The following is a 141550-nucleotide window of genomic DNA, read 5'->3' as shown; positions in this document are numbered from 1 at the left end:
AGTTAAAAAGGATGACCATGTGGACCACTGATCAGGGTGGGGAGCATCGAGGAATGGGGGAAAATGGGTGAGACCACTGCTTCCAATGTCTTTTTCTTCTTCCTGTATCTGGAGAAAGTAGGGAGAGCAGGGAAGAAGGCTACTGCTAGCAGCCCAAGACATCAGTACCCGGGGATGAGGGATGTCTACCCAATATCATCCCAGGGTTCCTGATGTGGCTCATAATCCGAGGGGACTGCTCAAGTGGTTTTGATAATTCTGGGATGCTGATGCTTTTATTATTCCAAGGATGAGGAATTCCTTCCAAGGTCCATTAGCTGACACAGTCCACCTTAGAGTCTCAATTTGCCCAGGTATTGCTGTCAAATGTTGGCCGGGAGAGCTGTCCAGTTTGTTCTGCCTTCCCTGGTACTACATGTCCTCTGCAGGCCTCAGTGAACTGGTTGTCATGTCCCCCATGGGTATCTCTCTAGGCATGCCATCTGCTTCATAGGCCTCAGCAACTGACCCAGTTCTTACACATGCATTCCAAGGTCAGACCACATACCCTGTGATTTTCACCGTGGTGGGAGTGCTGAGTTCAGTGGTTCAGTTGAGGTATCCCCAAAGTAACTTCATCAGAGGTGACCCTGGACCTGACTCATGTGTGTGCCAGCCAGTGCAGGGTCTGGCTCAGTCCACCACCCAGCCACACACACACACACACACACTGGTGATTGCAGCCACCCAGTCTGTTCAGCCCTTAGCCCACTTCAAACACAAACCAGTGGATGCTGTGGCCCAGCCCATTCCTGCAACCACACACTCGGTTCTCACGCACAGTGGTGGGAGCTGTAGCATAGTCAGACATATATATCCTCACTAACTTCCACCAGGCCCATCCCCAGTTCCTGTTCCTGTGTATGTCAGTGTGTGCAGCCAACTGGTCTGGTACCTACTGGATCCCATTCAACTCTCATATGCACCAATGGGTGTTGGAGCCTAGCTCAACCTGACAAATCCCCTTATCTAGCCCATACTCATGCTAGCAGGTTCCACTGCCTGTCCAACTGCCCTCTTTCTCATGTTCACCAGTGGGAGCCATACCCTATCAGAGGGAGTGCCCACAATTTCCCTACTAGGCCCAGTCACAGCTCTGGGCCTTGCACTTTCCGGGTAGTTCTGCAGTCTAACTTGACAGGATTTGCCCCTAGTCCCAGCACCTGCTAGCTCATGCTGCAGCAAAACCCAACCAGTCTGCACTTACTCTGGCTCCTGCATACAGCAATGGATATGGTTGCTTAGGCCAGCCTGGCTCTCCTCTTCACCCAGCTCACATGCAGACCAGCATTTTTGTAGCCTGTGCAAGCCTGGTCTACCAGCTCTCATGCTCACTAGTAGGAGCAATGCCTTAGGAGGGGAATCCTCACAGCCCCTTTACCAGTCCTTGCCCCTGCCCCCCCGATCTTACCTATGCTGGTAGATGCAACAGTCCAGTCTGGCTTGTCTCAGCTCACCTTGGCATTCCACAGTGGGTGCTACAATCTGGCTTGGCAAAATTAGCCCCTAGTCTCAGCTCATACTGGTGTGTGCTGCAAGCTAGTCTACCCTGGATTGTCCCCAAGCCCATCCCTAAAGTGAATTGGCTGGTGTTGTGACCCAACTCAGCCTGTTCTGGTTATCATATCTGCCAGTGGGTAGTAAGAAATGACCTAACAGGCCTGCCCCCACATCTGACCCACACAATGCCAGTGGGTACTATAACCTGGCCTGGTTTGGGCTGTTCCCAGCCTTGGTTCTTACATTTACCAGTAGGGAGTGTGCATCCTGAAGGATCCTGTATCAGGTCATTGCCCAGTGACAGATCTTTTGTAAATGGTTCCTTAGCCCAGCCTCATTTCCTACCTCCTACTCCTGTCCTGGCAGGTATAGCAGCCTGCCCATTTGGCCTATACCTATTCCAGCTCTAACTGTTGAGTGTTATAGCCCAGCCTTGTCCTGCCTGGCCAAACCCAGACCCAGTTCTTGTGTGGTTCAGTGGGGAACGAGGCACAACCCAGCCTGTCCTGTACCCACTCTGGCTCTTGTGAGTACCAACAGCTACTAGAGCCCAGCCCAGTCTGGCATAAACCCAGACCAATCTGCACCCACACTGAGGGATGCTGCAGACATATGTCCAACCCAGTACACTGCCACCATTCTGGCTCTCACACACCCCAGTAGGAACCACAGCCAAGCTGGGATGTCCCCTTAGCTCCCCCACCAGGCCTACACCCAGTCACAGATTTGGCACATGCTAGTGACTGCTCTGAGTCAACCCACCCATCACCTAGCTTCACCTTCGCCATTAGATGATGCAGCCTGACCTGGCCTTGCCTGCCCCCAGTCCCAGCTCTCACTTGTGGATGCTGCCTAGCCCTTCCCAGTCTACCCCCATCCTTCCCTTTCATGCAAACTGGTAGGTATGATAGTCTAGAGTAGCCCAGTATGGCTCAACCCTATCCTGGCACCTGTGCATGCCAGTGTGCTATGGTTTGGCCTGGCCCTTCCCAATCTGCCCCTCAGAGCCAAACCACACACCTGTTGACAAATAAAGCAGCCTTGCCCATGCTGGCCAACACCCAGCCGACTCGCATGCTCACCAGAGGGAATTATGGCGCACCCAGGACGTTCTCCCACCAGGTCCACTCCCACATCCACATCTCATGTGTGCCCTTATTCAGCACAATCTGCTCCTCAGTCTTGGCCTGTGTGTGCTGGTGGGTGTTGCAACGCAGCTAGTCTCACACCTGATTCCTGGATGTATCTGCAGGTGTTACAACCTGGACAGGCCTAGTCTGTTCCCAACCCTAATACTCATCAATGTTGGTGAGTTCCATGGTCTTGCCTAGCTTGGCCTGTCACCCCCTATCCCAGCCCTCAAGCAAATTAGCTGGTGTGGCAGTCTAACAGGGGTGAGTCCACAGATCCCTCAAAGAATCTGTTCCCAGACCCAGTTCTCTCGTGAGCTGGTTAGTGTCATGGCCCAGCCTAACATGATCTATATCCTGCCTTGACACTCACTGGTGGGTCCTATGTTCAGGCTTTGTCAGGCAGGCCCCAGCCATGGCATCCATTTGTGCCAATAGGCAGTGGTCAGTACCAACTAACCTAGAATATAACTGTTGTGGACATGAGTATCTTCGTCTTTATTCCAAGTTCTTGGAAATGAGGGGACAAGTAGAGCTGATTAAATGCACTGTGTAATTCTTTTGCAAAGCTCACTAAAGAAACTGTTCCGTGCAACAGTGCTGGAAATAAGAGGAAGACTGACCAGGCAGGGAATGTTCCATTTTGTGGAATTTGAGTCTGCAAAGGTTTTCTAGTGGTTTGGGACAAGTGGTCTTTGGGTTGTCTTCTTACTGTGCAAAGTAGCCCGTAAGCCATTCAACAAGCCTTGGGGGACCAGCCTTTGAGTTTGGTGAAGAGCCCATGAAGTGGTTGTGTTACCATCTTCCCCAGTCTCTTTTCTTTTTTTTTAAAGATTAATTTTTATTACAGTCAGATATACAGAGAAGAGGAGAGACAGAGAGGAAGATCTTCCGTCCAATGATTCACTCCCTAAGTGAGCCACAACGGGCCGATGCGCGCTGGTCCGAAGCCAGGAGCCCAGATCCTCCTCCGGGTCTCCCACGCGGGTGCAGTGTCCCAATACATTGGGCCGTCCTCGACTGCTTTCCCAGGCCACAAGCAGGGAGCTGGATGGGAAGTGGAGCTGCCGGGATTAGAACCGGCGCACATATGGGATCCCGGGGCGTTCAAGGCAAGGACTTTAGCCGCTGGACCACGCTGCCGGGCCCTCTGCCTTTCAAATAAATAAAAATCTTCAAAAATCAGAGTGATTTCTGTTCACGTCTAACTTGTGCTTTTTGTAACACTGATGAACACACTGCCAAGGGTGGATAGAAGGCCCTCTCTCACCTCTCCGGAACTCAGAAGGGAAATCACATGGGTACAGGGAGCGTGGTAGAAGTGACACGGGCTCAGACTCTAAGACCTTTTGCTGGAAGAGAAGTGACTGTGGAGCCTTGAGGCAGCTTTTTCTCCACTGCTGGAGCAGCCAATTTTGAAAAGGAAACAATGCAAGAACACCAGAGTTACTGGCACACGATTTGTGCGAATGATCACTCATTAGCTGTTTGTGGATATAAGTTGAACACATTTTCTTAGAGACAAATTATTCTCATAGCATTTTTCCCCATTAGGAGTGACAGCATTCATTGGTTTCTTTTTTTTAAGATTTATTTATTATTTTTATTGGAAAGTCAGATATACAGAGAGGAGGAGAGACAGAGAGGAAGATCTTCCGTCCGATGATTCACTCCCCAAGTGACCACAACGGCCGGTGCTGCGCCAATCCGAAGCCAGGAACCAGGAACTTCTTCCGGGTCTCCCACGCGGGTGCAGGGTCCCAAGGCTTTGGGCCGTCCTCGACTGCTTTCCCAGGCCACAAGCAGAGAGCTGGATGGGAAGTGGAGCTGCCGGGATTAGAACCGGCGACCATAGGGATCCCGGGGCGTTCAAGGCGAGGACTTTAGCCGCTAGGCCACGCCGCCGGGCCCTTCCCCAGTCTTTATAAGCTCAGAAATTTCACTCTCTGTTTTATCCAAAGCTAACAGGACTCTAGAGAGAACTAATACACATTTCCCAAATCCGTAAGAGGTAGATGTCCAAACAGGAAAGTCAGAACACTGTTTTCAGAGAAAACTATCAAATCAGACCAAACAGGAGATTCTCTTTGAAGCCAAAGTGAAGTCGGGAGATGATGTGGTGAGCCTTAAATAGGCATAGTCACTGAGCCCTGAGAATCTAAAGGCCTCAGTAGCAGTGCTGTTAACCTTTGAAACCAATGATCGGGCCCGGCGCCGTGGCCTAGTGGCTAAAGTCCTCCCCTTGAACGCCCTGGGATCCCATATGGGCGCCGGTTCTAATCCCGGCAGCTCCATTTCCCATCCAGCTCCCTGCTTGTGGCCTGGGAAAGCAGTTGAGGAAAGCCCAAAACCTTGGGACCCTGCACCCGCGTGGGAGAGCCTGGAAGAGGTTCTTGGTTCCTGGCTTCAGATTGGTGCAGCACCAGCTGTTGCGGCTCACTTGGGGAGCGAATCACTGGACAAAAGATCTTCCTCTCTGTGTCTCTTCCTCTCTGTATATCTGGCTTTGTAATAAAAATAAATAACTTTAAAAAAAAAAAAAAAAAAAAGGAAAGAAAGAGAGGCAGAGAGAGGAGAGAGATTTTCCACCCACTGGCTCACTCCTCACATGGCCGCAATGGCTGTGGCTGGACCAGGCTGAAGCCTGGAGCCAGGAATTCCATCTTGCTCTCTCATGTGGACAGCAGGAGCGATGCTCGTGGGCCACTGCCTGCTCCCTTCCCAAGGTCATTGTTAGCAGGAATCTGGCTCTGAAGGATAACAGTGGGGACTCACACTGGTGTTCTGATGTAATGACAGGCAGGTGGGTAATATGGTAGATGAGGGGCAGTGGGCCATAGGAGACATTCTACTTCCCACAATAACTGGTAGCCATGCTTTGCAAACCTCCCTCCCTGGCCCGGCCTGGGTGCCACACTGTCCAAGTCCCCTTCTCTGTGGATACCTTGCACACCTGCCTCATCTGAGTGTCAATCAGCTCTTTCATCCCTGGCTGAGCATATGTCATTCAGCCTCCTTTGTCTTCCTGTAATACGAATTTCCAGCACCCTGTCCATGTTGTCTTGGTTGTTTACATCACAGTGGATAAGCCCTCAATTCTAAACTAAATGATAGTGCTTCCGATGGGCACAGGCTTTGTGTAGCCTGCTATACCTGGGGGATACAACTACATGATAGCCACGTGTGTTGAGGATCCCCAAGCTCTGGGGTACATGAATAATCTGGAGGTGCTGTTATAAGCCTGACTTCCAGGATCCTAATTCTGTACTGTGATATAGTGGCAGCAAGTTAGCCAGCCCAGCTTTTCCTAACACAGCTGGCCACACTTTGAGCAAGGAACTTCCTGTGGCTGGAGTTTGGTTGCTGGTTTGAGCCCCAGTTGCTCCACTTCCAATCCAACTCCCTGCTAATGCACCTGGGAAAGCAGTGGAAGATGGCCCAAGTGCTTGGCTCCCTGATACTCATGTGAGAGACCCAGATAAACTTCTGCCTCTGGCTTTGGCTTGGCCCAGCTTTGGCTGAGTAAGGAATAAATCTCTTTCCCTCTCCTTGTTGTATCTCTGATTTCCTAAATACATTTTTTTTAATTAGGAAAGAAAATGATAGTTGTCATGGTTACTGGAGGAGGGCGGAGCCTGCTTCTAGCCCCGGCTCACACCACAACCCAGAAGGGACAGCAGAATTTTGGCGCACCCTTCAGGCAACAGGGACATCGCAGCACCAATGATGGACACAAGCCAACATCCCCCACCAAATAAGGGCCGAAGCGATCCCCTGCTTCAGCTTCCCCGTTAAGGGGGGGTTTAAAGAGACCTTGCAGGTCTCTTCCTGGCTTTTTCTTTTCCTCAGTAGCTTCTTGCTTCACATCTGTCTTTTCCTTACACAGGGAAGGAAAGCCCATGACTAAAGATCTCTGGAATAAAGGCCATCTAAATTCTTTTCTATATGCGGCTGATGTGTTGCTTTCCTAGTGGTCGGTGTGAGGAGTAACATCCCATCTTGAACCCTGTGCCATTTCCGGCTTCCCCTCCCCCACAGCTTGTGAAATTTGAGCCATTCCGGTTATCCACCAATCAGATGTAACCTGGCACTTTACCTGAGAATCCCACTCCCCAGGCTCTCCGGCACCTCCCCTAGTCTCCACCCACCTGCCCGTGGCTCAGATAATGTCAATGCCTGGGGCCAGCGCAGAGCCCACAGAGTTGCTCCCTTGTCCTTCCCCTCTCCTGGCTCTTCCCTGTCCCTCTCCATCCTAACCCCTTCCTTTGCTATGGCGGCCCTCATCCTGCCACCACAGCGGGATATGTTTCCCTTCCAGTTCCCCTGCGACCCTCGCTCCCCGTTCCTACCCCATCGGAATAAAGGACCTCCGAATACCCCATCGTGTCTGGGATTTTGTTTGCGGTAAACTAATCATGAAAAGAGGACTTGGCTGCAGGAATTAGCTGTGCAATGTAAGAACTTTAAAACCTAACAGTCGACAGATCTAACAGAAAGGACCTCCCTTCCTTAGACCTTCGAAAGCGCTTTGCCTACATGGGCTCTTCTTGGCCTCTGAGCAACCCTGCTTTAGGGGAAGCAGTCAGTGTTCACAGATGTAAGGCTCCAAAAGGCTGAAGAGGTTGCTTGAGGACACAGTGGGTGGAAGACGTGACCTGGGCTCCTAAGCTCTCTGCTTGCCCCCGCTGTGCTGGATGGCTTTTCTAGCCATGAGGGTAGCTGCAACCATGCTGGTCTCAAAGGGGGCTCAAAGGTAGCTGCAACCATGCTGGTCTCAAGTAACCAGGGGAGGTTACTTGGCTTCGAGTTTGCAACTTTCCGGTGGGAGGATGAACCAGGTTGTATGTGTCACCCGGAAATAGACAAGGTCCCTGAAAGGGGAGTGACTTCTGGAGGTCACATTCCAAGAGTTTCTTCAGCAGCATGTGTGAATCGAGAACCTGCAGGTCATGAATGAAGACCCGTGGTCTCTCAAGGCCTTGGAAGAAGGTGGTGGCAGAGAGAAGGCGGTGGCTTTCACCTTGGTCATGGCAAGGGGAAGCATCAAACTGCAGGGAAGGAAGAGAACCAGAATCTTGGATCCTGTGCCACCTTCTGCTGCTATGCAGCTGGCCCAGAGTGGAGAGCTGGCACTTGGCTCTGCTCCGATCCTGTCCTGTCTCTCATGGCAGCCATTCTAGAAGGTGGAGGCAGGCTCCTGGGCAAGGCTGAGGAGGGGGATGGGATTTGACCGTTTGTTCTGGCCTGACCCTGGAACAAAGGCTTCTAGCAACACAGAGTCCAGGCCTCAGCGCCTCCCATCAAGACGTTAACAACTGAAACCAGCCTGGGCTGGAATGCTTTTGCGGAGCCGCCAGGCCTGCCCCTCAGGGATGGGGCCGATTCATGGCTCAGGGGGTGATGTTGATGGACTACCCCGGCGCCTCAGCCTCCCATTGTGTTACTAATGCTGGGTAACAAAGGCTACTTGCCTGTAGCAACAGTCGCTGGGCGGGTCTTATCCCCTGGGTTCCCAGTCCCTTCCCCCACTGCCAGCAGAATCCGAGACCCAGACCGGGTCTTAGGGACTTGTCCCGCCGGCTGTCCCTGACCGGGGACACTGGAGGACTGCACACTGTGCCGAAGGACCCACTCCAGCATTCCTAGATGACATCTGGGCCAGGACCCTGCTGGTGCTCCCCTACCCCCAGCCCCGGACTCAGCAGATCCTTCTAGGGACCGTAGTTTCACATGACCTCGTCACGTGGGCAAGCAAATTGGCCCTAGGGCTGCCTGCCTTGCTGTCACATCCAAAGCCCGCTGCTGCAAGCCAAATGATGGGGACCAGAGAGGTGGAAAGGACCCCAGGTTGTGTCCCCCAGGTGGGGGCAGGGAGCCAGGATCCAGGCATCCTCCTTGGCTGCCACTCCAGCAGAGCCACGGTTGAGGTGACAGAACCTTCGGAGTTGCCACTGCAAGACCGGGATCCCCTTCATATAGGTGCTGGCAGCTGATCAGCATAACTAGGTACACAGGGCTCTGAAATGCAGCTCCCAGCGATCTTGAAGGGAAGTGGGCCCATTTCAGCCTTTGTAAGTGTCAACATCCTTATCTGTAGAATGAGAGTTACCTAGCAGTGTGGTTTGGGGATTAAATGAGTTTATGCTATAAAGTTCATGGCCTCTGGCCTGCACACGGTTGACACTGCTTTGCTCAAGCAGCCATGCTTGGGTACAAAAAGTAAATTCCACTGCAGATTTTAGGACTCTGAGTGCAGGGAATCATGCTACATACACACCCTTGCCCGCTCTGATAATTGGGTTCTCACCTTTCCTGCAACTCCTTTTACCTCCTAAATTCTTTGGTTTTAAATGTCTTTCTCTTTAGGGTCTGTGTCTTAGGGGAGTAAGCTAAGCTCCTCCTGGGAGTGTTGGTTGAGTCCTGGCTGCTCCACTTCTGATTCAGCTCCCTGCTAATGCACCTGGGAAAGCAGTGGAGGATGGTCCAAGCATTTGCGCTCCTGTACCCACATGGGAAACACAGAGGAAATTCCTGCCTCCTGGCTTCAGCCAGACCCAGCTCTGGCCACAGTGGCCATTTGTGGAGTAAACCAATGGACAGAGGGAAGATCTTTCTTTCTTTCTTTCTTTCTTTCTTTCTTTCTTTCTTTCTTTCTTTCTTTCTTTCTCTTTCTTTCTTTCTTCCTTTCTTTCTTTCTTTCTTCCTTTTCTTTTCTTTCTTTCTTTCTTTCTTTCTTTCTTTCTTTCTTTCTTTCTTTCTTTCTTTCTTTCTTTCTTTCCTTCTCTCTTTCTTTCTTTTCTTTCTTGTTCTTACATTTTTTGGGGATGATGTTTACATAGTTAAAGAGGCATACTTATGTGGAACATTGATTATGGTGAGGAGGGTTGACGAATGGGGGGATGTGGATAAGACAACTGTTTCAAATCTCCTTTTTTTCCCCCCATGTATCTGGGGGATATGAAGAGAGACAGGAAGGCCACTCCCAGCAGCTGAATCACAGCATATCCTGGGATGGGGACAATCACCCAGTGTCACCCCAGTGTCCCGGATGTGGAGCATGTTCTGAGGATACTGCTTAACTGGTTTTCCTGGTTCTGAGATGCTATTGATTTTCCCAAGGATGAGGAATTCCTTCCAAGGTCCATTGGCTGACACAGTCCACCTTAGAGTCTCAGTTCACCCAGATGCTTACTGTGGGCTGGGAGAGCTGTCCAGTTTGTTCTGCCTTCCCTGGTACTACATGTCCTCTGCAGTCCTCAGTGAACTGGTTGTCACGTCCCCCATGTGCATCTGGGCATGCTGTCCACTGCATAGGCTTCAACACCGGTTCGGTTGTGTTGCGAGTTGACCTAACCTATCCCGGAAATGAGTCGGATGCAGACTCTTGGAAGTTTGGGAGTCTTTATTCTCCAGCCGTGGACTGTCCCAAAGCACTACAGGTGGTAGAGGGGAGCAGCCCCAACCAGCCATGCTGAGGTGCTTTTAGGTAAGAATCATCCAGTCAACTAAGACATTGATACATGACAGGAATCATTCAATCAGCTAAGCTCACATCAGCACACAGTACAAATATATAATCAGCTATAGAACACAGATAGCCAATCAGTTTAAGTATCATACCCTTTAAAGTATCCAATCAGTAAGAGCCCCATCTCACCCAGTAGTGAACAATAGAACCAGGCAAGCAGGTCCTTCCATGCACAGAAGCCAAAGCAACATCTCATTGAAACATGAGATATTTCCTTGCAATCAGCACTCTCACTCCCCATTTGCGACTTTCCAAGAACCCAAAGTTCTGGCAAAGATCAGATTATGAACACGTCCCAGAAATGTTTCAGAAGACATAGCAATACCGTGGCCATTTTCTGTTATCTGGGCTGTCACAGTTGAACAAATTGCTTTCATCTGGCTTGGTAAGGAGACTGTCCAAAGTGCTCCAAGCACGAGCTTAACAGAGCTTGGCACTGCTCTAATGTTACCCTAGCCTTGAAGATGACTAACTGCAGCATTTAAGAGTAAGATCCAGAATGAGTGTGGGCCAGTTGGGCAGGGCTGCTGTAATTGACAGAAGGTAGGCCAAGTCAGGTTGGGCCAAGCATCCACCAGTGTGTGTGAAATCTGCCACTGAGAGGTGACCTAATAGAGGGCTGGTGGTGTTGTCTTCAGGGTTAGGTTGGGTCACAGCATCTGTTGGTTTGCGTATGAGATGAGGCTAGCTACAGAACTGACCAGGTGACTGCAACCACCAGTGTGTGTGTGGGAGGTAGACCTTGTACTGGTTGGCACACACATGAGTCAGGTTGGGGTCACATCTGGTGAGGTCTCTTTGGGGACCCTGCCTCCCTCCTCCCTACTGGACTGTTGGACTCAGAGCTCTGATCATGGGGAAAATCACGATCTGTGGTCTGTCTATGGAGTCCATGTGTCAGAACTGGGCCTCCTGAGTTGCTAAAGCCTGTGCTGTGGACAACATGCCCAGATGCACACGGGAGACATGACAGCTCACGGAGGCCTACAGAAGACGTCTAGTCCCATGGTGAAGGATGGAGAGGAGAACAGATTGGACAACTCTCCTGGACAAGCTTTGACAGCAAGTATCTGGGTGAGTGGAGACTCTAAGGTTGGCTGTGTCAACCAATGGACCTGAAAGGATTTCTTTAACTTTGGAACAATGAAATTACTATCATCTCAGAACTGATCAAAATCACTTAAACAGTATCCTCAGAATGTGCTCCATATTGGGGATGTTGGAGTGACATCAGTTGGCCCTATTGCTGGGTACTAATATGATTGCTCAACTAAGAAAAGAAAGAACGTGGAGCAGTTGGGACTTAAAATGGGTGCTCCGATATGGACTGCTGGCATTGCAAGCAGCAGTTACAGCTTGCAGTGTGAAGGCTGCGTGACAGGTTGTACATCCTTGGTCCAGCTTGCACACTTTGGAGGGAGCATAGCCCCTGTGAACAGCAGAGCAAAGCAGAGGCCTGGCTTGGCCTGGCAGGTGAAACCTTGCAGAGAAGCCGCCCAGATACTCCCTTGGTGTGTCTTGGATTTCTGAAGTGTTTTTGTGTGTGTGTGTGGGGGTTTTTTTTGTTTTTTTCAGATTACAGCTGAGAGAGAATATGACAGAAGCTGAGGGAGAGGAAGGAAGTGGGTAAGATGAAGCCAGGCAATCCTACTGGATGCCCGGAAGCACAGGTCTGATGTATGTGTCTCAACTGATCTCTGTTCCTGAAATCATTTCTAGTTCTGGTCTTCACATCCAAACGAAGAGAGAAAAATAGATGGTTTTCCAGATAATTCTAGGTTGTGCTACATTTATGGGGGTGGTGACCCATGCTGAGTGTGTTGTTTCTGCTCCAATGTCAGGATCATGGACCCGTTTCTTTGTTTCAGTTTGCCCTCTTGGGATTCCCTGATGGCAGCCATGTGCCGTGTGTGGCTGGGAACAAGGCCTTGAATGGGTCCCAGGCCCTGCACAACACTGGTTCAGGCCTGGTGAGGGCAAGGGGCCTTCTGTTCCCCAGGCAATGCAGATTCCTTCAGACTGACTCTTCCCTACTTTCATTTACAATATTTATTTATTTATTTATTTATTTATTTGAAATGCAGAGAGTGAGAGAGAGAGAGTAGGATCATCTGCCAGTTCATCCCTCAGGTGTCTGAAAGAGCCAGGGTAGGTCCAGACAGAAGCTGGTAACTCAGTCCGGGTCTCCCGGATGTCAGGCAGGCAGCCTCCTGCTGCCTCCCCGGGTGCACAGTAGCGGGTAGCTGGAGTCAGGAGTGGAGCAGGGCATTGCAGTGTGGGAGGCAGCGGTCTGGAGCAGTTTCCTAGCAATCATGCCTTACCATTTTCCGCTTCCTTTGCCCTTCCTTGAAGAGTGGCTGCTCTAAGGCCATGACCTGTCCAGAGGCATGGGCAGGACAGCTCAGTGGCGGCAACACCAAGAGTTGTAACAAATGAGCCAATGGCTGGGTATGTCCTATCATACAGGTGCATTTTGTCACTGGAGGCCTTTGGTGCCCTGGCCTTAAGGAGATGTTGGCAGCTGGGCAGTAGTTTTTTGGGTGTCCAGGGTCTCAGATCCGTTTTGCCAGGGACATGGGTGACCTGTGGCATATCCTGGTCCTCCTGCAGATGAAAAGCAACCCTCCCCAGCCCTGCCCTGCATCTGCTACCACCACCACCTACCCTCACAGGGCACAAGGCCAGCCTGGAACTGGTAGTTGGTCTTACACAAGCATAAGCAAAACCTTCTCCCAGGGGCTCAGGCTGCACCTCCTTTTCACAGGCTGTGGGTCCCTGTGGACTGTGCCATAGCAGGACGTGGATTGTTGGGACTCGTGAGCCATGTTGCTGGCACCAGGGGAGCCATTCTGTCAAGGTAACCCTCCGGCTACTTTCTCACTTCCTTGCCTCTCTTCCAGGACCACAGGGAAGGTGCGGTCATGGGATTTGTCCAAATAGCCCTCAAATTCTAAAACTCTTCGCAGAGACCTTGGCTGGGATTTGAGCTGGGGCCCCAATTCTGTGAACAAAAAGGTTATGGGATGAGGCAGACATATGGAGTCGCCTGTTGCAGGCCCTGTAAAAACCCTCTGTGGGGACACCTGGTGGCCAGCAAATTTGCCGGCACTCTGGAGAGGCTCCGACTGCTGGCCGGCAGAGCTGGACAGAGCCCAACTTACCTCTGTGAAAGGCTGTGACGACAGGGCATCAGGGAAAGCAGAATTCCCAGCTGGACAGAAAGCAGAGTTCCAGAAAAAGAAAAGGATTCTGGGTCTTTACATAGTCACTGCACACACACTCGCTGCTACCCTGTCTTTTGTTCAAGACCACACTGTTCACCTACTTCTTCTTTATGTGTTTGAAAGTCAGACAGAGAGAGAGAGACAGAGAGAGAGAGAGAGACAGAGCTTACACAAATCCAGGAGCTTAGACCTCTGTTCAGATGCTTACCAGGCTGAGGATATAGGGACGGTGTCCCACAGGGGTCACCCTCACCCCAACCACTGTGTGCTTCCCGGAGACAACCTGTTTCCTCACTCCCTCAAAACAAGTGACATGGCTGCTCTTTGACGAGCAGGCAGGCACACAGAGAGAGAAGAGAGAGAGAGAACACATCCACAAGAGAGACAGGTAGAGACAGAGACAACACATCCACTCGGTGACTTTCCAAATGACCATGACAGCCAGGGATGGGCAGGGCCGAAGTCAGGTGCCCAGAACATATATCAGGTCTCCCGTTCAGGGTGGCAGGCCATCAGTCACCCGAGCCATCACTGCTGTCTCTAAGGGATGTGTTAGCAGGAAGCTGGAGTAGGGCTGGGCATCAAACATTGGCATTCCGCTATGGAACAGGCTTCTTGAGCCTGCCAGGCAGCTAGTCATTTCTTTCTCCTTAGTTAGCAGCAGCTAGCTTCCCCCAAGGAGAGACGAGCTTTAACTTTTGCTTGGCTCCGGCTCCTACCCCAACCACCACACACACACTCTGGCCCTCCATCAGCGCAGCACTTACATCACAATTTTGCTACCCCTGTGCACAGTGCAGATGTTAACATGCTGGACTGAGTGGTATAGAGTGATTACTTTCCCTTTGCTGCACAACTTTCTGTAGTTTGTGATGATAATCGCTGTCACGTTTTTTTCCCTTTGTCTTAGTGTTCAATGTCGCTTCACTTACCAAGTTTTCACTTATGGATTCTCCTTTCCCCTGGTGGTGTGATATTCATGAATATCAGCAAGCGCAGTAAGTGTTCTGCCACGCTCTTCCCCTAGCAGGGGTTTCACCAGCTTTGACTGCCCAAGATGACTGTCTTTATTCCTGGGTCTCTTGGTCATTTCCATGCAGTTGCTGGTCTCCCAAGGGTTAACTCCACAGGTTAGCTTGTTTCACAAGGGGTAACAGGATGGGCAATCTCGGCCTGATACATTCAGCCCCTGGCTTGACTGCATGTTTCCGCTTCCCTGCTTCCCCTTTTTCAAGATGCCCCCGGGGGATCTTGGGATTTGCCTGAGCATTGGAAAAATACTGGAAGGAACTAGGCAGACTATGAAAGGCAGACAGCAGTTCAATAAAGCAGCATTCTCTTTACAAGAATGACCCACTGCGTGTTGTCTTCTTTATAACCCTAGTCCCTCCACTCGGCTAGGGATACATGGTGACGCGGGCGTTGCGGACATTTCCAGACTTGCCATCAACCAACCTGCCTGCCTGCCTCCCTCCCTTCATTCTTTCCCTTTCTCTCTGCCTTCCTTATTTTCTTTCTGTCTTATCTTCCTTCATTCTTCTTTTTCTGTTTTCTCTCTTTAGCTTTTTTGTTTCTCTTTCTTTCTTTCCTTTCTCTTTTTTTTCTCTCCTTCCTTTTCTTTTGTCGTTTTATCTTGCTCTGTTTCTTTCTTTCCTTCCTTTTTACCTTCTTTGTTTCTTTTAATTTATTTCAAGAGATTTAGTAATGAAAGGCAAAGGGAACTTCTTCTGAGTCTTCCACATGGGTGCAGGGACCCAAGGCTTTGGGTTATCCTTCACTGCATTACCAGGCCACAAGTAGGGAGCTGGATCAGAAGCAGTGACACCAGGATTAGAAACGATGGCCATACAGGATCCCAGCACATGTAAGGCAAGGACTTTAGCCACTAGACTGTCGTGTTGGGCCCCTCTCTCTTCATTGACTCATAGATCATACAGTAGCATTATTTTCTCCAAAAAGATTTTTTATTTTCTGTTTCATTTCTTCATTGACACATTGGTTATTCAGTAGCATGTTTATTAACTCCTCTGTGTTGTAAATTTTTAAACAATTTATTCCTGCTGTTGATTTTGTTTTATGGCTTTTTCACTGAAGGGAGAGTGTAGTAAATGTGTAATAGAAACTATCATATCCAACGTGTGAGCAGTGGCCCAGCCTTCCTGCTGGGATCCTAGCTTCGCACCCATTGCTTCTAGGTGGTGGTGGGGCGGGGGCGAGGGTCCTGGGCTTGTCCAAGCCTGAGGTCAGAGAATCTCCTCCATCCACAGCAACCATGCCAGGGATGAATCTCGGATGGTTCTGGGCATGCCCAGGTTAATGGCACCGCCCACGCCACCATCTTGGTGGGTGGAGTTCAGGTAAGTCTGAGCATGGCGTGGGTGACAGGATCCCTCAGCCACACCCAGGTGGCTGGGAGTACTTGTGCCAGCACAGGCTTCCTGCTGGAGATCCTAGCTTCCCATCTCCCACTGCTAGGTGGGGTTGGGTCCTGGGCTTGTGGGCGGCTAGAGCACAACTGTTGCTGGATTTTGCCCACTGGCCACCCAGCGGCAGCTTTGGGGTCTTGGCTGTATGCAATTAATACCTTGGGACATCTATGGATAAGGCCACTGTATATGTAGGTGAGGAATGAATCCTGAGGGACACCCAATGACAGGGCCACTGTACTTTCAAGTAATCAAGGGGATTGAGACATGGTGGTTTGGGAGGGAGAGATTGGAAGATCTGTATGGGTCAGACTGATGCCTCTACCCACATGGAAATCCTGGGTTGGGCTTGTTAGCATGGAACATGGCTAACCACCACACTCCAGCACACGCACAAGCTATGCTATGAGCTTGTCTGGCAGGGCTGGATCTCAGTAACTGACAATGAGTATTGGATAGTAAATGGGTCACAGTAGACTGGGCCATGACACCAACCAGCAAGCAAGAGAACCAGGTCCAGGAGTTGAATTATAAGGGGATATGTGGGTCCAACCTTATGGAACTATAAGTCCTACTGGTTAGCTTGAGAGTTGGGATGGTGATGGGCTGAGCTAGACATGACAATGGAACTTACTGATGCTCACTGGCATTGGGGATGGGAACAAGCAGGGCAGGTCCAGGTTGCAGCACACACATGAGTACCCTAAAACAGGGTGTGGGGCTGGCTGGGCCACACCAGCTCATACAACTGCTGGGATGGATGGGGCAGGCCATGTCGGGTAAGGGCCAAACACCTGCTGGCATGCATGGGATCTGGGTATGGTAGTGGCCAAAATGGGGGAACCTGGGGAATTCCTCTAGTGGCTCATAGCTCCCACTCATGAGCACATGATTCAGGAATAGGTGTTGGTCAGGCTGGACAGGGTAGCTCCATCCGTCAGCAAGTGTGTGAGTTGGTTTTGGAAGTGGACAGAGTTGGTGAAGCCGAGCAAACCACAGCCCACTGGCAACTGCAGAAACCAGATGGAGTGCAGGTCATTCTGAGGCTGTCATTCTTCCTGGTTCGCATGAGAAAGGGATGAGAACAGACCAGACGCAGCACCTGTCAGTGAGAGTTGAGACTGGGTGCTGACTGGGCCAGGCCATGCTGCAGCATCTGAAGGAAAAGGCCAAGACAGGGGAGGGGCTATGCCAAGCTGAATCAGAGCAGCCACTGGCATGTGCAAGATCTGTGGCTGGAATCAGGCCTGGTTAGGGAGCTAAGGCGATGCTCTGGCTGGGTTGTGGGTCCAACAAGTGATTGTAGGGGCCAGAGAAGAGGCTGTGGTCTGATCTGGACATGATTGCAGTGTCCCTCAATATGGGTGTGGACTAGGTCTTGGGTGCACCAGACTGGGCTAGACTCCTGCACCCACTGATGCTCATGAGAAACAGGGTAGATGTAGGACGGGTTAGGATAGGTCTCTGCTGCTGCTGAGCCTTGTGTGAGCTGTATCTGGGTGTGGACCAGGTTTGGCTGGGCTGTAGCACCCAACAATAAGAACTGGAATCAGTGAGGGCCGGTCAGGAAAGGCCACCGTTCCTGATAGGATGGGAGGTGGACTAAGTAGGGCTGGCCCTGGACCCATTTGTGTGCACAAGATCTGGCATTGAGAGAGGTTCTGATGGAGGAGCTTGGGGAACTCCTCTGTCAGGACACAGTCCCTGCAGGTGAGTGCAACAACCAAGAAAGGGAACAGCCCAGACCAGGCCAGGTTACAGAATCCAAGGGGTTACCTTTGGCTCAGGATGGGATGAGCCAGACTGGGCCAATTTGTCGGCAACGCCCTCGTTGCCGTGTACCCTGAGCCGAGAGGAGGGACTAGGGTTACAAAAAGACAACACAAGACAACACGTAGTGGGTCATTCTTGTAAAGAGAATGTCATTTATTTGAGGTCAGCCTACGTCTTTTATAGTGTGCCTAGTTCCTCCCAGTATTATCCCAATGCTCAAGCAATTCCTAAGCTCCCCCGAGGGCATCTTAAAAAAGGGGAAGAAGGGAAGAGGAAACTTGCTGTCAAGCCAGGGGCTAAATGTATCAGGCCAAGATTGCCCATCCTGTTACCCTTAGAAACAAGCTAAACTGTGGAGTTAACCCTTGGGAGACTGGGGCCTACACCAAATCATATCACCCACTGGCAATTCCAAGTACCAGAATGGTGTGTGGGTCATGCCAAGTCCGGCCACAATACCAGCCAGTTCACATGAGGGCCAGGACTGCAGGCTGCCTGGGCCAGGCTGAAGCACCCACTGGCGAACACCAAGGTGAGGTGGGCCATGCCAGGCAGGACCACAGGGACCAATCAGCACATGTGAGACTCGGGGGAGAGTGGGTGAACCTACTAGGGGGCTGCAGGGAGGGACCCTGCTGAGTCACTATTCACACTGGAGAGCATGATAGCTGGGATTGGAGGCAGACCAAGCCTGGCAGGGCTACACCTGTTGGCCTCATGTGAGCTGGATCGGGGACAAGCCAGGCTGGGTGGACTGTTTCTACTGGTGCAAGCATAAATCAGAGTGGGTGAGGGTTGTTTGGGCTTTGCCACAGCACCAGCTGGCAGAGGTTGGCACTGGGGGCTAATTCTGTCAAGTCAAACCGTATAACCAACTGGAGAGTGCAAGATCCAGGTGTGCAAGTGGGACCAGTAGGGGAAACAGTGGGCACCTCCCTCATGGTTGCCACTCCTACTGGTGAGCATGAGAACCAGGACTGGGACATCCATGGCTAGACACAGGTTGGCACCTGCCAGCACATGCGTGGGCTAGGTAGTGAGGCTGATTGGGTTGAACTAGGCTTCAAGGACCATTGACACACATGAGAACTGAATGGGATGTGGGACAGACTGCACCAGTCTGCTGTTCATGGAACCAGGGCAGGAGGTGGTCCTGGCGGGTTATTACGGGTCACTCTGACTAGGCAGCAGCTTCCACAGGTTTGCATGTGGGCCAAGTGTGTGGTGGGCAGAACCAGGTTGGGCTGTAACACCCACTGGTCTGTGTAGATGACAGGGCTGGAGATAGAACGGACCCATCAGTTGCAACCAGCAGCATATGCATAAGCTGATGGGGGCGACAGACTTTGCCAGACCCTGTATTGGCAAGCACACACAAGTCAGATCTCGGATCACCTCAGATGAAGTTACTTTGGGGGGATCACCCCAGCTGAATTGCTGGATTCAGAACCCCAACCATGAGGAGAATTGCAGGTTCCATGGTCTGACCGTGGAATGCACGTGTCAGAGCTGGACCTCCTCAGTGGCTCAGACGGCGCAGTGGACAGGTTATCCACGTGCACATGGAGGATATGGCAGTACATTGGAGCCTGCAAAGGTCACCTGGTACCATAACAGAGGACAGAACAAACTAATCAACTACCCCAGCCAAGTGTTGGCAGTGAATATCCGGGCAAGTGGAGACCCTAAAGTGCACTGTGTCAGCCACTGGAGTCTGGAGAGATTTCATCATGCTTGGGATGGCAAGATTGGCAGCAGTTCCGAACAGCTGAAGTATTGAAACTACCTGAGCAGGACGCTCGGAGCATGCCCCACGTCGGGGATCCTGGGATTTTGGGAGGCTGAGTGTAGCTTCTCCCTTCATCTCCCTTCATCTCCCTTCTTCCCCCAGATACAAGGGAAAAAAAATTGTCAACATGGTGATCTCATCCATCTTCCTGTAGCCCTTAATCCTCATCACCCTAATCAACTATGTAAAAATAATCAAACATTTAAAAAAAAAGAAGCCATTCAAGCAGAAGTGAGGGTAACTCCAGGAAGAAATCTGCTTCAGAAAGGGTCAGAGAGGTGCCCATGAGAGGGGGACATGTGGGAGAGGGCCAGAAGGGGCCCAAAGGACCCTGACCAGCAGGCCCCTGTATGGGACAAGCTGTGATTCCTTGACTGGATGTACAAACTGGGTAGATTGTGGGCGGAGCTTGGTGTACCTTCAGGTCTCCCTTGTGGTTTGTCTTTGCTTTGAAAAGTTTGGTTAGTTGAAGGGCCCCTGCCTAGCTCCAGCATTTCAACCTCATTGAAATCCTTGGTCTATGGAATGAGGTGTTCCAGAATTGGACTGAAAGTCATTTGAGGAAGAGTTAAAGCGAGAGGGGGAAATAGCAGGAGATCTCCCACTTGCACCCACTTCTCAGATGGTCACAATGGGCGGGTGTTGGGCCAGGCTGAAGCCAGGAGCCTGGAGCCCAATCCAGGCCTCCCACTTGGATGGCAGAGGCCTAAGTGTTTGGGCCATCCTTCGCTGCACCTTCGGGCACATTAGCAGGGAGCTGGATGGCAAGTGAACCGGCTGGGACTTGAGTTGGCATCTACATGGGATGCTGCTGTTGCAGATGGAAGCTTAACCTATAGTGCCACAACGCCAGCCCCAACTGTTTAGTTTTCAAAGCTCACCAGGAGTCTGTGGCCTTGCCTCGACCACCCAGTCCAGAATCCCCCAGAGGCTCACAGGCTTTTCTTTACTCAGGACTTTATTGCTGGGCACCGTCATGGCCTCTCCCATGACCTGATCAAGGGAAGCTGTACATAAAGCAACTAAGAGTACAAGTCCAAACTAAGTAAGAATCCAAGGTTATCCAGCTGATGCAATATCTACAAAACAGCAGTCACTACGGAAATAACTGGCCCGGCTCTGATGGTCCCTCCTCTGTGCGACAGCTGCGCACTGGGTGTCTGTGCACTGGGTGTCTGAAAAGGTGGGCTCTGCCGCAAAGACCACCAGCATCACGAGTCCAGCAAAGGCTCCATCCTCTGCCTTCTGCAGGCCTGAGCTGGGCCAAGATCCAAGCAAGGTCTTCCAGGGGCAGAATCGCGAAGGCAACCGATGTGGGAGGGGCTGGGCAGAAGCCGTGCCGTTTGCTGCTGGAGGCTCATCCACTACTGGTTTCCAGACATCCCAGTGGGCAAGGCCGATCTCTGCTTGGCATCCCCGGGCCGAAGCCCCTTCACCCCCCTTTCCATGCTGGGAGCCGGGGTCCCCTTGCTGGGACTCTCTCTCCCTTCCCTCCCAATCCCCAGAAACGGCACTCAGAGCCCGGTGCGGTAGCCTGAGGGCCTTCCCTTTGTCCAAGGGTCCCAGACAATCTGCCTCCCTGGACTCCCCGCTGGTCGGGTCTCGCCCCAGCTGGCCGAGACCCTGGCCACTGCCCCAACGTGGGAAAAGGGCTGAAAAAGAGGTTCTGCAACAACAAACGGTGAGGCCCGCGAGGCAGGGTGCATGGCGGGGGGCGGGGGGTAGCGCCCTAGGGCCACCTGTGCCAGGCGGCTGTCCCCTAGTGGCTGCTGGCTCTTGCCTGGGCCCCCGCAGCCGCCTGCAGCTCCTGTCCCAGTTAGACCTCCCCGACAGGAGCGCATGCTTGTTGGTGAAATTCAGACGCAAAAATAAACACTACAGGCACGCATAATCCCGCAGCTTCCCGCAGCTTCCCACCCCGTCCCACGCAGTGCCCTGCGGTGGCCTCGGGGTCTTATTCAGCTTCCCAGCCTCCAGGACGGACAGTGTCTGTTCTGCTCTCCCTACCCCTGGTGGGGAAGGGACGAGGTTGACCTTAGGTGCCACCCTATCCTCACTAGAGACTGAATGTGGAGCCCTGTTTTAAAATGTTATTATTTTCTAAAGGAGGGGGTGGGCGTTGAGTCCTTTATGAGGGTGTCTGGGTTACAGTCTGGTCCCCCTTTTTATCCTGCTTCCTGGGCACCACGGATACAGCAAAGGACGTCTCAAGATGTGGCAGGTTGAAGCCGGAATTCTAGAACTCCGGCTGCATCTGCGTGGCAGGGACCAGAGGGTGAATGCAGAGGGTGAATGCAGACACCTGTAGCCTCCTAGCAGGAATCTGAAATCAGAAGCTGAGCTGATTCCAGGGACTAGAAGGGTGTCCCTAGGGCATCTTAACTGCCGTGCTAAAAGCCCACTCCCAGTTCTTAGAGAAAATAAAGAAATGCGGATGTTCACACTGTTTTTCCCATTGTGATGTTGAAAGGCAAGCATTGCCCACACACTGTGCCCCGGGGCTTTCATTTCTAGCGGCAGAGAGAATGATAGAGGACTTGATTACCAAGGTGGATTAGCTTGTGTTTAGGCCTCCATTATTACCCTGTTGCAAAGTATTAAATCCTTAATAAATGGCTGAATAAGGTGAGAAGGGGTTTCCTTCCCTTCAACCGTGCCATCAGCTCAGGGGTGCCCCCTAGTGGACGCGCTAACCACTTGTACCACTGCTGAAGGAAAGCAGCTCTCTGGCCCGACAGAGCCAAGTCCTGGAAAGAGAGACACAGCTTAGCCCTGGGGGATCACAGCTCCTCCAGGGTCTCTTCCTCACTCCCCCCCTCCATCCTATGAGCTCTCCGGGCACTTGTGATCTGATGCTTGGCGCTGTGGCTAGATGCAGGCCTCTATCAGAACAACTCCCCAGGGTGAGGAGTTAGGCAGGGCCGGGCCTTGAAACCCGGCCCCTGGGATGTGGAAGCTGAACCCTGCCTTGTGTCTGCGTTTCTTAGTCCAAGGTGCTTTTCCCTGCCCTCTGTCAGGAGGAATTCTCTGACTCCAGGGAGTCAGCCAGCTGGCCTAGGAGTCATTTGCATCTCTGATAGATAAGAACCTTGATGGCCCGTGTTATCCCGGGGTGGGTTTGTGCAGGGCAATTCCGGCTCCATGCAGAATGGAACTCCCACCTTCATGAAACCCCACCAACTGGAGCTCACCTGGCTGGCATGACTTCCCTCAAGAGCTCAGCATCGCTGCCTAGTTGCAAACTTGGATATGAGCTGGTCAGGTACCTCTCAGCCCCAAGTTCAATCACCCCTTCACCCCCAAAAGCCGGGAAGTGGAATAAAATAGCCCCCTGGCTCCTTGCCCTGCAATAGATGCCTATTTCCTGCTCCCATTCCGTATCAGTGATTGCTTCTCTGCACGTGAGCAAGCAGACCCAATTTGGGGGTTCTGTGCCAACGCCTCTAACTAGCTGTGGGCGTTGTGTGGCAATACTTTCCACCCAGCTGCCCGGGGAGGCCTCTGGCAGGTGCTGGGCATGGCTTTTGGGGGAAAGGGAAGCTTCATAGCCCTCCCCATGGCCCAGCCCTGTGCCCCTTGACCATACAGCTCAGCCTTTGCCCACCGTGCCCCAGGGACCAGGACCCTTCTTGGAGATCAGCACAGGGGCTGTAGCGCCACCCTGTGTCCTGTCGGCTTTGGGTTTTTCATCGGGCCTTTTCCCCCATGACCTGAACCTTACCACTCTCTCCCTTCCCGCTGTGTGCTCAAGTCAGAGTGTGAATTATCTTTCTCCCTTTCGATACATGCAGCTCTCCTGTTCAACTCCGTCTGCATCTCACCATGGGAGGACAGGAATGTGGACCGTGTTTAGCTCGGTGTGTGACAGCATAGGAATGAGGATGCACAAGAAGGCAGATCATGGACCCAGTGGCCAGAACAGGTTCATATGGAGACTCCTGAGAGGGTCTGACTGGTGGCCAGAGCAGAGAGCATCCCTGAGTCTGGGACTGAGCGGCTGCCTGGGATCAGCCGGGACCGGGTGGCAGGTGGCTTCAGGGTGGGGTTGTGTCACAACGTGCGCGTCTGTGGTAGGGGCTAAGGCGCCAGTGCTGAAGCTCCTTGAACCAACAGGGGTCTCTCTGAACCCAGCGGGGCTCTGGATTCTCACAGCCTGGTTTGCGGATCCCCATCCCAACAGCCGGATGTACTGGCCTGGGCATTTCCTCTTTAGCAACATGTCCTCACCTGAAATCCATGTCTCCCCAGATCAACTTATCATTTGATTTTTTTTTTTAATTTATTGATGTTTATTAGAAGGGCAGATTTACAGAGAGAAGGAAGACAGAGTGAGAAGATCTTTCATCCAGTGATTCACTCCCTAAGTGGTTGCAACAGCAGAGCAGAGCTGATCTAAATCCAGAATCCAGGAGTTTCTCCTGGGTCTCTCACACAGGTGCAGAGACCCAAGGCTTTGGGCCATTCTCCACTGCTTCCCCAGGACATAAACAGGGAGCTGGACTGGGAGTGGAGCAGCCAGAACTCAAACCAGCGCCCATATAGGTCGCTCAAATTTGCAGGCAGAGGATCAGCCAGTAGTGACTCTTAAAAAAAAAAAAAAGTTTTCTTGAGAAATAGGCTAGACAGATGCAGCTCTCATGTGCTGGTTTACCCTCAAAATGCCAACAACAGGGCCCGGCGGCGTGGCCTAGCGGCTAAAGTCCTCCCCTTGAACGCGCCGGGATCCCTTATGGGCGCCGGTTCTAAGCCCGGCAGCTCCACTTCCCATCCAGCTCCCTGCTTGTGGCCTGGGAAAGCAGTCGAGGACAGTGCAAAGCCTTGAGACCCTGCACCCGCGTGGGAGACCTGGAAGAGGTTCCTGGTTCCTGGCTTCAGATCGGCGCGCACCGGCCCATTGCGGCTCACTTGGGGAGTGAATCATCGGACGGAAGATCTTCCTCTCTGTATATCTGACTTTGTAACAAAAGTAAATAAATCTTAAAAAAAAAAAAATGCCAACAGCAGCCACGACTGTGCCAAGATGTAGACCCAGGTCTGCCAGGCAGGTGGCAGGCACCCAGTCACTTGAGCTGTCCTCTGCTGCTGGAGTTGGGAGCAGGAACAAGGTATGGAAGCTAAGTACTTGGAGAGGGAACTCAAGTATGTGAAGTGCCAGACCGAGTCCCTGCCTCCACGGGTTGTCTGGAGGAAGCCACGTCCTTCTTCCTTGCCCCTGTTCCCCCTGACTTTCTCCCTCCAACAACAGCCCTTCTTGAGATTGCAAACTGTCAGAGCCAGAAAGGACTGGAGGATGGCGCAACTCCTTGAGATCCTGAGTCCACATGGGACACCCAAAAGAAGCTCCTGGCTCCTGGCTTCAGATCAGCTCAGCTCCAGCCATTGTGGCCCTTTGGGGAGTGAACCAGTAGGCAGAAGATCTTCCTCTCTGTTCCTCCTTATTTCTGTATATCTGCCTTTCCAATTTTTTAAAAAAAAGGACATGGAACTGATGGGAATAAAGATGTCAGATTTTGGGCCTGGCGCTGTGGCCTAGCGGCTAAAGTCCTCCCCTTGAACGCCCCAGGATCCCATATGGGCGCCGGTTCTAATCTCAGCAGCTTTGCTTCCCATCCAGTTCCCTGCTTGTGGCCTGGGAAAGCAGTCGAAGACGGCCCAAAGCCTTGGGACCCTGCTCCCGCGTGGGAGACCCGGAAGGGGTTCCTGGCTCCCAACTTCGGATAGGTGCAGCACCGGTTGTTGCGGCTCACTTGGGGAGTGAATCATCGGACAGAAGATCTTCCTCTTTGTCTCTCCTCCTCTCCGTAAATCTGACTTTGTGATAAAAATAAAATAAATTTAAAAAAAGATTTATCTCTTAAAAAAGAAAGATGTCAACCTTTGTACTGCTGAAGCTTGCTGGAGACCGCGGCTTACTTGGGAAAGAACAGACTTGTTGGACCTACCCCCGAATGACATGAACCTTGCTGCCATTGGCAGAAGTGTCAACTCCATCCCTCCTCAGTGGAGGGACAGGCAGCATGGGTCTAGACAGCCGGTGGTCTGGCGCCCGCATGGGACCCACAATGCTCGCTCATTGAGGAGCCTGTAGCTAGCCAGAGGCCAGGGCGTTAGGGGTGTAAGTGCTCCATAGAGGCAACCTCTGCTTCCTCATGCTTTCCCCTTGGCAAATCCAAGGGCGTGTGTGAGAGACCAAGAGCCGGGAACCTTCCTGCAATGTCGTTGCAGGTCCTGGCCAAGCCGGGTCTACCTCCCTGCCTGTCACTTGTCTCCCATCCTGTACTACCTTGCTTCCAACCTCAGCACCCCTGCTGCTGCTCTAATGGGAACCCACAGCCTCTCTCTACTCTTTCTCCTCTTCATTCACATCCTGTTGGTACTGATTTCACCTCTGTGCCCTTTGGTGATACAAAGGTGATCTCTGGGGCCCGGTGGCGTGGCCTAGCGGCTAAAGTCCTCGCCTTGAACGCACCGGGATCCCTTATGGGCGCCGGTTCTAATCCCGGCAGCTCCACTTCCCATCCAGCTCCCTGCTTGTGGCCTGGGAAAGCAGTCGAGGACGGCCCAATGCATTGGGACCCTGCACCCGCGTGGGAGACCCGGAAGAGGTTCCTGTTTCCCGGCTTCGGATCGGCGCGCACCGGCCCGTTGCGGCTCACTTGGGGAGTGAATCATAGGACGGAAGATCTTCCTCTCTGTCTCTCCTCCTCTGTGTATATCTGGCTGTAATAAAATGAATAAATCTTTAAAAAAAAAAAAAAAGAAAACAAGGCAGGTCTTGGAGGAACATATAGCTACCGCGAGATTCAGAGAGGCCACACACAGCTCGAGCTGAACCAAGCTGGGTCCTGCAGGTGTCGCTGGGAACGGGGATTCGGACAGAGCTGAGCTGGTGGAGGACGGGGCGCGCCGTGTCTCCAGCACGTGTCGCAGTGACCCCTAGCGCATGCTCCCTGAACTGCAGCAGCAGCATCTGTAACCGATGGGGTGCACACACGTGAAATTGGGGCTGTGTGGTAACGCACAGTGCAGGCCTGGGCTTGTAGAGCAGAGGGGTACGCTGCCCTTCGGGATGCCCACATTCATAATGGAGTGCCCACTCGAGTCCTTGCTACTGCTTCTGACGGAACTTCTGCTTCTTTCTTTCTGTTTCTTTTTTTTTTTTTTTTTAAGATTTATTTATTTTTGGGCCTGGTGGCGTGGCCTAGTGGCTAAGGTCCTCGCCAGGATCCCATATGGTCGCCGGTTCTAATCCCGGCAACTCCACTTCCTCTCTGTCTCTCCTCCTCTCTGTATATCTGACTTTGTAATAAAAGTAAAATGAGAATCTATAAAAAAAAAAATAAATAAAATAAATCTTTAAAAAAAAAAAAGATTTATTTATTTGTATTGCAGAGTCAGATATACAGAGAGGAGGAAAGAAAGAGAGGAAGATCTTCTGTCCGATGATTCATTCCCCAAAGTGAGCCGCAACGGCCAGAGCTGCGCTGATTCGAAGCTAGGAGCTCTTCCAGGTCTCCCACGCAGGTGCAGGGTCCCAAGGCATTGGGCTGTCCTCGACTGCTTTCCCAGGCCACAAGCAGGGAGCTGGATGGGAAGTGGAGCAGCAAGATCATGAACCAGCATCCATATGTGATCCCTGGCATACAAGGTAAGGATTTAGCCAGTAGGCTATTGTGCCAGACCCCAATCTCCCTTTTTCTTCTGGAAAGTAGAGACAGAAGGGGAGAGAGAGGTCTGCTCCCGGCAACCCAACTGTATCAGTACCCAGGGATGGGGAGAGGCCATCTGGTGTCACCCCAGGGTCCTCCATGGGAAGCACGTTCCAAGGATACTGCTTAAACAGTTTGAATAATTCGGAGATGCTATTGATTTCATTGTTCCAAAGTTGAGAGAAAATCCTTCCAAGTCCATTGGCTGACGAAGTCCACCCTAGAGGCTCAATTCGCCTAGATATTTGTCCAGGAGAGTTGTCCAATTCAATCTTCCCATGGTACTACATGTCTTCTGCAGGCTTCAATGAACTATGCATCATAACCCCCATGAGCATCTGGGCGTGCTGTCCACTGCACAGGCCTTAGCAACCCTCAAGACCCAGTCCTGACACAATCAGACCTCAGAACCAGCAAGTCCCCCCGTGGTTGGAGCTCTGAGTCCAGTGATCCAATTCGGGGAGGGGACCCAAAGAAACCTCACCAGAGGTGACCCCAACCTGACTCCTATTTGTACCAACCAGTTTTGAGTACAGTTCAGTCCATCACCCACATCAGCATACACACACAGTGTATGGTTGCAATGATCTAGTCAGGTATGCCCAAGCCCAAGCTTCAACACAAACCAATGTAGGCTGCAGCCCAGTTCAACCCTGCCCGCCATACACTTGGCCCTGACATACACCAGCAAGAACCATAGCCTAGTTGGAGTGATCCTCGACAATTCCCACTAGGTCTGCTCCCAGTCATGTTTCCTGTGCATGCCAGTATGTGCAGCAAACTGGTCCAGTCTGTCCCACATCCCATTCAGCTCTCGTACACATCGATGGACATTGGAGCCTACCTCAACCCAACTTTCTCACCTATCCAGCCCACACTCATGGTGGCAGGTGCCACTACCTGTCTACCTAGACCCTCCCCCAGCCTTGGTTCTCATGCTCACCCAGTGGGAGTTGCAGCCCATCAGAGAGGTGTCCACAGTTTCCCAACTAGGCCCACTACCAGCCCTGGATCTTGCACTCCCCAAGTGGTTCTGTGGTCTAGTCTGGCAGGATTTGCCCCCAGTCTCAGCACTTGCCAGCTGATGCTGTGGCAAAGCCCAACCAGCCAGCACTTAATGGTTCATGTGTGTACCAGCTAGTAATCGATTAGCCCGACCTAGCTATCCCCTTAACCCAGTCCACCTGCAGGCCAATGGGCTTTGTAGTCCTGCCCAGCTTGATTAACCCCTAGTCCCAGCTCTCATGCTCACTAGCAGGAACAGGGGTCCCCCACAGCTCCCCTGCTGAGTTCACCCTCATCCAGGGTCTTACGTGTGCTGGTGGGAGCTGCGGCCCAGACTGCTATGGCTAGTCTCACTTTGGCATACATCAACAGGTGCTGCAGCCTGGTACAGCCCAGCCCAGCCTGTCCCCAGTTCCAACTCATGCTGGTGGGTGCTACAGCCTAGCCCAGCCCAACCAGTCCCCAGTTCCATCTCTAAAGTAAAACCTCTGGTGTTGTGGCCCAACCAGGCTTGTCTTAAATCTCATCCCGATTCTCACATCTGACAGTGGGTGCTATGAACTGGCCCAGCGTGGCCCTCCCCTAGACCTGACCCATGTGTATGCCAGTGGTTAATATAGGCTGTCTTGGTCTATGCTGCTGTTAGCCCAGGTTCTTGTCCTCACTTGTGGCTCCTGTATCCTTGCAGAGGGGGTCCCCAAGCTGCTCTATCATGTCAGCTCCCAATGGCAGACTTGCACACATTGGTGGTGTTGTATCTACTCAACTGCTAAAACAGAATATTACAATAAGCTGTAATGACAATGGGAGGCAAGGCAACCGACCGACTGTCTGGAACCGACACCCCTTACCCGAGTGCAGCCCCAAGCAGCACATTTATAGAGTTTTTATAGGGGCAGTTTACAATGGCTTGCATTGTGTAGCAGGAGAGGAGGCATTGCACGTTCCCTGCCTATCATAGCTGGGTAGCCTTTGCCCGACTCCCCTCTGGTCTGGCAGTACAGATAACCAGACTCAGGTCTTGGCAACATCTGTGAGATAACCGGACTTGGACCTGAATCCCTGGGAACTGGGAACTGTTCATGTTGAAGGTCATGTAGGAGGCTTGGCTTGCCTCCTACTGTCTCATACAGTTTCATAGCCAAGCAAGCAAAGCAGGAGTTACAAAAGTGAGAAGTATTGCAGTTAGCAATGAACCATGTTCACTTCATTCTTATTTCAATTCTAGGATGGGTGCTGGGTCCAATCTGACTTAGCCCACCTACTGTCATGGAAGTTACAACAGCCTTGCGTGACTGGCCCATACCCATTCCAGCTCTTCCTATCGGGTGCTACAGCCCAGCTGCACTTGGGCCACCCCAAAACCAGCTCTTTTGTTCTCCGGTGGGTGCAGAGACCTTGCCCAGCCTATCCTAAACCTACTCTGGCTCTTGTGAGCACCAGTGGGTGCTGGAGCCTAGCTCAGTCTGGCATAACCCAGACCCATTCCACACCCATGCTAAGGGATGCTGTAGCCATGTCCAGCCCAGTTCACTGCCCCCCATTCCAGTTCTTGTGCTCACCAGTGGGAACTCTAGCCCAGCCAGGGCATCCCCTTTGCTCCTCCACCAGGCCTGTTCCTAGCCACAGACCCGCATGCCAGTGGTTGCTCTGACCCAGCCGGGTGCTTGGCCTTTGCCATCAGATGATGCGGCTTGGCCTGGCCTGCCCACAATCCCAACTCATGCTGTTGGGTGTTGCAGCCCAACTCTTCCCAGTCTACTCCTATCCTTCCCTTTTAGGCAAACTGCTAAGTGTGATAGCCTAGAGTAGCCCACATGGCTTGACCCCATCCTGCATACCAGTGTGTTATGGTTTGGCCTGGCCCTGCCAGGTACACCTCTTACAGAGATAACCCACACACCTATTGACAAGTGAAGCAGCCCTGCTTAGCCTGACCAACACCCAACCTGACTCATGTGCTCACCAGTGGGAATTATGGCCCACTTAGGGAGTTCCCCCACCACGCCCACACTCAGGCCCAGATCTCACGTTGAAACATGGGTGCTAGGCCCTTATCCTGCTCTGCCCCCTAGTGTAGGTCTTTGTGTGCACTGGTGGATGTCGTGGCGTGGCCTGCCCCACAACAAATTCTTGGGTGTACCTAGGGGTGCTACAGCCTTGACTATCCCGATCTGTTCCCAACCACAGTACTCATGAATGTTGGAGGGTTCCATGGTCATGCCTAGTTTAGTTGATCACCACCCTAGCCCTTGAGTAAACCAGTCTCATAGAACCTACTCCCAGACCCAGTTATCTCATGAACTGATTAGTGTCACGGCCCAGCCTAGCATGGTCCACCTCCTGACCCAATACTCACCAGTAGGTACTCTGGTTGAGCGTTGCCATGGTGTTTCCCAGTCATGGCTTTTGCGTACACCGGTAGGTGGTGGATACCAACAATCCCAGCTCAGGTCTCCCATGTTGGTGGGTGTATTGGTTTGGCACCAAAAGATCCAAGTCTCAGCCCCCTTGTTTACCTGCAAGTGCAGTAACCAGGTTGGTGGATGTCATCCTCACCTGGTATGTTCTCCCTTAGCAGTCCTCCCTCCCACACTTCTCCAGACCTGCTTTCCTGAGCAATCCACAGCTACCAGCCCTACCCCCCAACCCCCGGCCTGATCCTCTGGTGGTGTCCCGTGCCAGCCTGGCCCTGTCTGCCTTCCCAGGCCCACACATGCTCACACGTGGGTCTCCAGATTGCCTATGGGCATGCTGGCATCTGTGCCCCACATATCTTACAAAGGTGACTGTTGGGATTAGAACTGGGATGCTGGATTAGAACTGGATCCCATAGGGATCCCGGGGCGTTCAAGGCGAGGACTTTAGCCACTAGGCCACGCCGCCGGGCCCGCATGTAGAAGTCTTACATGGAGCGTCTGATTCCAGGCTTTAGCCTGACCCAGTCCCAGTTATTGTGACCATTTGGGGAGTGAACTAGTGTTTGAAAATCTCCCTCCAGTTCTCCTTGTTCTGCCAGTCTTCCTTTCAAAGAAGCACATAGATAGGACTCAGCACTGTGGCCTAGCGGCTAAAGTCCTCGCCTTGCAAGCCCCGGGATCCCAGATGGGCGCCGGTTCTAATCCCGGCAGCTCCACTTCCCATCCAGCTCCCTGCTTGTGGCCTGGGAAAGCAGTCGAGGACAGCCCAATGCCTTGGGACCCTGCATCCGCGTGGGAGACCTGGAAGAGCTCCTGGCTCCTGGCTTCGGATCGGTGCAGCACTGACTATTGTGGTCATTTGGGGAGTGAATCATCGGACGCAAGATCTTCCTCTGTCTCTCCTCCTCTGTATATCTGACTTTGCGATAAAAATGAATAAATCTTTAAAAAGATAAGAATAAGCACCATAAGGGGAGGACCACTCAGCCCTCATTCCACATTGGAGTACCGGCTGGAATCCCAGCCACTGGGCTTCTGGGCCAACTCCTTTCTCTAGCACCTGGAGAGACACACGTACGGAGCCTGAGGGCTTGAGCTGCGGCCAGTCACCTGAGAAACCTGAGTGGAGTTTTAGGCTCCTGATTTCATCCTGGTCAAGTCCTGGTTGCTACAGCCTTCTGAAGAGGGAACAAGCCCATAGAATATCGACTGCTCGGCCTTTTAAATAAATACATCTTTTTTTTAAAAAAAGATTTTTTTATTACAAAGTCAGATATACAGAGAGGAGGAGAGACAGAGAGGAAGATCTTCCATCCGATGATTCACTCCCCAAGTGAGCCGCAATTGGCCGGTGCGCGCCGATCCGAAGCCAGGAACCTGGAACCTCTTCCAGGTCTCCCACGCGGGTGCAGGGTCCCAATGCATTGGGCCGTCCTCGACTGCTTTCCCAGGCCACAAGCAGGGAGCTGGATGGGAAGTGAAGCTGCCGGGATTAGAACCGGCGCCCACATGGGATCCCGGTGCGTTCAAGGGGAGGACTTTAGCTGCTAGGCCATGCCGCCTGGCCCGTCATGGTGACTTTTCATTTGCTAATTTCTAATGGTCACAGACATAGCCAAGCCTGGTTAGTAAAGACTAAGTGCATCTTAAGAGTTAGTTGTCTGGTGTGACCTCTCTCTCACCCCACAGCAACACTAACCCGAAGAGTAGCATTCCCAAGATGGTAAAGGGAGGTGCTCCAGGGCTTGTCTGCTGAGAGAGACGAGAGCCCCTCCTGCTCGCACAACAGCCTCTTCCACGAGGAGTGGCGATGCGGCACCATTTTCTTGGGGGTTTTTCCTCCCTCGGAGCCCCGTCCTGTCACCGCAGCAGGAGACCTCTCTCTTACTCTCTCAAATAAATCTTGCTTTGCACACTGAAATTGTCCACATGCAAATTCTTTTGCGTGAGACAAGAGACGAGGTTGCTGTCAGGTTTGTTTTTTACTGAATTCCCTAGAGCTCTCTCAGCGTATCTGACTCCTCACAGCCCTCCACACAGCAACATCCCGGACGTGGTGGTACGAGCCACAGAGGGACCATACACAGACCTACCCTGGCTCCACACTGAAGGGGCTCAGAGCTTTCCTACACCATTGTCCTCTTGTTGTAGGGTTTTTGAACCCCGAATACTGCAGCAACCTCAAATTCTTGTCTCGCAGGAAAGAAGAATTTTCACGCGGACACAGTTTAAAGTAAGATTTATTAGAAAAGTTGAGAAAGGAGACTCCCGCCCTAGTGACGGGAGGGGGTTCTGAGATAGAAAAGACCCTTATCCCCTGCCATAGTGGCAGGAGGAAAAGCTAAGCGAGAAAAACCCATATCAATGGTGGGGAAAGCATCTTTTAAAGGTTCCCCTCAAAGATGTTTATTTATAAACAAAGGAAATTCCTGTTTTCCATGGTACTTGGCCTTGGGACAAAAGGCCAGAAAGGTGTCACTGGCCAACTTCCTTGGTCCCTTTCTAATGATAAAGAGGCCAGTCTGAAGCCCTCCCCCTCGGCAATGGCTGGAGACAGAATTGGGTGGAGGCTTCAGGTGGGGAATAGATATGTTAATGTCACCCTTGTCTCCTGGGACGCATTCCTGATAAGATATGCATTTATCTTGGGAGAGATGTGTTTTGGTGAATCCAAGACTTGGTGGGGAAAATACCCCTTTATATTTGGGAAGAAAAATGACTTGGGGACCCAGAATACCCTAACTGCCTACCACCCAGTCTAACTCCTCTCACACTCTCAGCTGTATTTTTTTTTTTCTTGAAATTTGGCTATTTGGCGTCTCCCTTCTGAATGCTTTCTTGCTAGGGAACCACAGCTTCCGAATCTCAGGAAAATAAAATCGGCTTTCCCAACTTGCTGTTGAAATCAGGCCACCTGGTTTTCCTCCTTCAAAGTTACCAGGGGTTCCCGGAACTGGGACTGGGCTCTGAAACATCTGTTCCAGGAAGTCAGCAGGTGCACAGAAAGACAGAACAGGAGCCTGTCCACCCGCCTAGTGCCTACCGTCCTTTCAGTCTTCCCGCCCCGTCTACCTTGCGCCTTTCCACGGACGGACGCCCGCAGGGAACACGGCGGCTCCACACTCCCGGTGTTGCTGGGGCTTTGCGCTCAGGCCACTCGCCAGGACGTGCTCGGTGGACTACAAATCCCGACAGGGCGCGCGCTCCTACTGGCCGCCGATTGGCTGCACGCCTGGCCGGCTGCGCACCGCCCTGGGCTGGCACAGTGGGCGCGTGAGCGCAGCCGGCAGCCGGATGGCTGCGCTCCGCCGGGCAGCGCGGCTGTGCGCGGCCGTGGGGTTCCGGGGGTGTTGCCCGGTCAGGGGCTACGCCGGGGGCCCTGCTCAGGTGAGATCGTCCGGCCCTGCCGGTGCGCAGGACTGGCGGTAGGGCGGGAGCTGCGGAGAGGGAGTGCAGTGGCCTGCGTTCCCCCGCGTCCTCTCCTTGGGAAATGGCCTTGAAGGCGCTTCTGGGTCTCGTTGTTTGGCGCTCTGCTCTCTCCAGGGCTCGGGGAAAGTGACTCAGCTGCAGACCGATGGAAGCAAGCTTCCTCCTCAGCAGCTTGGTGGCTCCCTGCTTGTTCCTCGACCTCAAAGTTTCCCAGCAGTTTTCTTGTCCCTGTTTTTGCTGTCCGGGTTCGATTCCTGCCCTTGTTCATTGACTTCCTCCACGAGAACATTCCGGTCATGATTTTTTTTTTCATTCGAGTTTGGAAGAGGTTACGGAGGAGCAGTACGTGAAGGCGCGCGGGCTGGAAGGGCATGGGGGTGAGCCTGTGGGCTTCTGACCGTGGGCACAACTTGGCAGCGGTTGCCGCGGCTGCCTACAGGAGCGCAGAGGAGGAGGGAACAGCATTGGCGTAGGGTCCCCGGTTTGTGCTGGGTGCCATAACGCGATGGAAGTCGCCATCCCCTGGGAGGAAGATGTGACCTGGTGGTGGTCGGGTCAGACAGCTAGCCGGTGGACGCCTGTGCCAGATGCTAGCCGGATCAGTCAACCCCGGGGCCTTACTTGCTTCTTACCTTCCTTTCTTTTTCTTTTCTTTTCTTTTTTTTTTTTTTTAAAGATTTATTCATTTTATTACAGCCAGATATACACAGAGGAGAGACAGAGAGGAAGATCTTCCGTCGGATGATTCACTCCCCAAGTGAGCCGCAACGGGCCGGTGCGCGCCGATCCAATCTGAAGCTGGGACCTGGAACCTCTTCCGGGTCTCCCACGCAGGTGCAGTGTCCCAATGCATTGGGCCGTCCTCAATTGCTTTCCCAGGCCACAAGCAGGGAGCTGGATGGGAAGTGGAGCTGCCGGGATTAGAACCGGCACCCATATGGGATCCCGGGGCGTTCAAAGCTAGGACTTTAGCTGCTAGGCCATGCCGCCGGGCCCTTCCCTTCCCTTCTGAAGCCACCGTTTCTGTATGTAATATAGTTTACATTTATGTAAGGCTTTCACAGTAAGCCTCTTATGCATTTAAATGTTTATTTCTTTTGAAAAGCAGCAAGAGACACAGAGAAAATTCTTTTTTATCAGTCCTAATGCCTGCAACAGCCAAGTGCAAACCAGAAGCCAGAAACTTGGTCCAGCTCAGGCATGTCTAAGTACTTGACGAGATATTATTTCCTGCCTCCCAGGATGCTCTTTTTTTAAAATTTTTTTTTCCTTTTAAAAATATATGAGGGCCTTGCTCAATGGCTAAAGCCTCACCTTGAAGTGATGGGATCCCATATGGGTGCTGGTTTGTGTCCTGGCTGCCCCAGTTCCCTTCCAACTCCTTGCTTAAGGCTTGGGAAAGCAGTGAAGGGTGGTCCCCAGGGTGGGGGTTCGTGGCTTTGGATCGGCTCAGCTCCAGCTGCCGTGGCCATTTGGGGAGTGAACCAGCAGATGGAAGATCTTTGTCTTTCTTCCTCTGTATATCCGATCTGCCTTTCCTTTAAAAATAAAATGTATATCTTCAAAAACTTTAAAGGCAAAAGGGTGGTTGTACAGATCTTCCTCCTGCTGCTTCGCTTCCCAAATGGCTGCAATGCCCAGGTTAAGGCCAACAGAAGCTTGACACTCCATCCTCGTTTCCCCTGTGTGTGGCAGGAGCTCAGGTACTTGGGCCACCTTTGCTCCCTTCCCAATACGTGGACAGGAAGCTGGATAAAAGCGGAGCAGCGGCTGACACAGTGGCTCAACAAGCTACTCCTCCACCCTGTGTGCTGGCATCCTTGTGGGTGCCAGTTTGTGTTCTTCTAGTCCAGCTCTAATGGTCTGGGAAAGCAGTGGAGGATGGCCCACGTTCTTGTGCTTGGGCCTGCACTCAGGTGCTCCCATGTGGGAGACCTAGGGGAAGCTCCTGGCTCCTGGTTTCAGAGCATATCAGCTCTGGCCATTGTGGCCATCTGGGGAATGAACCAGCAGATGGAAGACCTTCTCTGTCTCTCCTTCTCTCTTTAAAATCTCTGCCTTTCAAATGCGGATTTTTTTTTTTTTAAGCAAGTGAAACAGCTTGGGCTTGAATCTGTGCTCTAAGATGGCATGCTGCCGGGCCCGGCGGTGTAGCCTAGCAGCTAAAGTCCTCGCCTTGAAAGCCCCGGGATCCCATATGGGCGCCGGTTCTAATCCCGGCAGATCCACTTCCCATCCAGCTCCCTGCTTGTGGCCTGGGAAAGCAGTCGAGGACGGCCCAAATCTTTGGGATCCTGCACCCACGTGGGAGACCCGGAAGGGGTTCCTGGTTCCTGGCTTGGGAATCGGCACAGCACCGGCCGTTGCGGCCACTTGGGGAGTGAATCATCGGATGGAAGATCTTCCTCTCTGTCTCTCCTCCTCTGTGTATATCCGGCTTTCCAATAATAATAAAATCTTAAAAAAAAAAAAAAAAAAGATGGTGTGCTGCCGTCAAACCTTAAGCCTGCTACACCAAAGTGCTGGCTCCAGGATGCGTCTTAGCAGGACACTGGAGTGGGACCCGGCACTCCAGCCCAAGCACTCTGATTTGGAGTGTGAATTATCTTAACCGCTGTGCCAAATGCTGACCCTTGTAGTTTTAATTAGTTCATCTTAGAAAAGCACAAAGCCAGGGAATATTCTACACAGTTATTGTTTTTTCAATTTTATGCTTATCTAAGAGGTGAGGAGATCAGAGATACACATGGGTGGAGTGGAGTGGGAGGGGAGAGGTGGGAGAGAAATGGTGCTTTCCATCCTATGCCCACGGGTAGAGAGGTTGCCCCTCCCTGTTGCCAGCGAGGTAACCCTGTACTGTGGAAGGGGCTATTTGATTGATAGGTAAGTGATGAGATTTACAAGGAGCTGGGGAGTGGATCCTATGCTAGCTATGTACCTGTCCAATTTCATTCCCTTCTCAGATTTGTAGCTTTTTAAAAGATTGATTTAAGGGCCCGGCGGCATGGCCTAGCGGCTAAAGTCCTCGCCTTGAACGTCCCGGGATCCCATATGGGTGCCGGTTCTAATCCCGGCAGCTCCACTTCCCATCCAGCTCCCTGCTTGTGGCCTGGGAAAGCAGTCGAGAACAGCCCAAAGCATTGGGACCCTGCACCTGTGTAGGAGACCTGGAAGAGGTTCCTGGTTCCCGGCTTTGGATCGGCGCGCACCGGCCCGTTGCGGCTCACTTGGGGAGTGACTCGTCGGACGGAAGATCTTCCTCTCTGTGACTCTCCTCCTCTCTGTATATTCGGCTTTCCAATAAAAAAAAAAAAAAAAAAAAGATTGATTTAAATTTTTTTTTTTTTTATTGGAAAGCCAACTATACAGAGAAAAGGAGAGACAGAGGAAGATCTCTCTGGTTCACTCCTCAAGTAACTGCAATAGCCAGAGCTGAGTCAATCTGAAGTCAGGAGCCAGGAGCTTCCTCCAGCTCTCCCACACGGGTGCAGGATCCCAAGGCTTTGGGCCGTCCTCCACTGTTTTCTGAGGCCACAAGCAAGGAGCTGGATGGGAAGTGTAGCTGCTGGGATTAGAACTGGCACCCATATGGAATCCTGGCGCATTCAAGGTGAGGATTTAGCCACTACGCTACTGTGCTGGGCCCTGATTTCCGACTTTTTAATCTGATTGTTGCTGAAGTGTGTAGATTCGTCACATCTTCTGTAGTTACTTCCTGCTAGTAAAGGGTGTAGGACTGGCCTGCCCTGAGTGTGGAGCTCTTTTTCTGTCTCTCCTAGTATTTGGAACTCTCTGTGTCCCTATTAGAACTAGAGAACTTTTTTTTTTTTAAGATTTATTTATTTTTATTGCAAAGTCAGATATACAGAGAGGAGGAGAGACAGAGAGGAAGATCTTCTGTCCGATGATTCATTCCCCAAGTGAGCACAATAGCCGGTGCTGTGCCGATCTGAAGCCGGGAGCCAGGAGCTCTTCCAGGTCTCCCACGCGGGTGCAGGGTCCCAGTGCATTGGGCCGTCCTCGACTGCTTTCCCAGGCCACAAGCAGGGAGCTGGATGGGAAGTGGAGCTGCCGGGATTAGAACCGGTGCCCATATGGGATTCCGACACTTTGAAGGCGAGGACTTTAGCCGCTAGGCCATGGCGCCGGGCCCAACCCTGGGTCTTATGCATGCTGTTGGGTGCAGTGGCCTCACCTGGAAAGGTCTGTAGGGTTGATCTTTTAGGGTCCCCTTTGCCTACCCCCGGCCTTAGCTCTTGTGTGTGCCAGCAGGTGCAGCACCCTGGGCCCTGGAGGTTCGTGGCTGCAGCTGTGCCCATATCCAGATTTCACTGGTCCCCACCGCAGCCCAAGGACCCCGACAAGCAGCTGGCAGCGACTCTCTTGCCCGCTCCTTTCATGCCTACTTAATGCTAAAGAAAAGGGAACCATGCTGGCACACTGGTACAGGTCACAGAGGAGGCATGCGCCGGGGTATTCTAGATGCTTAACAATTTTATAATCTTCACAGCTCCGAGGTCAATATACTCACACATCCCATGTTGCAGGTGGGAGAACTGAGGCACGGGGAAGCCAACAGCTTGCTCAAGGCCACGCAGCTGCGAAGGGGGCAGTTCCGGTCTTGATGCCAGTGTCCAGCTCTTCATTTATCTCCGCTGTTATTTTGCATATGCAGCATCAGCTAAGGTTCAAGAACGTTAACGGACCTGACCAGTGTCCTTGATACACCTGGCTGGAATACCTGAGTTATATGCTGCTGAAACGATTTTGTGAGCTGTCATGATCCACATATTTGCTGATGCTATAAATATTCCTTTATTTTTCTAGGGGAGTAGAAAAAGGGACGAGATGTGCAAGGCAGAGCAGTTGAAGTGTGCTGGCTTTATTTATGAGTATGATTTATTTGAAAGGCAGAGGCAGCGAGAAACTTCAGTGTGCTGGTTCACTCCCCAGATGACCTCAGCAACCAGGGCTGGAACTCCATCCAGGTCTCCCATATGGATGACTGGAGCTCAAGTTCAAGTTCTTAGACCATCTTTGCTGTCTCCTCAGATGTCTTAGCAGCCAGCTGGATCAGAAGCTGGGGCCCAGACTGGTGCTCTGATATGGGGTGCTGGCATTGCAAATGGCTTAGCTCTTTGTGCCATAATGTCGGCTCCTGTGCTGGCGTAAGAATGGACTCTTGGCTACACTATTTATTGCCTGTTTAACGTAAGGGAAAGTAACTACTTTTTTTTTTTTTAAGATTTGTTTATTTTTATTGCAAAGGCAGATTTACAGAGAGAAGGAGAGACAGAAAGCTCTTCCATCTGCTGGTTTACTTCCCAAGTGGCTGAAATGGCCGGAGCTGAGCTGATCTGAAGCTAGGAGCCAGGAGCTTCTTCCGGGTCTCCCACGTGGGTGCAGGGTTGCATGGCCTTGGGGCATCCTCAGCTGCTTTCCCAGGCCACAAGCAGGGAGCTGGATGGGACGTCAAGCAGTCAGGACACAAACCAGCACTTATAGCAGTGTGGATGTTACTTATGTGCAGTGTTTTTACGCGAGTAAACAAGATGGTAAGATAGGGTAGCCCATATAGTGCCTGGTATATAATCAGTTCCCTCAGATGTGGCAGTGCTGGTAGCTGCTGTTGAAAACATTCCCAACCTTGTGATGGGCATCTTCCTTGGTGGGTAAAAATGTCAGCTTCCCATATCGGAGGGCCTGGGCTGAGTCCCGGCTCTAGCTGACACACAGCGCTAGGAGACAGCAGCGGTGTCTCACGTCGTGGGCTCCCTGCCACGGGGCAGGCCTGGGTTGAGTAGTGTTTAGCTTTGACCAGGCTCGGCCATGGCTTCTGTGGGCCTTGGAAATGAAAGCAGCAGATGGGGACTCCGTCTCTGACCCTCCAAGAAATGCATAAGTACGATTTCAAAACTCGAAACCAATGCTAGGTAGGAAGCAACAACAAAAATGGTTATGTTATTGACCTTTGTGTCCAATTAGTGTTAAAGTAGTGCCCGTTGTGTCTCTGCCACAACGATGAGCTTCGGTTCATTGGAACACCTGCAGTGTACCTCGGAGTGATCCGGAAGAGACATCAGGATACAGACATGGAAGAGGGGAAGAGAAAAAGGCTCGGTCCTTTCTCTTTCACTTATAAAGCATAGTGGAATGCCTTCTTCACAGCAGGTTTATTTTATGGGACTAAATGGGAAATATGGGGTTCTTCTAGAATGCCCTCATCACCTAGTTTCTGGTGACAGGACAGTGTTATCTGGGTGTGGCCCCTTAGGGTGGATGTGCAGCCCCGTTATTTATGCTATTGGCTACCTGCTTTTCTGTGCAGGTTCTGAGGGCCTGGGAGGGGGCTGGGGGACCAGGTGAGGTGCAGGAATGTTACTCAAGTGTGCTGAAAACCTTCCTGCTGTTTTCAGTAGCACTGTGCATTGCTTTGCTAAGGAAGTTACTCTTGCGATACCTAGATCATGACCACTAAGACCATTCAAACTATGTGGTCAAAACTGGCTGTGTCTTAAAATTATGTAAGCTTTCAAAACTTCTTTTTTTTTTTAAAGAGATATATTGGGTCCAGTGTGGTGGTCTAGCGGCTAAAGTCTTCTCCTTGCTCACACTGGGATCCCATATGGGCATCAGTTCGTATCCTGGTGGCCCTGCTTCCCCTCCAGCTCCCTGCTTGTAGCCTGGGAAAGCAATTGAGGACACGTGGGAAACCTGAAATAAGCTCCTGGCTCCCGGCTTCGGATTGGTGCAGCTCCGGCCTTTGTGGCCAGTTGAGGAGTGAATCAGCAGATGGAAGATCTTCTTTGCTGTCTCTCCTGCTCTCTGTATATCTGACTTTCCAATTAAAAAAAAAAAAATCTTTAAAAGAAGCTGGCTCAGACTCTGCTTGAACCCTGAAAAAGTAAGGAATGTTGGCCCAAGCCCATCATTGGTTCGTCTGTGGGCTGGCTGTTTTCGGGGCGTGCCAGATTCTTGGCTGAGGTCACTGTGACGTGTGAGGCCTGAAGCAAACTTATCCCTGGTAGCCATCAGTCAGAATTGGTCTATTGGTCCCTCAGTGTCCCTTCCCATCTTGGTTTCTAAGCTGGGAGCTTCAGTAACTGGTATGGAGGAGCCGGATGTCTGCTGAGTAGCCTGGCCTGCCTGCTGGAAGGTGTTGGCTCTGCAGCCACTGCAGGTTCTGCTTGACGTACTAGGAAGTCATTCCACAGCATCCTTGATCCTCTCTCTTTAAAAACATTTATTTGGGCCCGGTGCGATAGTGTAGTGGTTAAAGTCCTTGCCTTGAACGTTCCGGGATCCCATATGAGCGCCGGTTCTAATCCCGGCAGCTCCACTTCCCATCCAACTTCCTGCTTGTGGCCTGGGAAAGCGGTCGAGGATGGCCCAGTGCCTTGAAACTCTGCACCTGCATGGGAGACCCAGAAGAGGCTCCTGGCTTCGGATTGGCTCAGCTCTGGCCGTTGTACCCGCGTGGGGAGTGAAACATCGGATGGAAGATCTTCCTCTCTGTCTCTTCTCCTCTCCAATAAAAATAAACAAATCTTAAAAACAAAACAAAAAAAAAGCACTTATTTATTTTTTGTCTACTTGGGAAGCAGAGCAACAGAGAAGAGAGACAGAGGGATAGACCTTCCATTGATTCACTCCCCAGTGCCTGCGGTAGCCAGGGCTGGGCCCAGGTGACTCCAGAAGCCCCATGACTCCATCTGGGTTTCTCACATCGGTGGTGGTTATTAAGAGCTTGGACCCTCGTTCTCTGAAAGCTGGGCTGGAAGTGGGCCTCCCAGGACTGAAAGCAGCACTCCTCCTTAAGGTAGCAGGGTGCAGGTGTTCCCGGTGGGGGTGTACCTTGCTTGGCGTTCACTGATCCCTCCTCACTTGGACTGATGGCTCTCGCGTGCCCGTCCCTAAGTGGTTCTTGCCGAGCCGAGCCTTCTGATGCTGCTACCTCTGCTTGCCTGTCTCCCAGGCCCACAGTGGGTTCTATCTTGCCTTCTCTTACTTCCACCCCCTGCTTTTCTGCTGTCCCTTGTTGCTGTGAGTGACCCCTGCATCTGTCCACGTAGTGCCAAGCAAAGAGCATTCCCTGGGAGCTCTTGGCGCTCCTCCCCACTCTCTTCCTTCAGACCCTGGATGTTCCAGCTCCGCAATGTAGTCTTCCCCCATCCTCTCTTGTTGTAACTTTTTTTTTTTTAAAGATTTTATTATGATTGGAAAGCCGGATATACAGAGAGGAGGAGAGACAGAGAGGAAGATCTTCCATCCGATGTTTCACTCCTCAAGTGAGCCGCAACAGGCCGGTGCGCGCTGATCCGAAGCCAGGAACCAGGAACCTCTTCCGGGTCTCCCACACGGGTGCAGGGTCCCAAGGCTTTGGGCCGTCCTCCACTGCTTTCCCAGGCCACAAGCAGGGAGCTGGATGGGAAGTGGAGCTGCCGGGATTAGAACTGGCACCCTTATGGGATCCCGGTGCGTTCAAGGCGAGGACTTTAGCCGCTAGGCCACGCCGCCGGGCCCCACTCAATCCGTTCTTGTCCCTGCAGCCAAACGTGTTCTGTCATGGAGATCTGCCATAGATGCGCTCTCGCTTGCTGTGCCTTCAATCGGCCGAGGAGACCTGGGGTGCTGGCTCCCGCTCAGCCCTATGGGCTAGGTGCTCTGGGGCAAGCTCTGATTACCCCGCTCCCCTCGGTGCAGACTGTCCAGTGCCTGTGTGACCGTCTTGCCTCTCTAAGACTGTGCTATTGGAGCCTGCAGGCATCTAACTCTTTCATTACCTAGCTCAGAATCTTCTTCAAGAAGCTTTTGCTTCGTTCTGCTTATTCAGGTTAAATGCTTAGCATTGGGAAAATGCTGCCGTGTTAGTTGGCTTCTTAGGCTGAGATGAGCAACTGGGTTACTAGCACCTGGTTTTGTCTTTTGTCTTTTTTTTTTTTAAGATTTATTTATTTTTATTGTAAAGGCAGATATACAGAGAGGAGGAGAGACAGAGAAAAAGATCTGTTTGCTGATTCACTGCTTACGTGGCTGTAATGGCTGGAGCTGAGCTGATTTGAAGCCAGGAGCCAGGAGCCAGGAGCTTCTTCAGAGTCCCAAGGCATTGGGCCATCCTCGACTGCTTTCCCAGGCCACAAGCAGGGAGCTGGATGGGAAATAGAGCAGCTGGGATCCCCATATGGGATCCTGGCACATGCAAGGCAAGGACTTTCGTCACTAGGCTATCTTGCTGGGCCCTGTTTTTGTCTTTTAAACACTGTTTTTGCTTTTAAGTGCTGTTATTATTTTTTAATGTGCATTGATGTGTAGAGCAGGTTTATTCAATGGAAACAGCTTGGGGTCAGAGGGCTGTTGAAGGTCTGCCCACTCTGCCACCTGTTCAGCTTCCTGCTAAAGCGCTGGGGAAGGCATGGGGTCGTGAACCAAGTGTTTGAGTTCCTGCCGTCCATGTGGTCGACCCGGCTGCAGCTCTGTCTCAGCTGTTTTGGGAGTTAACCAGCAGACAGAAGACTTCTGTATCCCCCTCTCTTTCTGTCACTCTGTCCTTTCAAATAAATACATAAAAGTTTTGAAAAAATAAGAATGAGTTTTTGCCTTTGTTGTTACTAACAAAAGCAGCAAACAGGTTCATTTGATTTTTTTTTTTTTTCGGACAATTCAAGTGTATCTCTCAGGTCAGTAATACAGTTTCTAAAACAAGAAATAGAATGATTTTCAGAAAATATAGTGTTCAACTTTACAAGTACAGAAAATGCAGATTGGGGTACCGTTTTCTTTCTTTTATTGTAAAGGCCGATTAGATTTACAGTTGTTTTGTTCATCTAAAGGTTAAATGGTATCCCAGAGCTCAGCACAATGGCTCGTTGGCCAAACCCTCACCCTTGTAAGTACCAGGATCCCATAGGGAGGACCAGTTCATGTGTTGGCTGCTCCACTTACCATCCAGCTCCCTGCTTGTGGCCTGGGAAAGCAGTCGAGGACGGCCCAAAGCCTTGGGACACTGCACCTGCGTGGGAGACTCGGAAGCAGTTCCTGGCTCCTGGCTTTGAATCAGTGCAGTTCTGGCCCTATGGCCACTTGAAGAGTGAATCAGAGGATGGTAGATCTTTCTCTCTGTCTTTCCTTCTCTCTGTATATCTGACTTGCCAATAAAAAAAAAATAAATCTTAAAAAACAAAACGAAGACACATGATACCGGAGTTCGGCTGAAATATTGTAAAAAGTATGTATTGTAGTATTGTATTCCTAAAAATTTTTTTTGGAAAATATGGAAGACATAGAATAAGTGAAACGGGGAGGGGAGAACTAGGTTAAACATTTCTACGTTATTAGAAACAATTGAGGTATCTATTTTTTAAAAAAAACTGCGTGAGACATCTTCTTCCCATTGTTTTCTTTTTTTTTTTAAGATTTATTTTATTTTTATTACAAAGTCAGATATACTGAGAGGAGGAGAGATAGTGAGGAAGTGGAGCTGCTGGGATTAGAACCAGCAGCCATATGGGATCAAGGCGAGGACCTTAGCCACTAGGCCACGCTGCTGAGCCCCCTCCCATTGTTTACTTCAGATGCTTGGACAGTTGGGGCTGGGCCAGCCCAAAGCCACTGGGCACTCCAGTGGGGCTCCCATATGGTGGCAGAAAAACAACTGCTTGAGTCATATAGTCTGCCACTCGGGTGCATTAATAGCAGGAAGCCAGAATCGAAACCATGGTATGGGTTGTAGGGTCCTAAGCAGTGGGTGTCCCATTCTGCCACAGTGTCTGCCCCCACCCTTGTCCCCCAGCCCTCCACTGTTTATTTTTAACTCTATGTGTACATAGCAGAATCTTTTTTAAAAAAAGAAGTGTGTATTTGTTTTAAAGGCAGAGTGACAGAGAGAGAGAGAGAGAGAGAGAGAGAGATCCATCTTGGTTGACTCCCCAAATGTCTGCAGTCACTGGGGCTGGACCAAGCTAAAACCAGCTGCTGGGAACTCTGTTCCGGTTTCCTATGTGGGTGGCAGGGGTCAAGGCACTTGGGCAATCTGCTGCTGTCTTCCCAGGAACGTTAGCAGGGAGCTGGAATAGAAGTGGAGCAGCTGGGATTTAAATGTGCTCTCAGATACAGGATTCCAGCATGCCAACCCTCAACTTAACCTTTTGGCCTCTGGAAGTAGATTTTTTTTTTTTTTAAAGATTTATTGATTTTGATTGGAAAGTCAGATATACCAAGAGGAGAGACAGAGAGGAAGATCTTCCCTCCAATGATTTACTCCCCAAGTGACCACAATGGCTGGAGCTGTGCCGATCCGAAGCCAGGAGCCAGGAACTTCTTCCAGGTCTCCCATAAGGGCGCAGGGTCCCAAAGGGTTTGGGCCGTCCTTGGCCGCTTTCCCAGGCCACCAGCAGGGAGCTGGATGGGAAGTGGAGCTGCCGGGATTAGAATTGGTGCCCATATGGGATCCCAGTGCGTTCAACGCAAGGACTTTAGGTGCTAGGCCACGCCGCAGGACCCTGGAAGTATATTCTTAAAAGGATTATTGAAGAAGCAAACTAAACTGTCATCTGCAACACTGATGCTTCATGTGAACACTAGTTCAAGTCCCTTTCCTGCATGTAATTCACTTCCCTGCTGATGTGCCTTGGAAAGCGATGCAAGATGGCTTTTTCTTGTTATTGTTCTCCCTGATAATTTTTCCTTCTTTTAAAGATTTATTTGTTGTTATTGGAAAGGTAGATTTACAGGCAGGAGAGACACTTAGAAAAATCCATTTGTTGGTTTATTCTGCAAGTGACCACAGTGGCTGGAGCTGAGCCTATCAGAAGCCAGGAGCCAGGAGATATGAGCTTCTTCTGGGTTTACCACGCAGGTGCAGGGTCCCAAGGTTCTGGGTCATCCTGCACTGCTTTTCCAGGTCACAAGCAGGAAACTGGATGGGAAGTGGAGCAGCCAGGACATGAACCAGTGCCCATATACAAGGCGAGGATTTAGCCACTGAGCCATCGTGCCAGGCCCCCTCTCTGATAGTCTTTTTTTTTTTTCCTCTGATAGTTTTTAAGGGTAGTGGTGACATAGAGAAGGTGTTTTTCTTTTTTTTTTTATAATCCATTTTATTGTATTGTTGTTGACAATCTTTACATAGTTAACTATAGTTGAAGGAAAATCAAGAAAGAGAAGAAAAAAAAAAAAAAAAGGTTCAGGGGGATAGGGAGGTGGGCAATGCTATTATGTCCATATTGTTTCCATCATGTATCTGAGGTAAAAGGGGATATTGAGGGAGAAGCCCCACCCGGTTTCCCGCCCACCCCAAGTCCCGGATGTGGGGCATGCTCTGAGATATGTGCTCAAGTGGAGTTAATAGTTCTCCAGTTATGAGTCACTGCCAGTTTCGCTCGATGAGGTGGTCCACTGATTGATATGGTCCATCATGAAGTCTCCATTTGTCCCATATTTCGCTGCCAACATGTAGCTGAGATGAATGATTGTCATATTCTGTCTTCTGTCTTTTCTTGGTTAGAATTCTGAGTCCAGCAGTTCAAGTGGGGAGATCTCCAAAGATACTTTGAGGTATTCCCAGACCAGATTCTTGTATGTTCTAGCAAGCACAGGGCCCGGCACAGTCCATCACCCTGATCAGCTGGTGGTTGCAATTGCTGTGTTGGTTCTGTTTTCAGTCCCGAGTTGCACTGGAACCAATGGGTGTTGCAGTCCAGTCTGGTTCGGCCCTTACATCAACCAGTGGGAGCTGTAGCCTAGTTGGGGCGACCCACAATAACCCCCACCAGACCGCCCCCTACCCTGGTTTGCCAGTATGTGTAGCAGAAGACCAATCTGTCCCCCATCCCATTTGGCTCTGGTACTTGTCAATGGGTATTAAAGCTTGGTTTTATCTAACCAACTCAACCATCCAGCCCTCACAGATATTGTTGAGTACCTCTCTATCTAGCCATCCCAGCCCCCATCCTAGTTTTCATGCCCTCCCACGGGAATAGTGACCCAAGAAGGGGGAACCCACTTTTTCCCTCCCAGGTCTCTCTGTCCCGGTTTATGCACTCTTTAGGTGGTCCTGTGATTTGACTCTACAGAATTAGTCCCCAGTGCCAGCTTCTGCCAGCTGATGCTGTGGCCCTGATCTTGTCCACATGCAGCGCATAGGTGTTGTAGCCTTGCTTAGTCGTGTCTGTCTCTATCCCAGCCAACACTCTCCAGTGGGAGTGGTTGTCCAGCGAGGGGACCAGCCCCTTAACCCCCCCGCCAGCTCTGCCCCTCCCTTCCTGGATCTCACGTGTGCTGGATGGGTGCTGCATTCATATCCAGTACAGGCAACCACGCCCTGGCGTTCCATAATGTGTACTGGTTTTGTCGCAACCAAACCCGGCCCATTCCACACTCTGTTCTGGTGATCGGATTTGCCAGAGGATGACATGAACTGATTCAGCCTGGTCTGCTCCTGACCCATGCCGAATGCATGCCAGTGGGAAACTTTCCATGGCCTATTCTGGGCTGTTTCCAATCATGCTTCTCGCGCTTACCTGCAGGGACTGTGTCCTGCCAGAGGAGTTGCCCAGGCTCCTCCATCAGAACCCCTCCCGATGCCAGATTTTGCGCTTGCCAGGGGGTTCTTGAGCCAACCCTACTCAGTTCACCTCCTGTCCTAGCAGGAACAGTGGCTTTTCCTGGCTGGCTTTCACCCCATTCTGACTCTTGTTGTTGGATGTTTCAGCCCAGCCATGGCTCGTCCATACCCACATACAGCTCACACATGGCTCAGAAGGGGATTGAGACCCAGCCTAGTCAGTCCCACATCTACCCTGTTTCTCCATAACACCAGATGGTGCTGGGATCTGAACTGGCCTGGTGCATCCAATCCCAGCCCACACTAGTGCCTCGGGTGACTGCAACTGTTTCCTAGATAGAACGCAGCCCCCATTCCAGCACATACACCCCTTGGTGGGAACCTCATCCCAGCTGTAGCATCCCAGATTGGGACCGTTCCTAGCCGTAAATCACGCACCTGCACGTGGTTGCTCCGAGGACCATTAGGTGCCAGCCTGCTACACAAGCCGGAGCTTATCTTTTACTTGATAGGTGTTCAAAGCTCAGCATTATTAAGGGATTGGAAGTTCTTCAAAGGAAGAGTTACTGGCATTGGGAATCTTTAGGATTGACTCAGATCCCAGAAACAGTGGGGTCACTCTAGAGCTATCTCAGCAGCGATTCAGATGTCCAATACCCCAGAGCCCCCCGGCCGGGCGGCCAGCAGGCACAGCCTGGTGCCAAATGGCGCACTGGCCGCCCTGGCCCAGCCCGCCATGAGCCATGGGCACATGGCGGACTGGGTTCGGGATCCGAGCTAGACGTCCTCTCCCGCAGCCCTCGGCTCGCCTCTGGCAGCCGGAGGTTAAATCCTGCAGGCCCAAGGTTGCGCCCCTCCCCAATCCCGTTCCCCCACCACCCAATGAGGGTGGTGGGTGGGTCCCAGACATGCCCAGTCACGGAGGCCTCCCCCCTCGGCGTACTCACCCCAGAAGGAAGCAGGCCGCACCCAGGCATGTCCGGGCCCAGCCCGCCATGAGCCATGGGCACATGGCTGACTGGGTTCGGGATCCGAGCTAGACGTCCTCTCCCGCAGCCCTCCGTGTTTTTCTTTTTTAAAAATCATCTATTTAGGGCCAGCTCCTGGTTCCTGGCTTCAGATCGACTCAGTTTTGGCCTTTGTGGACACTTGGATAGTGGACCTGCAGATGCAACCTCTCAAGACTCTCCTTTGTAAATCTGCCTTTCCAATAAAGATAAATAAATCTTAAAAAAGAAAAAAACCACGCCACAACTGCATCTGTTTATTTATTTGAAAGGCAGCATTTGAGAGAGGGGGAGAGGTATCTTCCAACCATTGCTTCATTCCCCAAATGGTGTAATAGCTACGGCTGGTCTGGCCTAAGCCAGGAGACAGGCACTTCTTCTGAGCCTCCCAAGCAGGTGGCAGGAGCCCAGCTACTAGGATCTTATTCAGATCTTATTCAGCCTTTTCCAGAGACATCAAGAGAACTGAATGGGTTGTGTTGCAGCCAGGACTCCAACTGGGATGCCAGCATTGCAGGCAGTGGCTTAGTTCTTGATGCCGCAGGGCTAGCCCCCTGAGGGTGATGCTGAGCCTAGCCCTGTCTGGTCCTTTCTCCTTTCTCTGTGTCGGCCTTCTGACCCCTGTGGTGTGTCCACCCTCCCCACCCCACGCAGAGCCCGCCCACGTTTGGGTTTTTATTGGACATCGATGGAGTGCTGGTGCGGGGCCACCGCGTGATCCCTGCAGCTCTGGAAGCCTTCCACAAGCTGCGCAACGCCCAGGGACAGCTGCGGGTGCCTGTGGTCTTTGTCACGAACGCCGGGAACATCCTACAACATGGCAAAGCCAAAGAGCTGTCAGACCTGTTGGGATGCAAGGTAAGGAGGTGGCTTGAGGTATGGAAGCGCAAGGACCAGGATCCTAAGGGAACCCTTACTTCTGTCCCATCTCTCTCTCTCTGTCTCTGGGCAGGTGGCCTATTCTCCATGAGCCCGGGCTCATGACCTCTAAAGTCAGTGGAAATCTTTAAGCCCTGTAAAAAAAATAGCTTGCGAGTTCAAGTCTACCTCATGAGTAGGACCCAATAATCAGGGTCTTTTTTTCACTTAATGATGGGGTCATGTTCTGATGGGTGGTACATGGTTAGGTAATTTGTCATTGTGTAAATATCATAGACATTCTCACACAAACCGGAATGGCTCTGACATCACCTGCCAATGAATGTTATGGGAACCCTGGCACATGTATTGTCTGCTGGTACCTGAATTACCCTCACATAGCACATGACTGTATATACACATGTGGAGGAGGGGACACAGCATCCTGCCTGTGTATCTCATAGCTTCAGTTTGCTGTCTTTGTAGCAGTTTCTTTTCTCCTGAGCATCTGGTTGTCTCTGAATTGTTAGCCCCCGAAAAGAAGAGATCATTTGTGTTAAACTCATTTACCAGGCAGGAAGGACACTAAGGTAATAGCCCTGTTTTTTTTTTTTTTTTTAAGTTCCCTAAAACATTACTTATTTTTAATTTTATTTGAAAGTCAAACTGACAGAGAGATTTTTTTTTTAAAGATTTATTCATTTTATTACAGCCAGATATACACAGAGGAGGAGAGACAGAGAGGAAGATCTTCCATCCGATGATTCACTCCCCAAGTGAGCCGCAACGGCCGGTGCTGCGCCAATCCGATGCTGGGAACCAGGAACCTCTTCCGGGTCTCCCACGCGGGTGCAGGGTCCCAATGCATTGGGCCGTCCTCGACTGCTTTCCCAGGCCACAAGCAGGGAGCTGGATGGGAAGTGGAGCTGCTGGGATCAGAACCGGCGCCCATATGGGATCCCGGGGCGTTCAAGGCGAGGACTTTAGCCGCTAGGCCATGCCGCCGGGCCCAAACTGACAGAGATCTTTTGCCAACTGGCTCACTCTCCGAATGCCTGCAGCAAGCCAGTGCTAGGCCAGACCAAAGCCAGTAGTCCAGGACTTAGCCCCAAGGCGCCCGAGCACCTGCTGCCTTCCAGGGTATGCATTTGTAGGAAACTAAAATAGAAGTGGAGGAGCCAGGGCTTGACCCAGGCACTCTGCTGTGGGTTTCTTAACCATCATGCCAGAGGCCTGCTTTCAGCCCTTGCTTTGTTAGATGAGATCCGTGCATCTGCATGAGGGCGCCCTGTGCTCCCGAAACAGTCCCTGTCACTCAGCTAGATCTCCGTGCTGTGTCCCAGCACTACACGTTCCTGTAGTTCAACTGAAAAGCGTTCTTTGGATCCAAGGGCATTCTAAAGTGCTTCCTGGGCCATGTGACTTGGAATCAAATGCAGAAGGTAAAGGAGTAAAATGGCATCCCTCTTTGGGGGTCCAGAGAGAGCCTGAAAGACCTTGTGATTTAGAGCTGTGCCGCCGGGGTCGGTATACGTGTTCAAAGCCAAGCCTTTCACAAGTGCTGAAAACAAAAAGGCAAATGCAGATTTCTGTGAAAGCAACACAAAAGCATGCGAAGTCTGAGGTTTCCAAGTTGGGGATTGAAACTCCAGAGGAGGACAGTGGGCTTAACCCCACAGGATTGGGTGAGAACTCCAGAGGAGGACAGAGAGCTTAACCCCACAGGATTGGGTGAGAACTCCAGAGGAGGACCGTGGGCTTAACCCCACAGGATTGGGTGAGAACTCCAGAGGGGGACAGTGGGCTTAACCCCACAGGATTGGGTGAGAACTCCAGAGGAGGACAGTGGGCTTAACCCCACAGGATTGGTGCCTACTCAGAACTCACCTTGGGTGACGATTCTGTTTTCTGATTTGGGAAAGCAAAAACCAAATCGGGTCCTTCATACGCCTGTTTGGGCAGGCTTTTGAGGTGCTGGGGGGTTGGTTTGCCTTCTCAGGTGGAGGATCCTTGATTTCTGTCTCCCATGTAACCGTCTCTGTTTGCACTCCCTGCAGGTGGACCCAGATCAAGTGATTCTCTCCCACAGCCCGCTGAAGCTCTTCTCCCAGTACCATGACAAGCGAATGCTGGTGTCTGGGCAGGGACCCCTGGTGGAAAATGCCCAAGCGTATCCTTTTTGGTCTTCTGGACCTGGCTGAGAAGCCGAGTGTGGGACCCTGGATGCTGGAATGCCTGGGGTGTGTGGTGTGCTCTCAGGAGCGGAGGCGGCTCCCAGGTGTGGCCAGTCCACGGATGGACTGATACTTAGGAGCCAGCCGCAATCTGAGAGCTCAGAACTCAGATGCCTGAGTTTAACATCTGGAGCTCCTTGGCTTATCAGGCCCTGGGGGACAACTCAGGGGTCTATAGTGATAAAACCACACATTTCCAGGTGATCTGTTCTGTGGTGAGGGTTGGGGACCACAGCTATGTCCGTCTCCCTTGTGATACTCAGCTCCTTCAGCAAACTGGTCCCTTTTGTCACCGGGGGATAGGGTTGGGGTGCACACTCAGGAAGCAGCTGGGTTCTCACAAGCAAGCAGCTGAGAAGTACCTGGGGGTGCTGTGTCACGTGCTGAAGGGAGCAGGGCCCCAGGACGAGGGAGTAGGAACTCTGAGTTAATTAAGGTATTCACGCCTGAGGAAGTGAGGGTGTTTCCTAGGCCCTCCCATTACTGCTGAAGGATTCATCTCTGGGTTTTAGCTCCACTCTGACTTCCTTCCAGCTCTGAAGGCAGCACCCCGAGACCCTGTGATGAGCTCCCAGAGGTCTTTGCACCCCATTAGCTGCTGATGGCTGGCTTGGAGACTGCTGTCTGCCCTGTGCTGTCTTGGGCAGCCTGCCTGCACCCTAGGGCTCACTTCATTCTTGCTGGGCTCCACTTGTTCCCCCCCCCCCCCCCCGCTGCCGGCTCCTGTTCCCCAGGCTGATATGACGCACTCAGGGAGGCCTCTTGCTTCAGAACTGCCTGGCTTTGCTTCCCTTACACTGCTCCAGATTGGGCTTCCGGAACGTGGTTACTGTGGACCAGTTGCGGGCGGCCTTCCCTGTGCTTGACATGGTGGATCTTGAGAGGCGGCCGAAGACCACGGTGAGGAGTCCATGTTGAGCCGTGTTGCTCCTGGAGTCTCCGTGTTCCATTCTGTCCTGCTCCCTGCACTGGCTCAGCTTGCAGACCTTGCTGCCCGTCTTACTAAAACTGTATTTTGTTCCTGCCTTGGCTGTGTTGTCTACTGGGAGAGAGGTTCACCTGGCCAAGGAACTTCCCTGGATGTGTGAGAATGGCCCGGGGCATTGTGATGATATCTCCAACCCACCTTAGAGGACCTGGGTTTGCATCCTGGCCCCGCTTCCCATCCCAGCCTTCTGTGAATGTATACCATAGCAGGCGGCAGGGATGGACCGAGTAGCTGGTCAGCCGCCTCCCACGTGACAGGGCTGCGTTGGATTCTGTGCTGTTGGCTTTGGCCTGGCCTCACTGTTACAGGCATATGGGGAGTGAACCAGAGTGTCAGCAGGGAGATCTTTCTTCATTTGTTTCAATCTCTTCCTACATTTCAAATAAACAAGTAAACAAGAGGCTCTAAGAAGCAACAGTCCTGCAGCCTCTTGCTGTCTGCAGGATTTGTAGTTAACTGGGAGCCCCTTGGAGAGCCTCAGAACCTCCTCCAACCAAGAACTGTGTGCTTTACTATTGCACTTCCCCAGGGTTGCTTGGGGGGGTTCATGTAGCCTTTGTTGAGTAGGCCATAGCTGCTCCTTCATCCTAAAGTGTGGGGCCAGACATTGCCCTTGTGAGAAGCAGCTTCCTGGAAGAAGTTGCAGCTGTCTCTTGTGCATCCCTGGCCTTGTATCTTTGGGGCCTTTATGGTTGCTTCTGGATAAGACTTGCCACGGCCTTCATGAGCCTCAAGGACGTGGTTGCTCATCCCTGTGTTTTCAAAAACAAGTGGGTCTGTTTGTGTTCCTTCTATTTGGAAGGTAGAGACAGAAAGAGATCCATCATCCAGTGGTTCCCTCCCCAGAACACCCCAGCACCCAGGGTTGGACCAGGCCAAAGCCAGGAGCCCAGATCTTCACCCAGGTTTCCCAAATGAGATCAGGAAGCCAGGTGTTTGCGCGTCGTCTGCCACCTGCTTGGGTATGCGTTGTCGTGATGCTGGATCCGGAAGCAGCCCCAGCACTTGAGTCCAAACACTCTGATATGGCACACTGGCGTCTCAAGTGGCTTCACCGTTGTGCCAGATGCCCAGCCTAACTGCCTGTTCAGGTGCCCTTGGCCCACTTCCTCCTTGTACGTATCACAAGGCCTATGTTTGAAGTCAGCCCTCCCTCAACATTGGATCAAGTGCGAGTATAAACATGCACTGTACTTTTTTATTTGTACAACTGAAGTCCTTTTTCCTCCAGAACTTTCCATTTGGGTGGGGACTTGCTGTCCTTTGAAAGCTTTCTTCCTGAACTGTACAAACTTGGTGGAGGACCAGAATGTCAAAGTTAGAGAGGTCTCAAGAGTCTGTTGTGAGTAATGTACCCTAATCACGTGGCTGGTGAGGGGCAGAGCCAAGCTGTAGTGGCCGCGGAAGGCGTGGACCCCACAGGCTAGCAAAGTGAAGTCCCTGCTTCCTGAACTGATGTCAGGATGAGGGGCCCTTTGCTTCAGCCTTAGTCCCTTGGTGCTGCACACGCTTGCTTGGCCTGTGTCTTGCATACCATCTGGTAGAGAGAGACTTCTTCCTCTCACCTGCCCTGTGGACCGCTCACTTTCCTTTGTGTGTCTCCTGCCTGCTCTTGTCCAGCCTTCCCTGGGCTTGGGTTAGACCACTGGTCCGGTTTCGATTCCGTATGCGGTGTGTCCACTACCCCATTGGTGTGTGACTCTCGGGCACGGAAGGTGGCCGTCGTGTTGATGACTTCCTCTTTGTCTCTTGGCAGTCCCTACCAAGGAATGACTTCCCAGCCATTGAAGGTAAAGGATGCACTTTCCTAGTTGAGGGTGGGTCTTCCTCCCCCCTCCCTGCTCTGACAGAGAGGCTGGGTGGCGGTGGGTGTCAGAGCATTGGGCTTTGGCCTTGAATCTGCTCCTTAGAACCTCTGAGATATATTCTATAAATCTGGCCTATTGTGTGATGCTCACCTTACTATTCCAGAAAAATCATAAGCTTAGGGACCTTCAGGTGGAAAATTACCTACAGGTAACCTGTTTCTTTCTGTATTTTTCAACTCTATTAAACCCGATTCTGCTCTTGGGTAACAAAGAAACTGTGATAATCTTTTCATTATTCTGGAGCGGTGCTCATAGGTAATGTGACTTTCCTATACACATGCATTACAGAGTGTATGAAGTCCTAACCACACTGGAGGAAACAAAAGGAAAAGTTGTAGTAAGATTGTAATGTATTTCAATGAGTAGTCATTGGGGCTAGTGTTACTGTGTGGTGGGTAAAGTCACGGGCTGTAGGGCCAGCATTCTGTTTGTGTGCTGCTTTGAGCTCCCTGCTGAAACGCCTGGGAAAGTACTGGAGGATGGTTCAAGGTCTTGAGTTCCCTCATCCGTGTGGGAGACCCGAAAAAAGCTCTAGGCTCCTGGTTTCTGTCTGGCCAAACCCTGGCTGTTGTGGACATTTGGGGAGTAAACCAGCAGATGGAAGATCTCTCTCCCTCTCTCTCTCTCTTTTTTTTTTTTTAAAGATTTATTCATTTTATTACAGCCAGATATACACAGAGGAGGAGAGTCACAGAGAGGAAGATCTTCCGTCCGATGATTCACTCCCCAAGTGAACCGCAATGGGCCGGTGCTGCGCCGATCTGATGCCGGGAACCAGGAACCTCTTCCGGGTCTCCCACGCGGGTACAGGGTCCCAATGCATTGGGCCGTCCTCAACTGCTTTCCCAGGCCACAAGCAGGGAGCTGGATGGGAAGTGGAGCTGCCGGGATTAGAACCGGCGCCCATATGGGATCCCGGGGCGTTCAAGGCAAGGACTCTAGCCGCTAGGCCATGCCGCCGGGCCCCTCCCTCTCTCTTAACTCAGCATTTCAAGTAAATGAAATACATATGTTTCTTAAAAATGCATTCAGTAATTACCCCAGAAGCAAGTTGGTTACACTAAAATAAACTTGCCGTTGTCACCACGATGCAAGTGTATTTATAGGTATGCTACGGTTGTGTTATTGGTGACTCAGAAGTTAGGATGGTATTGGCACCAAAGTAGAGAACAATTTGTGTGTATTTGAAAGAACAGCAGAGAGGAAGAAGAGGAGCAATCTCTTCTGTCTGATGATTCACTCTCCAAATGGCTGCGACAGCCAGGCCAGGAGTCCAGAATTTCGTCCAGGTTTCCTACATAGGTAGGAAGGGCCCAAGTACTTGGGGCCTTCTCCATTGTTTTTATAGGCATATTAGTAGGGAGCCGGATGGGAAGTGTGGCAACCAGGGCTCAGACTGGTGCTCTGATGGAAGATTTTAGTGTCACAAGTAGGAGCTTTATCTTCACCACCACGAAATGCCAGCCCTGCTCCAGGTGAACTTTAGGAAAGTGAATTGCAGTCTTCTTTTGACTTGCATGATAGTTGTCTGTTACTGGAGGCATAGGGCTGTTGTTGGCTCCGTAACCATGCCCCTCTCGTAGCCCTCACTGCTAGGCATGTCACTGTGATAATTAAGGTGCCATGGTATGTAGAACACCTCCTCTGGGCACAACCCTGTCCCCTCAGAACCACTGGTTTGGTGAGGTTGGCAGCATCCAGGCTTCAAGCACTTGCTGTATTTTAGCTTTGGACTGGGATATATGCCATCTTTGTCCTCACAACGTCAGTGTAAGTGGGTGTTACTCTGTGCTAGAAAAACTGAGGCTTGGAAAGGGCAAGTGACATGCCCAAGTCCTCCAGGAGTTATAAGCACCACTAGATTTGGAATCCAGGATCCCTCCATGGCCACTGGAACCCAGGGAGAAGGGCAGCATCTTGGTCAGCAGGAGGAGTCAGGCTGAGACCTGCTACTCTTACTGTGATTTTAAAGATTTATTTGTTTGAAAGAGTTACACAATGAGATGAAGAGCTAGAGAGAGAGAGAGAGAGATCTTCCATCCGCTGTTTCATTCCCCAGATGATCACAAAGGGTGGGGCTGTGGCCGAAGCCACGATCCAAGTGACCCTCATCCGGGTCACCCATGTGGGCGCCTGTGCCTCAACACCCGAGCCATCCTCTGCTGCTTTGCTCAGGCCAGCAGGTGGCTGGATCACAAGTGGAGCAGCTTGGGACTCAAACTGACACCCATATTGGATGTGGGCATTGTAGGAGGTGGCTTTACCCACTGCACTGCATGCTGGTCCTTGCTGCTGTTCTTTTACCCACCCCTGAGAACTGCCATGCTCCCATGCTCACTTGCTTCCTGGCTCTAGGCATTGTTCACTCAGGGTGGATGGGTGTGTGCCTCTGCCCAGGCTGGCACAGAGCGTGTGTGCCTTGGGGAGGAGTTTTGGGTGGGCAACACATGCTGGCCCTAGCTGGTCTCCTGGATACTGCCTGCCCCCTCAGAGGCGGGCTGCATGCCCTGCACCTTATCCCTGTACTTTTGTCCTTCAAAGGGGTACTGCTCCTTGGGGAGCCGGTTCGCTGGGAGACGAATCTGCAACTGATCATGGACGTCCTCCTCAGCAACGGGAACCCTGGGACGGGCCTTGCCACAGACCCCTACCCTCACCTCCCTGTGCTAGCCAGCAACATGGACCTCCTGTGGATGGCAGAAGCCAAGATGCCCAGGTGAGGGCTCCTTCTTGGCCTTGGCTCACTTACAGCTGCTGCCTAAGCAGTCCTGCAGGCACGACTCCCAGCTCCCATTCTGTAGTTGCTGCAGGACGATGTCTGTATTTGAAAGGACAGATTGACAAATTGAGGCAGACAGGGAGATCGTCCATCTGCTGGGTCACTTGCCAAACATCTGCAACAGCTGGAGCTACTCCGGGTAGCAGCCAGGAGCAAGGAAGTCCACACTGCTTTTCCACACAGTTGGCGGGGGTCCAAGTGCCTCCGCCTCCCGAGGTGTGCGTAGCATCAAGCTGAGCCTGAAGCAGAGTGGCCAGGACTTGAGTCAAGGCACTTGGATGTGGAAGGAGTCGTTTTAATGCACTGTGCCATAATACCCACCACTTTCTGGTTACTTGTTTAATGCCAAGGCAGAGATCCAAAGGCGTAGGTTCTCTCATGGTTTACTTCTTAGGCGTCCGCAGTAGCTGGGGCTGGGCCAGGGCAAAGGCAGGGTTGGGAGTGTAACTGGTCTCCCACATGGTGACAAAGACCCAGGAACATGGGCCCTCCTCACTGCCTCCAAGGACCTGTGGCAGAGTAGTCCTGACACGAATCTGGCACTCTGATTCATAATGTGGGGATCTCAAATGATGTCGAAAGTTGGGCAAACGCTCCCCTCCCCACCCCGTGATCACTTTCAAAATATTTCTGATTTTTTTTTTTTGGTGTTTCCCCCAAAGTATTGTTCTTGGAGTTAGGGTGATTCTAGCTGTGGGGGTGGAGGAGGCTTGGGTATGTGGACTGAGTACCTAGGGGCACATTACACTTGGTAAACCATATTTGAAATAAACTTCACTTAAAAGATTCAAACTAAAATTATTGTATTTTTAAAGATGTGTGTATTTTTATTGGAAAGGCAGATCTGATTTACAGAGAGGAGAGACAGAGAGAAAGATTCTCCAACCACTGGGTCAATCCCCAAATGACCACAATGGCTGGAGCTAAGCTGATCAGGAGTCAGGAGCCAGGGGTGTCTTCCAGATCTGCCACATGGGTGCAGGGTCCCAAGGCTTTGGGCCGTCCTCTAATGCTTTCCCAGGCCACAAGCAGGGAGCTGGATGAGAAGTGGAGTAGTTGGAACAAAACCGGCACGCATATGGGGTTCCAGAGTTTACAAGGTGAGGATTTAGCCTCTGAGTCATAGTGCCGGGCCTGAAAGTGAAATTCTTTATATAAGTGACTCTGAAACGTGACTATAGTGGTTGGGATTTGGATTAGCAATAAAGGATGAAACACAGGACAGAAGTGTCTTAAATAGAGGCACATAGTGTTTGGCACTGTGGTTGGGATGCCTGCCTCCTGTACTGTATCTGGATTCTCAAGTGTTGGACCTGTTCCCAGTCCTAGCTTCCTGTTGACACACAACCCGAGAAGCAACAGGTGGTGGCACAGGTGGTGGCTCGGGTAGTGGGCTTCCTGCCACCCACAGAAGGGACTGAGACTGAGTACTCAGAGCTCTGGCCTCGGTCTGACCAACCCTGAATGTTGCAGGCATTTGGAGAGTGAATCAGCAGATGGAAGATCACTGTTTGCCCCTCTGTCTTTCCAATAAATACAATTTTCAAAAGGTGACAGAAGCAGGATGGAGACTTTTCAGGTGAAAAGTTCCTGAGACTGATGGTACAGCCCTCGTAGGTGGGCTCCCACTTGTGGTTAGAGGTACAGTCAGCCCTGTCTTGCTGCTGTGTGCCCCCTAGCCCCTTACGGCTTCATCCAGATGTCCTCATGCAGCCGGCTGTCAGCCTGCCAGGGGACAGGAGGCTTTGGGAAGGGCAGAGCTGTGGCCCATGCCTGATTTCAAGGCTCGTGCCCGGTGAGGTAGCCTAGTTCTTCTCTCTGTTGCTGACTTGTAGGTGGGAGCAGGAGCTGCAGGAGCACGTGCTTTCTCACCCTTCATGGCAGTACTCAGACTGGTACTAACATGACAATAGGGGCGGCCGGCAATGTGTGCATTTTTTCTTTAAAACGAAATTTTTTATTGGGAAGGCAGATATACAGAGAGAAGGAGACACAGAGAGTTTCCGTCTGCTGGTTCATTCCCTAAGTGGCTGCAATGGTCAGAGCTGAGCCACTTCGAAGCCAGGAGCTTCTTCTGGGCCACCCATGCAGGTGCAAGAGTCCCAAGGCTTTGGACCATCCTCTACTGCATTCCTAGGCCACAAGCAGGGAACTGGATGGGAAGTAGAGTAGCTGGGATTAGAAACAGAGCCCATATGGGATCCTTGCAGATATTAGGCGAGGATTTATCCACTAGGCTATCACACTGGGCCCAGTGTGTTCATTCTTTTTTTTTTTTTTTTTTTTTTAAGATTTATTTATTTCTATTACAAAGTCAGATATACAGAGAGGAGGAGAGACAGAGAGGAAGATCTTCTGTCCGATGATTCACTCCCCAAGTGACCACAAAGGCCGATGCGCGCCGATTTGAAGCCGGGAACCAGGAACTTCTTCCAGGTCTCCCAAGCGGTGCAGGGTCCCAAAGCTTTGGGCTGTCCTCGACTGCTTTCCCAGGCCACCAGCAGGGAGCTGGATGGGAAGTGGATCTGCCGGGATTAGAACCGGCGCCCATATGGGATCCCGGGGCGTTCAAGGCGAGGACTTCAGCCGCTAGGCCACGCCACCGGGCCCCCAGTGTGTGCATTCTTTTTTTTTTTTTTAATTAATTGATTTGTGTATGTTAAGATTTATTCATTTTATTACAGCCAGATATACACAGAGGAGGAGAGACAGAGATGAAGATCTTCCGTCCGATGATTCACTCCCCAAGTGAGCCGCAATGGGCCGATGCGCGCCGATCCGACGCCGGGAACCTGGAACCTCCTCCAGGTCTCCCACGCGGGTGCAGTGTCCCAATGCATTGGGCCGTCCTCGACTGCTTTCCCAGGCCACAAGCAGGGAGCTGGATGGGAAGTGGAGCTGCCGGGATTAGAACCGGTGTCCATATGGGATCCCGGTGCTTTGAATGCGAGGACTTTAGACACTAGGCCATGCTGCCGGGCCCAGTGTGTGCATTCTTAAAGCAGTTTTGACTTAGCCTCCTGGAACCAGGCTGCCTAAGCGGTCGTATGAGCTCTACCATGCTGAATAAATTAGGTACCTCAATTTCTGAATCTATAGAATAGGTGTGACGATGTCGGTCTCATACCTGTACTTGTTTTGTAAGGGTCTGTGTGCTAACACAGAACTCCATCAGAAGCTGATTCATTTTGGCCCATCACCACCAGCATCTGGGAGCAGAAGGCTGCTGGACAGAGGTGCTGCCCAAGAAACGGCAGGTGATTTGGAGGAGCCAGAAGGCAGGCAGTGAGCTACTGTTCTCTCTGCAGGTTTGGCCATGGCACTTTCCTGCTGTGCCTGGAAACCATTTACCGGAAGGTGACGGGCAGAGAGCTGAGATATGAGGGCCTGATGGGCAAACCCAGCATCCTCACCTACCAGTACGCGGAAGAGCTGATCAGACAGCAGGCTGAGCGCCGGGGCTGGGTTGCCCCCATCAGGAAACTCTATGCTGTGGGGTGAGCCATACCCTGTGACCTATACCCTTTGCCCATTCCCCTCCCCATCTGCCTGTGTTCCCTGCTGTCTGTGCCTGTGACAACTGAACTTGGATTCTCTCTTTTCTTTTGCCGGCGTGGCTACTCTGCCAGCGACAACCCCATGTCTGATGTCTACGGTGCTAACCTGTTCCACCGGTATCTGCAGACAGCGAAACGTGATGGGTCAGAGGCGCTAGGGGCTGGGGGCCTGCAGAAGCAGCAGCCTCCGGCCACCCAGAGCTGCATCTCCATCCTGGTATGCACGGGTGTGTATAGTCCCAGGGATGTGGTGTGCGGAGGCCCTGGCCTGGGAGGTGGCGAGCTGCCCTTCCATGGGCACCGGGACTTCAGCTTCAGTCCTGGCCTCCTGGAGGCCTCCCACACTGTGAAGGATGTCCATGAGGCGGTACAGCTGGTTTTCCGTGAGGAGGGCTGGGCTTTGTAGTAACGATGGCGTGGGCTCCCGGCCTCTGCCTGCTGCCCTGCAAGTGTGATGTCGGTGGTCACTCGGAGGAGACGATGGATGTTTGGGCAGCAGAACAGAAGCAAGCCCTGCAGGGGGCGGAGGCCCTCTCACGGCGGACCCTCAGGACTTTCTAAACCCAGTTCCTGGCCAGCTCTCCTGGCCGACCTCAGGCAGCCCTTTTACTTCTGTGCCTCGGTTTCTTCCTCATCTGAGAAGGGACTTGTGGAAGATGGGGAGGCTGTGTGGTGCTCGATGTGGAAACTGCTGCCACCCTTCTGCCCTCCTTGGTGGAGCCACCATGGGTCAGCCAGTTGCATGACTCACACGCTAACTGTTCATGGACCCCGGACTCTGGGTTGACTGGTATTAAAATGGTCACAGTAAGTATTCAGTGTGCCATCTCTTGCAAAGCTGTCTGGAGGGTGCTGTGTGTGGAGCGCTGCTGTGACCTGGACATCTGAGAGTGATGGCATCCAGTGAGGGTGTTTGTGCTGCGCCACCCCATGGCTGATGGCAGAAGGGCGAGAGCTGTCAAACACACACCTGCTTCTCTGGCACACGCACTTGTGACAATGAACCCACAGTGGGTAACAGCAACTCCTGTGTCCAGACCAAAACCTTACAGTCCTGCTTGCGTTCTTCCTTCTGTTCCCCACACCAGTTGTGCTTCCACAAGGCACACAGCTTAAGACACTTCCCAGCCTGGCTCAGGCAGTGGGCCAGGCCCGTGGCATCTCATACCTGGATTGTCACAGCAGCCTCCTGTCTCCGTCCCACTCGTCTCTACACACCGTTCTATACAATCACCCGGATTACACATTTGACCTGTGCTCTGCTAAGGCCACATTTGTGATTTCCCTTCTTACCAGAGTAGAAGCTAGCCACAGCTCAATGCCTCCACTCACACTTCGAGTGCCTGCTTAGATCCCTCCTGTTCTCCCTTTAATCTCCCACCTGCATGGGCTCTCTTGCAGCTCTACCGTGAACACTTACCTCACAGTCCCAGCTGGAAGTTCCTGCTGCCTGGCTTCCAGGATCAACATGGCTTGATGTCTGTTTTCATTGCTTTTATGTTTAATATTTTTGAAGATTCATTTATTTTTATTAGATAGATCAGATTTATGGAGAGAAGGAGAGACAGAGATAAAGATCTTCTATGCACCTAGTAAGTCCCCAAATGGCCACAATAACTGGAGCTGAGCTGATCCAAAGTCAGGAGCCAGGAGCCTCTTCAGGTCTCCTATGCAGGTGCAGGGTCCCAAGGCTTTGTGCCATCCTCGACTGCTTTCCCAGGCCATAAACAAGGGGCTGGATGGGAAGTGAAGCAGCCAATATGGGAACTGGCACCCATATGGGACCCCAGTGCTTGCAAGCTAAGAATTTAGCCATTGAACCGTTGTGCCAGGCCTTATTTTTAATTCCTAAAAAAAAAATGTATTTGAAAGACCAAGAGAGACAGACACAAATAGGGATCTTCCATCTGCTGGTTTAATCAAGTAGCCACAACAGCCGTAGCTGAGACTGGCTGATGTTGGGACCAGGAGCTCAATCCAGGTCAGCCTGTTGGGAAACGGGGATCCAAGCATCTGTGCCATCACCTAGGACGCACGTTAGTAAGAGGCTAGGATCAGAAATGAACCCAGGACTTGAATCCAGACACTCTGATACGCGACACGGGTGCCCAAGGAGTATCTTAATACCCTTTGCCCTCATTCCCTTTTTATTTATTTATTTATTTTTTTATTTGAAAGAGTTACAGAGAAAGAGGGAGAGAAAGAGCTATCTGATGGTTCATTTTGCAAATGGCTGCAACAGTTGAGGCTTTACCAGTCTGGCCAAAGGTAAGAATCAGAAACTCCATCTAGTGCCACCCCTTGAGTGCAGGGTCCCAAGTGTTAAAGATTTGTTTATTTTTATTGCAAAGGCAGATAGACAGAGAAGAGTAGAGACAGAGAGGAACATCTTCCGTCTGATGATTCACTCCCCAAGTGACTGCAACGGCTGGTGCTGTGCCGATCCGAAGCCCTGAACCTCTTCTGGGTCTCCCACGTGGGTGCAGGGTCCCAAAGCTTTGGGCTGTCCTTGACTGCCTTCCCAGGGCACAAGCAGGGAGCTGGATGGGAAGCAGGGCCGCCGGGATTAGAACCGGTGACCACCTAGGATCCTGGTGCATTCAAGGCAAGGACTTTTTAGCCGCTAGGCCACGCTGCTGGGCCCTTCTTTCACTCCCCACGTGAGCCGCAACGGCTGGTGCTGTGCCAATCTGAAGCCGGGAACCAGAAACCTCTTCCGGGTCTCCCACACGGGTGCAGGGTCCCAAGGCTTTGGGCCGTTCTCGACTGCTTTCCCAGGCCACAAGCAGGGAGCTGGATGGGAAGTGGGGCAGCTGGGATTAGAACCGGCATCCATATGGGATCCCGGCACATTCAAGGTGAGGACTTTAGCCACTAGGCCATGCTGCCGGGCCCCCTTCTGTTGCTTCTTAAAGGTCTGGTTGATTTGTTACCTCAGAAACTTTCTTGATGTCTGTGAACCTAGCATCCTTGGGACAGGGCTAAGTTTCAGCTCCATTTCCTATCCAGGTTCCTGCTAATGCACACCCTGGAAAGCCAGCAGATATTAGCACTTGAGTCCCTGACACCCACATTGGAGACCTAGATTAAGTTTCTGGTTCCTGGTTTCAGCTTGGCAAAGCCCTGGGGGTACAGGAAGTGAGCCAGTGAGTGGAAGCTGTCAGTCTCTCTGCCTTTCAAATAAAAACGTAAAAGGAATGTAAAGGAATTTGCTTTGTTTTCCTTACCTTAATTTTTGCATGGTATTCAACAACCCATGTTGTATTTATATTTGCTGTTTTTCAGAGGCTCACAAGAATGACATTGGTAGAGACAGGAGAGAGCTACCATCTGTTGGTTCATTTGCCAAATGCCTACAACAGCCACAGCTGCACCAGGTCAGAGTCAGGATATGGGACGTTCATTCAGGTCCTCCACAGGGGTAGCAGGTGGCGAAGTACATTGGCCGCTGTCTCTGTCTCCCAGACGTGTTAGGAAGCTGAAGATGTGGAGTTACAGGGACTGAAACCCGGCACATCCCAGGTGTGACTGACCTCCCAGTGTCACAACACCTTTCCCTGTATCTGCTTCTCTCTTAAAATGAATGAGCTTAGTGGAGGGAGAGAGACAGAGAGGCAGAGGGAGCCCTCATCTACTGGTTCACTCCCTAACTCCTAACATTTGGACTGGAGCCAAAGCCTAGGAGTGTCAACACCACTTGGGTTCCTCATGTGGAAGGTGGGAGCCTAATTGGGACAGTTCCCATGGCCTCCTAATATTGGCATTGGTGGGGATCAGACACCAAGAGCCAGACACTGAACCTAGGTACTGGGATGAGGGCCATGGGTATCTTAACCACAAGGCTCAATGTCCGTTTGGGCTCGCTGCTGCCTCTCCCAACCTGTATGCCTGGCCTCTGGCAGAATTCAGCAGATGCAAATGTGCCAATGTTCCCCACAGACCTTGCAAGTCCTCCAGTTGACCCTTAAATGCCTTTCGTTTTCTTGTCCTTTGGGGAATATGACAAATGCCAAACAAAAAAATCCTATAGGCCTGGGAATCCAATCCCAGCTCTACCTCTCTACTGCTTTTCTGGTTTGGGGCCATTTTCTTCACTTCTCCAAGGATTTTTTTTTTTTTTTTTCTTATCTGTGAAATTGGCATTGGCGATATGTATTTCATGGGATTCTTTGAGAAGTAAGTGAACTATTTTAAGTATACTGCTGTATCCTTTAGGATTATGCGCAGCTGCTGCTAGCAGAAGCTGCTGCTGCAGTACCCTGACCATGTAGGAGGCTATGTTCCTAACCCAGAGTAAGTTCAAGGCTAAGAAGGCTGCTCTGAAATGAGCTCATGGGCTCAGGCTCGACCGCCATCCTTAGTGTGTGGGCTTTATCTGGGAAAGGATGGCGCAGCTCTGCTTTGGAGCTTCATGTTGTAAGGAGGAAGGGCGAAGAACACTTGATTCGCTTCCAGAAACTGTGGACCTTGGGTGCTGCCTGGTCCACTACAGCTGGACCACACACGAACCATGAGGAGGCAAAGACAGGGCACTGTGTTCCTTGGACAGACAGGTTTCTGGGTATAAGGAGGTGTGGTAGATGCAGGATTGTCCTAAGGAACCGGTCAAGTCCTACCTGCTGAGGCCCCGTGTGTGACAGTCATCTAGATGCAGGAAGTGTCCCAAAGAAATGGTCAAGTCCAGCCTGCTGAGGCCCTGTATGTGACCATCATCTAGGTACAGGAAGTGTCTTAAGGAACGGGTCAAGCCCTGCTTGCTGAGGCCCCATGTGTGACAGTCATCTCACTGCTGGCTTGTGTCGCCTTCTCACTGGTTTACATCTGCATAGCAGTTAGCATTTTTGGAAGCATTTCATTTGAATTTTCTAAAAAGATTTTCCTTTTTTAAAGATTTGTTCTTGTTGGAAAGGCAGATCAGATTTATGGGGAGAAGGAGAAACAGAGAAAAATCATCCACTGGGTCACTCTCCACATAGCTGTGGTGGCTGGAGCTTAGCTGATCTGAAGCCAGGAGCCAGGAGCTTCTTCTGGGTCTCTTATGTGGGCACAGGGTCCCAAGGCTTTGGGCCATCTTTCACTGCCTTCCCAGATCATAAGCCCCGAGTGCATGGGAAGTGGAACAACCAGGATATGATCCAGTGCCCACATGGGATCCTAGCCCTTGCAGTGTGAGGAGGAGTTAGCTATTGAGCCATCACATCTAGATCAAGATTTATGTATTTGAAAGAATGACAAAGGGGCGGGAGGGAGGGAGAGTAAGGGGGAGAGAGGGATTGGTATGGTCTATCAGTTGGTTCACTTCCCAGATGCCCACAACAGTCAGGGCTGGGTCACATGAAGTCCAAGGCAGGAATCCATACAGGTCTCCCACATGAGTGGCAGGAACCCAAGAGCTTGGGCTGCTACCTGTTGCCTTCCAGGAAGCTGGATCAGAAGCTCTGAGTAGCTGGGACTGGAACCAGGTACTGCCAGCATAGGACGCTGATGGTATAAGAAAGCTTACCCACAACATCCACACCTATTTTATGTGTTTTTAATAAATTTAAAAATGCTTATTCCTACCTGTAAGCAACTGCCTAGGTTGTCCTGTACTTAGACAAATGTTAACTGCTGGGAGAAAAGCAGCCAATAGCTGGTGGGCACTCTGGGCCTGGTTGTTGCAAAACCTGTGTTAACTATACCAGTGTGCCAGCATAGTTGCCTGTTCTATTTTTTTAAATGATTCTGTGTTTTAAAAGATTCATTTTTTGTTGAAAGAAAGATATGCAGAGTGGAGGATCTTCCTTCCAATGGTTCACTCCCCAAACGGCCGCAACAGCTGGAGCTTAGGCAATCAGGAGCCAGGAGCTTCCTCCAGGTGTTCCACGTGGGTGCAGAGTCCCAAGGCTTTGGGCCATCCTTGACTGCTTTCCCAGGCCACGCAGGGAGCTGGATGGGAAGTGGAGCTGCCGGGATTAGAACCGGCGCCCATATGGGATCCCGGCACATTCAAGGTGAGGACTTTAGTTGCCAGTCCACCGTGCTGGCCCTCCCCAACCCCTTTCCTTTTAAAAAAAGATATGCAGGAAGGCTGCGGTTGTTAGGCTGGCACATGCCACCCTGACCACCAGGCAGACAAGGTGCTACCACATGGAAGAGAGACCATTGCAGATTGCCCAGAAAGGGGGTTTGGGAACATGTAAGAGTGGGGACCACTGAGGGCATGTCTCACAGGGAATGAGTGACTTCTAGGGCCTTCCATAGATCAAGTCAGTATACTCACAGGTAAGTGAGAGAGCTGAGGGTGGATTAGAGGAGACAAACCAGAGGACATATCTGGGTCAGGCCAAGGGATCTGCTCACATGGGAGGCCTTGGCTGGGAAAGTAGCATCACCTACTGTCCATTGTTGCACATGAAAATTGGGGCTGGGGGCATTCGTGGTTGGTTTAGGGTATAGTAACTCCCGCAAGTGTTGGGGCAGGGGATGGGCCACTTCAGCATCCATTGGAATGCTGGGTCTGGGGGGCAGATTCCATAGAGGATTTGTGGGCCTGCTTCTGTGGGACTGCAGAACCCACTGGCTTGAGTGAGAGCTGGGAGTGGAGATGGGCTAGCCAGACTGGATAATGGAACTAACCAACACTCATGGGAATAGGCTGAGCTGTGCTAGGACTGAGGGCAGACCCTGCCAAACAGAGCTGCAGCACTCATTGGCACACATGAGAGCTGGGTCTGGGAGCAGGCCTGGTAGGGGAAATCCCATGCTATGTTGCAGCTCCTGCAGGGGAGCATAAGAGCCAGGGCTGGGGGTGGTAAAGGCCAGGCAAGCTGCAGGCACACACCAGGTCACATGAGAGCTGGGTCTGGGAGTGGGCCAGTCTGGGCTATGGCTCAGCACTCACTGGTGAAAGCCAGAATGGTTGTAGGCTTGTTGGTCTAGTCTACAATACCTGCTGGTGAGCGGGCCATGTCATACCTGGCTACAATACTGGCCAGCAGGTGCAAGACCCGTGGAATAACCTGGCAGGGGAATCTTTGGGGACTCCACTGCTAGGCTGCCACTTCCTTTGGTGAGCATGAGAGCTGAGATGGTTGGGCCAGGCTGGACTAAGTTGTTGTACTTGCTAGTGCATGTAAGGACTAAAGTTTCTGCGGACCAGTTGTGCTAGGTTGAAGCAGGGGCTGGCAAGTGATGGAATGGGTGTGAATCATGTCAAGCTGGACCACAGTACCTCCTGGCAAATGCAAAATCTAAAGCTGGGAGCTGGTCTGGTAGGGGAATGGAGCCACTCCCCTGCTAGACACCAACTCCTGCTGGTGAGCATGAGAGCCAGGGCTGGGGGCAGGCTAAGCTGCACCAGGTGGCAGTACCCATTGGCGTATGTGTGGACCAGATCTGGGGGCAGGGCAGGATCAGCTAAGCCACAGCACCCATGATTGTACATGAGTGCCAGATGGGATGTGGGGTGGGCAAACTAGGCTGTAGCATGTGCTGATACATGCAAAAACCAGGGCTAGTGGCAAACCTGGTGTAATTTATTGGGAGTTGCCCTAATTAGGCCATGGCACCCATTGGTATGCATAAGGACAGGGCCTTGGCATGCTGGGCTGGGCTAGGCCACAGCACCCAACAGCTCATGTGAGAGACGGGGCTGGGGTCAAGACTGACCAGGTAGCTGTGTCCACTGGTACATGAGCTGGCTGTTGTAAGTGATGGATTGAATCTTTCCCTGCACTGGCTGAGGCACATAAGAGTCAAATCTGGGGTCACCCCACAGACAAAGATCCTTGGGAGACTCCGCAGCTAGATCACTTTACTCAAACCCCAGCCACAGGGAAAATCACAATATATGTGGTCTAACCTTGGAGTGCATGTATCAGGACTGAACCTCCTCAGTGGCTGGTGCCTGTGCAGATGCACACAGGGGACATGACAACCAGCTCATTTAGGCCAGCAGTGGATGTCAGCTGCCTCATCAGAGAATGGACAACAGAGCAGGTTGGACAACTCTCCTGGCCAAGCTTTGCAGTAAGCGTCTGGTTCTGTGGATGCACTGAGGTGGATTTGGTCAGCCTATAGACCTTGAAAAGATTTCTTCAGCCCTGGTTCAATGAATCCAACCATGTCTCAGGACTAGTGAAACCACTCAAGCAACACCCTTAGAACATTCTTCCCCACATCTGAGTCTGTAAGGTATATGAAATGACTGGTACTGATGTAGCCTGACAATAAGGAAGAGTTCCTTCCCCTTCCCATTGTTCAGACACAAGAGGGAGAAAAGAAATAAAGAAAGAAAGAGAGAAAGAAAGAAAGAAGGAAAGAGAAAGAAAGAAAGGAAGAAAGAAAAGAAATAAAAACTGAAATATTTGTCCCACCCACCTTCTTCCAGTGTGGTCATTTGCTAAGTGAACCAGTAAAAATTTAGGGGAGGGTGTAGGTGAATATTGCAATTACACAATACCTACCCACAAATTATTTTCCAAAAATGTGTCAATTACATTCTTTCATTTCAAAACAATTGAAGGTAGTGGTGTTTTTAATGGCCTGATTATTTGTTTGGAAGGCAAAGTAACATAGGGAGGGGAGAGAGATAAATATTTTGCATCTGGTGGGTCCCTCCCTAAATGTCTGCTTGCAATTAGGACTAGACCAGTAGAAGCCAGGAGATCAGAATGCAGAACTCCATCTAGGGTTCCCATGTAGGTGGTAGGGATCCAAGTCTCTGGGCTATTATTTGCTGCCCTCCTAGCCATTTTATAAGGGAGCTGAAAGTGAGATACGGAATATGAGTGTCCCAAGTACTGGCTTAACCCTCTGCTCCATAATGCCTGCTCATGGGGTGAGCATTTAGTCTCATGAGGAATATCTTCCACAGTGGAGTGCCTGGGTTCTGTTCCCAGCTCTGGCTCCCGACTCTAGTTTATGGGATTATTCAGATCCTCAGAGCAGTGGTGATGGCTCAAGTGGTTGGGTCCCTGCCACTTATGTGAGAGAACTCAATCAAGTTCCTAGCTCTTGACTCTGACCCACCTGGCCCAGACCTGGCTGTTGTAGAGATTTGGACAGTGAGAGAGCAGATAGGAGCCCTCTGTCACACATGCCCCACAAACCAGCCAACAAAAGAGCCCTTTAAGCCACCGCCATTCCCACACTGAGGTATCCGGGGGTGGTGCCTCTGCCATTCCTGAACCAAGGCAGCCGGGGTGGCCAGCACATGGGACCTGGGGTTGCGGGCTTGCAGGGAGTTGGGGAGGATGGCAGCAGCGGAGACATGCAGATGTCTGGGCACTCCAGGGAGGTGGAGTGAGTCTTGGGATTTCTCCATAAGCTTGGACAGGGTGGGAGGAGGAGAGAGCCCCAGGTTAGCCTGCTGGCCTGGTGTGCAGGTGGACCAGGCCTGGGGAACTTTGAATGGACCTGGATCTTGAGTGTGTGGAGGGGTAAGGTTCCAGGCCAGCAAACAATGCTAGGAGCTTGGGACTCAGGTGGGTTGGTAGAGCTCCATACCTGCATACCACCCTCTGGGCTTCAGAAGGCTGCGCTAGGGAAGTCATAAACTCCTTGGAGCTGGGATTGTGGATTGATTAGGCAATTGGCAGGACAACGTGGGGGAGGGAGAACTGCTGAGGGTGTGTGTTGCAGGTGAGAAATGAGTTCTGAGGGACCCCCAATGACAAAGCCACTGTACTTGCAGGTAAGAGAAAGGACTGAAACTGAGTGGTTTGGAGGGGAGAGGCCGGAGGACCTTTACGGGTCGGAGCAATGCCCCTGAGTTGGACTAGTTAGCATATAAGACCATCAACCATAGCTCAATGGCACACAAAGGCTATATCTCGGGGCCTACCTAGTAGGGCTAGATCACAGTACCGTCAGTGAGTGCTGGAATAGGGAACCGGTAATGTTAGGCTGTGGCATGACACTAACTGGCATGTGAGAGAACCAGCTCTGGAGGTCCAACCCTGTGGAACTGCAATTCCTGCTGTTGAGCTTAAGAGCTGGGAGTGGTGATTGGCTGAGCTAGGCATGACCATGGAACTTACTGACAGTCATGGATACTGGGATTGGGAACAGGCTGGGGAGGTCCAGGCTGCAGCACCCATTAGGTGCACCCAAGAAGAGAGTATATGATGGGACAGGCTACAAAATCCACCATCTCATACATAGGCCAAAGTGGAGGGGCCACACTGTGCCAGGTAAGAGCCTAGCACCCGCCAGCATGCCTAAGATCTGGGTCTGAAAATGGGCCTGATGGGAGAGCTTGGGAAACTTCTCTGGTGGGCTGTAGCTGCTGCTGGAGAGCATGTGACTCAGGTCTTGGTGTTGGTCAGGCCAGGTAAGGTGTGTTGGTTGGTTCTGAAGGGGGGGTAGACTGAACATTGTCAGACCAACCTTAGCCCACTGGCTGGTGCAGGAGCCAGGCTGGAGTGTGGGTCATGCCAGGCTAGACTATCACACCTACTGGTTTACTTGAGCAATGGATAGGAGCAGACTGAGCAGGCTGGAACAGGTGAGGCTGGGGCATCCAGTGGCAAAGACCAAGATGGGGATAGGGTATGCCAAGCTGGGTCAGAGCAATCACCAACACACACAATATCGGTGGCTTGGAATAGTTCTTACTGGGGAGCCAAGAGGATTTCCCTGCTCGATTGTGGTTCCCACTGGCGAGCGCAAGAGATAGAATGAGAGTGACGATCTGGGCTAGACAAGACTGAAGCATCCCTCAGTATGGGTGTGGTCTGGGTCTGGGGTGTGCCAGACTGAGCTAGACTCCAGTACCCATTGGTGGTTGTGAAAACCAGGGTGGGTGTAAGATGGGCTAGATCTCTGCCTCTGCTAAGCCACGCCAGAGCTGTGTCTGGGCATGGCCCAGGTGTGGTTGGGCTGTAGCACCCACCAGTAAGAACTGGAATGGATGTGGGTCAGTTGTACAAGGCCACTGCCAGGACGAGGAGGTGGACTAAGTCAGTCTGAGCCAAGGACCCACTGCTGTGTGCAAGATCTGCCACTGGGAGGAGGCCTGATGGAGGAGTTTAGGGAACTCCTCTGCCAAGATACAATCTGTGCAGGTGAGCACAGGAACCAAGACCAGGAGCAGCCCAAACCAGGACAGGTTACAATACCTGCTGGTGTACATGTGGGTCAGGCTGGGCCAGTCCATAGCACCCACTGGCAGATGTGAGAACCAGAAAAGGGTACAGTACTGGCCGAGTTGGGCTGCAACACCAGCCAGTTCATATTTGCGCTGGGGACTGAGGGAGGGTTGGACTGGGCTAAACTTTAGCACTCAGCAGCATGAGCTGTAACTGAGGGTAGGCTGGGTCTAGTCAGGCTATAGCACCCACCAGCAAATGCTGAAGTGAGGCGGGCCATACCAGACTGGGCCTAGCACCCACAAGAACATGCTAGACCTGGGAGAGGGGACAGGGTGTGAGTCCAGTAGAAGGGCTGTGGGGGGCTTTTCTGCTGAGCCACTCCCCCCACTGACAAGTGTTAGAGCTATAATGGGGGCACACCAGACCAGGCAGGTCTACAACACCTGTTGGCCTGTATGTGAGCTGGATTAGCGAGAGCCAGGCAGGGCTAACTGTCTGTACTCATTGGTGCATGCATACATAAGTTAGAGTGGGTGCAGGTTGGTTGGGCTTTGCTGTAGAATCAGCTGACAAGTGCTGGGAATGGGGGCAAATCCTATTAAGCAAGACTGCCGAACCACCTGAAGGGTGCAAGATCTGGGACTGGGGGTGGGTCTAGTAGGGAAACTGTGGGCATCTCTCTGATGGGTTGCTACTCTCACTGGTGAACATGAGAACCAGGGCTGGGGGCAGGCCTACCTAAACAGGTGGTAGCATGTGTGTGGGCTGATAGTGGGGTTGGTTGGGTTGAAATAGGATTCAATGCCCATTGACATGTACAAGATCTGAATGGGATATGGGACAGACTGGATCAGTCTGCTGCACCTACTGGCAAGCACAGGAACCAGGGTTGGGAATTGGCCTAATAGGGGCAACTGGGGGTCCAACTAGGCTGCAGCTCCTGCTAGTGTATGTGAGGGCCAAGTGTGTGGTGGGCAGGGTCAGGCTGGGCCACAACATCCATTGATTTGCATAGGAGATGGGGCTTTGGCAGATCTGACCAGATGACTGAAATCACCAGTGTGTGTGTAGGCTAATGTTGGTGATAGATTAAGCCAGATTCTGTACTGGCAAACACACATAAGAGTCAGGTCTGGGATCACCTCAGATGAGGTTTCTTTGGGGATTCCTCCAACTGAACCACTGAAGTCAGAACTCTAACCATGGGGAGGATTGCAGGTTCAGGGGTCTGACTGTGGAAAGCATGTGTCTGTCAGAACTGGGCCTCTGCAGTGGCTTAGATGGAGCAGTGGATGGCAGGCGCAGATGCGCATGGAGGATATGGCAGTCCATGGGAGCCTTCAGGGGACCTTTGGTGCCATACCAGAGGAAGGAGGGCAGAACAAATTGGTCAACGACCCCAGCCAAATGCTGACAATAAATATCTGGGTGAATGGAGACTCTAAGGTGGACTATGTCAGCCAGTGGACCTTGAAGGGATTTTATCATCCTTGAAATGGTGACATTGATAGTGAGCAGGACCATTGGAGCATGCCCCACATTGGGGACTGTGGGATGACGTTGGGTGGCTGTTCCCCATCCCTGGGTACTGAGGCGGTTGGAAGGCTGGGTGTGGTTTCTCCCATGAACTCTTCCCTTCCCCCAGATACAAGAAGAAAAAAAGAAAATGTGGAAACAATGTTTTCACCCACTATCCCCTAACCCTTGACCTTCCAACCCTAATGGACTATGTAAATATCTTAAAAAAAGAGAACCCTTGAAGTCTACTAGAAGCCAAAGCGGGCTCCTGGGATGAGCTTACCAAATGGGATGCCAGCAGAGTGCAGAAGGAAGCCTGGCAACGAAACCAGGTATGGCTCTACGGGAGAAATCTTTTTGGAATGGAGAATGCTTGACTCTAGATTGAGTGATGGCGTCCCTGTGTCTGTGTGCCTCTGGCCTGGTCCCTCTGGCTAGCACTTGCTTTGGCTCTGTGACCGTTTCTCCTCCTATCTTGCTTGTCTGGATTCCCTGTAGGTGACACAGTGTGTTGCAGACTGTGCAGATGAGCCTGTAACACTGCTTGTGCGGGTCTGTGTAAGGGAAAGCAGAGCTGCCCACTGGATTCCAGTGCCAGTCCTGTCCCTCAGAGGCTTCAACTATTGCGTTGCGGGACCTTTTTTTCTGCCATGGGGGATGTGAATATGCATAACTTCATTCATAATGATCAATTGAAAACTCAGCCTACTGGAGAGTTATTGAAATTCCTTTTATTTTTTCAAATTTTTATTTGAAAGGTAGGTTTACAGAGAGAAGGAAAGACAGACCTTCCATCTGTTGGTTCACCCTCCAAGTGGATACCTGAACTGATCAGGTGCCAGGAGCTCTCCGGGGGCTTCCAGGTAGGTGCAGGGTCCCAAAGCTTTGGGCCGTCCTTGACTGCTTTCCCACGCCACAGCAGGGACCTGGATGGGAAGTGGAGCCGCCGGGATTAGAACCGGCGCCCATATGGGATCCCGGCACTTGCAAGAGGGAGGATTAGCCACTTGAGCCATTGTGCTGGGCCTGTATAGAATTTCAAGTCCTGCCTCTGATTATCTTGACAGGGCCAGACCACTCGAGTGTGCAGGTGTCATGACCTGCAGGCCACACGTTCCCCACATGTGGAACTGTGCAACCCAAATGCCCAGCCAACAGCTTCCATTGGCTCAGTTTCTAATGGGATGAAAACGTCAATTGTTTTGTATTTGTTGGGGAGTGAGAACGAAAAGACTTTTAAGTCAGTTTAAATAGGATGTGAGCTCATTTTTTAAAAAATGTTGTTTCCATAGTTGGCAAGGATGCGTGTCCATGAGGACCACTGATTAGGTGGGGAGGGTCAAGGCATAGGGGAAGGGCTAAATGCTTCTAATTTCCCTTTTCTTCCCTAGTCTCCTATGTTTCTGTGGGTAGGTGAGCCAGGAAGGGAGAAGGGCCACAGCTACCAGACTATATCAGTACCAGGGATAGAGGATGTCCATTTGATGTCATCTTAGAAACCCCATGTGGAGAAGAATGTTCCGAGGGTATTGCTTGAGTAGTTTTGATGGTTCTGAAATGTTGTTGGTTTCGTCGCTCCAAGGTTGAGAAAATCCTTCCAAGGTCTACTGGCCGACAGAGTCCACCCCAGTGCATCCACTCACCCAGATACTTGCTGCCATAGCTCAGCCATCTTCTGACAATCCACTCACCATCTTCTGCAGTCCTAAATGAGCTGGCCATCTTGTCCCCCGTATGCATCTGGGCATACCTTCCACTGGCACCGATCAGCCATCTTAGAGGCCTGCTCCTGACACCTGCATGTGGTCCAAGATAGGACCACACATCCTGACTTTCCCTGTGGCCAGAGTTTTGAGTCCGGTAGTCAAGTTGGGAAGTCCCCCAAGAAACCTCACCTGGGATGACTTCTAACCCGACTCTTGCATGTGCCAGCCAGTACAGGGGCCAGTTGAGTCCAAGGATGGGAGCCCATCTTTAAAAAAAAAGATTTATTTATTTTTGTTGCAAAGTCAGATATATAGAGAGAAGAGAGGAGACAGAGAGGAAGATCCTCCGTCCAATGATTCACTCCCAAAGTGACGGCAATGGCCAGAGCTGTGCCGATCCGAAGCCAGGAGCTCTTCTGGGTCTCCCACATGGGTGCAGGGTCCCAAGGCTTTGGGCCGTCCTTGACTGCTTTCCCAGGCTACAAACAGGGAGCTGGATGGGAAGTGGGGCTTCTGGGATTAGAACTGGCGCCCTTATGGGATCCCGGTGCATTCACGGTGAGGACTCCAGCCGCTAGGCCACTGTGCTGGGCCCCGAGCCCATTTTAATAAATGTATCCACCTGGAACAAAGCACCAAGAGGTGCTCATATGGTCCAGATGATCACCTGGAGTCTCTTGCATCGTCTCTTGTCACCATCAAGCGCTTCCTTGATGCTCCCTGCTGGGGCACCCACTTCTGAGCCCCCACGACACTCCATTCTGGGGCAGATGCAGTGAGCTGGATGAGAATGAGGACAGCCAGCGGGGCTGGGGTTGCTGTAGCAACGGGTGCTGCCTTGGGGGCGGAATTTTAAAATATCTCGGCTATAATAGTTGCATGTGTGTTAACATCATTCTGTCACTTCCCCAGCGCATCATCTCACCACCGAGCTGGGCTGTGCTGGGACTCCAGCCTCTTTGCCCAGGACTCTTGGCAGCTTCTTCCTGGCTGGAGGTGGGAGGATGTCTTGGGGTGTGAACCAGCAGCAAGTGCAAGGAGGCTCAGCATTTGCTTCTAGCTTCTTCTGGCTCTTGGTGCCGAAGCCCTTTGCTGTTCTTTCCTCCTCCCTTCTCTCTGACTCCTACTCCTCCCCATCCTCTTTCTTCTTTTTGGAAGGGAGAGAGTAGGATTCTTGCTTGAACCTTTCCCTGCCTTCTCCCACCCTGCTCTGAGCTTCTGGCTCCCCAGCCCTCTTCAAGCAGCCTCAGCATATGTGTACTCAGAACCCTGCTTTTGGAGAGGGAAGGGGGTGTTTTTCCTTTCTGTCTGCGTCTTCCTTCTGTCAGACCTCTTTGGTTGTTTTCATTATTCACTTGGCAAATGGCTGGGGAGTAGCTACTAAGCCCAGAGAGAAGAATGGAAAAACTGTTTTTGTCTTGGATGATTTTATCATCATTCTGACCCTGGCCTTGAGCTATCAAATAGTTTTTCATTTTTCATAACTCTGTATTGTGGCAAGCTTAAACCTCTTCCTGCAATACTGGCATCCAATATAAGTACCTGTTCCATTTGTTAAAGATTTATTTTGCTTTATTTAGAAAGGCGGGTCAGATTTATGGAGAGAAGGAGGCACAGAGAAAGATATCCCATCCACTAGTTGTAATAGCCAGAGCTGATCCGAAGCTAGCAGCCAGGAGCCAGAAACTTCTTCTGGGTCTCCCCTATGAGTACAGGGTCCCAACGCTTTGGGCTGTCCTCTACTGCTTTCCCAGGCTACAAGCAGGGAGCTGGATGGGAAGCGGGGCCACTGAGATTAGAACCAGTGCCCATATGGGATTCTGGCATGTTCAAGGCGAGCTCTTCAGCCACTAGGCTGCCATGCCAGGCCCCAGCCTTCCTTTCTATGGTGCTGTCATCTTCAGCACTTTGCTTCCAGATCATATGTAGGAGGGAGAAAGCGGTTTTTGGCTACATCAGGTAATGGTGTCCATTACTTATGTGTATATGTGAGGGACAGTGCACCTGCATGACAGATGGGACAGGCTCTTCCTCTGTGTCTGGGAAGGGACATAGTCTGGGGCATTTCTGCTATGACAGTGCAATTTACAAGGGCGAAGAGATTCTGTTTTGATAAGTTTCTGTTTAAATTCATGAATAGGGCCCGGTGGCGTGGCCTAGCAGCCTTGAACGCCCCAGGATCCCATATGGGCGCCGGTTCTAATCCCGGCAGCTCCACTTCCCATCCAGCCCTCTGCTTGTGGCCTGGGAAAGCAGTCGAGGATGGCCCAGAGCACTGGGACCCTGCACCCATGCGGGAGACCCAGAGGAGGTTCCTGGTTCCCGGCTTCGGATCGGCGTGCATCGGCCCATTGCGGCTCACTTGGGGAGTGAATCATTGGATGGAAGATCTTCCTCTCTGTCTCTCCTCCTCTGTGTATATCTGACTGTAATAAAATAAATAAATCTTTAAAAAAATAAATTAAAAAAAATAGATTCATGAATAGATACTGAGTACTACTTGTCTTGCTATATTTATTGAGTTTAGCATCTCCTTTATTCTGTTAATATGGTAAACCAGGGGCTAACAATGTGTAGTGGATTAAATTTCTAGTGACACTGGTGTCTCACAGTGGTGTGTTGATTCAAGTCCTGACAGCTCTGCTTCTTCTTCCTTTTTTTCAATCAGAATTAACTTTTAATTAGTACAGCAATTTTAATTAATTTACATTCTCCCCTCATGCTGGCTCAAAAAGCTCCTACTGTATTATTGCAGTGTAGGGAGGAAAGCTACTAGCTGTAATAGGTTACTTTGCATCATGCCTCTCGGAGACCGGGGACTGAATGGAAATTTCTCATTAGTGAAACTTCAACAGAGGGACTGGGAAAAACGCTTGAAATATTATTGATAACAGTGAGCAACGAGGAAGGCGGCAGATTCATGCTTTCTGTTAGTGTTAAGAGGATCCACCCTACAGTTTACTGAACCATAAAAATTATTCTAAAAATGTAATATATAGGGCCCAGCACAGAGGCCTAGTGGCTAAAGTCCTCACCTTGAACGCCCCGGGATCCCACACGGGCACCAGTTCTAATCCCGGCTGCTACACTTCCCATCCAGCTCCCTGCTTGTGGCCTGGGAAAGCAGTCGAGGACGGCCCAAAGCCTTGGGACCCTGCACCCGCGTGGGAGACCCGGAAGAGGTTCCTGGTTCCCGGCATCGGATCGGCGCAGTACCGGCCCGTTGCAGCTCACTTGGGGAGTGAATCATCAGATGGAAGATCTTCCTCTCTGTCTCTCCTCCTCTCTGTATATCCGGCTTTCCAATAACAATTAAAAAAAAAAAAAAAAAGTCAGATATACAGAGAGGAGGAGAGACAGAGAGGAAGATCTTCCATCCGATGATTCACTCCCCAAGTGACCGCAACAGCAGGTGCTGCGCTGATGTGAAGCTGGGAACCAGGAACCTCTTGCAGGTCTCCCTCGCAGGTGCAGGGTCCCAAAGCTTTGGGCCGTCCTCTCCTGCTTTTCCCAGGCCACAAGCAGGGAGCTGGATGGGACGCGGGGTTTCCAGAATTGGAACTGGCGCCCATACTAGATCCTGGCGGATTCGAGGTGAGGACTTTAGGTGCTAGGTCACCGCGCTGGGCCCATATGCAACATTTTAAGATGTTAGAGTTCTACGGTAAATGGCACTGATGGTCTAACATGGTCAGTTTTATAAAAAAAAACAAGAATTTTTGACTTGTAAAGAGATATTACTGCAATAATATTCTCTTCTTATTTGAAATCTGATTATATGATATAGTTATTATTTTAAACAACATGCAAGTTAGGGGAGATTTGTTTATAGAACCTGGGTAATTTATAAACAAGAATTTCTTCAAAGTTTGCTAAAAATTCACTTTGTGTTCTATATATTACATTTTTTAAAGATTTATTTATTTTATTACAAAGTCAGATATACAGGGCCCGGCGGCGTGGCCTAGCGGCTAAAGTCCTCGCCTTGAAAGCCCCGGGATCCCATATGGGCGCAGGTTCTAATCCCGGCAGCTCCACTTCCCATCCAGCTCCCTGCTTGTGGCCTGGGAAAGCAGTCAAGGATGGTCCAGAACCTTGGGACCCTGCACCTGTGTGGGAGACCCAGATGAAGCTCCTGGCTCCTGGCTTTGGGTCGGCTCAGCTCTGACCATTGCAGTTACTTGAGGAGTGAATCATTGGATGGAAGATCTTCCTCCCTGTCTCTCCTCCTCTTTGTATAGCTGGCTTTGCAATAAAAAAAAGAAGGAAATCCTTAAAAAATAAAAAAAAAAATGTTGCGTACAGATTGTAGAGGACCTTGTCTGGAAACAACAGAGAATCAAACTACTTTTGCTTTTACCAGGCTACATCATCATTGTGTCTAATTTCTTCCTTACAAACACACTCTCTGTGATGTTCCTGTTGCATCAGCCATTCTGCGGAGTTGCCGCTTGCATGTTTCCAAAGTTGTCTTCTTGCTCACGTGTTCTCTTCAAACTGAACGTAGTTCCAGAATGAAAAGATAATGATCTTACTGTCTGAAGTGATGACATCATCTGTAGTGTCAATTTTGCTAGATAGATGGCTTTATATTCCAGGGGATGAGGGACAGCCACCTGTTGTCAACCCTGGGTCCCTGATATGGAGTGTATTTCAAGGGCGCTGCTTAAAGTGGTTTCCGTAGTTCTGAAATGCCTGTTTATTTCATTGCTTCAAGGCTGAGGAAATCCTTCCAAGGTCTATTGGCTGACGTAGTCCACCTTAAGAGTCTCCATTTGCCCGAATACTTACTGTCAGAGTGTGGCCAGGGGAATTGTCGAATTTATTCTGCTCTCTATTCTCTGCCATGGTACTAGATGTGCTCTGCAGGCCTCAATGATCTGTCATGCCCCCCAATTGCATCTGGGCAGGCCATCCATACACAGGTATCAGAAACTGAGGAGGCCCATTCTGACCTATGCACTCCACAATCAGACCACAGATTCTGGAATTTTCCCTGTGGTTTGAGTTTTGAGTCCGGTGATCCAGTTGGGGGATCCACAAAGAAACCTTGCCAGAGGTGACCCTAGACCTGACACCAGTGTGTGCCAGCCAGTGTGGGATCTGGCTCAGTGTATCACCCACATCAGCCTATGCACCTACTGGTGGTCGCAGTTACCTGGTCAGTTCTGTCCACAGCCCCATCTCATATGCAAACTAATGGCTGCTTTGGCCCAGCCTAACCCTGCCTACCATACACTCAACTCTCACATAAACCAGTGGGAACTGCAGCCTAGTTGATGTGACCCTCAATAACTCCCACCAGGCCCACCCACAGCCACAGGTCTTGCACCTGCCAATAGGTACAGCAGACCAGTCCAGTACATCCCATATCCCATTTGGCTCTCGTACATCCAATGGGTGATGCAGCCTAGCTGAGCCTGACTGACCCCACTACCCAGCCCATGCTTATGGTGCAGGTGCTACTGCCTGTCCAGCCAGACCCACCCCAAGGCCTGGTTCTCAGGCTCACCAGTGGGAGCTGCAGCCCATTAGAGGGGTGTCAACTGTTTCCCTGTTAGGTGCAGTCCCAGCCCTTATCTTGCGCTTGCCAGGTGATACCGTGGTCTAGCAAGACAGTACTTGCCCCCACTTCTGGCACTTGCCAGTTGATGATGTGGCAGTGGCTGCCTGTCCTTCACTGACTCTGGTTCCTGCATGCACTAGTTGATATGGTTGTTAAGCCCAGCCTGGCTCTGCCCATAACCCAGCTCACATGTAGCCCAGTGGGTTTTGCAGCCCTGCCCAGCCTGGGGCGCTCCAAGTCCCAGTTCTTGTACTAATCACAGGGAGTAGTGGTCCAGCAGATGAGCCCTTGAGCTCCCCTACTGGGCTCACCCCTCTGCCCTCAATCTTACATGTGCTGGTGAGTGCTGTGGCCCAGTTTGGTATGGCCATTTTCTCTCTCTCTCTCTCTTTTTTTAAAGCTTTATTTCTTTTTATTACAAAGTCAGATATAAAGAGAGGAGGAGAGACAGAAAGGAAGATCTTCCATCAAGTGATTCACTCCCCAAGTGAGCCGCAACGGCCGGTGCTGTGCCGATCCGGAGCCAGGAGTCAGGAACTTCCTTGAGGTCTCCCACACAGGTGCAGGACCCTAAAGCATTGGGGCGTCCTTGACTGCTTTTCCAGGCTACAAGCAGGAAGCTGGATGGGAAGTGGAGCTGCCGGGATTAGAACTGGTGCCCGTGTGGGATCCCGGCGCTTTGAAGGCGAGGACTTTAGCCGCTAGGCTACGTCGCTGGGCCCGGTATGGCCATTTTTCACCCAACATAAGCTGGTGGGTACTGCAACCTGGCTTTGTCTGGCATGCCCCCAGTTCCAGCTCATGCTGGTGGGTTCTGCAGCCCAGCATAGCCTGGCCAGCCCTCAGTTCTGACCCTAATATGAACTTGCTAAAGTTGTGTTCCAGCCTGGCCTGTCCTGCACTCTGTCCTGGTTCTCACATCTGCTAGTGGGTGCTGTGAATTGGCCCAGTCCAGGCTGCCCCCAGACCTGACCACACATATATCAGTGGGTACTGTGGCCTGCTGTGGTCTGGGCTGCTCCCAGTCTTGGTTCCTGTGCTCACCTGCAGGGACTGTGTCCTGACAGTGGAGTTCCTCCAGCTCGTCTCTCAGATCACCTCCCAGTGGTAGATCTTGCGCACAGCAGTGGGTGCTTAGCCCAGCCTGACTTAACCCACCTCCTGTTCTGGCATTTACTGGCAAGTACAGCAACCAGCTATACTTGCCTAACCAGCCTACACCTATTCTAGCTCTTTTCATTGGGTGCTACCCCACAGTCCATTTGCCTCACTCATAGACCCAGCTCTCGCATGATTCAGCAGGTACTGAGACCTAGCCCAGCCTGGCCTCCACACTGGCTCTTGTAAATGCCAGAGGGTGTTGGAACCTAGCCCAGTCTAGAACACCCCGGATCCAGGCCACATTCATGCCAAAGGATGCTGCAATCATGTTTTAGCCCAGTTAGTTGCCACAATTCTGGCTCTCATGCTCACCAGTGGGAACCATAGCCTAGCAAGAGTGTCCCCTTCCCTTAGCTCTGCTACAATGTTTGTTACCAGACACAGATCATGCTTGTCCCAGCGATTGCTCTGACCCAGCTCATCACAGCCCATCCCCTGTCTTGGACTTTTCCATCCGATTCTGCAGCCTGGCCTGGCCTGGCCAGCCCTCAGTCCCAACTCTCACTGGTAGCTACTGCAGCCCAGCCTTGCCGAGGTTGCTCCCCTGTCCCCAGCTTTCATGCAAACTGTTAGGTGTGATAGCCTAGCCCGGCATGGCCCGCACTGCAGTCTCACTCCTATGCTTGCCAGTGTGTTACAGTTTGGCTCAGCCCTACCCAGTTCACTGCCCTGAGATAACCTACGTACTTGGCAACAAGTGGAGCGGCCTTGTCCAGCCTGACTAACATCCAGCCCTGACTCGCGCGCTCACCAGTAGGAGCTACAGCTGAGTTTCCCAAGTTCCCCTACCAGACCTACTCTCAGACCCAGATCTCATGCGTGCCAGTGGGTGCTAGACCCTTACCCACTATAGTCCATCCCCAGTCTTGGCCTTTGTGTGTGCTGGTGGGTGTTGCAGCTAGTCCTGTCCCACAACCAAATTCTTTGGTGTGCCTAATGGGTGCTGCAGCCTGGACCAGCCTGGCCTGTTTCCAACCCCAGTTCCCGTAGGTGTTGGTAAGGTCTATGGTCATGCCTAGTTTGGCTTGTCACCTCCTTAGCTCTTGAGCAAACCAACAGGTATTGCAGTCCTACAGGAGTGGTCCCACTTATCCCTCACAGAATCTTCCCCCAGATGCAGTCCTCTCACATGACAGTTAGTGTCATGGCCCAGCCTAACATGACCCATTCCCTGTTCCAACGCTCACTGTCAGGTACTATGGTTAAGCCCTGCCAAGCAGGTCCCCCCAATCCTAGCTTTCATGGGCACCTATGGGCAGTGGTTGATACCAACTAGCCCAGTTGCCAGGTGAGTACGTGCATTGATCTGACCCAAAAATGTTCTCTGGTCCATTCTCCAAACCACCCTGTCTCAGCCTCCTCATTTACCTGCCAAGCGCATTAGGTCGGTGAAATCACCTAGAAGTCATTTTTTACCTATACCACTCTCCCTCAGTGGTCCTCCTTCCTACATATTCCAAAAACCCTTTCCCCGAACAAACAATAGCCCCCTTACCACAAGTACACAGGTTTCCAAGCCTGGTTCTTCCAGTGGTATGACACACTGGCCTGGGGTCCTGTCTACCAGGGTCCCATGCACACTTGCTGCAGGACCCCAGCCAGACCTATTATTGTTCTAGTGTGTGCCCTACACACACACACACACACACACACACACACACATTAAGTAAAATAGACGCCTGCAGAGGACACCTGGTACCGCAACAGAGGACAGAGCACAGAATAAATCAATCAGCTACCCCAGCCATGTATTGGCTGTGAAAATCTGGGCAAACAGAGACTCTAAGGTGGACTATGTCAGCCAGTGGATTCTGGAGAGATTTCATCATGCTTGGAATGGCGAGATTGGCAGCAATTCAGAACAGTTGAACTAGCAAAATCACTTGAGCAGTGCCCTCGGAGCATGCCCCACATTGGGGACCTGGGATGGGGTGGGAGGCTGGGTTGGGCTTCTCCCTTTACCTCTCCCCTTTCCCCCAGATACAGAAAAAAATAATAATAATGTGGAAACAATGGACTTACCCACTTTCCTGTAGCCCTTGACCCTTTGTGCCCTAATCAACTATGTAAAGATTATCAAAATAAAATAATTACCAAAAAAACCCTAGAACAGGCAGCTGTTCTGTACTGGCATAATGGTAGTTAATATAAATTTGGCATCATGGTGGGAGGGTTTGGGGAGGGGTGGGGAGAATCCAAGTACCTATGAAACTGTGTCACATAATACAATGTAATTAATGAATTAAAAATAATAAATAAAAAAAAATATAAATTTGGCATCAACCGGGCCCAGAACACCTGCCAGCTATTGGCTGCTTTCCTCCCAGCAGTGTTGACACTTGCCTAGGTACCAGGCAACCTAGGAATCTACCTACAGCTAGGGTGACAACTCTGCTTCTGATCTTAACTTCCTGCTAACGTACCTTGAAAGCAGTGCTGATGGCCCAAGTGCTTGGAGCCCTGACACCCACGTGAGAGCTGCGTGACATGCCTGGCTCTTAGTTTTTACTCTTGCTTTTGGTCATTTGAGGAGTGAAACACTGGGTGGAAGATCTCTTTCCATCTCCCACTCTCTATCTCTGTGCCTTTGAAATAAAGGAAACAAACCTTAAAAATAAGGTAAAGTACAAGAACCCATTTAATCTTTTATTCTTTCCTGAACTCCCAAGATTAAGCCGGTGTGTTGAGTGCTGTTGGCTGCCAACAGCTAGTGTGGTTAGGAGCTGTCTACGTTTGGAAGTGAGAGTGGTCTCTGCATCTCTCCAGGCTGCTCCCACACAACACCTCTAAAGATGGACACTTATTTTTGTCCTGGTGTTAGGCTGCTAGTTCAGGTCATGAGTTTGGAAGCCACACTTCCCCCACCTATGTAATCCTTTCTGCTCACCTGTAAGTCAAATGCCACTCACCTATCATCACCTGGAACCTGGGATGGACTGGTATTGTGTTGTGTAACCATGTCCCTCTAAAGCCCCCTTAAAGGCCCATGATGGGTAGGGCCTTTGGTTACATGCTTCTGTAGGTGTCATGCTCCGACTCTTGGCCTCCTGAGTACCCACATGCTCTCTTACTTCCTGCAGATAGACTGAGGACAGAACATGACTTGGGAAGTCTTATTTTTATTACAAAGTCAGATATACAGAGAGGAAGAGAGACAGAGAGGAAGATCTTCCCTCTGATGATTCATTCCTCAAGTGACCGCACCTAGAACCTCTTCCAGGTCTCCCACGCGGGTGCAGGGTCCCAAAGCTTTGGGCCGTCCTCGACTGCTTTCCCAGACCACAAGCAGGGAGCTGGATGGGAAGTGGAGCTGCCGGGATTAGAACTGGTGCCCATATGGGATCCCGGGGCGTTCAAGGCGAGGACTTTAGCCGCTAAGCCACGCCGCCAGGCCCCAACTTGGGAAGTCTTATTCCTTACCCTCTGTTCACTCCTTGGAGGGGTCACCGAATGTGCAAATGCTAAGATGTTTTGTATTTCTAATTTGTGGATTTTTAAGAGTTCCAGGAGAGGTGAGGCCTAGCAGTAGTGGAATGTGGGCAGAGAAAAGAGAAAAAGGTGAATGTTTGCAGTTTTGTAAATGTGTTCAGGTTGTTTTCTGCAGGTCTGTTAGGATAACTTCTATTGCTGGAGAAGCTAGAACATAGGTCTTCGGATTAATGATGGATTTCCACAGTAATGACCATTTCTCCTGTCAGGATTTTGAATCAGACTGGATTGCCAATGTGACTTTTCATTTGCTAATTTCTATTATCAGATGAATAGTTGCTTGGTACCTGCAGCTAGTAATTAGGAAGGTATGAATTGAGCAAGTTGGTTCCTAGAGTAATGGGCAATGCCATTGCCAAGCTTGGCCAATAGACTCCTTAGTACATCCTAAACTTGTCTGGGGTGATCTATCTTGCACCCCACAACACTTTCTCACAGTCTGCACATGTGGTGCCTGGTAAGGACTTGCTTCCTAGCTCTTGGCTTGCCTGGGCAGGAGCCCTGGACTCTGCTGTGGGTGCTTTGCTCCCCTGACCTCCACATTTGGGGGTTATCATGGGTTGACTTCTGAGCAGTCTTAAGCGTCAAGCTTCCATAGTCTTGGAAATGATATGGCACTGGGCTTTTTTTTTTTTTTTTTTTTTTAAGATTTTTTTAAGTTGGAAAAGAAGATTTATAGAGAGAAGGAGAGACAGAGAGGAAAGATTTTCCATCTGCTGGTTTACTCCCCTTGCAGTCTCAATGGCCAGAATTGAGCCAATCCTAAGCCAGGAGCCAGGAGCCAGGAGCTTCTTCAGGGTCTCTCACATAAGCGTATGGTCCCAAGGCTTTGGGCTGTCCTCTGACACTTTCCCAGGCCACAAGCAGGGAGCTGGATGGGAAGCGGGGCTGTTGGGATTTGAACAGGCGCCCATATGGGATCCCGGCGCTAGGCCACCGTGCTGAGACTAAGAACTGAATTTTGAAGGAGTAAAGGTTGCCTCTGGATATCAACTTACTTTAAAGTATTTGAGTGTTCACCTTATAAGTATAAAACTTTGATCTATAACCTGTAAACTGTAACTGTAATCTAGAACCTGACTAAATGTGTAAATGTTATTTTGTGCTGCTTTGCATATTTGTTGGGTTTGGTTTCTCTGACTTTGGGATTTCCAGATGGACCTCTGGAGATCTCAAAGTGTAAAACACAACAAAACAAAACAGGTAAGAAACAGTGTCTGTTTTCTGGTAAAGACAATAACCAATTTGGCTGTTTGGATTATATGCAAAGTATTACCAAAATGTGAAATTATGCTATATTATTCTGTAATGCAAATATACTTAAAGACCGAAAATATGTAATGGTTCTGGAGTTACTATTGTTATCTTGTTGAAAAGGAACCGAAACTCTGTAAAATTCTTTTTACTTCTGAGGAGCAGGATTGTATTCAAAGAGAAGTTCGGAAGTAAATCCTGAGGCCAGATGGCCAGCCCACTACTGAGCTGGCCTGGCTCCAATCTGCCTTCCCCATTGCCTAACTCAACTGAGACATGAACACCAATCAAGGTAAGGGGGTTCTTGATCAATATTTCCAGAGTCTATTGAGAGGGTTCCAAGTGGTAGGTAGAAAGCCAACCAACCTTTCTAAGATCAGAAAGACTGCTCAGAGGCCTGATAGATCCCTTTGAGCATCTCCTAGAGGAACACCACTTGTCCCCCCCGATAGATCCTGAGGTATCTGAGAACAGGTGCACCATAAAGGTAGCATTTGTATTCTAGTTGGCCCCTGATGTTTAGCATAAGTTACAAAAGGTAAAAGAGTTTAAGGTAAAGCTGTTATCTGAATTGGTTGAGGTAGCTCAAAAGACCTACCCTTAAACTAAGGCAAGAACTACCGATTTTGGAAAAGGAACTATCACTTATTCCTTCCTTGTGATACTGGAGTGCCCACAGAATCTCTGCCAGCTGAACCGACATATGATTACCGAAACATTCTGAATTCTCTGACAAACCCGAGGGCCGACTTGATGGACATTCCATGGCGTGACCTGGATAAAACCCTGTTTATTGATGGAAGCAGTTACATCATTGATGGGATCAGGTATGTGGGAGCAGTGATCGTCTCACAAGATCAAATGGTATGGGCCAAGGCACTAAAACATGGGACACCTGCCCAGAAGGCTAAATGAGTTGCACTGACCCAGGCCCTGAGATGGGGCAAAGACAAAACTGTAAACATCTACACAGACCACAGTATGACTTTGCCACTGCCCACATCCATGGGACCCTTTCTCAAGAAAGGGATACTTACCAGGCAGCCAAAGAGGTTGCACAAAAACCAATGGCTTCCCTTCAGATGCTCCTAGTCCTAAGAGAATGAACACTGCCAGACTCCCCAGTAGTTGAGTGAGAAAATGGTTCTCAAAAGAACTCATAGGGCAGAGACCGACTCCAAAGGATGGAGATACATCCCTGATGGGAGAGTTATATTACTGGAAATATTGGGACTGAGTTGTTGAGGAGTCACCATTACATCACTGGACTAAATAGAGAAAAAAGCTCAACAGGTTTTGTCTTGATATTACATCTGCATCCGGATAAACTCAGGACCATGAGGTGAGTCAGCTCCAGGAATTGGGCTGTGAGAAAGCCTTCCAGAAAAATATTGGGAGATGAATTTCACTGAGATTCTACTGGGAAATTATGGGTATCAGTGCCTCCCTGTGTTATCAGACACCTTACCCGGCTGAGAAGAGTCATTCACCATCAAAACAGAAACAGCTCGGATAGTAGCCACGATGTTAGTCTCTGAAACACTGTCCCTTGCTTTGGTCATGATTAGAGAATCATGGGGTCCGACAATTACCAGCGTCCATCGTCCAAATCACACAATTGTGAACAAAGGTCTTACGTATTAATTGGAAGTTGCACTGTGCATATAGGCCTTAGAGTTCAGGACAAAAAGGATAAATATGACATTAAAGGAAACTTTAAATTAAATTTAGAGACTGGCAAAGCTGCATGAGCCTGCTTCCCTTTGCCCTCCCATGAACCAGTCTACCCCTTATTTATAAGGCTTCACTTTGTGCAATATCAGGTCATCACCTTTATCCCCAAGCAGGGGGATGAGAAATTGGCTGAGTTAAATAATGATTCCCTCCTAAAGTCATTACAGACTCTGCAGATTGTCCTTTAGCAGAGGCCTAATAAAGGCAGCACATCCAGAAACAAGGACAGCGTCTGACTCCGAGTCCTGTAAACTCCAGCCCGGAGATTTGGTGTAAGATTAAGGAACATCAGCCTGCCACCTTCAAACCACACTGGACCGGACCCCTACCTGCAGTTCTGACCACTCCAGGAAAATGTCACTGGATCCACCACACATAGACTCAATGCTGGAAAAAATGGACATTTTATTTATGGGAATCTGTAAGGCCTGGGTTAAGAGTGTGTCCCTCCAGAACTGTTCATGTGTGCTTTCGCAGGCAACCCCTGGTTATGATGAGTCCATGACCAGTAGTTAAGCCAGTTTCTCAGCTTGATGTTGCTAACATCGCCAATCTACATGATATAAGCCCCTAGTTACGAGTTCTCTGGAGACACATCAATTGTATTTTAAGCCCAGGCCACTCACTTCCGTGTGAGCTCCTGCTCTGGGTGACAGATTTATCTTCCTAGCCCACTGTTTCATTGAGGGTTGTGGTTTGATGCAAGAAGCTCAGCTTATTCTTCTTGCCTCCCTTGGATCTGACACTATGTCTCCTGGATCTGCTGGGCTTTTTTCAATAGAACAATGATGCGAGTGCTTTGTATCTGTGCCATCCCCCAGTAGCCATGAGTACAGGGGGGGCTTTCAAAGCCTGAGATTTGGGAGACGACACTCAAATTTTGATTTTCTGTTTCCTCTTGTTTCCTCTTGTTTCCACCAAGCTTACCAAGCTCATGACTGCTCCTGTACCGGGGCTTAGTCGTCCACTCCTCGGGAGCTCTGGGAGCCACGAGCCTTTCTATTCCAGAAGAATCAGAATATTCTATCGCCAAATATTGTATCCTGGTTGCAGCTTGGACCAGATCCAGTTGTTGAATGAACTGGTGACTGGAAGATCTCTCTGTCCCTGACTTTCAAACAAATACAAAAATAAATCTTAAATAAAAGCCAGAAGCTAGGAACTCCGGCGTCTTACTGTCAAAACAAACATCCTCCTCTGTACTCACAATGTGTGTGTGAGGGTTTTTTTTTTCTCTCCTTCCTCTATATTGCATCCTTATCAAGCCCCTATCCAGCCTGAAGCAGAAGCTGTGTGTGTGTGTGTGTGTGTGTGTGTGAGGTTGGAAACATCCCAGGATGATGAACAGCCCCCAGTAAGATGAAGTCCTCAGCATATTCTGTGGTGTAGCTTCAGAATTCTCACCCTAATTATTCTATGGTCCCATGACTCAGGATCCCAGGCCTAAAAAGAGGAGGGGAGACAAATCTCTCACAGAAAGCAAATGTGATGTACTGTCAGTACATCTGCTACAAGTGTAGGGCCGCTTGGAAGGACAGTTAAAATTCAACTCTCTTGGGAGGATGGCAATCCTTGTGAAGTCACCTTTGCAAGGAGGCTCATCTTCGGAGGTGTGTTGGCCAGCAGGCCCAGGTGTGTGGGCGGGTAGGTGGGATGTGTAAGCCAGGCCAGGGTGGGGGCAGGTGGGAGGGATGGAGACGAGGTGTTGTCTCAGAACTCAGTTCTTTGCCTTCCATCAGCTGCCTCTGCTTCTTCAACTGCTCTGTTAACTGGAGCAGGAATGGCAGTTTACATGTGAGTGGCTGGCTGGTGTTGTCCCCGAGGGAAGAAGGGGAGAAAGGCTGTGATCACTCCATTAGTGGTTGGCAGCTCCCCAGGCCCCTTCACATAGACTGCTCCGAGCGGCTGGCTGCATGGCCTGAGCTCACACAGAGGATGGGAGTGGGAGGGTGAAACTCTTTGCTCCCCGCGTGGCCCCATGGCGAGAGGCCCTGGCATCAGCTGATGTGGCTGAGTGCTTCCCGAGGCAAGGCCTGGCCAGACCAGCCCCAAGTACCTGTTCTCCAAAGCGCAGCAGCCCTGCTGCTTGACACTGACTGAGAAGTGAGGATGCGCGTGAGAAGGCACCCAGCCGGGGAAACAGCACTCCCGCCCCCGCAGCCCCTGCTGTGAGTCAGTGTTCCCTGGGAGACTGAGAACTGTGCTAAATGGAGCTGTGATCACCCCAGATGCCTTTAACTGAGGCTATGTCTAAACCACACGCTGGCCTCACCCTTTCCTCCTGAGTCGCAACAACCTCTTCAGGTGGGTCCTGCCCCTGTCTAGAGCGATCATCTGAGGCTCCGAGAGAAGCCTCAGCTCAGATCATCTGAGCCAGCCTCAGCTCACACGCACTGGGATGTGCTGCAGCTGGGACTGTTGGTCCAGCCTCAGCTCACACACACTGGGATATGCTGCAACTGGGACTGTTGGTCCAGAACGCAGGCTCCATTCTGTTCTTTGCACAATGACTGCACATAGAGCTTTCCAAAGGTTGTGTGTGCCAAGGGAAGTGGAAATAGTGGAGGCTGTGAATCTTGTGCTTTAAAGATTTATTTACTTGAGGGCCCGGCGCAGTGGCCTAGTGGCTAAAGTCCTCGCCTTGAATGCCCCAGCATCCCATATGGGTGCCGGTTCTAATCCTGGCTGTGCCACTTCCCATCCAGCTCCCTGCCTGTGGCCTGGGAAAGCAGTTGAGGATGGGGCAACGCCTTGGGACTCTGCACCCATGTGGGAGACCTGGAGGAAGTTCCTGGCTCCTGGCTTCAGATTGGTTTAGCTCTGGCCATTGTGCTCACTTGGGGAGTGAATTTTCGGACAGAAGATCTTCCTGTCTGTCTCTCCTTCTGTCTGTATATCTGACTTTGCAATAAAACTAAATAAATCTTTGAAACAATTTATTTACTTGAAAGGCAGGTTTGTGCTGTGTGTGTGAGTGTGTGTGTGTTTGTGAGAGAGAAAAAGAGAGAGAGAGAAGAGAGAATCTTGCCTGAAACAGCCAGGACTGGGCCAGGCTGAAACCAGGTACTCTGATATGGCATGCCTACGTTTCAAGCTGCAGGCCAACCTGCTATGCCACTACATGTGGCCGGGGTTGTGAATCCTGAATCCTGTGCCACCATGGATTGTTTGCATAGCTTGAGCTCCAACAGGCTGCAGAAAGCAGGCTTGGCAGAAACTGGCCATGGTCCAATGCAGTGGATTTAGGGGCAAGGCCTGGGGAACCACCTGCTGTGGGTCCCAAGCATCCACGAGCTGGTGCTGTGCAGTTCTTCCAGGAAGATGACCCACAGCAGGTCTAAGGGAGTGGAATCCAGGCAGGAAACTGGAGGCGAGGGCAGGCAGGCCTCAGCCTTGGGGTGACGGGTGGGAACAGGTACTCTAGGTTATTTTCTGCAGCCCTTAAGTCCATCACTGTTACCCTCTGACTTTGGAATCACTGCCTGGACATCAACCCCAGCCCACCATAACTGAGTCCCTGAGCACTTGAGCTGGTTGGTGATGGGCTCCCTGTCTCCTTCCCCCCCACTCTATCGTCCCCTTTGAGCCTCTGTTCCTAACAGCATTCAGATCTCAAAATCCTTGGGTCTCCTCCTCTGTGCTGGGCAAATCTCTGGCTTTAAGAATATTTACAAACCCCAAATTCTACTTGGCTGGGATCACTTGTGCAGTGCCTTCATATTCTCTGTCCGCGTGATAATGTTCAGGGAACTTCATGCCCCTGGAAACTTGGGTCTCCTTGAGAGTGGCCCACTGAGCTGGGGGGTAGGGTGGTAATACTTAGTTGACGCTGCTGTCCCTTGGTCCAAGCTCGCCTGGACTCTTCTCTTTGCATTCTAAGTGCTTTCGGAAGCCACAGGCAGTCCAGTGAGCAGAACGCTGCATTGTAGGTAGAGCAGGTGCCGAAGCCTGAGCCCCTGGTCCGTGCTGAGGTGAAGGGCGTCCAGCCTCCAGGGCGCTGGCCAGACCCACTGCTGCGGGAGCCCTGTTCTGCCTTGGGTCCTCCCTACACCAGGTCCCCATGGCATCGCTCCTTCCTGCTACGCGGAGGGGTGGTTCTGTGAGCTGTACTTTCTCCTTTCCTGCTCTCCGTTCCTCCTCTCCTCCTCTCGAATCCAGTCCAGGTTTCCCCACCGCCAGGCACCCCCTCCTCCCGCCCCGCCCCACCCCTCCTGCCCGCCGCCGCGGTGGGCCCGGTGCCTCGCCAGCCCAGCTCTCGGCCGCGCGGGCCTGGATCGCCCAGTCCGGGGGGCTCCAGTCCGGATCTCGCCGCCACTCGGCTCGGAGTACGAGGCCCAGCCGCTGGGCGGCGGCGGCGGCGGCGGCTGACGAGGCTCCCCTCGGCCGCCACTCCAGCCCGGGGTCGGCGGGGAGGGAGCCCAGGAGGACAATGCACCCGGCGCTCGGTCACCCTCGCCCGCTCTCGTCCTCTCCAGGCGCCTTCCCGCCGCCGCCGCCGCCGCCGCCGCCGCCCGCCGCCCGGCTGCAGCCCCTCTTCTTCCGTGGAGGGTCGCCCCGAGGCCTGGGCGTTTCGGGCGACAGCGGCAGCAGCAGCCCCAGCCCCAGTCCCAGCCGCGGGGGCGGCCGGCGCTGCGGGGGCGACTTAGGGAGCGGCGGCGGCGGCGGCAGCAGCAGTGGCACCGGCGCGGGGCGGGAAGACGACGACGAGAGCATCAGTCTTAGCAAGCCGCTGGTGGCGGCCGCCGCGCCCGGGGGACCCTCGGCGCCAGGGGACGCCGCGCCCGCCGCCTTCTCTTCGTCGGTCGCCACCTGCTCTTCCGCGTCCACACCCGCCTCCTCCTGCGACATGACGGCCGGCGACTTCGGCGGGGGCGCCGCGGTCAGGACCGTCGGGGGGCCTGGGGGCCGCTCGGCCGGGGGCGCGGGGGGCGCGGGGCCCGGCGGCGGCGGCGCCTGCTGCTGCCCGTGCTGCTGCTGCTGCTGCGGCCACCCGGCCCCGGCCGGCCGCCGAGGAGGGCGCCACGGGTGCACCTTGGGGTCCAGGTGCCGCTGGGGCTACCAAGCGCTGTCCGTGGTGCTGCTGCTGGCGCAGGGCGGGCTGCTGGACCTGTACCTCATCGCTGTCACCGACCTGTACTGGTGCTCCTGGATCGCCACGGACCTGGTGGTGGTGGTGGGCTGGGCCATCTTCTTCGCTAAAAACAGCCGGGGCCGTCGGGGCAGTGCGGCGAGCGGCGCGTATGGCCACCCCCAGCACCAGCACCACCACGCCGCGCCGCCCCTGCACCTGCCCACCGCCGCCTCGGGCGCCTCAGCCGGAGCCGCGAGCGGAGCCAAGACGCGCGGCGGCCGCGGAGCTGTCGGCGGCCCCTCTGGCGGCCCAGGACCCGCGGCGGTGGCGGGCGAGTTCGCCTTCGCCTATCTGGCCTGGCTTATCTACTCCATCGCCTTCACTCCCAAGGTAGTGCTCATTCTGGGCACATCCATCCTGGACCTCATCGAGCTGCGCGCGCCCTTCGGCACCACGGGCTTTCGCCTCACCATGGCACTGTCGGTACCCCTCCTCTATAGCTTGGTGCGGGCCATCAGCGAGGCGGGAGCCCACGCGGGCTCGGCGGGGCCCCTGCTGCTGCAGCCCCAGCAGCACCGCGCGGCCGGCTGCTTCCTGGGCACCTGCCTGGACTTGCTCGACAGCTTCACCCTGGTGGAGCTGACGCTGGAAGGCCGCGTGCCGTTGCCCGCACATCTGCGCTACCTGCTGCTTGCGGTCTACTTCCTCACCCTCGCCTCACCGGTGCTCTGGCTGTACGAGCTCAACGCCGCGGGCGTCCCGTCGCGGGCTCACACTTCTGGGGCGGGCGGCTGCAGCCGTCTCCTGCGCCTGCTGGGGGGCTGCTTGGTGGACGTGCCCCTGCTGGCGCTGCGTTGCCTCCTGGTGGTGAGCCACCAGCAGCCGCTCTCGGTCTTCATGCTGAAGAACCTCTTCTTCCTTGGCTGCCGCGGCCTGGAGGCCCTGGAGGGTTGCTGGGACCACCGGGGCGAGGCCTTTCCGAGTCAGGGCAGAGGGGGCTACTGCGCTCCTCCGTCTGCCCCTCTGCCGCTGCCTCCCGGAGGCTCCCAGCTGGGCCACTGCATCTCAGAGAATGATGGCGGTCCCCATGGCTATGTAAACACCCTGGCTGTAGCTCCCCAGAATTGAGAGGGCGAAGGGCAGAAGGCTTGTTTCGGGGGGCTGGGAAACTCCCACGCACCTCGTCCTGCAACATGTCCCCCTCCCCAGTCGTGATCTGGCACTCTTTGAAGAGGAGACTGGGTCTAGGAGCCAAGGCTGCAGTCGGTGGTGCTGGAGTGGGGTGCCCTCCTAACCTCCAGGGGGTTGCGTCACCTCTGGTTCCGCACTCCCGCACGCTCCACCCTCACCCCCTTCCCCTGTGAGGGGAAATGGAGCAAAGGGGTGCCCAGGCAAGGAAGGGTGCTTGGAAGTGCCAGCTCATCTTAGGCTGTGGAGAGAGCCCAACGACCCAGAATCCAACCCCTCCACCCCAGGTGTCTGTTCAGGGAGTGCCTGCTTACAGCTCCGCCCTCTTGTTCAGTCTGTCCCCTTAGCAGGCACCCCTTGGGGATCTGGGGAAACCTTGCCCTTCCTCCCCACACAGATCCCAGCTGCCTCCTACTTGCCTGAATTTGTGACCGCGACTTCCCAGGAAGAGCTGGGTCCTGGGACTGCCACGTTGCTCTCTGACAAGGGAGAAGCTCACCCTGGATCCTGCTCACTCTTCACTCCTCTCTTCTCAGTTCTGGGGAAGAAGGGATTTGTGTTCTGAGGACCAAACTGCACCCTTTCTTGGGTGAATGGCATTTCTACCTCTGTGTTTTCAACTTTTGTTTCATCATGCATTGATGCTGCTTACAAAAAAAAAAAAAAAAAAAAGACAAAATATTTAGAAGTTGTCTTCGACACAGCTGCTGGGTCCCGTTGCAGCCGGGTGCCGGCGTGAGTACAGGGTCTGTGGAGTCGCAGCCATTGTCTTGCCCTCCTTTGCTTCCCCCCTCAGTCCTGCACGTTTCGTCATAGGGTGCTTTGGTGCTGGCTGAGAAAGACCTTGGATTTGAGCTACTGCTGTGTTGGGGCTCCTGGATGGATGTGAAGTTGGGCCTCCCGTACACCCACAGGGACAGAAGACTCAATTCCTCTTGGAAGCTTGATGTCAACCACAAAGGGTGGTAGTGGCTCTGCTTCCAGTGAGGGTCTCACTGGGAAAAAAAAGGCAGGCTTGGAGCCCACCTTCCCCTACAATGGTTCTCCCGTTGAGGACCCAGGGGCTGCCTCACCTGGAATCCTGATGTATGAAGTGAGGGTACCAAGGATGCAAGAAGCCAGACAGGAACAAAGCTGGGACAGTCTCACTTTCTTCCACCCTCTTGAGAATGGTTGGGGGTCTGGCATTGTGGTGTAACGAGCTAAGGTCCTGTTGCAATGCCAGCATCCCATATGGGTGCTGATTTGAGTCTACTTCTTATCCAGCTACCTGCTAATACATCTGGGAAAGCAGTGTTTGGGTCCCGGCACACATGTGGGAGACCTGGAAGAAGCTCCTGGCTCCTGGCTTCCACCTGGCCCAGCCCTAGCCATTGTGACCATCTGAGGGGTGAATCAATGGAAGAAAAAATCTCTCTCTCTCTCTCTCTCTGTAAGTCTGCTTTTCAAATAAATAAATCATCTAAAAAAGAGAGAGAATGGGTGGGAGGTGACACTTGCAAGAATTTTTGGTTTTCTTCTCTCTTCTGCTTGGGAAGCTTTCTGTAGTATAATAAACGGGCAGAGGTGCCAGAAGACATGGGTTCCAGTTCTGCCCTTGTCACTCAATGGCTTTGAGTGACAAGTTTTTCCTTTCTTGCACTCAGTTTTGTTGTATTTAGAATCTAGGCATTGGACGAGTGCTCTTGAAACTCTTCAACTCCAGCATTCTTGGAGTTTCTGGCTCTTGAAGGCCCTGGTCACAGTGGCCCCTGCGAGGGTGGACAGAAGAGGAACCATCAGAGGGTCCACTGCAGAGCGCTCTCTGCCTCTGCCTTGGGTATGTCTGAAGCCCTGGGGAGAGGGGCAGCCGGGTCGGGCTGCAATCGCAGGGCTGTTACTGTTGCCCTGTATCTGCCTTCTACAGGGGAGGGGAGTGACTTCAGGCTCGTGGGCTGAAGATCTCCGTGGAGAGAGACACCAGAGGGGCTAGTGGCATGGCCAGGGTTCTCCCGTGGGTCCCTGCCAGTGAGGGGGAAGCAATGGGGAAAAAGCACTGGCATGGGCCGTGTGCCCTTGCTCTTCCGGGGCCCTGGACCTGCTCAGTCTCAGCCTGCTTGGGTGGAGTTGGCAGTGGATTGGCTTTTCCCTCTGCCTTCCCACCTTCCCCTCCTGATTGCTTTTTGCTTCCTTTGACTAGACCCAGGGATCTGGGTGGGGACCAACAGCTGCTCCCTGTGTCCCCGTGTGCTTATTTTTCTTCTTTGCTCTGTTTCTCTGCTACCTAACCTCAGTGATTGAATGCACCTTGTGTCTGAGCCATGGCTGGCCTAGCTAGCCCCAACCTGCTCCTTTGTTCACTGCTGAGTGACCGATGCCCCTCAGCACTGCGGGCCTGGCTGGAAGGGTGCCTAACTGCCACTCCCCAGAGTGGGTGGTGTTCAGCGACTTGGGGACTGGTTCCACAGAGGCCAGGCCTGGGCATCCTCCTCCATTTAGCACAGGTGCTTTGTACTCGGAGGGTCGGTTCACTCTTGTACTTTTCTTGAACCTCTTCAATCGTCTTCCTCACCTCATTCACAAGAAAGGACTGATTTTCCTGGCTTCCTGGGGCATCTCTATTGCAAGGGTCGACCCTGAGATGTTCTCAGTGTCCTGCCAGCCCACAGCACCCATCTCCTGAGGGCTGGGCCAACAGCACAGCTCGCGGAGGGAGCCATGGGTCCAGACTCTCAACCTGCTCGCTGCTGACACGTGAGCGACTAAGGGGCTTCCTCTGAGTCTCTAGATCCCTACCTGCTTAAGCGTGAAGGGACTGCCTCTAATGACGGCTCTGTTCTTATGGGCCCTGGTTCTAAGCCTGTGGGTGTTTCTGGAAGGGAACTTGCTGGCACAGAGAGTCCTGAAGGAGGCGGGAAGTGTCACCTCACTAGCATTTGTCGAGATGTTTCCCTTTCTCTTTTTAAAATAAAACCAGACTCTGTTCTGAAAATAAAATAGTTTTTAAAAAGCCTTAAGATGTGTGACAAGCTTCCTGTGTGGTTGGAAGATCTTTCCTGCCCTGGTTGCTATGCTGAACTCTGAAATGCTGCTGTGATGTGTGGCATAACTAGTTCATGGGCTGATGCTAATGCGAGGAGAACCTGTGGCTGTCTGCTCCTTCCCAGCAGCAAAGCTCCTTGGGGGACACAGGGCTGCAGCGTGGAGCGGGGCTTTCTGTAGATGTGTTTAACTCGGGGGTACCCGGTCACCCCAACTTCTCTCCAAACAGGACAGGCTTAGGAGAGTAATTTCAGAAGCCGTGGTACTCCTCTCTTCCTCTTGTGCCAGCCAGAAGCATGGGTTCTTATTTCCAAATGAGAAACATGTGAGTGTTGGCCTTTTGTTTTTTAAAAACTTCAGTTTTGTTTTAATTTTTTTTTTAAATATAGTTTGTTGGTTTCATTGTTGTTTAAAACACGCAGGCTAACCTAGTCAGTCCATACATGAAAAGGTACTTCATCGAACAACCAGGTCTGAGAACGCATGAATATTTCTGTGATCATGTCTGTGGTAATTCTCTATGCTTTCCCATTGAACTGTCTCTAACAATTGCACAAAGTCCCATTGTTCCTTCTGTCCCCGTTATAGTACAGTGGGGAGGAGGAAGGCAAACATTTCCAGCGGTGTCTTCTCATCAGTGGGAGATCCGTGCATTCAAGGTCTGGTGCCACTGGCAGCCATGCCAGCCTCGATGAGAGTACCACTGTTCCTCACCACGGACAGCAAGTTGCAAGGGACCCGAAATGACACATGTTCCTTTGGGATCCTGAGAAGTGCTGCCTGCCGTCCCAGGCCTTCATCTGTAAGCTCCTCCACCCAATGCAACAGGAGCAACTGCTCCCATGGGTTGAGGTGCAAGTCTTTAGGGACCCACCTCCAGACTCTGCCTTGGTCTTGGATTTCCCACAGTGCTCCCTGGTCGACGTTGGCCTTCCAACTGTGGTTTCATCCAACTCTGCCTCTACCTGGCTGCATGCCCTCCAATGTCATCCCAGTCACTGCCACAGCCAGAGATGAACTACAGCCTCAGCCTTACGGGTTTGAAACCAAAACACTATTTACTTGAAAGGTAAAGAGAATGGAGACAGCTATGCGAAGAGCGGGCTTCAACCACTCCCATAGTTGGTGCTGGGCTATGCTAGGTTTTCATCCTGGAGGCAACAGCCTGGGACCCACCAAGATGCTCATTAGCCAAAAGTTGCAATCAGGGCCAGGGCTGGAACTCAAACCCAGGCTCTCTGATGTGGGATGGAGCATCTGAAGCAGTATGATAGCCCCTGCATCTAACATGAGGGAGACTGAGTAAGTCAAAGACGAAATACTGGGTCTACACCAAAATAAAATCATATGAAAATAATTCAGAAAGGTCATGGAAGAAACAGGCATTTGGCTTAGTGGCTAAAAAACTCATGAGACACTAGTGTTGGAGTACATTGATCATTCTAATAGTATGCAGGATTTATACACAATATAATTCCAGACTATTATAAGATCGCATCTTGCACTTCCCTGCTAGACTGTATCTAACGCTGATGAGTGCAAGAACCAGAGCTGGGGGTGGACTAGACTGGACAAGGCAGCAACATCTGTCAGCATATGTGAAGGATGGGTTTGGGAGCAGGTTAGGTTGAGCTAAGTGATGGTACCCATAGGCCTATATGAGAACTGGATGGGACACGGGCTGGGCTGGGCTAAGCTGCAGCAGAGACTGGCATGGACAAAAACTGGGGCTGGAGGTGGGCCTGGTGGGGTTGTTGAGAGTCGCTCTGACTAGGCCACTGCTGGAAATATTTGCTGGTGTATGTGAGGACTGGGTCTGTGGTGGGCTGGCTAGGTTGGGCCACAGGACCTGTTGTTTTGCATGAGATATGAGGCTGGGTGGAACTTACCAGGCGGCTTCATCCACTGGTATGTATTTTGGCTGGTGCAGGTGACAGACAGCACCTGACCCTGCACTGACTGGTGCACATGGAGTCAAAAATGAAAGTCACCCCAGAGGAGGTTTCTTGGGGGAACTCCCCGACTAGAATGTTGGACTCAGACCCTGGCTACAGGAAAATAACAGGATGCGTGGTCCAACCTTGGAGTGCATGTGTCAGGATTGCTGATGCCTGTACAGTGAGCAGCATGCACAGATGCACATGGGGGACATGACAGCCAGCTCAGCTAGGCCAGTAGGGGACGTCAACTGCCTGGTCAGAGGATGGAAAGCAGAACAGACTGGACAATTATCTTGGTCAAGCTTTGCAGCATGTTCCTGGGCGTGTGGCTGTATGAAGTGAACTTGGTCAACCAGTGGACCTTGAAAATATTTTCTCATTCTTAGAGCAACGAAACCAATGATTTCTCAGAACGGTCCAGACCATTCAAGTAACCCCCTTGGAACACTCTACCCCACATTGGGGCCTCTAAAAGTCAACAAATGACCACCCCCTATCCCTGGCTAATGTAGCTTGACAGCAAGGAATACCTACCTTCCCCTCCTCTCCTGCAGACACAAGAGAGAATTAAAAACCATGAACCATATGTCCCACCCACCTTCCTCCAAACCTGACCCTCCCCACCTTAATCAGAAGCCCACATGGGTGTTAATCCCTAACTATGTCGATAATATTTAAACTTTTTTTTTTAAAAGTTCATGTTTTTATTTCTTCCTAAATCATGTAAAATAAGATGCCTCCCCTGACCAAGTATCATGAATCTCTGTGAGTTAGGCATGCTGGCAGTCTCAGATTTGGGTTAGCACAGTGGGTGGTACTCCGCAAGAGGTACAGTGGGGGTTCAATGGTGTTGGGCTATGTGGGCCCAGGCAAGCCCTGGACTTCAGGTGGGCCTATCCTTAGAGTGGAGGCTGGCTCCAGAAGGAGTGAGACAGTACATACTGCACTTAAGCATGAGAGATGTTAGCTTTACAACAGCTCATCCCGCCTCACAACTACGACACGGATGAAGTGGCTTGGAACCCAGGTCTGTCTGCCTCCGAGATCTGCACCAGTCTCAGCAAGTCTTCAGACTTTAGCTCCTGGCTGGCTCCATGCTCCACCCCATGAAAGCTCTGTACATCAAGCTACCAAGCCAGGGCTGGGTTTTACATTTTGTGTGAGTCCATAGAGGAGCTGAACTACGCCAGCCCTCTCTGGTACACCTACCGCACGGCATCCGCATGGAGGGGCCCAGCCCTCTACACCTTCGTTTTCCTGTTTGTGGTCTGGACCTCTGCTTAGGTTACTCCACTACCTTCTTCCTCTCCAGTTAGAAAACGGGGAGGACCCAGTAGACAAGTTTCTACTAAGGGGTTCATAACCAAGGAGGGTGCTTCTCCTAGGAGAGTCGTCTAGATAGCAGGGCTGCGGAGGCATGCTGGACTTTCTGGCAGACTTTCATCATTAAAGCAGGGTGGACGCTGTGGCAGAGTGGGTTGAGCCATCCTTTGGGATACTTCCATCCTACATCCAAGTGCCTGTGACCAACTCCTGCCTCTACTTCCAATCCAGCCTCCTACCAATATGAATGGGGGGCATCAGAGGATGGCTCAGGGGCTTTGGTTCTTGCCACCCATTTGGAAGACTCCAGGGTGGAGTTCTTGGCTTCTAGCTTTGGCCTGGCCCAGCCCTGGAAGTTTAGGAATTTGGGGTATTACACAGTGTATGGAAATTCTCTCTTCTTTCTTTCCCCTGTCACTTCAAATAAAGAAAAAACTCTTAAGGAAAAAAGAAGTCACAAGATGGGGACCACGATGCTTCACCAAGAAGGGCTGGCTCCATTGGGCCTACATGGTCAGGACAAGAGCATGGATCCAGTGCCAGGATCTGGGGGAGACCGGGGAGAGGCCAAATCCAGGAAGACACCCCCCGGGACATGGGGCACCTTGCACAGGAAGCCATGCAGCTCAGCAGCTTCTACTTGTGAGTTAGGAGCATTGCTCTTGTCTGACACAATCTGTAAGATCTGTGCTGTTGCACTTTTTCAATCCATGCTCACTGGGTTTGTTTACTCAGTCAACACATGCATTGAACTCCCACTGTCTGCAGTATAGAAAGCATACTGGTCTCCGCCTGCGGGGCGGAGAGAAGATGGAGTTGGAAGAGGACGAGCCCGAGGCGAAGCGGAGGCCGCTCCATTGTGTGGAGTTCGCTGCCGTGGCGAGCTGCGACGTGGCCGTGGCAAAGTGCTACCTGGCCGAGGACGACTGGGAGATGGAAAAGGCGCTGGACTCCTACTTCGAGCGGCCGGCAGAGGAGAGCGCCTCGCAGAGCCGCCCGGTGGAGCCCGCGGCCTGCGTTGACCTCACCAATGAAGAAACAAGTGACTCCATTAGTTCTAAAACCAGCTGTCCCAGACCACTGCGCAGGAAGATGGCAGCATGTTCTCTCTCATTACCTGGAACATTGATGGATTGGATCTAAACCACCTGCAAGAGAGGGCTCCGGGAGTGTGTTCCTAGCTAGCTTTGTACAGCCCAGATGTGATATTTCTACAGGAAGTAATCCCACCGTATTGCAGCTACCTAAAGAAGCGAGCAAGTAATTATGAAATTATTGCAGGTAATGAAGAAGGATATTTCACAGCTATAATGTTGAAGAAATCCAGAGTGAAATTAAAAAGCCAAGAGATAATTCCTTTTCCAAATACCAAAATGATGAGGAACCTTTTGTGTGTGCAAGTGAGTTTGTCCGGGAATGAGCTTTACCTTACGACCTCACATTTGGAGAGCGCCAGGGGCCATGCCATGGAACGAATTAATCAGTTCAAAGTGGTCCTACAGAAAATCCAGGAGGCTCCAAAATCAGCTACTGTTATATTTGCAGGAGATACAAATTTAAGGGATCAAGAAGTTACCAAATGTGGTGGTTTACCCAACAACATCTTGGATGTCTGGGAGTTTCCGGGCAAACCTAAGCATTGCCAGCATACATGGGACACCCGAGTGAACTCTAATCTGGGTATAGCTGCTCCTTGCAAGCTGCGTTTTGATTGGATATTCTTCAGAGCAGCAGCAGCAGACGAGGGCCACATTATTCCCCGAAGTTTGGACCTCCTTGGGTTGGAAAAACTGGACTGTGGTAGATTTCCTAGTGATCACTGGGGCCTTCTGCGCAACTTGGATGTCATATTTTAAAAGGCTGTACAGCTAGGAGTTTTAAGATTTTGCAAATGTAATTTTGCAAAGGCAATTTTGACATATTGAGAAATTGAGATACTGGATCATTGTTATGGGTGAAAAACTAAAGCTTACTTTTGTGAGTTGTATCTTCAGAATTGAGAGTTGAATATTTTCTAAAGCATGCCTATATTCAGAACATGAGGCATTTAAATTACAGGACACAAAGCCAGTTGGAGCTTTTACCAGCGCTCAAAGCTGCTAACCTAGCAGAATTCTAAGCGGGGCCTCATTGCCTGGGGGCTAACCTTTGTAGCTTTTTTTCTTAATCAGGCACCAAAATAATAGTATTTTAAATACATCTTAAAAATGAATTTGAATTAAAAAGAGGTTACCGAGTTTTGGAACTGGATGTTAGTTAAAGTCTGCAAACTCTGATCCTCTGAAATGTCCGCCAACAACTGATCCGTCATCTCCAAATGTTTCTGTCAGCTGACTCTGCAGGATTTATCAGCTGGAGGGGTACCCTTATGATCTAAATCCCCAAGGCTCTTTTCTAGTTTATGTTGATAATTATATTGCTCACAGAGGCAAAGTTCGATTTGATAATTAAAACCAGCTTAATTAAAATCAGTTTAGTTTTTTTTTCTACGAGAAAAATAAATGTTGCAAGAAATAGAAAAAAAAAGAAAAAGAAAGAAAGCATATTGGAGCAGACACAGGTGAGAGCAACAACAGAGACTGGGTGAGCAGTGCCCAGGGTTTGTGGCCTGCTCTGCCCTGGAGCAGCTTGCAGTGTTCCTCTTGGCTCAGAGATAGACACCAGGGAGTCTCAGGGCTCCTGGCAAGGGGCAGCAGCAGGAGGCAACATGGGGACCTACAGGTGGCTGATGCGCTTTGAGCCTGTCCTGGGTGTAGGAAATCACCTGTTTGTCACACGGATTTTGATTGCTTCTATTGAGACTCAGCTGAGGTTAGTGCTCCTGCTGCACCCATTTCAGACATGAGCAACCTGAGACCGAGAGATGACGACCTCATTGAAGTTAGCTGGCAGGGCTAGGATGGCAGCCTGCAGGCAGCTACCTTCTGTTTGTCAAGCACCTCTACCAACACACTTGACCTAAGGCACACGCGGCCTGGCACTCTTGGGACTTTGTGTTTAGGGGTTCCTAGCCAGCAGCTGCTTTCAGATAGCACTAGAGGACAGGACCTGGCACTTCCCTGATTTGCTTAGGGGAGAACTCCAACTACAGATACCAAATACTGCTAAATGAATCTACCCTCTGTGTTGTCGGTACAGCTCCTTCTGCCTCACACCCTGATCAATTTTTAGAGATATTCAGGAAGGAAATAGAATCCCTCACACCCTTACATTCAAGGGTCCCAGCTCAAGCTGCTGAATGGCTGGTTAGCAACTGAACAGAACCCCATTTCAAACTTCAGCACCTTGAAGACTGTCTTAAAACAAAAAGAGAAACTAGGCTTGAACCAAGCAAGGCATCAAGCATTACCTGGTCGTCATCTAATTATTCACGCTTCTCCTTGTAGTAAGCTGAGCTCAGAGAGTCATGGGAGCCAACACAGACGCTGAAAACTTGCCTGGTGGCCGTGTGAGTGGCTCTGGGTGCTGGTGGCAAGCTGACGCTGCCTATTTTGGGCCCACCCTGAACCATCTCTACTGCACTGCCCAGGGGTCAGAGAGGTAGTGAGTAACAGGAAACTGAAGGCTGTCTGTCCTCGGAGAGGCTCATCTGGGAGGAGCAGGGTTTGCTTGGCTGTGGCTCACAGCAGCACAAGGCTAAGGCATGGCTTATTCTCAGAGGCTCTTCAGCTCTTGGCATTTGGTGGCAGACCCCAGGGACAGGGTGTTGGAGTTCCTGGTACTCATGGTGGGCAAATATCAGCATAAGACTGAGGGCCATGGGGGAGGGAGAGGAAGACAGGAAGAATGTTCCAGAAATAGCTAAGAAGCCCCAGAGAAGTCTGGGATTCTGTTAGCATGACTCTGCCCAGCATGGGCAGACACCTATCGGAGTCACCTCGGGCTAGCTCGGATGTGCTGGGGTCGTCTGGGGCTGAGGCAAGTCCTACAACTGACAGGGCAGGGGGCTACTGAACTTCATGATCACAGGGAGTGACAGAACGCCGTTATCCTGGAGAGACACGGGGTACAGTGGACAAAGCCGACAGAGGGCATCTATGGGTGTAGCCTCCAGGCTGGCATAGTCGGAGTTCGAGGTTTTGAGGGGGGGGACTGGAATCGCAGGCAGTGCTTTGGGGTCTCTGCTGTCAGGCAGTACGCAGGCTCCAGCAAGGGAAAAGACCAGCTGCCAGGCAGCACTGTGGGCACTTCAGCTTGTCACAGTGGAGTAGGCATCCTGTCCCACTGCACTCAGGTCCTGGGTGACTGGGGAAGACAGTGGAGTGGTTGGGCGAGTGTTCCCTTCCCTGTCTTCCTCACCTGGTCACTGGAAAAGGCCTCACTGTTCAAAAAGAACAGGACCAACTGGGACTTGGTGCCTCCCCACCCAACACCCGGAAATTCTCACCACAGCAGGACATTTATGCGGTCCCTCATGGGAAGTTCCTTCACACACACACACACACACACACACCCCAGTAACACTGCTTTCCCAGCATACTTCAGCATCCTCTTGCTGAAGCTGGCAAGTTAAGACTTATGAGCTGTGGAGAACACAGCATGCTGGAACACCGACAGAGAGAAACCTTGTCTACTCCAATACGGCACATTGGGAACAACTTCCCCAAATGCTTAGCCTTTGCATCTCTCCCCATGCCTCCCTTTAAAAAAAATGTATTTATCTGAAAGGCAGAGTTATATGACAGACAGAGAGATGCCTTCCCCCTGCTGGTTCACTTCCTAAATGGCTATAACAGCCAGGCTAAAGCAGGAGTCAGAGGCTTCTGCCAGGCCTCTCTGTGGGTGCAGGGGCCCAGCCACTTGGGCCATCCTCTGCTGCTTTCCCAGGCATATTAATGAGGAGCTGGATCATGAATGGAGCAGCCAGGACACGAACCAGTGCCAACATAGCATTGCTACAGGTGGAGGCTTAATTTGCAGAGCCGGCACTGGACTTCACTTTGAAGAGCAAGTGGCACACTTGCCCTGCCCCCTAGGAGACTGATGGACCCTCACTGTCCTGCTCTCAGCCCACTGGGGGCCTCCAGGGTCCAGCCAGGTCATTGCCGCACAATCCTTACTCCCTTTGACTGATGGCCAAAACGCAGGCTCAGGATTCCCAACTCCCATGTTTGAACTCTGTTAGATTTCCCAGCACATGTAAAATGTTTTCAAGTTTATTTATTTGAAAGGCAGCGATCACAGTAACAGAGAAATCTTCCAAGTACTGCTTCACTTCCCAACAGCCAGGGCTTGGGGAGGCCAAGCCAAGAGCTCAGAGCTCCATCTGGGTTCACCATACGTGGCAGGACCCAAATACTCAAACTATCACCTGATACCTCCTAGAGTGCTCATTTGATGCAAGCTGGACTGGGAAGTACAGCCAGACTGGAATCCAGGCACCTTGGTACGGGATGTAGGTATCCCAAGTGGTATCATTCATTTGTTTGAAAGTCAACAGCTAAAGAGAGGAGGACACAGAGAATCTTCCATCTGCTGGTTCACTCCCCAGATGTCTGCAATGGTCAGATCTGGGTCAAGTGGAAGCCCAGAGCTTCACTGAGGTCTCTTTTTGTTTTTACTAGAAAGGCACATTTGCAGAGGAGAGACAAAGATCTTCCATCTGCTGGCTCACTGCTCAAGTGGCTGCAATGGCCAGAGCTAAGCTGATCTGGAGCCAGGAGCCAGGAGCCAGGAGCTTCTTCCTGGTCTCCTACATTGGTACAGGATCCCGAGGCTTTGGGTCATTCTGTTTTTCCCAGGCCACAAGCATGGGGCTGAAAGGCAAGTGGAGCAGCTGGGACGTGAACTGATGCCCACAAGGGATCCTGGTGCACGCAAAGTGAGGATTTAGCCACTGAGCTATTGCTCTGGGCACTCATCCAGCTCTCATGTGGGTGGCAGGGATCCAAGCAATTGGGCTATCCTTCACTGCTTTTCCCAAGTTGAGAGTAGGGAGACATATCGGGAGTGCTACAGCTAGGACATGAACTAGAGCCCATAGGGGGTGGTGGCAGCTTTATCTGCTATACCAGTGTTGTCCCCTGCCCCTGCCCACCCCCCAAGTGATCTTAACCCTGCCCTGCCCTGCCCTCCCTCCTTCAGCACACATTTTATGCTGTCCCTGTTAAATGCCCCATTTGAGGCAACTTCCTGGTATGTCTGGCTTCTGGCTTGTATAGCTCGGGCACAGTCCATCCGGTGACAGGGGTCCACAGAGAGTTGCCCACCAGGCTCCCCCCAGCCACGTCCCTTTCAAGGACTCCGTTTGTCATTCTGGATTACATCCCTTCCCCACACTCACATGCTGTTCTGTTTTTGGACCTGACTCAGGAAACCAGCTGTCTGCTAGTACCCTATGTGCCTGGCACAGAGCAGATACAAAACCTACACTGAACGAATGGCTACGCAGCCGCTAGCTCCTGCAGATGGGTCATGGCGCTGGGTGGAAGATGGCTACACGGAATCAGGATGTGTACACTGTGAAGACAAATGCTACACACTCGGTCTCTCTCACACAAACACACACAGGCACGCACACCCAGGGGCACACCCTCCCATGCTTGTGAGAGAGAGGCCTCTAGGAAGGGGCTAGCCCCTCAGTGGTAGCTGGCCTGTCGGACCCCATGCCCTCCCAGCCAGGGTTCTTCTGCAGCTCTTGGAAGAGGAGCCGGCGCTGGAGGCTTCGCAGGCTCTGGAGGTCCTCAGGAGAGAGGTGTCCACCAGGGCTCTGCTCTTGGTCCTCTCCGACTTCCCTGTGGTCATCAGCAGGCCCGTCGGGGGGCTGCGGGGAGCTCCTGGAGATGTAGCCCTGGTCAGACTGCACCGATTGACGCTGCTGATCCTCCTCGTGGGGCAGAGACAGGTCCTTGAGGGCCACGGCAGGCCCGTTCCACCCCTCCTGGGCTGGGCAGCTCAGGCTCTGCTCCAAAAGCGAGACCATCAGGCCTTCCAGCTGCTCCCTTACATCTCCAGGAAGGAGCTCTGGAGAAGCCCACGACGACGGGGTGCCAACAGGTGAGTCTCCCGACTCCACCGGTAGGAAGAGGATGCTGTTTCGCAGAGGGCCAAGGTTCCCCAGCAGGGGGCAGGCTTCCTCCTCCTCCACAGGTAGCTGGCTGGCTGCATGGCTCCTGTCATCCTGGGGCCTGGGCTCCAGCACGTGTGTCACACAGCCTTCCTGCCCTGGGAGCAGTACCGTACGGAGGGGTTGGGCTGCCACCTCCCCGGAGGGCTGCGGCTCAGGTTCCAGCTTGGAGGGTCTTGAATCCCCGTCACTGACCAGCGGCTCCAGTGCTAGACAATCCTGGGAGGCAGAACCCCGCAGCAGGGGCTGCTGCTTGACAATCCCTGCCCCGAGAGGCAGTGACAGCTCCCCGAAGACCTCTTCATCCAGGGATGGGAGGTCCTGCTCGTCTGTCAAGCAAAGGTTCTCACGCTCAAACCAGTCAGGGCACCGGGCCTGCCACTCCTGGAATCTCCACACAGCCTCCTTAAGCTGCCGGCCACTGGGGCTCTGTAGGTAGTTCTCTCCTGTGAGCTCCCCGACACGGTGCATACGGCCGGGCTCAAACATCTCCAAGTCCTGGATGCGGAAGTAAACCTCTTCTAACTTGTCCATGAGTGGGTACCGGGGTGTGATGTTGAAGAGGTCAGGAATGTCGCTCTCGCTGCTGATGCCACTGAAGTAGCAGACAACATAGGTGCCGAAGCAGGCTGGCTTCTTGAAGTCTGGCAGGATCACGTTCATGGCCGCCGTGAACAGATCCCCTGCTGGCTTCCAGTGGTCACACCGCAGCTGGATGGCAGGCTCCTTGCAGCCCAGGATGGCTTGCCACTTGGCCCGTGTGCCTCGGGAACATAGGACCAGGATCTTGGAGTTGCTTTCCACCATCGTTTGCTTCTGCCGACCCACCCAGGTCACTACACCCACCTCCGAGATGGCCTGCTCTTCTAGCAGGTCCAAGGCCACCTCAGTACCACAGGCTGTGATCAGGAACTGGGCGAACTTGAGGACCACATCTACGTACAGGGGGTGGTCAGCCGAGTAGACGATCCAGACCTTTCTTGGCTTCAGGACTGGGGGGCTCAGGTTGGCCCCGGGTGCGGTGCCTGTGGGAAGCAAAGCAGGCCAGATGGAGGCTGGTAATCCCCCCTGGCTAGAGCCTAGGTCCTGCCCATGCCCAGTCTGGGAAATGCAACCAAGGCCTGCAGCAGGGAGCCCAGACATTGCTGCTCCTCTGTCTTGCAACATGAAACCAAAATATCATAGTCCGTGCCTTGTGGGACAAAAAAAATCTCTCATTCCTACCTGGCTTTTAGCCAGTGCTTCATTCACTTTAATTGAAAAAACAAACCAACAAAAAAAAGACAACAACAACAACAAAAAAGAAAACCAAAAAACCAGACACAGAGACCAACCCAGGGAGGGCTGAACGACTGAAAACACAGTATCTCACCACTTGCTACTTGGGGTTCCCTGAAGGCCCCGCGCGGGCTGAAGAAAGTGGGCTCTGCTTGAAGGGGACTGGAAATCAACCCACACAAGGCGATCACCCCCAACCCAGAAACCCTGCACCCCTGTGCCTCGAACACACACACATGCTCGCCAACACCCAGGAATACTGACCAGCGAGCCTGGAGCCATCACCATGCTTGTCATGATGAGATCCTAGAAGGAAAAGAGACATGGTGGAGTGGCTCTTTGGAAAGAGAAGCAGGGACAGTTCTCAGGGCATCCAGCATGGGTATGCCCTGTGCCTGATACAGGGCAAAGGGCAAGGGGGACAGCTTCAGTTGATGGTGACTAGAGACCTCCAGGCCTTGGCCAGCAGGCTGGGCCTGACAGCTGCACAGGCGTGGATCCTGGGTCTGCCATGAGGGCTGTGTGACCTGGGATCATTACTCTTTCCTCTGAAGCTTTTGTCTGCTGGGTCGGGGCTTTGGAGTGCATACCTGACTTTATATATGTGCCATGCCTGGCATATCATAGTCACTTATTTTATAATTGTTGGAAGCCCCAGAATGCTGCTGGGGGGCCTCCACCCTGGTCCCCCGCTCCGCAGCAGTTTGGCCACCAGGAACAGATTCTACTGGAGAGAAAGCCTTTTCTTCCCCAACAGTGTCCTTGTAGCAGGTGTGTATATGTATGCATATATTATAAATAAATATGTATATATATACACTTGTTTATGTATATATATACATACATATTTATTTACTTAACGTTTTATTTATTTTTTACCTGAGAGACAGAAAGAAACAGAGATCTCCTATAAACTGGTTTACTCTCCAAATGCTCCATCAGCCAAGACTGCGCAAGGCAAAGCCAGGAGCCTGGAACTCCACCTACATGGCAGGTGGGGACCTAAATACTTGAGCTATTGCTTGCTGTCTTCCAGGGCGTACAGAAGCTGGAAGCACAGCTTGGACTCAAACCTAAGCACTCCAACATGGATGTGCAGTGTTCCCAGCAGGCCCTTAACTGCTATGTTGAATGCTTGCATCTTAGGACACTTCCTCAGCAGGCCCACTTACAACATTTCCTCCTGGTAGTTTTGAGGTTTGCAAGGGAAACCAACATACTTAAGTAACTGTTCCCATCAGAGACGGTGGTGTAATTGCGGCGTGGGAGGTAACTTTGCCGTGACAGCTGGGATGAACAAACTGGATGCGTGAGCAAGTAAGGAATTTAGAAGCCCAATTTCCATCCTCACTCTTCAGCCCTTTGCCCAGAACTGTCAGAAGATAATGATATGGGGCTGGTGTCATGGAACATCAGGTTTAGCCACTGCTGGTAACACCGGTAACATGTCTCGGAAAGTGGGTTAGAGACTCAACTGTTCTACTTTCCATTCAGCTTCCTGCTAATGTGCTTGAGAAAGCAGCAGAAGACGGCCCAATGTGCTAGGGCCCCTGCCACTCATGTGGGAAACCCAGGGGAGGTTTCTGGCATCTGGCTTCAGCTTGGTCCAAATTTAGCTGGTGTGGCCATTTAAGGAGTGAACCAGGAATAGAAGATTCTGCTGTTTCTATCTGTCCCTCTTTTTCTGTCACTCTGCCTTTAAAATCAATACAAATTCAAGAAAAGGACAGTGACATAACCAGTGAGGTTCCCTCTGTGGCGTGGGGCTATTTGGGAAATAGTCAGAGGTCTCCGGCATTCAAAAGTCCAAGTCTGTGGACAACAGCGGAACACACAGCTCTGGCCTCTGCGGCCACCCGGGGAGTGAGGCAACAGGTGGAGGAGCTTTTTTTTTTTTTTTTTGTCTTTTCTCCTCTCTGTAAAAATCTTCCTTTAAAAAAAATTAACGGAAGAGAAATACATTTTGGTGCAGAAATATTTGAAACCCAGGGTCTTTTCCGAATGCAGATATCTTAGGAACTTTTGGCAGACTCTCTTCTGGACAAGGTCTTCCCAAATTCTTTGCACCCAAATAAACCTGTTGCTTAATTCTGTTCTGCACAAACTCCTCGAAATCCCCTCCCACAAGAGCAGGAAGGAAGCAAACAGTCCCCTGCACCCAGAACCTCACGGCATATCAACACCGGCTCCTGACTAGTTACCTACAGTAACAACCAGTGCTATACCCCATCGTGGTGAGCCTGGGTGCACGCAGCAACAGCCTCCCCTCAGCTGTAAACACAGTCTGGGGCCACGAGGGGGCAAGTGAGGGCTAAGTCCCTGAACCCCACGAGCACAGGAGGAGCTGCTGATGTAGCCAAGCAGCGTGCACACTCCCCGGCTGTCTTGTGTACTATCTTGTAGACTTCTTCCTTGAGCCTGGGCATTGCTCCATTTTACGGAGAAGTAACTTGCCTGTAATGGCAGAGTTAGTGAAGTAACACCCACTGTCTGGCCCAGGCCCGAGGCTTTGCTGTGGCACCCATGCAGTCCCCCGCTATGTTCCCTGATCTGACACAATGGTCTGTGGGCTGCAGGCTTGGCTTGCTTCAGACTATTCCTGCTGCCTAGCTGCTCCCTCCTGGGATGCAGGAAAACCCCACTCTAGCTCCTTCCCATGTGTCTGTTTTCATAAAATGGATTTTAATAGCAATGGAGATGATGGCAGCCAGCAGATGCTGAGCAAACAGCAGCACTCAAGTTCCACGCTAAGAGTTCCTGGGCATGACTCCGCTTCTTCCTTGTACCCAGCACAAGTGTACCCTTCTCTGTACTCCTCTGGCCTAGGTGGTAGGTGGTAGAGGGGGTATCTGAGCCCTGTTTGGACTGACACCAGGCTCTGGGTTCCCGAGCTGGAGATATGGCATGAAAAGAGGTGATATTTATACTGAAAAATCTACACCAAGGAGCTGAAGGGCACCCTCCGGGCACAGCCTCATAGAAAGGGGGAACTGAGGGAGAAGCACCTGGGTGCAGACCCCTTACCAGAGATTCTCCAGGTCATGCAGACCACCAGCAGGATGACAGAGGCCACCAGCAGGATGGACACACCAGTGATGAACACGTACACCCACAAGGGCACGAGGTCTGTGGGAGGAGAACCGTGTGAGCCGCACGCAGGGGTCCCCAGCCCTTCATCCTCACCTTGGGCTCCTGCTCGCTCTGATCCCTCCAGGAGACGTTTCTCTGACATCTCAGGTGACCTCACCACCCCTGCCCCCCAGGCCTCTGGCTCAGAGCTGGTCTGCTTGGTTCCACATGACGTAGACAGGGTCTTCTCACAAAGCACGGTGGGAAGAGCTGAGCTCACCTGCAATCGAGTCTGTAATAAGAACAAAGGGGAAGTGGGAAAGCGTTTTCCTGGGAGAAGCAGTCATCGCCACCATCCCCGAAGCCTCCGAGGGCCCCGATGACCAGGCCCTCCTCCCCCAGCACCATCCCACGTGGGAACAGCGACGGCTCCTGTTCTGAGGACAGCTAGGCTTCTCTCCCCGGCTAGGGGGTACATCTGTTGTTTCTAACTAGTGTGGCTGTGGCTGTGAGTTAGCCACAGAGCAAAGGCTTCTTGGTGGCAGGGCAGGGGGAGGGATGGGCTGCAGGATGTCTCAGGCTCAGGGACTTGGGTCTTGGCCACACCCTGGGTGAGTGATCTTAAACAAGTTAATGAATGCCTCTGTATTTCAATTTCCTCATCTATGAACCTGGGGTGAGGATGAAAAGCAAATGGCGGTGGGGCCAGCACTGGGTGTAGCACATTAAAACACTCATCCCAGATGAGCACTGGCTAGAGGCCTGGCTGCTCATTTCTGATCCCACTCCCTGTTAATGTAGCAGGGCGGGTAGTGGATGACGGCCCAAGTGCTTGGACTCCTGCCACTCACGTGGGAGACTCAGATGGAGTTCTGGGCTCTTGTCTTTGGCCTAGCCTTGCCTTGGCTGTTATAGGCATCTGGAGAGTGAACCAGTAGATGGAAGATCTCTTTTCGCTCTTTCCAAGTGATGAAAATTCAAAAGAAAAAAATAATTGCCTGAAACTAGCAAAATAGCAAAACCTCGCTTTTTAGTCAAGGAAGGTAAAGGCTGTGAAAGGCTCAGTACTTTGCCTTCTGGCTGCACAGCTAACTAAAAAGCAGACAGGAGCATAGCCCAGGAGGCTGTCATGGGAACACTCTCCTACCATCCCAGGTGTGAAATACTTAGCCTCCTTCCCCCTGACTCCCAGACCCAGAGGAGCAGCCAGCTCTGGCTGCGGACTCTCACCCACCCAGCTCTCCTACCTGGAGCATCAGGAATTTCCGGGCAATACAGGGTCACAGCATGTCTCATGCAGTCATTCAGGCAGCTGCTGAAAAAAGGCTGGATCTGGAGGGTGAAAGCAGGGAAGAGGGCCATGAGGGCTGGCGGGGCTGTGCGCTGGCAGAGCAAGGTCAGACAGTTCCAGACTCTCCATGTGGCTTTAGGCTGAGGCACCTGTCAGCAGGAGGGGACAAGGACCCCCACCCAGGGGAGGCTGGGAGCAGACAGATGGTGTCTGGTTGGGCGGTGGACTCCAGGGACTCTTTACAGTAGCAGTGTTGAGTGTCTGTGCTCAAACCCCTTCCTCCTCATCTTACATTGAGCAGGAAGGCGCAGGCTCTCCCACACCTACGTGCGCACAGTCACCCACCTGCACTCGATGGCGGCAGCACCACTGGTAGCCATGTAGAGCCAGTGTGACGTTGCATCGCTGGTGGAAATCCTCCTGTCTGGGCTGTAGAAAGGGGGACAGGGAGAGCCAGGTAAGGGGAGCTGCCTAAGAAGTCACTGTAGCAGTGAGACTGGGACGCCACAAAGATGGTCCCTCAGCTGTTGCTCTGGGGCACCCCAAGGAAGGCCCAGGGGTGCCACGCTTCTCAAGTTTTTACTTCAGAATGCTGGAGACCTCTGCAGGACACTGGGTTTGCCATGAACTTGTAAGCACTTTTAGTGACTGACACTCCTTTCTGGCTGTAGGGGCCTGAGGGGATAAATCCATGTTGAATCACATTGTCGCAGGGCAGGCACCTGGCTCCATCTTCTTTTCTCCACAGTCTAAATTCCTGCATTTCTTTGGTCCTCTAATCTGTTCTGTAATCAAGTGTAACAAACACAGCAAAACATCAATAGAATGAGGACAGAGAGGCCTGGTGAGCCAGGCAGGGCAGTGTCAGCTGCTATTTACCAACTGCAGAGCCAGCTGCGAGCCCACGGGGATGGTAACCATGGCCACCCGTAGGGGCACCTTGCAGAGACATGGAGTGAGACAGCAGCTTGTTTTGGTGCAGAACAATTTTACAACCCATACGTTTTTTTTTTTTTTTTTTCTGACGGTCATTTGCTATTAACTTCCCAAATGATGCTTTGTTCGAGAGGCAGAGGGACAGAGAGACAAAGATCTTCCATCTGCCAGTTCACTCTGCAAACGGGAGCAGGCTAGATCTCCCACACAGGCCTGAGTTATCCCGGGCTGCCTCCCAGGGAAATTGGACTGGACAGCCAAGATGGCACCCAAACCCAGGCACCCCAGCACAGGGTGTGTGTGCCCCACTGTGAATGTTGGTACCAGCACAGGGTGTGTGTGCCCCACCGTCAATGTTGGCACCGGCTCTGTTCATCTCGCCAGGGGAGAAAGGGCCAAACTGTCGGTAACTGCTGCTGACCGAGCAGAGGTCTGGGCTCCAAGCAACGATGGAGAGGTTAGGAAGGGCTGCTTACCGCAGGTATTTGCTCTGCAAGCTCGTAGCAGCTGTGGTTCTCAGCCTGCGGAAAGCTGCTCAGCAGCAGCAGGTACTGGGCAGACTCGTTCCACAGGGTGAAGCTCACCCGCAGCTGCTGGGCCTCCAGTATCTCTACCGTGATCCTGGGGTCCCACAGGCTACCTGCCAAAGACACACGGCTGGTCGGGAGGGTGAAAGGTCCATGCACACACACGCACTGTGTGCTTGTACCTAGGCCAAGGGCTTCGCGGCTCAGCCACGGCTACCTGAGTTCACACACGATGTTGTCATCTTCATCCTGGAGTCTTCACAATCTACAAGTGCAGAAAGAAGAGACATCCTAAGCCCATGCCTGACACACGGGGCAGCAGTCCCAGCTGGCCCCTTCCCGGCTGGCTCTGGGATTAGGTGGCTGTCACTTGCCAGTGGACCCCAGGGCTGGAGGAAGAGCTTCCCTGGGCTGTCGCATGCCTTCTCTCTATAGGAACCCTTCCTCAGCTTGATTTGGGCAATCAAGGTGTTTTGGTCCACACCTTCTCTCTGTACCCTCAGAGCTGCCTCTCCAGGGTGGCCGTGGCCTCTGCCAGGCAGGGGTATTTCAGTGCCCTGCCAGGTCATACTTGTCAGAGTGGTCATCAGTACTCTGTGACTAACTGGGCTGGGAAGCTGTGGCTGGGCTGTTGATGCTCATCCATGATGGCGCCTAGAGGACAACCACTTCCTGATACCCTCCTTCTATTTTTTTATTATTATTTTTTTACTTTGGAAGGCAGAGAGTCATACATCAATCCTCCACCCTCTGGTTTATTCTCCAAATGCCTGCCACAGCCAGGGCTGATCAGGTCAATGTCAGGAGCTGGGATGTCAATGTAGGTCTCCCATATGGGTGAAGGGACCCGTCTATTTGAGCCCTCACCTGGTGCCTCTTAGGTCCATATTAGCAGGAAGCTGGAATGCGGTGTGGAGCCAGGGGCTGGACCTGGGGACCCTGACATGGGATGTGAGCACTGTTGCACTACTGCCCTACCTCACCACCATTCTCAACAAGCACTTCCTGACCATGGGACAGGTTCTGAAGAGCCCACAAGTGGAGGGAAGACCTAGACATCCCAGCAGCAGGCTCCAGCAGGAGCTGACACTGAGCACCTGAGACATGAGGAGGGCAGAGAAGAGGCCCACACATGAAGAAGGCAGTTTGGGGAGGGTAGGGAGAAGTGTCAAGCCAGGAGGGGTGTTGGACATGCAGATGGGACAGTCAACAGCAGTGTCGGCTGAGGCCAGGGCCTGGCCTCCTGAGAGCACCCTGTTTCTGGACAGGAAGCATGTGGGCTTCTCTCCAGAGGCAGGGGCTTGATTCCCAAAGAACGTTTAGGATGGCAGGCCAATCAATCTCTACAACTGTGGCACGAGAGAAGGGGCCCTGCCTTTGAGAAGTGGAGCTTGCAATGACATACTGGGTAGCACCCAGCGCCTATGAGTGGCACCCCAGGGGCTACTGGGAGGTGACATTCAGCTCATCCACCTGTTGGCTTCCTCTCACAGATCCCAGGGGTGATGGGAATGGCTCCCACAGATCCCAGGGGTGACGAGAACAGCTCCCACAGATCCCAGGGGTGACGGGAACAGTTCCCACGGATCCCAGGGGTAAAGGGAATGGCTCCACAGGGTATTCTTACCAGGCACTAGAATGTTTCTGGACTGGTGGTTTGGGTCTCCATCAGGGATGGGCTTGGGCAGGTGGTGAACAGTCACCTCGTACTCCTGGCCAGGTTCCACCACGAAGCTACTGAAGCTAAAACGCCACTGAAGAGAAGGAGAACTATACAGGTTACATGCCCGCCTCGCTTGCGCACCCGGCCTCAGCGCACACCTGCCTGCTCCCCCAAGAGAGCCAACAATGATGAAACCACCACCGCAGCAAAAGTCAAGACCTGGGGCTTCAGTACCTGTCTGTACATCTACCTACTGACCTGAGTTTTAGAAAAAAAAAAACAATTTGATTTTTTATTTATTTCAAAGGTATAAGACAGCTGGCCCCACGCACAGGATGCTGCTTTGTGGTTCAGGATGCCTGGAGTGAGGCCTAACAATACAAAATATATGTCTACCTCAAAATGTCCATGGAAAAATGGAATTAAAGTTTATCTTGGCGAAAAAATATTCTAAAATCCAAGCATAATTTTCCCCCCAAATACACATTTTCCATGAAAATTTACAAGACTCCTCATATGTGTGGATTTCAAATATTTTTCCATCAAAATAAAATCATTTATTTTTAGATGTTTATTTGAAATGCACAGAGGAAGGGTGACACACGGGGGTGGAGAGTAGGGAGGAGGAGGGAGGGAGGGGAGAGAGAGGGAGGGAGGGAGAGAGAGGGAGGCATCTTTTCATGTTCTGGTTCATTCCACAAACGCACACAGTCACCTGGGCCGGCTCAGGATGAAGCCCGGAACTGGGCCCCTCACACATGGGTGCAGGACCTGAGGACATAAAAGCCATGACCTGCTGTCTGACAGAATCTGCATCAGCAGGAAGCTGGCACCAAAAAGCCTGGGTGGGATTCGAATGCAGGGACGCTGATACAGGATGGAGGCATGTCAAGCAGCACCTGAATCGGTACACCAAACACCTACCGCTGTGCGGCTTGGAATGTTTATTTAATTTCATCTACTTGAAAGGCAGGATGACAGGAAGACAGCGAGTGAAAGAGAGAAGGAAGGAAAAGAAGGGAAAGGGAGGGAGGGATGAAAGGAAAGGGAAGAGGAAAGAAGAGACAAGGGGATGAAGAGAGGGAGGGAGAAAAAGACAGAGAGAGATCTTCCCTTGGTTGGCTGGTTCACTTTCAAATGCTCCCAATAGTTAGGGCTGCAACTTGCAATAGTTAGGCAGAAGCCAGGAGTCTACCCAGGTCTCCTGTGTGGCAGAGGCTCGGGACCCTGGAGTCATCAGAGCTGGATCAGAATCAGAGGAGGAAGGATTCGAACTGCCACCCTGCTGTGGCAGCAGACACCTGTCCGTGAACTGTTCAGTTCATTTTCCTTGAAACCTTTGGAAGTATTTTCTTTTTTCTTTTCTTTTTTTTTTTTTTTTTTTAAGATTTTATTATTATTGGAAAGCCGGATATACAGAGAGGAGGAGAGACAGAGAGGAAGATCTTCCATCCGATGATTCACTCCCCAAGTGAGCCGCAACGGGCCGGTACACGCCAATCCGATGCCGGGAACCTGGAACCTCTTCCAAGTCTCCCACACGGGTGCAGGGTCCCAAAGCCTTGAGCCGTCCCCGACTGCTTTCCCAGGCCACAAGCAGGGAGCTGGATGGGAAGTGGAGCTGCCGGGATTAGAACCGGCGTCCATATGGGATCCCAGGGCTTTCAAGGCGAGGACTTTAGCTGCTAGGCCATGGCGCCGGGCCCGGAAGTATTTTCATATACCAGTCCTGGGGGGCTGCTGATGCTTGCTAGCCCAGAGCATGCACTTAAGAGATCTATAGCTTTAAACAAAGTAAACAGGAAGCAAAACTCTCCTGTTTAGCCATGAAAACCACTGCAGGACTCAAGGCTTATGTGTCTTCCATGGCAGCTCTGTGCCCTGGGCCAAGTGTTTTCCTCCCACTGGCAGTCACCAGATCAATTCCAGGTATAAACAAAACTAATAGACGGCAGGGCCGCGGAGGTCATGTGCGTGAGAAGTGAGGTGAGGTGGGCAGTGGGGAGGTCAGGGAGGTTTTGCTCTTCTACTGGGCTCCGTGCCACCGGCCTGGAGCCAGACTTTACGTTTCTCTCACTGTCAATGGGGGCTTTGGGGGATGGCGGGAGCTCCTTTCTTACCCGCCGGTGGTGATGCTTCAGTTTGGAGAGAAACTCGAACTTGACACACAGTCGCTCATTCGTGTTCAGCTGCAGGATGGAAACCTCCGCACCCTCAAGGTATAAGATGCTGGCTGAAAGTCAGAATGGGGAGACAGGCAGCTGAGCCCCCAGAACCACGGGCTGTGCCACTTCTCCATCTGCTGTGCTTGCTCACTCTTAGTCTTACCCAATGCTCTACTTCCTCTTCCTTCCTCCGCTCACCCCAAGGGCCTTGATTAGGTCCCACATACGGACAGTTACTGTTCACTGGACAAGGACAGTGATGCGTATGGGCTTGCAGCAAAGACTTTACACATTTCAAAAACAAAACACTCAACACATGTTTGCTGGACTGTACAGCATGCTTCTTTTGCTTTATTTGAGAGGGAGAAAGAGAAAGCTCTCACCCACGATAGCCAGGCTTTTGGCCCATGGCTGACAGAGACCCAAACGCTTGAGTTCTCACTGCTGCTTTCCAGGGTCTGCACCAGCTGGAAGCTGGAACCAGAAGCTGGGATGGAACTTGAACGTGGGCATCCTAGCCATGAGGTTTTGCAGATTCTGAGACCGGGGTACTGGCAGGCAACATGGCATGAGTGCCCAAGCTAGCCACCCTCATCATGCCTGCAAATGGCTACAGCGGCCGGCAGGGAGCATTCAGGCTGAGGCTTATGGAGAAGACTGCCCACACCCTATTCACAGATTGCGGCTGGCTCTCACAGCCCCCTCTTCTCAGTGCTGTACCACAGACTGTCTCTGAAGAGCTCTGGGTATGTTTTAAAAAGTGCTGGGCCCCTAAATTAGGGGGAAAAGCACACTGGTAAATAGTGACTATTTGGCAATGTGATTCTAACGTGAAGCATTTGCCTCTTGCTTTCCCAGAGTAATAAACATCATTAGACAAGAGGAAGACCTTTATGAAAGATACTGTACAGAAAACATATGACAGGATTAACCTCTACGATGCTAGAACAGTACTAACCGCATGCCATGACGGGTCCTTCTAGCATTGCCTTTAGATCCCCGTGTCAGCACATGGGCTGGGGAATCCGCAGGGGTTTGCTGGCCTGTGTGTGACTTACCGTCTGTCTGTAACAACCACTCCACATGCGCCACAGGGACGAGCTCTCCGGACTGGGTGTAGGCCAAGTGCAGCTGGATCCGGACATCTTTTGGCGATGAGGGGGTCAAGTTCCGAGGGTGGATCCAGCTATCATCTAGGCAGGTACCTGGCAGGGAGAGGCAGGATTCAGAGCTGTACGGAAGGTCTTCAAGTGGCCCGGCTGCAGGCCCAGGGAGCCCCACCGCCTTACTCCTACTTTCCTACTGCTTCTCTGGGGTCACTGCTAAGCTCTGATGTCTAAAAAAGGGCATTCTATGAGCCAAGAAAAAGCTTGGGTGTGAGAACAAGCATGTGGCCCAGGAGGGTATGGCAGGGATCCTGACAGTCACAGGCACTTGAAATATGTGTCTTTTCCTGAATTACAACTGAGCTGAACTCACAGGGTAGGTGTTTGCCACCTTCCAGGTGTGCTTGAATGAAACTGGCTTATGGCTGCATGAGGGCAGAGCACCCCCATGGAGTTCTTTTAAAATCAGTCCTGCCATTCAGTCCTCAATTCCTGACTTTTGGCTAATGAGGCTTCCAAGCAGGAAAGGCAGGTGCACATATCCCAAGGGCTCTAGGGCATCTCCTGCAGGACACACAGCTGGCCCAGGGGTGGGGCACGGGGTGGTGTGGCCACTCCAGAACTCAGGCCAGTCACTGTACGATACAGTCACAACAAGGGTAATGAGGGAGGTTGACTTACTGTTCTTCACTGTGCAGTTCAGCCCCTGTGAAGAAAGTGAAGGCAGTAATTACAGTCGAGAAGGAACTTCACTCATATGCTACCCTCCAGGGCTCTCTCCCAGTTCATTTTCAAGAATGGAATTTCCATGGCCTGCCAGCCTTGCTTCTAAGGGCTGTGCTCTCCCAGCTTTCTCATTCCATCCAACCATGAGGACAAGATGACAAAGGAGAATGGTGGATGACAAAGGGGAACCCGAGGTTTGTGAGGGTGGGTTATGATCTGGGGACTTTCAACCATAAGATGGGGTTGGTGCTATGCCATAATGGGTTAAGTATTGCCTGTGGCACTGGCATCCCATATGGGCACTGGTTTAAGTCCTGGCTGCTCCACTTCTGATCTAGTTTCTTACTAATGAGCCTGGGAAAGTAGCAAAGGTTGGCTTAAGTGCTTGCCACCCTGCTCCTGGCTTCAGCCTGGCCCAGTCCTGGCCATTGTGGCCAGGGTAGTGAACCAGTAGGGAAGATATCTATCTATCTATCTATCTATCTATCTAGTGAATAAAATAAATGTTTAATTTAAAAGCCCTGTAAGACAAAGGACAGCAGGCAACTGGCAATGATCCTTGGGTTAGGGTTCTGGCTCCATCTTTGATTCCAGCTTCTTGCTAATGCACAGCCTTGGAGGCAGCAGGCTCAAGTTGGTTGGGCCTTTGGCACTCAGGTGGAAGACCCAGACCGAGTCCTAGGTGCCTAGCTTCAGCCTGGTCCAGTCTTGTTGGCTGCAGGCATTTGGGACACAAACTAGCAAATGAAAGCTCTCTCATGTCTTTTAAGACTTTAAAATACGCCTTTTAATTCCATTGTCCCACACACATTGTGACGTCTGTAGTCAAAGATATATGTATTGATTGAGAGGCAGAGCGACACAGAGAGAAATATCTTCCATTTGCTGATTTGCTTCCCAAGTGGCTGCGACAGTTGGGCCAGGCCAGGCCAAAGCCAGGAGTCAAGAACTCCATCTGGGTCTCCCACATGGGTGACAGGGGCATAAGTTCGTGGATCATCTTTCTCTGCGCTCCCAGGTGCATTAGCAGGCAGCTGGATCAGAAGCAGAGCAGCTGGGACTCAAGCAGGTGTCCAAATATGGGATGCCAGAGTTGTAAGCAGTGGCTTCACTTGCTGCACCACAACGTGTCCCACTCCAAATACATTATTTTACTAATTCGCATGGCATGTTTACTTGAAAGTATTGTGCTTAGCTCCTTTTTATGGATGAGGAAACTGAAGGGCCAATATAACAATATAGTGTCTCCTTCTTTGGCAACATGCATAAGCTTTCTTTTTTCCTTCTTTCTCCCCCACTATGTCCCTTCCCCCTTCCCTTTTAGCAGATTTATAGACAGAAGGAGAGACACAGGAGAAGACAGTCAATCTTCTGGCTCACTCTCTGGAGGGCTGCAACAGCTGGAGTTGCGCCAATCTGAACCCAGGACCCAGGAGCTTCCCCTGGGTCTCCCACACGGCTACAGGGTTCCAAGACTATGGGCCGTCCTCCACTGGTTTTCCAGGGACCAGGAAGGGAGCTGGATGGGAAGGGGAGCAGCTGCGACATGAATTGTTGTCCACACGGAATGACAGTGCTTGGAGGTGGAATATTAGCCAGTAAAGCCTTCCTGCTGGCCTCATAAACTTTCTAACTCAGAGGAGATCTCAGGGGAAGTATAGGGTGGGGGATCCTTGAAGGATTTGGATGTGAGCAGAGCTGCAGCCATGGGCATCTCTGGACCAGTCACCTGCCAGAGGGCATGAGAACTGGGGCTGGAGCCTGGGCAGATGGAGGGCCTAAATAGCCCGTGTATGAGAGGTCCCTGGGACAGGATGCTGCATCCCCTGTGGGAGATGCTCACCAATGGATCTTGGTGTTGGGATGCATCTCATGCTGGTTTCAGACACATGAGGGTCTCTGATTTCAGGGACCAGAACCTATGGTGTGTGGCCTGGCCTAGGTGTGCAGGATGCATGATCAAACTACCCACACTGCTTACTCCTGTGCAAAGCAGCCAATCACAGAGTAATGAAACGCGGGGGACACAGCCACTGGCACCAGTTAGAAATTCTCCAGCTTATCAGAGGGGTCCATTAGACGAGATAGAGAGCTCCAAGCCAACAGGGAAGTCTTCTGCCCCTAATCAGCATGGACTAACTACAGAAGAGGTAATCAATCCACAACCTTCAGCAATTGGCTAATCCTCCACCTTGCAAGTGCCAGGATCCCATATGAGGGCTGGTTCATATCCCAGCTGCTCTAATTTCCTCCCAGCTTATGGTCTGGGAAAGCAGTTGAGGATGGCCCAAAGCCTTGGGACCCTGTACCTGTGTGGGAGACCAAGAAGAAGCTCCAGGCTTCAGACCAGCTCAGCTCTGGCCATTATGGCCATTTGGGGAGTGAACCAGCAGATGGAAAGTTGTTCTCTCTGTCTCTCCTTCTCTCTGTCAATCTGCCTTTCCAATAAAAATATGCAGATCTTTAAAAAGTTAGCACAAGAAATATATTCAGAAATATGGAGGTTAGAGATGATAAAAGGAATTATAAAAGATCATCTTTGTCTACTGTCTTTCGTTTTAAACATCTTGGTTTTATTTTAAAAGGAAGATCACACACATTTTTTCTGCTACTCCTACAAATAAAATGACTGGAAAAGTGCGGTGGGGCAGGTGTCAAGCGGCTAAGGTGCTGGTTCAGACACCTGCCTCCCACATCAGTCTTCCTGTGATGATTCCAGTTTCCTGCTAACGCAGACCTTGACAGGCACCTGGCATGGCCTCACGTGGAGATGTGGGTTGAGTTCTTGGGTCTAGGACTTGGTCCTTGACCCGCACTTGGGGAGTGTCTGCCTGACTTGGACAAAATTTCAGGACAATGTTCTTGCGAGGCCACAGTGTGCTCCACCTGAAGCTTTCACATAGTTATGGGCTACCCATTCTCCCTGTGACCCATGCTGTGAGTGAGGACTGTCCCACTCTTCTGAAGAGGTACATAGGCTTCTACCAGCGGGTGAGTGACACAGGGCAGAGCAGGTGATGGGACAAGCCTGGGTAGCCCAGGGCTCTCTGGGTCTGAGCCTCATGCTGTCTGCAGAGTGCTGGCGGACGTTACCTGCAGGCTGGAGACCAAGCCCTAGGAGCCTGCTAACCTTGCTGGTTCTGTTGTTGGCACCAAACGCAGCCCTGTCTGCCCAAATTCCCATACCGCATCAGAGTATACAGAGAACACGGAAGGCTACACGCAGCTCTGCAATCAGCAGCTCAAACCGTTAAACCCAATGGTTCTTCCACCCTGTCAAGCTGAAACCACAGGCCTCAGGAAAAACAGAATGTGTAATGAAACACACATCCTGTTTGTGGAGTTGTAAGTTAACATTCACATGACCAACTCCAAACTTGTCGCTCTTCCCTTGGTGGCTTTGCTGTGTATTGGCCATCATGGGAAACGGACAAGAAAGCCCAGGCCATGGGAAGGTCAACCAAAGAACACCCAGGGAAGTGGATTTCCTGGGGGAAATCAGAACCATGAGATTGATGGGGCTGGCTCCAGGCAGCAGGTGCAGGTTCCAGGCTTTACCAGCAGAGGCAACCACTCATTCCTCTCTTCTCACTTGGTACCCAGGCCTCACCTTGGGCACACAGTACTTGGGCACACCGGAAGCTGCCTTTCTGTTGCAGGAATCACCGAAGACTAAACTCCATCATCGGGCTTCCTCTGACACTTCCACATGTGGAGTCTTCCAAAACTCACTGTACATGTGCACAAGGGCTACCGCTGTGACACAGTCCGAGAAAAGCTGCCCAAAAGCACAGGCTCCACTTCCTCTCAAAGCCCAGGAACGCAGTGCAGGATGGCCCAATCTTTGGGCCCCTGCATCCATGTGAGAGACTAGAAGTTCTTGGCTCCAGGCTTTGGAATGGCCCAGCTCCAAGTGTTGTGGCCATTTGGGGAGTGAACTAGCGGATGCAAGACCTCTCGCTTTGTCTCTTCCTCTCTCTCTTTTAAAAAGATTTATTTATTTTTTTTATTGCAAAGTCAGATTTATACAGGGAAGGAGAGAGAGAACTGAGCCAATCCAAAGCCAGGAGCTTCTTCTGGGTCTCCCACGCGGGTACAGGGTCCCAAGGCGCTGGGCCGTCCTTGACTGCTTTCTCAGGCCACAAGCAGGGAGCTGGATGGGAAGTGGCACAGCTGGGATATGAACTGGTGCCCATATGGAATCCCAGCACATGCAAGGCGAGGACTTAAGTCACTAGGCTATTGTATCGGGCCCTCCCTCTGTCTTCGTAATTGTCTTTCAGGCATTTTTTTTTCTTAAAGAAAAGGTTTACTAAGAAAATACCAGAAACGGGTTTCAAAAATTTCTGTGCCATAATAAACTTCCGTTATTCTTTTGAATTAGTTGAGAGGCAGAGTTCACTTACTTTTTAAACTATTTTAAGAACATCCCCCAGTTCACTCCCAAAAATGCTCTGATGGCTGGGGCTGTGCCAGATTAAAGCTGGGAGCCAAGAATCCAACCTAGAGCTCTCAAGTGGGTGGGAGGAACCCAGCAGCTTGAACCACTAGCACACCCTCCTGGGGTAGGCATTAGCACAGAGAGGGAATGAGCCCGGGGGCCAGCACTGGGATCCAGGCACTCTGTCTGCTATGGAACGCAGGTATCGCATGTGGAGATTTAATTTCCATGCCATAAATGCTGGGCCCTGTTATTCTTAAACATTTACGTAGTTTTTACTTATAAGTCAGTATTGTGCTGACACAGATCTCCTATCCACTGGTTCACTCCGCATATAGCTGCAATGACCACAGCTGGGCCAGGAGGAAGATAGGAGCTTCGGCCTGGTATTACACCTGAGCGTCAGGGGTGTAAGCACCTGGGTTGTCATCTGCTGCTCTCCTGGACCATGAGCAGGGAGCTGGGTGAGAAGCAGAATTTCTGGATGTGAACCAGCGTTCATATGGGATGCCAGCGTTGCAAGCAGAGGCTTAACCCGCACACTACAACACAGGTCCCTAACTTTTCAAAGCATCTGCCACTTTGGAACAGTTGTGAGGGCTTTGGGGGCGGCTCCCCCAGTGCTTTCATCATGAAAAAGAGGAACCCAGGCCCACACAGCCTCCACCGCACAAGGTTGTAGCAGTGAGGTCAGTAAGAAGTCAGGTCCGCGGAAACCCCCTTTGTGGCTTTCCTTCGGCTGTGTGCGCAGAGGTGACAGCACAGACAGAGAGACGAGGAGGGAAAGAGGAGCAGGGTCTCGGGGTAAGTCAGCAGAGCAGGGAAGCAGAGAATGAGAGGTAGAGAGGGAACCAGACAAAGGAGAGGTGGGGAAAGTGCAGAGGCGGCCGAGACACCTGGTCTCGATTCAGCTGTGTCCTGTTTCACTGCAACTCAAGCCCCCACTCTTGCAGCCCAGCTCTCATGCCCTGACACCTGTTTAGTTTCGATTCCCAACCCAGTACCTGGATTTTACAAGCAGCGGACAAATGCCCCCCCCCCCAAAACGATTTTCACATGGGATCTGCTGGAAGAAGCCGGCCAGCAAAGTAGCTAGCTGGAGGCTTTGCTCTGTCCTGCCGTTCACAGCATCGTTCGTAACCATCCACCCCCACCCACAAACACGTATGAAGCAGTCACTCACACCTCCGCCCTCTTTCACTAAGTAACTCACAAAATTGGACAAGGAGCAACACTGTTGGACTCAGATTCGAACCCTGCTCCTTCCAGTCTGCCGCGAGTGGTGAAGGCAGAGGAGAGTGGCCCGCAAAGCACAGGGTTTTGTTTAAAGACACCAGTGGTGGCAGGGTAAGGTTGCCATGTGACAGGCGGGCATCTCCCTGCCGGCACACCCAGCGGGGTCAGCTACCCACAGGCCAGCAGCACACTTAGCCTGTTTCCAGACCCCAGTGTGGAGGGCTGTGCACGGAGAACTAACTGTCTCACGGGACCTGGCCCTCCGCACGTGGCTGTTCCCTGATCAGGCCTTACTCTTCTTACTGCTCTGGGACCTACATCCTCTCTCTCCCACCCCACCCCGCAGTCTTGATTTCAGTAAGCAAGTAGGCGGTACTGGGGACAGGGATGAGGCCTCCTTCCACACGGCCACACCCGAATCCCCACCCAGAATTCAGGCCAACAGACCAAGAAGGCACTTGTGAGCGCCCCAGCACGACCTCTTGTGCCTCTTGTGTCTCTTCCCCAAAGTCCAGGACACCGGCTGAGCAAGCACTCCGCCTCCAGCAGTAGGATCCCTTTCCCTCCAACTCCCTCTTCTCTGGAGGTCCACGCGGTTCAGAAGGCCCTCCCACTGCGTGTCCAAACTCTCGACTCCCTCCCCACCCTGGACATTGCCGCGCAGGTTTCCCGCGTCCCTGCCCGCGCGTGCGGTTCGCGGGCACAGGTCCGCATCATCTACGCACGTCTGTGGGGCTCACCGGCTGCGAGCAGACAGGTGCCGGGTGGTCCAAGAGCCGCAGAGCTGCGCGTCCCAGGGCCGGCGCGCTTGAGAGAAGGAGCAACATCCACAGGGGTGGTCCCTGGACGATTGGCAACCGGAAGCACGGAGCCCCCATGGCCCGGGAGGGTCGCGGGGCGCTCCCGACTGGAAAGAGGGCACCGGACGCAACGCCCAGGGCCTTTCCCTGGGACCGACCAGCCCGACTCTACTTACTGCCCAGCCTATTTCCGGCTTTCTACTGCGGCCGGAGGCGTGCCCGGCTGCGGGGCGGGCAGTGGGCTGGGCACCGGTGCATCGTGGAGCCCAGGCCCGCCCCTTCCGGACGCGCGGCTGCGCGCTCCCCGGCCAGAGCGGCGCGCGCTCCACGCGGGCGCCGGAGCGCAGCGCCTGGCTTAGGTGCGCACGTCTCGCCGGGGTCCAGATGGCTTTTCCCTGGACCTGTTCAGCCCCGACTCCAGTATGATTGAAGAATCTTATTAGCAGAGAGTAGTTTAGTTAGAATTTCAGCTTTCGGGGCTGACGATGGGGCTTAGTCTCCCTTCTCTGATGTCTTAGAGAGATCTGTTTGACAATTTTGGTTTACAAGACCGTGGTAGTGACTTGCTACTTCATTTAAGGAGCTTGTCTTCAATCAGGCTGCAAAGTGGTATGAGGATGAGGGTGGTGCGGAAATAAGAGAACTGAAACCATACTGAATGAATGTTTGGTTGCCTGCCAGTTCATGTTAGTGTTAATAAGTACGAGACGAGGATTCATAATAATGTTTGGCTGATTGGTCAGAATATTATGCTTCGTGGTTAGATGTATGTGCAGCGGTGAAATGGCTAGAATTAAGACAGAGTTCAAGGGCCAGTCCACCGCCTAATTTGCTAGGGATAGATCAGAGAATAGCGTCTACAAATAGGAGACATGGCTCTGGTTCAGTATGAGTGGGTGTGTTCAGGAAGAGGCTTGGCTGGTGTGCAGTTATGAAGGTCGCCTAGTAGGTCTGGGGAGAATGTGGAAGGTTGTCTTATTTTGGGATGAAGAATCTTGTGTTTCTACTTAAGAGAGCTGGCAGATGGTGGTGGTTGGATGATTTTTAAAAAATTTTTTTTGTTTATTTTGGGGCCCGGCATGGTAGCCTAGCAGCTAAAGTAGTTTCCTTGAATGTGCTGGGATCCCATATGGTAGCCAGTTCTAATCCCAGCAGCCGCGCTTCCCATCCAGCTCCCTGTTTGTGGCCTGGGAAAGCAGTTGAGTATAGGCCAGTGCCTTGGGACCCTGCACCCGCTTGGGAGACCCAGAAGCAGCCCCTGGCTCCTAGCTTTGGATTGGCTCAACTCCAGTCATTGCCACCGCTTGGGGAGTGACTCATTAGAGGGAAGATCTTCCTCTCTCTCTCTCCTCCTTTCTGTATATCTGACTTTTCAATAAAAATACATAAATAAATAAAAACAAAAAAATACTTATTCATTTTTATTGGAAAGTCAGATATACAGAGAGGAGGAGAGACAAAATGATCCTCCAAGTGAGTCATTCCCCAGGGTGGCCACAAAGGCCAAAGCTGAGCTGATCTGAAGCCAGGAGCCAGTAGTTGCATCTCCCATGTGGGTGCAGGGTCCCAAAACTTTTGAGCAGTTCTAGATTGCTTTCCCAGGCCACAAGCAGGGGGTTGGATGGGAAGCAGGGGTGGGGGAACCCCCAGGATACTGGGGGATCCCATATGTTATCCTGGTGCATGCAAAGCCAGGACTTCAGCCTCTAGGCTACCATGCTGAGTCAGGCCTGATGTGTGATCTTTGTTAGTAATTTTATTGTCGTTGAAATTCCTGGGGTGGGGCGGTGGTTAAATTGTGGTTAGCATCCATAGTGCAGGGAGGTTAGGAATGCCAGTGAGTAGTTTGACTAAACCCTTTTGACTGGAAACTAGGGTAGATACAGTTATTTGGCAGTTGGCGATAGTTTAAGAATCTGCTTTTTAAATTCATGTTGTATCTAGTACTAGGGTTGAAATATTTAGTTTCATTAAAAGGTTGAAGGGTTAAATCCTTACCTTGCAAGCATCAGGATCCCATCTGGGTGTCAGTTCCTGTCCTGGCTGCTCCACTTCCCATTCGGCTCCCTGCTTATGGCCTGACAAAGTGATAGAGGAAGAGGCTCCTGGTTTCAGCTCAGCTCAGCTCAGCTCATCTCATCTCAGCTCTGGCCCTTGTGGTTATTTGGGGAGTGAACCAGCAGATGGAAGATCTTTCTCTGTCTTTAAAAAAGGGGGGAGGGGGCGAGGGTTGTTGGTGTTTGGACTCAGACAATGAATTGTTGTGGAGAAAAATCCCAAAAAGCTAGAAAAACTAAATAGAGGGTGAGTTTAGTATTAGGCTTAGTGCTAACTGACTTAGTTCTATGAGGAGTGACACCTGCCCCCCGCCCCCCATGACGGCTAGTGCTGTAATTTATGTAAAATGGCATCATTGTGGAATAGTTGAGGATTAGCTGTTGTTTGAGATCAGAGAGCCAGCCAAAAATGCTCCCTAGGGCGAGCCATTTGATTGAATTAGTGAAGGGCGAAATGATTTGTTGATGATGTCTGTATCATCATCACAGACTGGTTTAAAGTTGCAAAGAAAATGATTAGGGTGCTCTAAACAACTGTTAAGTATGTGGCAATAAGAGTAATTATTAGGGCTCAGGTGTTGGTATAAGACATTGGCTGCTTCAATAATTAGATCTTTGGAATAAAATCCTGTTAGAAAAGGCATGCCTGGGCCCGGCGGCGTGGCCTAGCGGCTAAGGTTCTCGCCTTGGGCGCGCCAGGATCCCATATGGGCACCAGTTCATATCCCGGCAGCTCCACTTCCCATCCAGCTCCCTGCTTGTGGCCTAGGAAAGCAGTTGAGGACGGCCCAAAGCTTTGGGCCCCTGTACCCACGTGGGAGACCTGGAAGAGGTTCCTGGTTCCCAGCATCGGATTGGCTCAGATCGGCGCGTACCGGCCGTTGCGGCTCACTTGGGGAGTGAAACATCGGATGGAAGATCTTCCTCTCTGTCTCTCCTCTGTGTATATCTGACTTTGTAATAAAATAAATAAATCTTTAAAAAAAAAAAAAAAGAAAAGGCATGCCTGTTAGTGCCAAGCTTCCAACTGTCAGTGCTGACGAAGTAAATGGTATGGTTTTAAATACACCTCTTGTTGTTTGAATTTTTAAGAATTATTTTATGATACAGTCCCATAGGCCCTGGGATTTTCCTTATCCACTCCCCAAATGCTCTCCCCCCATCTACTGATTTCACCTATATTATTACAATAATGTAGTCCTTCATAAACAGTCATAAGCCCATCATTCTGCAATTTAAGTGTATCCTAACATTGCGGGTACAGTCATTGTCAGGGTCCAGCATTCTATTATCAAGATATATTTAGCACTTTCATTGGGAGTCCATTCTTGATTTGGAAGTAGAGATGCATACTGTGTTGTATCTTCACATCTGGATATGCCAGTCTCTATTACACAGTTACTATTCATCCCCTTAAACGAAAAGCCAGAAAGCAAAATCAATAACGGAAAGAAAAAAAACCCAGAAATTAACAATGCCATGAAATTAAATAGCACTCTACTGAAAGACTAATGTGTTGCTGGAGAAATGAAAAACAAAGCAAGAGTCTTCTTGAAGAAAATGATGCTACTGTATGACCTGAGTGAAGAATTTAATTAGAGAAAAAAGGTTTTCAAGAAATGAAAATAAAAGCAAAACTACAAACCCCCCCTGAGAAATAACAAAAATAGTAGTACAAGGGCTATTGATTTTGTATCTTGCAAGGAGGCTACTTTTATCAGGGCGAACGTATGATATTTGTCCTTTTGGAACTGGCTTCACTAGGCATTGTGGTCTCTAGTTGGGACCATTTGTTTAATGTCAGTAGTATTCCATGGGGAAGATGTACCACAGGTTCTTTATCCATTTCTCTTTTGATGGGCATTTGGGTTGTTTCCATGTCTTTGCTATTGTAGATTGCTGTGCTGTGAACATAGGATTACAGATCTCCTTCTCATAAGCAGATTTCATTTCCTCTGGATATACTCTCAGAAGTGGGATGGCTGGATCATACTACAAGTCAATTTCCAGTTCTCTTAGCACTCTTCATGCTTATTTCCATAATGGTTGTGCTAGTCTACACTTCCACCAACAGTGGGGTTGGTACCTTTCTTCCCACATCCATGCCAGCAGGTGTTGTTGTTGAGTTCTGAATGTAGGCCAACCCCACCGGAGTTACATGAAACCTCATTGTGGTTTTCATTTGTGTTTCTCTGACACCTAGGGAGCCTGAACATTTTTTCATATGTCTATTAGTCATTTGAATTTGTTCTTTTGAAAAATGTCTGTTTAATTCCTTTGCTCGTTTCTTCCGAGGGTTAGGGTTAAGGTTCGTTCTTTCTTTCTTTCTTTCTTTCTTTCTTTCTTTCTTTCTTTCTTTCTTTCTTTCTTTCTTTCTTTCTTTTCTTTCTTTTCTTTCTTTCTTTTCTTTTCTTTTCTTTTTCTTTCTTTCTTTAAGATTTATTCATTTTATTACAACCAGATATACACAGAGGAGGAGAGACAGAGAGGAAGATCTTTCGTCCGATGATTCACTCCCCCAAGTGAGCCGCAACGGCCATTGCGCGCTGATCCGAAGGAACCTCTTCCAGGTCTCCCATGCGGGTGCAGGGTCCCAAAGCATTGGGCCGTCCTCGACTGCTTTCCCAGGCCACAAACAGGGAGCTGGATGGAAAGTGGAGCTGCCGGGACTAGAACCGGTGCCCATATGGGATCCTGGGGCATTCAAGGAGAGGACTTTAGCCACTAGGCCACTGCGTCACCGCTGGGCCCCGGCCTCATGATTATTTATCAGGTCTGTCTGACTTAGCCACACTCACTGCACACACATAGATGGAGTCTCCTGCACCCCTCCCACCTGCTTAGAATAAGATTGCATATTCATGTAAATACAGACCGACTCACTCTGTGTGTCTCAGAGCTGCAGGAGTCTGTCAGAGTCTGTGTGTGTGTGTGTGTGTGTGTGTGAGAGAGACACCTCCCACCCATTTAGAATAATATTCCATATTCATGTGCACTCACCACCGAGTCTCAGACTGTCTCAGACTGTTTCTGCCCCTCCTAGTTGATGAATATTTATGATGCCTGACCTAAGCCCACCCAGCACTGCACTCCTAGACAGCCCCCACTCACTTAGCATCCTATTGCCTATTCATGGAGCCTTGAAACAAGCAGGTTGGTCGGTAGGTTCAAGCAGCGAGCGAGCGAGCGAGAGAGAGAGAGAGAGAGAGAGAAAGAGAGAGCGAGCGAGCGAGCTGATCCTGGGACTCTAAGTGTCAGACTCAGAATCCTCCCACTGTAGGAACATTCATCAGGCAGGGCTTCACCACACCTACACACCAAGTCCCAGAGTCCCACTCCCAGACTTAACCCACCAGACTCCCAGTCCCAGGTTCCGAGTCTCGCACTCACCCTGCCTGTCACAGCCTGAAGCCTTTAGCACAGTCTGCAACGCCCTCTTCCTTTCTTCTTTCTCACACATTCGATACATTGTTAAAAACAATTTTTTCAAAACTAAGATTTCTGGCTTTCTTTGGCCAACACCATCCTTCTCTCCGGCCTGCCTGTCTACCCGCTCCCTTCCCATCCCTGGGAACACCTGCTCCCCTGGGTTTCTGCTGCCACCTCCACTGGGATTCCATGCAGTCACATCCAGGTGCTGTGCTGCAGCTCTGTGAGCCACTGGGGTTTCTTGGGAAAGCACGGAGACTACTCCACTTGTCCTGGTCATGACAGCTGCCTCAGGGCGCCCAGGCAAGGGAAGGGCTGCTCACTACCGAGGGGCAGGAGCCGGAGGCTGGGGTCTGTTAGGCTGGTACCTTCCTCCCTCAGGCTCCCACCGGGAGGCCCCCTGGGAGGCCCAACATTTTTGCACACTTTTCATCAGACTGCTTTCATTTTTTTTTTTTTTTTAATTCCATGAAAGCTGAGGATTTGGTTAATGATAGTCTTTGCTTTTGAATCATTTGGCCACAAGGTGGTGGTATAACACCTGAAAAGTAAACCATTTCCAAATGCCAGAGCGATAAATTCAAAACATGAATCTTATACATTTCTGTCTCACACTGTAACTGTTACAGATATTGAAGTACTGTAGACATTTTCAATTATGATTAAATTTAAATCTCTCCTTCTAAATGATGCCCTTTGATATTTTGGGTTTTCTTTTATTTCCCAACAACAATATACCTGAGATCATTACTCCATTATAATCTCAGGAGCTACTGAGTGGATTATCACATCCTAGACAAAGATACTGCAACTTCCAGGATTTAAATCTATGAGGCAGCAGAAAATACATATAACGCTGTAATAATTTACTAATTACAGTGCAACTCTACCACAGAACTTTCTAGCATAATTTAACTTACATTGTGTTTATTCCATTTTATCTGAAAGAAAGGGAGCAACAGAGAGAGATGTTACCTGCTGAAACCTTCAGGATGACGTGGAGGAAACTTGGGAATCAGGAATTCCACAAGTAACCCCAAGGTGAGTGGCAAGGCCATCACCCTTGCTCTCGGGGCGTCCATTAGCAGGAAGTTAGGATTGGACAAGGAATGGGGACTCCAGCCAGGTATCCAGACAGGGATGGGGCAGTCCACAAGGCTTCTTCCATCAATGCTCGAAGTATCCCCCCAGCAAACAGAGAGCTCTGTTGTAGCACAGCATATGAAGCTGACACTTGTCATGCTAGCTGGACTCGCAGCCACTCTGCTTTAGATTCAGCTTCCTGTTGGTGCACCTGGTAGGGCCCTTGTGGGGAACCCTGGCGGATTTCTTGGCTTCTGGTTTCAACCCAGTCCAGCCTTGACCAGTGTGGCCCATTGGGGCAGTGGACCCGCAAATGGAAAAAAATCTCTGGCTCTCCTTAAATCTCTGCATTGTTTTCTAATTAAATGAGATATAACAAAAATGAAATTCCAAAGTAACTCTTCCGTTTCAAAAAATTTTTTTTTTTTTTAAAGATTTTATTGTTATTGGAAAGCCGGATATACAGAGAGAAGGAGAGACAGAGAGGAAGATCTTCCATCCGATGTTTCACTCCCTAAGTGAGCCGCATCGGGCTGGTACGCGCCAATCCGATGCCGGGAACCAGGAACCTCTTCCGGGTCTCCCACGCGGGTGCAGGGTCCCAAATCTTTGGGCCGTCCTCGACTGCTTTCCCAGGCCACAAGCAGGGAGCTGGATGGGAAGTGGAGCTGCCGGGATTAGAACCGGCGCCCATATGGGATCCCGGGGCTTTCAAGGCGAGGACTTTAGCCGCTAGGCCACGCCGCCGGGCCCCGTTTCAAAAATTTTTAAATGAAATTTATTTTTGAGCTAAATGTGTTGTCAACGTTTAGGCTGACAGTGGTGAAGCTGCGTAAGACCCAGGGCATACACCTCTCAAAAAAGTGTGCTACCGGAACTACACTTCATCTACCTACATGCTGGGCATGACTGACCCCTATAAACACAAACACATTGGGTGTGCACAATTGGCTTAAATGAACAAGTCAGTTCACGAACAGGTGCATACGCTTGAACAACAAACCTGAATCATTTGAGAGCCTTACTCACACAGCAATCTGAAACACACACACAGAGAAACACCAAAACTATGTCCACAAAACTGGAAAGTTTAGTACAAGGATGGTCTGCAAAGATTTCCAAATGAAAAGAGGAAATTAGAGCACAAATCACACTATGATGTTAGATATGGGTGGACAATTGTGAGACATTCTAAAGACTGAAGGAGTAGTGACGTTACACGTTCACGTACTAGAACAATGGCTATGGGCAGCTGCTTTGTGGCTTGAGCAATTTTTAAAATTAGTTTGCTCTGATACAATCTAAAAAGGAAACAATCTCATTGTAGAAATCTCTAATCTGTTCCAGAGAGGGGCCAATGGGATCATCAGGGTGGAGAGCGTTATTCGTTTGGTTCTGTCTGCCATGTTGCTGTTTCCAGTCTTTCAACTTTCTTTTTTTATTGTATAAAATTCTGGACGCTTTATTTAAGAGAAAAGGGAAGTACACATATACTGCTTAGTAGATAAAATTGTGGTCTCCAAATATGCCTGTATATCATGGACTTTAAAAAATGTTACTTCTTTTCATTATTATCATTTGATGATACAGTTCCATAGACTCTGGAATTCCCCTTATCCCCTCCCCAATTCCCTCCCTCCTCACTGAGTTCTCCTGTATCATTACTATAGTATAGTTCTTCATACACAGTCATATGTCCATCATTGTGGGCAGGGACAATGGCAGAGAGTCCAGCATCCTATTGTCAAGATGTAGTAAACAGTTTCATTGGGAGTCCATCTTTGTCTGCAAGTAGAGATGCATACTGCACTGTATCCTCACATCTGGACATGATAGTCTCCATTTCACAGTTACTGTACATCCTCTTTAAAGAAAAGTTACATTACAAAATCACCAACAGGGAGAACAATAGAAATTCACAATGCCATGAAGTTAAATAACATGCTGCTAGATAGGACAGTCTCCATTACACAGTTGTTATACATTCCCATAAATGAAAAGCCACACCACAATCAAAGGCAAATGCGAAGAACATCCCAGTAAAATGACAACAGAAGACTAAACCAATGAACAACCTATTCCTAAAATGACAGGACCAAATTACCACCCATGTATATTAATCCTGTATGTAAATGAATTAAACTCATCAAATGTCATAGATTAGTAGACTGGATTGAAAAAACAAAACCCATCCATTTGTGGCCTACAGGAGACACCTTTCACCAACAAAGATCAGCGGAAACTGTATTTCATGGATTTTGATTTTTTTGTTAGTTTCGTCTCTTCAAAACACATTTCTTCAAAATTCTTCACTGACTCATAGATCACACAGAAGCATCATTTTCTTCAAGAAGGCTCTTGATTTTCTTTTTCATTTCTTCAGTGACATATTAGCCATTCAGCAGCATGGTATTTAATTTCATGCTGTTGTTAATTTCTGTTTTTTTCTTCCTGTTGTTGATTTTGTTTTGTGGCTTTTCATTCAAGGGGATGTACAGTAACTATGTAATGGAGACTATCATATCTAGAAGCATGTTATTTAACTTCATGGTGTTGTTAATTTCTTTTTTGTCTTCCTGTTGTTGATCTTTCAACTTTCTAGTGAGTAAATTTCATGGTATTTCCAACACCACCTAGAGTTTCTTTTTATTCTACAAATGCTACTCTGTGAAACAAAGGAAAGCATTATTGTAACTCTTCTATCGGCTATGGCAAGAAAAGCCACTAGATGGCACTGGTGATCAAACTCCTGCCTTACTAGAAAACCCTTGGGTTGGGAAGCTGAATTTTTTCTTTCTTTCTTTCTTTCTTTCTTTCTTTCTTTCTTTCTTTCTTTCTTTCTTTCTTTCTTCCTTTCTTTCTTTCTTTCTTTCTTTCTTTCTTTCTTTCTTTCTTTCTTTCTTTCTCTCTTCCTCCTTCCTTCCTTTCTCTCTCTTTCTTTCCTTCCTTTCTTTCTTTCTTTCTTTCTTTCTTTCTTTCTTTCTTTCTTTCTTTCTTTCTTTCTTTCTTTCTTTTCCTTTCTTGACTTAATTGTTTTCATTGGAAAGTCAGATATACAGAGAGGAAGAGAGACAGAATATCTTCCATCCGAAGATTCACTCCCCAGGCAGCCGCTACGGCCAGAGCAGAGCTGATCTGAAGTCAGGAGCCAGGAGCCTCTCCCGGGTCTCCCACGTGGGTGCAGGATCCCAAGTCTTTGGATGGTCCTTGACTGCTTTCCCAGCCCAAAGGCAGGGAGCTGGATGGGAAGTGGGGCTGCAGGGACACGAACCAGAACCCGAATGAGATCCTGGCACGTGCAAAGCAAGGAGCTTAGGCACTAGGCTATAGTGCTGGGCCCTGACTTCTCTTTTTCTTTAAGGTTTTTGTTTGTTTGAAAGGCAGAATGAAAGAGAGGGAAAGGAAGAGAAATGCTTCTACTCACTGCTAGACTCCCCAACATGACCACAACAGCTGGTTTGGCCCAGGCTGAAGCAAGGAGCCAGGAACTGCATCACGGTCTCCCACGTGGATGAGAGATGCAGACACATGGGGCCATTTCCCAGTGCTTTCCCAAGCCTGTTATCAGGAACTGTGTCCACAGGGGAACAGCCAGGACTAGAATCAATTTGCCAATGGAGCCAGCACTCCTGGCGGTTCTGTAATGGCAGGTAGACCGCATCAAGATGGAAGCCTTTTTTGAAAGTATCTTTTTAATTGCCTTAACTTTTGCTATTAGAAATTGCTACTCACTTGAAAGTTCATTCAAAATTACAATTGTAATCGTTACATTTCTACCTTCTCTTTTGTCATTTTAAATGATGTTCACCTATCACGGAATAACATGCTTAATAATGCAATCGTCATTTTCTTCAACATAATTCTAAAGTATAATAAATAGCAATGTAATTCCCTATATTTCTTTGGCTAATTCTATCCATGGAAGTGATATTTTTTTTTAAAAAAGGAAACACTTGTGATTTTTGGAATACAATTAAATAATAAAACCACTTCCAGCTCCTCTCTCTTCTCTGATGTCTCTGGCTGCACTCACTTCTGAGTGAGTTTTCCCTACAGGCTGTGGGACATGAGCTAAAAACCTGTCCTTGGACTCCACCTTCTCATGGAGAATGGATCATTTCATCTGCTACACCCAAATGTGCCTCACATGTTTGGTCTTCCTTGTTGCATAGTATTTAACACTTCTTAAAACAAATGTATGTATTTATTGAAAGGCAGAGAGAGAGAGAGATCTTCCATCCACTGGTTCACTCCCCAAATGGCTGTAATGGCCACAGCTGTTTTAACTTGAAGTCAGGAGCCAGGATCTTCTCCTGGGTCTTCCACATGGGTGCAGGGGTCCAAGTACTTGGACCATTTTCCACTGGGTTCCCAGGTGTTACCAGGGGTCAAAAATGGAGCATCAGGGTCTTGAATCCACGCCCCAGGGACTGTTGGCACTGCACTTGACGGCTTTACCCTCCACGCTATAGTGATGACCCCCCTGAGTACTTATCATTTGTGAGATACCATACAGGTTATTTCTTCTATTCATTATTCATTGACTGACTTCACCGATCAGAATATTAACCTTCAGGAAATGGGAACCTTTAGATTTCTCACTCTTAGACCACAAGCTTGTTGAGGGCAGGGCAGCACACCCTAGACACCCTGTTATGTCTATTGAATGTATTTGACTTGTAAGCAACCAGTAATTGTATGTTGTGGAACTCTGGTGGCGTACCCACCTCTGACACAAAATGGGGGATTTCTTCGATCCTTCTAAATGACAACAGAGTTCCTTGCTTCAAATGCGTGACTTACTTTGCATATATTTGTGCTTGATACCCTATGTGTCTGAAATGACCAGCCAGTGTAAAGCTTCGGTTATTAGGAGATGGAGCACTGGCCCCCAACCGCAACAAAGACATGCATTTTATACCTTGTGTAATAGTCCTCATCTTCCTGCCTCCCTATGTGCAACCATCTACAGGAGAAGAAAGAAATCCCCAAAGAGACACATCCAAGACTGAGGATCCAGAGCACTCTTGCCGACTTTCAGTAAGAAGTCATAAGCCTATAGAAAAAAGATGGCTGACCTGGGAGGACGGGCATAGAAAGGGAAGCACTGAAAGAGAGACAGGGCGCAGTTGGAGAGAGATCTGCGGACCAAGGAACCACAGGAAGGAGTGTCAGAAGCTCCCTGGACATCGAGCATCCAAGAAGAAAAACATAAGTCGGAAGAAATCCAGAGAAGGAACACAGGAAACACAAAGACCCGGTTAAAACATGGTGAGTCATCCCGGGAAAGGGGCACATCAGCGGGAAGCCCAGAGGACCCAGGGCAGCCGGAGACAGCGGGACGGGTTACCTTTTGTGAAGGCCCCTACCAGCAGCAGCGACCCCTCCCCTCCTGGCAGAACTTCGAGCAACCAAAGCTGTGAGACTGCTTGGCGCTCTGAGCAACACGGGCCCCTGGAGGCACCTGACTTGGCGGCTTTGTGGCGCTGGCACCGGTGGCACCGGGATGCAGAGGAACCCTGAGAGGTGGAGTGCGCCAGGGGTGAAAAAACCCCTCGATTTTCGGGCTTTTCGCTCCCTGAGAGAACCATACTGAGACTGACCCTGCTCAGTGCGCCCTCTCCCCCAGAATTCTCCCAGTTTGAGGCTGTGCAAGAACTGAACACTCCAACTTGTGTGGGAGCTGGGGAGTAGAGCTCCTACGGGTCCCCCAGTGGTGGAGCGCAGGAGACTTGTGCAGCTTAACTTTCTCTACCGTCTCAAAGGCGTTGCCCCACTGAGGACTTCCACCTCAGTGCCTTCAGGGCTTGAGGTTAGCACTGCAAGGGCCTCTGCTGCTCGAAGCTTGAAATTCCCAACCCTGGGCTGTGTTGGAAATTTCCGCGGGCCTCAGCACCAAACTCTGCTCTCCAGAATTCCCACTCAGAAGTGCTGCTCCACTGAGAGGTGCAACACCGCCTCACGCCACCGGGCAGGCAGGCTTTTCTGAGCAGGCTCCTGCTGGGACAACCTGTCTGGCTGATTCCGCTGAGCTGGCTCTGGTTTGGCCTCTCCCACTGAGCCCAACAGGGGATTCTGCCTGAGAGAAGCTACTTTCTCAGTTGCACTTTTTCAACAGTGGAAGTAGAGTCCTGAGAGGCACAGAGTTGTGAGGGGCACGCAGCCATGCCCTTACAAGTTTGCTCTTCTGCCCAGGTCGTGAGGTTCTGCCGAGTGTTGCCCAGCCTCTGGAGCTCAGGCTGAGCCCAGCAATAGGATCCACTTAATTCTCTAGCAGCCAGTCCACTGTTTGGAGCTGATATGGGGATTTCTGAGCCCCAGTCCCACAGCGCCGCTACAGTTCTCTCTGCACTGTCTCAAAGCTGCTGAGCAGTTGGGAGGCACGCTTCAGGGGACTGAGGGCAACGGCTGTGGACAAACAAGTCAGATGCTAAAATCCCAAAACAACAGGAGGCAAAACACAATGAGGAGAAGTATCAGAAAAAGCAATGACCCAGAAGAAAGATCAAGCACTCCCTCCCAATACAACCAAACACTAATCTCAATATCTGAGATGCAAGATGAAGACATAGAGGAAATACCAGATAAGGACTTTAAGAAACTAGTGATGAAATTCATCAGAGACAGTGAGAAGCGTTGGGAAGAGTCCAAGGTATTCGAAAACCATGTCACTGCAGAAATAAATCAAGTCAAAAAGGGAATCCTCGATATCGAGCACAAAATTGAAAGCCTAACCAACAGAATGAACACAGCAGAGGACAGAATATCAGAATTGGAAGACAATCAGAATGAAAGGCAGCAGCTCATCAAACAGTTGGAGACAAATCTAGAGAAAGCCAATAGGTCCATACAGGAAATGAAAGACAACCTCAAAAAATCAAATATTAGAATAATAGGCCTTTCCGAAGGAGTGGAAAAAGAGACAGGCTTGCAACGGGTGCTCAATGAGATAATACAGGAGAACTTCCAGAACATTGGAAATATAAATCCAGCACAAATCCAGGAAGGACAAAGAACCCTCAGCAGACTCGATCCAAACAAATCCTCACCCAGACATGTGATCCTCAAGCTACCTTCAAGTGAATACAAGGAAACTATTCTAAGACAAGTAAGAACAAAGGATAAGATTACTTTCAGAGGAAGGCAAATCAGAATCACAGCCGACCTATCAGAAGAAACGTTCCAAGCAAGGAGAGAATGGGGTAAAACCTATCAAGTCCTGAAACAAAACAACTGCCAACCAAGAATAATGTACCCAGCAAAGCTCTCATTTGTATTTGAGAATGAAATCAAATACTTCAACAGTAAAGAGAAACTCGACGAATACATCAACACGAAACCAGCTCTGGAAAATCTCCTCAGGAAGGTGCTAAACCCATACAGAAAAAATGAAAACCAAAATCAAAGATGGCAAATGGGAAGACCTCCCCACTAAAATCCATACAAGGAAAGTCAACCAGTCAGAAACTCTAATAGTCGCAAATACACACTTGCACACTTACACACACTCACGGAAGCCCAAAATCACACCCTCTCAATATTGTCTCTAAACACAAATGGCCTAAACTCACCAATCAAAAGGCATAGATTAGCAGAATGGATCACCAAACAGCACCCAACTATATGTTGCCTACAAGAGACACATCTAACCAGAAAAGCCTCTAAGAAATTTAAAGTTAAGGGATGGAAAAAGACATTTCATGCCAATGGACGAGAAAAAAAGGCTGGCATAGCTGTTCTAATCTCAGATGACCTAGACTTCAAGCTGACAGACATCAAAAAGGACAGAGAAAGACATTATATATTG

At 51.1% G+C, this 141550-nt stretch overlaps 3 protein-coding genes and 1 pseudogene across 4 annotated transcripts; 3 read left to right on the top strand and 1 right to left on the bottom strand.

Annotated features, from left to right (window-relative positions):
- The first annotated feature begins 33731 nt into the window (after positions 1–33731).
- Positions 33732–61582, top strand: HDHD5 (haloacid dehalogenase like hydrolase domain containing 5). The gene is made up of 8 exons (XM_058655811.1): positions 33732–33930; positions 49195–49398; positions 51456–51568; positions 52439–52532; positions 54377–54410; positions 57030–57204; positions 60576–60764; positions 60897–61582. The coding sequence occupies exons 1-8, from the start codon at positions 33838–33840 to the stop codon at positions 61228–61230; spliced, it is 1236 nt and encodes a 411-aa protein (XP_058511794.1). The 5' UTR covers positions 33732–33837; the 3' UTR covers positions 61231–61582.
- A 31174-nt stretch (positions 61583–92756) lies between these two features.
- On the top strand, positions 92757–94526 carry TMEM121B (transmembrane protein 121B). Its single transcript, XM_036497389.2, has one exon. The coding sequence runs from the start codon at positions 92757–92759 to the stop codon at positions 94524–94526; it is 1770 nt and encodes a 589-aa protein (XP_036353282.2).
- Positions 94527–101662: 7136 nt separating this feature from the next.
- Positions 101663–103098, top strand: LOC101536099 (tyrosyl-DNA phosphodiesterase 2-like; annotated as a pseudogene).
- Positions 103099–107041: 3943 nt separating this feature from the next.
- IL17RA (interleukin 17 receptor A) lies at positions 107042–127360 on the bottom strand. Of its 2 annotated transcripts, XM_058655770.1 has the most exons (13): positions 127115–127360; positions 120653–120677; positions 119924–120070; positions 118821–118933; positions 116665–116791; positions 115255–115302; positions 114987–115150; positions 113920–114003; positions 113531–113615; positions 112564–112575; positions 112239–112340; positions 109479–109520; positions 107042–108961 (listed from the first exon to the last, which is right to left on the bottom strand). In XM_058655770.1, exons 1-13 carry the CDS (start codon positions 127250–127252, stop codon positions 107430–107432), a joined length of 2619 nt encoding a protein of 872 aa, XP_058511753.1. In that variant the 5' UTR covers positions 127253–127360; the 3' UTR covers positions 107042–107429. The 2 variants fall into 2 exon arrangements, with proteins under 2 accessions (XP_058511753.1, XP_058511754.1); XM_058655771.1 differs by lacking the exon at positions 112564–112575.
- Between the last annotated feature and the right edge of the window lie 14190 nt (positions 127361–141550).

Source organism: Ochotona princeps, chromosome 27 (assembly GCF_030435755.1).
Source record: "Ochotona princeps isolate mOchPri1 chromosome 27, mOchPri1.hap1, whole genome shotgun sequence".
In the NCBI taxonomy this organism is placed as follows: Eukaryota; Metazoa; Chordata; class Mammalia; order Lagomorpha; family Ochotonidae; genus Ochotona; species Ochotona princeps.
The sequence above is the reverse complement of the archived record's forward strand: the minus strand, read 5'-3'. Positions and strand labels throughout refer to the sequence as shown.

Excerpts from the sequence above, each read along its gene's own strand:
- IL17RA (XM_058655770.1), bottom strand. The coding sequence starts at position 127,252 with ATGGGGGCTCCGTGCTTCCGGTTGCCAATCGTCCAGGGACCACCCCTG. Across the intron at positions 115,303-116,664 it reads CAGAAACATTCTAGTGCCTG|ATTGTGAAGACTCCAGGATG; the intron begins GTAAGAATACCC and ends CTGCACTTGTAG. Across the intron at positions 113,616-113,919 it reads GCTGCCGCCATCGAGTGCAG|ATCCAGCCTTTTTTCAGCAG; the intron begins GTGGGTGACTGT and ends TTCACCCTCCAG.
- TMEM121B (XM_036497389.2), top strand. The coding sequence starts at position 92,757 with ATGCACCCGGCGCTCGGTCACCCTCGCCCGCTCTCGTCCTCTCCAGGC.
- HDHD5 (XM_058655811.1), top strand. The coding sequence starts at position 33,838 with ATGGCTGCGCTCCGCCGGGCAGCGCGGCTGTGCGCGGCCGTGGGGTTC. Across the intron at positions 54,411-57,029 it reads TGACTTCCCAGCCATTGAAG|GGGTACTGCTCCTTGGGGAG; the intron begins GTAAAGGATGCA and ends TGTCCTTCAAAG. Across the intron at positions 57,205-60,575 it reads GCAGAAGCCAAGATGCCCAG|GTTTGGCCATGGCACTTTCC; the intron begins GTGAGGGCTCCT and ends TTCTCTCTGCAG.